This window comes from Podarcis muralis, chromosome 1 (genome assembly GCF_964188315.1).
Source record: "Podarcis muralis chromosome 1, rPodMur119.hap1.1, whole genome shotgun sequence".
NCBI classification, from domain to species: domain Eukaryota; kingdom Metazoa; phylum Chordata; class Lepidosauria; order Squamata; family Lacertidae; genus Podarcis; species Podarcis muralis.
This window is the reverse complement of record NC_135655.1, coordinates 75,196,611-75,340,789: the sequence shown is the minus strand read 5'-3', so window position 1 is coordinate 75,340,789 and position 144,179 is coordinate 75,196,611. Positions and strand designations below refer to the sequence as shown.

The 144,179-nt window shown below is 42.5% G+C and overlaps 2 protein-coding genes across 2 annotated transcripts in view; both read left to right on the top strand.

The window, feature by feature from the left end:
• MUC5AC (mucin 5AC, oligomeric mucus/gel-forming) overlaps window positions 1–52,447 on the top strand; it is a 59,737-nt gene extending 7,290 nt beyond the window's left edge. Inside the window, exons 3-49 of the mRNA XM_028734681.2 lie at window positions 1–63; window positions 696–957; window positions 1,406–1,520; window positions 2,540–2,630; window positions 3,798–3,907; window positions 4,128–4,344; window positions 4,913–5,038; window positions 6,555–6,672; window positions 7,529–7,667; window positions 9,666–9,776; window positions 10,621–10,690; window positions 11,019–11,156; window positions 12,094–12,258; window positions 13,151–13,245; window positions 13,696–13,822; window positions 15,418–15,670; window positions 16,571–16,623; window positions 17,011–17,111; window positions 18,224–18,375; window positions 18,493–18,631; window positions 18,738–18,851; window positions 19,411–19,593; window positions 21,119–21,358; window positions 21,976–22,132; window positions 23,064–23,192; window positions 24,307–24,457; window positions 26,040–26,086; window positions 26,188–26,415; window positions 27,649–34,380; window positions 34,603–34,823; window positions 36,860–37,031; window positions 37,187–37,437; window positions 38,379–38,562; window positions 39,011–39,206; window positions 40,072–40,250; window positions 40,827–40,896; window positions 41,098–41,201; window positions 42,012–42,043; window positions 42,493–42,670; window positions 43,618–43,722; window positions 44,834–44,874; window positions 46,123–46,245; window positions 46,365–46,460; window positions 47,911–48,030; window positions 49,126–49,177; window positions 50,128–50,239; window positions 51,126–52,447. The exon at window positions 1–63 is cut by the window's left edge and continues 9 nt beyond it. Coding sequence (XP_028590514.2) covers window positions 1–63; window positions 696–957; window positions 1,406–1,520; window positions 2,540–2,630; window positions 3,798–3,907; window positions 4,128–4,344; window positions 4,913–5,038; window positions 6,555–6,672; window positions 7,529–7,667; window positions 9,666–9,776; window positions 10,621–10,690; window positions 11,019–11,156; window positions 12,094–12,258; window positions 13,151–13,245; window positions 13,696–13,822; window positions 15,418–15,670; window positions 16,571–16,623; window positions 17,011–17,111; window positions 18,224–18,375; window positions 18,493–18,631; window positions 18,738–18,851; window positions 19,411–19,593; window positions 21,119–21,358; window positions 21,976–22,132; window positions 23,064–23,192; window positions 24,307–24,457; window positions 26,040–26,086; window positions 26,188–26,415; window positions 27,649–34,380; window positions 34,603–34,823; window positions 36,860–37,031; window positions 37,187–37,437; window positions 38,379–38,562; window positions 39,011–39,206; window positions 40,072–40,250; window positions 40,827–40,896; window positions 41,098–41,201; window positions 42,012–42,043; window positions 42,493–42,670; window positions 43,618–43,722; window positions 44,834–44,874; window positions 46,123–46,245; window positions 46,365–46,460; window positions 47,911–48,030; window positions 49,126–49,177; window positions 50,128–50,239; window positions 51,126–51,411 — 13,148 coding nt within the window. The 3' untranslated portion in view covers window positions 51,412–52,447. The remainder of the gene's footprint in view (window positions 64–695; window positions 958–1,405; window positions 1,521–2,539; window positions 2,631–3,797; window positions 3,908–4,127; window positions 4,345–4,912; window positions 5,039–6,554; window positions 6,673–7,528; window positions 7,668–9,665; window positions 9,777–10,620; window positions 10,691–11,018; window positions 11,157–12,093; window positions 12,259–13,150; window positions 13,246–13,695; window positions 13,823–15,417; window positions 15,671–16,570; window positions 16,624–17,010; window positions 17,112–18,223; window positions 18,376–18,492; window positions 18,632–18,737; window positions 18,852–19,410; window positions 19,594–21,118; window positions 21,359–21,975; window positions 22,133–23,063; window positions 23,193–24,306; window positions 24,458–26,039; window positions 26,087–26,187; window positions 26,416–27,648; window positions 34,381–34,602; window positions 34,824–36,859; window positions 37,032–37,186; window positions 37,438–38,378; window positions 38,563–39,010; window positions 39,207–40,071; window positions 40,251–40,826; window positions 40,897–41,097; window positions 41,202–42,011; window positions 42,044–42,492; window positions 42,671–43,617; window positions 43,723–44,833; window positions 44,875–46,122; window positions 46,246–46,364; window positions 46,461–47,910; window positions 48,031–49,125; window positions 49,178–50,127; window positions 50,240–51,125) is intronic.
• Window positions 52,448–61,284: 8,837 nt separating this feature from the next.
• Window positions 61,285–140,398, top strand: LOC114584037 (mucin-5B-like). The gene is made up of 50 exons (XM_077925158.1): window positions 61,285–61,483; window positions 81,678–81,749; window positions 83,598–83,859; window positions 84,370–84,484; window positions 86,039–86,129; window positions 87,552–87,661; window positions 88,083–88,296; window positions 89,741–89,866; window positions 90,119–90,236; window positions 92,029–92,167; window positions 92,922–93,032; window positions 94,676–94,745; window positions 95,819–95,956; window positions 96,055–96,219; window positions 96,780–96,874; window positions 99,294–99,424; window positions 100,217–100,468; window positions 101,230–101,282; window positions 101,622–101,722; window positions 102,671–102,822; window positions 103,948–104,086; window positions 104,186–104,299; window positions 105,225–105,404; window positions 106,361–106,600; window positions 108,095–108,251; window positions 108,667–108,795; window positions 109,206–109,350; window positions 110,001–110,044; window positions 110,133–110,312; window positions 111,099–119,654; window positions 120,347–120,460; window positions 121,312–121,577; window positions 122,434–122,602; window positions 123,167–123,414; window positions 123,969–124,152; window positions 124,762–124,993; window positions 125,761–125,939; window positions 126,662–126,731; window positions 128,356–128,456; window positions 129,410–129,441; window positions 130,676–130,853; window positions 131,975–132,079; window positions 133,050–133,093; window positions 133,664–133,855; window positions 135,475–135,597; window positions 135,803–135,898; window positions 137,096–137,224; window positions 137,548–137,599; window positions 138,166–138,277; window positions 139,723–140,398. The coding sequence occupies exons 1-50, from the start codon at window positions 61,285–61,287 to the stop codon at window positions 139,895–139,897; spliced, it is 15,399 nt and encodes a 5,132-aa protein (XP_077781284.1). The 3' UTR covers window positions 139,898–140,398.
• The last annotated feature ends 3,781 nt before the right edge of the window (window positions 140,399–144,179 follow it).

Sequence of the window (144,179 nt, the reverse complement as noted above, 5' to 3'; positions counted from 1 at the left end):
AACCATCTCGTAGTCCTCCTGTGACCATCATCCCTCCCATGAGAACAACTCTGGCTGTGAAAGGTAAGTGAACCACAAACCACATTCTTGTGTTTTAGACAATAATCTTCCACTCACTGGGAGAAATTCAACAAATGAGTCCCATCAGTGGCAGCCCTATGCAAGGACTTCCACTTGTGCAATGGGGCTCTTCCCCCGCTCCTCTTCCCCATCTCCCCTGTGTCCTCCCCCACCGCCATTGGCTCTGGCGAGTTGGGAGAGTGCCCAAATTGGGGTTGGGGAGGTGGGGTGGAAGAGAGGGGGGTTATTCCATATGGCAAGCTGAAATGCTTTCCTTGACGGAACTATTTCATTAGCAAGAAGTTGGATTCCTTCCCACTGATTCAAGTTCCATTTCATTTACTTCAAAGGTTCTTTAGCAGCTGTATTCCAGAAAGGAAGATTGCAAAACTGACCCTTAGTATCATATCGGTTAGAAATGGACTAGGGAGAAACAAAGGAAAGGGAAACAACCCATGGGCTTCCCTTCAAGGTCAAACAACAGATCAAGAGCAAATAAAAGAATATCATGTGGCCATATTTTATAGAAATGTAGATTTTGAAGATAAACTGAGGATGATTCTTGGATGAATGGATAGGTGGGTGGGTGAGCGAAGGATTTGGGTAGAACCTTACAGATTATTTTGAATCCACAGCCGGAAACCCTGCTCACAATGGGAGAGTGTGTAGCACATGGGGCAACTTCCATTTCAAGACCTTTGATGGGGACATCTACCATTTCCCTGGCACCTGCAACTACGTCTTTTCCTCCCACTGCAAATCTGATTATGAAGACTTCAACATCCAAATAAGGCGCTCTGTGGTTGAGAATGCTGCCATTATCAGCCATATCATCATAAAAATTGATGGAGCAGCCATTGAACTGACGCCACACTCCATTACTGTCAATGCAGAACAGTAAGTTCAGTTACTTTACTAACGACCTTATTAATGCTATTGGGGCCAACAACACAGAGTGGCTGTGTGGTACAGGAGCAAACAGCTATGCATAGTCCAAGGTGGGTTATAAATGCCACAGCTTTTATTGGTTGTAGCTGTAGTTCACAGGCTCCAGTGTTTTCAGAGAGCAATGATCCTATCATCAGGCACCTAAAGTGCTGGAATAAGGCTGATTTACAAGTGAAAGTGTTAAGAGAAAAGTGTCTTTGCATGAGAATAGTCATGGTTAGACCTGGGCCACATCAGTCTTCAAGTCATATAAGAATGGGGTATTTTCATATGTTTGAACCATGTGTCTGTTTATATTGAAGGGATGCCATGAATGTTCTTAAAAAGATGAATTAGGTTTTTGTCAACGAGAGGTTTTCTATTTGCCACCTTCAGTTGCAATTTGCTTTATCTCCAGTGTCCAGCTGCCCTACAGCCACTTGGGAATCTTGATGGAGACAGTCTCAGGTTACCTGAAAATTGTTTCCAAGCTAGGCTTGGTGATCATGTGGAACCAAGAGGATGGCCTTCTGGTAAGAATATGAATGCTCAATATGCTGTTTTGTAACGAACAACCATGACACTATTTATCATGTGTTTGTTCGCAAGTAAGTGGTGATTAAAAGTATTTGCAGTTTAGATGTGATGCCCTCCATTTCATTTTGAAATTAGGAAAAAACAAATTTGCCTGTATCCAGCATCGAAGATTACCTAATGCAAGATTACCTTCTTCTTAGTAAAGAGGGGGTAAACAAGATGAAAGCTGTTGCTAAAAATTAATCGCTTTTCTCATGTAATCGGCATTCCTGAGTGCATATCTTTTAGAGAAAGGTCTTGAGCTGCACAGTTTAGAAGATAAAAGCACAAGCACAATCCAGCACTTAAATTCATACTATTTTAAAAGTGAAATGTAAAGATAGCTATAACTCTTGGGATTTTTTTAAAAAGGGGTTTGTTTGTTTTTGTTTCAGTTTACTCATGAGTGACTTCATAAGTCATGCCTGATATTGTGAACCAGAATGATTATTCAATATATCCTTTTGCTCTCTTGAGCTCTTGGATCATTTCTTTGGTGGTCTGGTCATTATGTTTCATCATGTTAATATCTTAATTCAGTGGGTTGGATCAAAACTTGAAGGGGCAGAATTGCACTAACCAGACACTCCTACAGGCAGAAGTGATGAGTGTGCTTCCTTTTTTTTATTTATTTCCCTCTTCTCTCTTCAGGCCCACATGCCCCCACTCAAATCTGTTCCAGGGGGTTGGGGAGCCTGTCAGACCAACATGGAAGATGATGTGGTGGGGAAGGGTTCAAGGAAGAAGGGGAAACTGTTCTAAGAATAGAGAGTAATCAAAATGAGCCATTCAAAATTAGCTCAGTCAGGTAGTAAATATTTACAAGCTCAATCAGCTTGTAAATATTGGTTTCATCTATAGATCAGTTGTTCACCACTCTCATGCAAAACCAGCCATCAGCTCTCATTTTTATTCATCATATTCAACACTCTGTGCTTTCACTATACTTATCTCTTGCTTCCCCCATTTGTTTTAGCTTGAACTGAATGAGAAATATGCTAATCAGACTTGTGGACTTTGTGGAGACTTCAATGGAATCTCAACTTTCAATGAATTTGTTTCTAACAGTAAGTATACAAAAAAACCACACACACAAAACAACGCACACAGGCAGTTCTGTTGTTATTGCTTCTGAAAGTTCATTTGTAAGACGGCAATGTTTATATTGGCAAACACTTGTGAAAGGCTATGTGGCATTTTAAAAGGACCAAGGCTCGTCTGTTGAAGTGATCTCTTGCAAAAATTGCAGTCTTTCTTTGTTTTCCCTTTCTTTTTTGTAGCTAATTGTATAAATGGTCTATTACATCTTTAAAACATGAGTATTATTTTTTTTTAATGTGGGAACAGGGCTCCCAACTTCGAATATATGAACATAGGAAGCTGCCTTATACCATTGGTCCATCTAGCTTAGCACTGTCTATGCTGGCTGGTGTCAGACATGGGTCTCTTCTAGTCCTACCAGGAGACACCAGGAATTAAACATGGGGCCTTCTCTATGTAAAACACTTGCTCTACCACTGAGCTATGGCCCTTTCCTGAGTTTGTGTCAAGCAAGGAGAGTAACGATGTAGCAGAGAACATCCTCCTCCAAGTTTCTGACCTGGCTATATCTTGTCTCCCTGACCTATGCCACTACATAGTGCTAGTCTGGGATGCAGGATCTTTCAAGGCAGACGTGGGTAGGATTCCTTCATGGAAGTTTGAAAGAGGGCAGACCTACATTCTGTTTTTGGTCATATGCTCCAACCCATCTGTCCTAAAGGATAACAGCCCATCCAGCAGGGAATTCACCATGGGTCTTGAGCAACGTCTGGTTTGATGTGGCCAGGAAGGCATCTTGGTTGGGATTGCCAACAAGATGATGATGCAGACAGATGTGGATGTTTTTACTTTAACCTCAGTGACCTTAGTAGGAACTATAGCTGTTAGATTAATCACAACTTGGAATTTGTTAATGCATAGGTATGGGACAAGAATCTGAGCTTTCTTGAGGTAAATGGGTAGGGGTGGGGACTTTTAAAATATATCTTTCCAGAAGGTGACCTGGCTGTCACCTCATGGGCTCAAGCTCTTGCTTCTGCATGCATCTGCCAAACTTATCTGGCATAAAGAAAATAAAGATGTGGCCTGTGCCACCCTGGATCAGTAGGATTGGCTATACCCTATCTACTCCTGCTCTAACTACAATTTTGGGATGACCATTTTGAAAATAATACTATTCACACTTATTGCAGACATCAAACTGAATCCTGTGCAGTTTGGAAACATGCAGAAGATGGATGGACCCACCGAAGAATGTCAAGATCCTGCCCCTTCAGCTGCAAGCAATTGCAGTCAGGAGTTTGTAAGGATTCTTTTTGTTGTACCTTCTTTTTAAGGGAGATCTGATATTTTCTTTCCCTTTGCTTTGTCTTCAGGGAATGCAAAAGAAACTGAGACAATGAACTTTTGGAAATAAATGCTAACTTACAAATATCATTGGTTAAAATCAGTGGTAGTTCAATAGCTAACTGGCGCTTTATGAAGCCCATTGATTACACACACTGTCTATTTCCTACTTCCAGAGTACTGTCTGCCAAACAGTATTGACTGGTGAAGCATTCATGGGCTGCAATGCACTGGTTGAAGTACAAGATTACATTGATGCTTGCGTACAAGACTTGTGCAGCTGTGATAAGTCTGCCACTGATTACTGCATTTGCAACACCTTTGCTGAATATTCCCGGCAATGTGCCCATGCTGGTGGACTGCCAATGGAATGGAGGACAGAAGATCTGTGTGGTAAGTATCTCTGAAAGGCACTTCTGCCTCTCTGGGTCAGACTCAATATAAATCATAATGTGGGGGGCACTGTTGTAGGCCATCTAGCCTAATCCTTTGCTTAATGCAGAAATCCAGTAAGCCCAACAGATGGTTGCCCAGCCTCTGCTTAAAGACTTCTAGTGAGAGAGGGAACTCTCCAACCCCATGCAATGACTTCCATTCTTGAATAGAACTTTCCATCAAAAAAGATTCTCCTCCTGTTCCACTGAAGTCTACCCCCTGTAGCTTAAGCCCATTTGATTTAGTTCTGTCCTCTGGGGCAGCAGAAGACAAAATTTGTCCCTGTTTGGTGCAACAGTTCTTCATGTATTAGAAGTGTGCTTTCTTGTCCCTGCCTAGTATACATATACCCAGTTTCTTAATTTTCCCCTCACTGGGCTTGTTTACCATATTCCTGCTTAAAAAAAACAACCTCACCAGAACATAAAACACCATTTGTTTAAAGCAATTTCACCTCAAGAAAACAACCAACACAAAAATTACATAGCGGGTCATCTAATGTTTCAAAATTCATGTCTCCTTTCAGCCAAGACATGCCCTTTCAATATGGTGCACCAGGAATGTGGCTCCCCCTGTTCTAATACTTGTACCAATCCCGAAAGGTCCCAGCTCTGTGAAGATCATTGTACAGATGGCTGCTTTTGTCCACCAGGTAAGTCAACAAACAACATTAGGCTGACAGCAGGGGCTCTGGATATTAATAGCTTTTCATAGAAAACAGCTTCCTCAGTTACAGTTTTAAATGAGATAGTCATGATTGCTATCCTCTGCTATGAAAATTAAGGGTGGTTCTTAATCTCCCCCCCCCCCCACTTTTGGATTTATTTTGGATCTTGTTTTTTCTATATATCTTTATAGAGTGCTTTTGTGGATAGGCAAATTAAAAATTTAATATATGCACACTTCTTTGCATATTTTAATTTTATTTTTTAAATGACTTCATTTTTTTTTAATACTTCTTGCTGGAAAGGTCATACACTCTTGCAGAAAGGCAAACTAGAAATACATACAATCAAAAAGATCGTTCTTTTTCATTTTTTAAAAAATGCATGTATTTATTTATTTCATGCTGAAGTGCTGGTGCTATTCTGAGTAACTTTCAGTTTCAGTGGGTGATGCTTAGTTCTAGTATTAGCAGAAAGAGGGGAAAAGAAATTCCTGTGAACTTTGCTGAGAGTGAATGACTGGCAAGTTTTATGAGGGCAGGGTGTTCAGTCGGATGGCTCAATGAACTGATCCAGCATGGTAGCTTGTATGCTCTTAAAACAAAGCAAACCTGGTCAAGAACACACACACACACACACACACACACACACACACACACACTACTACAGGTGTTTAATGTGTGGGAATGTTGAGGGTGGCAGGAAAGGTTATATTGATTATTAATATCCTTCCCAACTTGCACTAGCAAGTTTCTTCACTTAGCAGAGTGCATTCCCCTTCTTACAGAGCAGAAAACTGGTTGCAAACTTATGTGAGTTTCTTAAGACAATAAACAATTCAATCTGGGTTGCCCAGATTGAGATATGTTCTAATATTCCTGATAAGACCCCTTTTGAATCCCTCCTAAAAGAATAAAGATGCCACAGTCTTATTCATAAGTAACAAAAAGTAGTTTTACTCACGATCAGGCAGAGCACAGTGTGATCCCTGAAGGCAGGCTTTAGGCTTAAAGTTACACACATGTACAAACAGGTTTACCTCATATGGGAGATAACATGGGGAACTGCTGTGGCAGCCAGCAGTACAGTCCAAGTGATGCAGGAAGCAGACAGGACAAACGGGAAGGTCGAAAAGGGGAAGGTAGCAGCGTGACTTGCCTTTTACCAGGTCTGGAAAGGTCATGCCCACCTACTAGTCACATGCAAGGAAGGATGCTCCAGGCCAGGAAGACAGGAAGTTTTGACTGGCTGAACCAAACATTCCCTTGCATGTCCACTCTAGCAAAACAAGGAATGTTGTACTTGACTGCTCCCAGTGGATTACATCCCACATAATGCAGCTCCCACAATGCCAATTTCTCAAGCTACTGGAAAATGGTAACATGGTAGGTTGCCATCAGGAGTCTGGCATGACAATACCAAAGTCAGTGGAATGGTGTAATGTGCCTCACAGATCTTAAAAACAATGAAACTGATACCTAACCTACCTCCTTATTCTTTTAGGCACTGTGTTCGATGACATAAGCAGCTCTGGTTGCATCGCTGTGAAGGACTGTCACTGTACTTACAATGGAGACACTTATTCTCCTGGAGCTTCTTTTGCATCCCAGTGCACTGCATGGTAAGACACCCACATCTGCTCATTCCTATTGCCTAAAAAATAAATGTGATGGGAATAATGACTCAAGCGTAGAATGTTGTGGTATTAAAAAGAATCTCAGTATTGATGTTTACTACTTTAGTGTCAATTGCGTCAAATGCTAAAACACTGCAGCATGGAGCCACATGGATGCTCCCTTGGGTTCCGTGACAGAAGAAAGGTAGACTATAAATGAAATGAAACAAAATAAGCTACAAAATACTGAAAAAACACCAGGCATCAGATTAATATGAGTGAATTAATATGAGTGAATTAATATGGCTGAATGTCAAGTACAGGTATCCATATTCAAAGGATATCCTGCTGTTTCTAGGATATCCCTCCAGGTATATTTGACATCAAAATTCACAAAGAAGAGGAGATATTTGAGGATTTTTTTAAGGAGCAGCTTAATAAAAAAACAACAACCCATTGAATGCATTCATATTGTATATGAAGGAGATGAAGTTTAAAGAGGCTTTTGTTCAAATATGCGACATCAATCCATTTCTATTCCAAAATTAACTAAAGGGCCCCATTTCGGCAGTGTGTTTTGAAATATGAAGCCTTCAGGAATACAGGGGTTATGATTTATTGTTTATTGTTTCAACGTCTTTCAAAAACAGTTATTAACATTGCTATAGCTCATCAAGGAACATTGGGTTACCTACAGAAAAGTTGTTCATTAATAAAAGACCACAACCTACAGCAGCACTTAAAGAAAGGGAAATAAGTGCATTAAAATAGCCTAGCTTTAATTATTGTACTTTTCTTTTTTGCTTGTTTTGTTTTCCTTGTGTACACTGTCACCTGATGCACACCGCTCTCTTCTCTTCAGTACATGTACTGGAGGCCAGTGGGCCTGTGTCAGCCTGGACTGCCCCGGAATGTGCTCTGTTGAAGGAGGCTCCCACATCTCCACATTTGATGAGAAACGCTATTCGGTCTTTGGGGACTGTAGCTATGTCTTAACTAAGGTAACCAAAAGGCAATATTTAACTTTTGGGGAGGTTTGCAATGGAGAAATCCCCACATGCAGGGATCAAAATGGCTTGGTTAGAATGTCACAGGAAAAAGGTTTGATTTAATTAAGCTATTGACATCAACAGTAATTTTCTGTACACAGGAAACCCCAGCAAAGAGTCCAACATAAAATAAGTAGGTTGATGTCATCAGGCTTTTGCAAAAGTCCCATAGGAAAGAACTGCAGTTGCCATGCTTTGGGGATTTCATATGCAACTGTTCAATTCAGCCTTCCTCAACCTGGATATTTTGGTCAACAACCCCCTTCAGCACCAGCCAGCATGGCCCTGATCTGGGATGACGAGAGTTGGAATCCAAAAACATCTGGAGGGTACTAGGTTGCGGAAGGCTAGTTTAATTCACTGCTGTTTAAGTATTGCAGTGTATTCCTCAGACTGGGAAACCAAGCACATAGAGTGTTTTTTAGTGGCTGGGGAGATGGAATGGGGCCTGGAAAATCTTGGGTCTGAGTCCCTATAGATTTTATGTGTATGCTACATCTGAAGGACACAGCCTCATTGACAAGGCTCATCTCACAAAAAGCCGATTGAGACTAAGCTAGTTGGACTTAAAGGTAAAGGTAAAGGGACCCCTGACCATTAGGTCCAGTCGTGACCAACTCTGGGGTCGCAACGCTCATCTCGCTTTATTGGCCGAGGGAGCCGGTGTACAGCTTCCAGGTCATGTGGCCAGCATGACTAAGCTGCTTCTGGCGAACCAGAGCAGTGCACGGAAACGGCGTTTACCTTTCCGACGGAGCGGTACCTATTTATCTACTTACACTTTGACGTGCTTTCAAACTGCTAGGTTGGCTAGTTGGACTTAAAAAAGGTAAAGGTAAAGGTACCCCTGCCCGTACGGACCAGTCGTGTCTGACTCTGGGGTTGCGTGCTCGTCTTGCTTAAGAGGCCGGGAGCCAGCGCTGTCCGAAGACACTTCCAGGTCACGTGGCCAGCGTGACGAAGCTGCTCTGGCGAGCCAGCACCAGCGCAGCGCACGGAAACGCTGTTACTTTCCCGCTATAAAGCGGTACCTATTTATCTACTTGCACTTGGGGGTGCTTTCGAACTGCTAGGTGGGTAGGAGCTGGGACCGAACAACGGGAGCGCACCCCGCCGCGGGGATTCGAACCGCTGACCTTTCGATCGGCAAGTCCTAGGCGCTGAGGTTTTACCCACAGCGCCACCTGCGTCCCATCTAGTTGGACTTCGTTCCCATTAAATTAATGGGACTTGAGCTTAGCCAATACTTAATTTCAATGGGGCTAAAGTATGACTAATTTAGTTTACATCCAGTCCAAAAGCTTTCACTTCAAATCAGCACCTCTCCTCAGATTACTTCCTCTATAAAGCCCTAAGCCAGGGATGGGGACCCTGTGGCCTCCGGACAGTCAGAGATGATGGGAGTTGTAGTTCAGCAGCATCTGGAGGTGTTGGTCCAGCAAAACACTGGGAACTCTTTTACCTCATGAGCCCTCTTGCCCATTAAGATAATGGAGAGGATGTCCTATTCATGTGCTAGCCCCTTGCAATGAAATATCAATGGGAGCAAGGGATAGACCTTTTACAGCACTGGCTCCTATTCTGTGAAACACCCTTCTAAGAGAAATGTCAATTCTATGATCTTCCTTGCCTTTCAAATGCAAGGTAAAGTATGCTTGTTTAGGCAAGCTCTTAATCTTCCATAGGAACTTGGCATGATATTTGACTTGCTAAATTATCACATTTTAGTCTTATTTATATAATCCTTTGTTTTTTAAAACATGTTAGCAACGTGTTGTAAAAACGACATTATATTGTTTTAATTGTGGGAAGTTGCCCCATATTGACAACGAAAAGCAGGCTGTCATTATTTTAAATAAACAACCCAGCTAGCTCAAAAGCCATGCGGTAATGGTTATATAAAAAGCCAAGCATTGCATGCTGCCTACACTCTGTGTTCTTCACTTCCAGCTCTGTGACAGTAATGCCTTCACTGTTCTGGGAGACATTCGAAAATGTGGCCTGACAGACACCGAGACCTGCCTGAAAGGCATCGCCATCGACATAGATGGAGGAGAGACAGTAAGTATGGAAAACAAGGCCAACTATATGCTCAAAAGGGAGATTACACACTGATTTATAGAAGCACTCCTTCCGCCCACAGTGAAACAGCAAATATGTTCAGTCTTATGCAAAATGTGGAGAACTGCTCAGTTTTATCTCCTAGTCTCAATTACTACTCCTAACAATAAACCAACTGACCTGTCCCAATCAGAATGTGAACTTCAGTCCCCTTGTGTGGCCCTCATTTCCCCTCTAGGTTACAGTAAGTCCTTTCACAGTCTAGATTTCATAATATTGCAGGCCCACTGCCCCACAACCTCAAGCCCTCCACCTTTCCTTCCTTGCACATTTTCCTTCTCTTCCCACTTCTTTGTTTCCAATGCTCCTTTCTTCAAGTCTCCTTCCCCATATCTATCCTTTCCTCTGGTTACTGTTTCTTGGCCTAGTGCTCTCTTCCTTCAACTAACTTGCTTCCGGTTTCTCCCTCCCTTTGCTTCCCTATCTCCTTGTGATTCTTCCCATTCTCCAGACTGCCCCACAAACCTACTCTGATCCATAGAGAGCTGGGTGAGGATTTAATTCCAGTCAAGTGACAGTTGTCCCTTCCCTCATAAAAGTTATTCCAGACATTCTAGCAGCTTTGTTTCCTGAGCAGTTGGAGCATTCATGAACAGTTCATTTCCAGCACAATCAACTGGTGTCAGAGGCTTCACTGCTACAGATGCAATACAATGTGGATTTTGTTGGAAGTTTATGTGCATGAGCAGTGTCATCCAAAGTCACAAAGAAACAGGAAAACAAGCACATATGATATTTTTAACCATACTTGTTCATCATTATCTTTACCTTTCTCCTCTGCCAGGTAGTTGTGATCAAGTCTACTGGGGTCGTGTATGTGAATATGATCCTTTCCCAGCTGCCTATCTCAGCATGTAAGTTCTCCTTTCAGAGATAACACATGACATTCATCATTCTTCACTCTCCTACTCTATTATTGTTCTCAACATGAGGGATACCTTCAGCAAGGCTCTTCTGATGTTCTTAGGATTTTGGACTTTTCTCTTATGCTAGAAGGCCATTTACTAGGGAAAATGGTTAAAATGCTTAGCATAAGCAGTTGTTACCTCATTGTTAAGTATGCAAAATCCACATACCCTCGTGCCCCCCTTGTAGCAAATGCCATAGCCATATGAATCATCAGTTGACACCTGATGAAATGTTTGATCCCATTAGTAAACTCATTATATTCCACTTCGACAGCCAATGTCACCATCTTCAGGCCCTCATCCTTCTTCATCGTTGTGGATACAAAATTCGGCCTCCAGTTACAGATCCAGCTCGTGCCCATCATGCAATTATTTGTACGCTTGGACCCAACCCACAAAGAGCAGACATGTGGTAAGTGAGTCAATTAGTCATTAGTCTCAAGACATAGAGTAGATGTTCACTGAAATCACTGTGGTGCTGTATGAAGGATTGCAAGGATTTAAAGTTGAATCCTGACAGGAAAGGTGTACTGTAGGGTGTGGGGGACTCCCTGGTCCTGAATGGGGCAACTGTGCCCCTGAAGGAACAGGTGCACAGCCTGGGAGTCATTTTGGACTCACAGCTGTCCATGGAGGCGCAGGTCAATTCTGTGTCCAGGGCAGCAGTCTACCAGCTCCATCTGGAAAGCAGGCTGAGACCCTACTTGCCGCGGACTGTTTCACCAGAGTGGTGCATGCTCTAGTTATCTCCCGCTTGGACTTCTGCAACACACTCTACGTGGGGCTACCTTTGAAGGTGACCCGGAAACTACAACTAATCCAGAATGTGGCAGCTAGACTGGTGACTGGGAAGCGGCCGCCGAGACCACATAACACCGGTCTTGAAAGACCTACATTGGCTCCCAGTACATTTCTGAGCACAAGTCAAAGTGTTGGTGCTGACCTTTAACGCCCTAAACAGCCTCGGCCCAATATACCTGAAGGAGCGTCTCTACCCCCCATCGTTCTACCCGGACACTAAAGTCCAGCTCTGAGGGCCTTCTGGCAGTTCCCTCACTGTGAGAAGTGAGGTTGCCAGGAACCAGGCAATGGGTCTTCTTGGTAGTGGCGCCCGCCCTCTGGAACGCCCTCCCATCAGATGTCAAGGCAATAAACAACTATCTGGCTTTTAGAAGACATCTGAAGGCAACCCTGTATCGGGAAATTTTAAATGTCTAATGTTTTACCATTTTTTATGTGCTGTAAGCCGCCCAGAGTGGTTGGGAAAACCCAGCCAGATGGGCGGGGTATAAATAATAAAATTATTGTTGTTGTTGTTGTTATTTAAAGTCCCCATGGTTTTGTTCCAGGTCTCTGTGGAAACTTCAACAATGTCCAAGCAGATGACTTCAAAGCTGCCAGTGGAGTAGTAGAAGGAACTTCAGCTGCATTTGCCAACACGTGGAAAGCACAGGCCAATTGTCCTGACATCAAAAATATTTTCGAGAACCCATGTACTCTCAGCATAGAAAATGGTATGTGCACTGATATTTTGCAGCTTTTCTCCTAGGACACTCTTTAACCAACAGCCTAATTAGAAAGACCCTTTAGAATTATTTTTTAAGCAGAAATTCACATTAACTCTATTAACTATTGTATGATAGAAATTGCCCTTGTATAGGGCTGGTAAGGACATAAAGGTCATGTTGACTTTTTTAGCTTTTATATTCCACCCTTCCTTCATGCAGCATCCTAATTCTTCTCCCTCCCATTTTATCCTCACAACAACCCTGTGAGGTAAGCTTGTCTGAGAGAATGTAACTGGTTTTTGGACACCTAGGGATCTTAAAAGCTGGGTGGGTGAGTCCAACACACACTCTCTAAGTCATAGTTTGTTGCTCTATGCCACACTGGCTCTCAGATGACAATGGCTCCCCGTAAGAGAAAAAGGCTTTGTACAGCTGGACCAATCATTGCAGACTATTCCACATTATCCAGATCATGGTGTATTAAGACAGCAGAGAAAAATGGCATGACAGACAAAAGCTGTTGGGTTGTTGGGTTAAAGCAGGTTATAGGTGACTTGAGCAAGCAAGCACAACTATATGATGCAGAAGGAAGGCAGAAAGATACAGTTAACAATGAGAGCAAGTTCTAATACAGTATTTTCTCTCATTGACTGGCTGGAATAGGTCCTCGAACTCTGATAGTGATTCTTACATGCTTGGGTGGTGGATATAGAGGGATGCATGAGTCTGAAGGAACTAGACTATTGTACAAAGGTGAAGTTTGTAGCTCTGCCCTGCCCACCACTGGCGTAAGGTCCCTGAGAGGCTGCACAGAAGGGAATGTGTTCCTTGGGCTGAAACACATTGCCCATCTCTGCAATAATATGTATAAAACCACATTGCCCTTTGTCTTGTACAGAAAAATATGCTTCGCATTGGTGCGGCCTGCTGACGGACAGCAATGGACCCTTTCAGAAGTGCCACTCTGCAGTAGATCCTACTGTTTTCCACACGGTACTTTGTACATTCTCTTTCTTTGAAGTGCCAATGAGAATCTGAACATAACTCCTGGGGGTGGGAATTAGACCTGTTAGAGTGGATAAACAATGTCAGGGCTTCAGTATACTCTCTGCCAAACTTTCTGTCATTAATGTATATTATCAGTCCCCATATCATGTTATCCTACATATTCATTTCTCGCTTCACTACTAAATATAAACATCTCCTCATTCCACTCTGTGTGGTTGGCCATGTAGTTTGCCAACTTCTGAGACAGAGGTTAACATTTAAGCAGCTGGTTCTCAGGAAACTCCCAGGTCCTCAGTAGTTTAAAGCAAGCAGTGTGAAATATAAAGACATATTTTTAGATTAAATTCATAGATGAGTTCTTCATGTGAAGGTTTAAGAGCAAATGTCCCTGAAGGGGGGGGAGTTAATATTAATGGCTATTCTCTGTCTCCCTAGACCTGTATGTTTGATACCTGCAATTGTGAAAGGAGTGAGGACTGTATGTGTGCTGCCCTTTCCTCCTATGTCAGAGCCTGTGCTGCAAAGGGAGTGCTGCTGAGCGGATGGAGAACCAGCATCTGTAGTAAGTTATGAGGATTTTGTAAACCAAAAAGCAAGTGACCAGAGGAGATTGTCAAAGTGTTTCAAATAGAACTCCAAACCATGATTCACCCCAACATTTTTGGATTTTTTTCAGTGTCGCTGAATTATTTTGCAAGTTTTCTTAGTAGTAAGTCTCAATGAAATTAATGGAGCTTACTTTTAAGTATCCAACATGGTGCTAAGTGAATCTCTGTCAGCGCAAGATGGAAAGTTCTTCTCTTTTCTCTCCCCGCCTTCCCTGGACACCCCCTAAATGTGTTCTTGGAGTTCCCCCAACCCTCAAGAACAGGTTTGGGGAGGGTGCAGGGTGCATAATACATAATGTAACAATGCATATTATAACTGATTCTTTTTTAAAAAGAAGAAAGAAACCCAAATGTGTTAAAAAGGTAGTCTTGGCATTTTGGGTTTAAAAATATACTGCAGTTGTTTAGAACACCACTTCATTTTTGTGACTTTATTTTTGATGCATCTGCTTCAGCCACTGCATCTCTCAAATAAAATGAGCTGCTAGAGAGAAACATCTGCTCATCTGTAGATGTGTGGTTTTTTCTATAGAAATTCAACTGCTGCCTGCTAGTAAGTGGCAAAGAAGGCAGTTTTTTTTTGTTGGCTGCCATTTTGAATTTCCCCAACTGCACATCAGAACAAGGCCACCTGGTTCAATTTGCTCCCTCTCAAGATAATTTTGATCCCCTCCACAGCCTGAAATACTGATGAATCAAAACAACTCATTTCAAGGAGGTGGTTTTTATGTGGCCCCGATCTTTGCCAGTTAGTAGCAGCTGTAGTTTCAAAATTATCCTGGACAAGATTTTGAAGGAATTTGAAGCATCTATGCTTTGTTTGTGTGACAACCCCAAAGTGGTGCCAGTAGTTTCCTGAAAGTCTTAATCTGGTGAGCAGATACAGATGAGGCTTACGGGAGCTACAGAAAGTTCAGAAGGAAATAAAGTTATTGTTTGCCATGGGGAGGCAAATCACAACCAAAAAACCTTACAGTCTTATGTGAATAATGGAGCATGTGCTAGTTTCTCTCTCTAGTTACACCAAAGAATTCTTGACAGCACTGGATTAGAAATTAGGAGTAAAAGACATATTTTTTTTGGAAAAGATAGAAAAACACACAAACTATCAAATGAGTAGTTTTCAAAGCTGTGATTTAAAGATGAATCTGGAATCACATAGCTTGATTCAAAGGCCAATAAATTACATGGATCAGTCACGTTTTGAACAGGCTCCTTTTCATAAACCCATACAAGATAGTAACTTCCCTTCTGCAAGTTAAATTTAATTCAAGGCACCCAAGCAATCGTTCATACAGTCTTTATGCACAAAGCAGCATACGTCACTGTACCCAGAACATCCCATCACACCTGGATGGTGAGGGAGACATCCTAAGCTTCCGCAGCCTCTGGGACTAGAGCTCAGCATCTAGATATACAGATATGCATCTAAACACACACAGCCAATGTTTTTGAGTATACATTGTACCCTGCGACGTCTAGTAATTTATAGCCACAGTAGCCCTTAGATAACCTCTGGAACAACTTCTTTTCTTTTCCCTCTCTCAAGCCAAATACCAAATGTGTCCCAAAACCCTGGTTTACCGTTACAACATTACTTCCTGCCAACCCACCTGCCGATCTCTGAGTGAGCCTGATGTCACTTGCAACATTAAGTTTACCTCCGTGGATGGATGCACCTGCGAAGAAGGGATGTATATGGATGAGAGCGGCAAATGTGTACCTGCTACCAGCTGCCCCTGCTACTACAAAGGGACTCCTCTACTGTCTGGAGAAGTTATCCATGAAAATGGTGTCATATGGTAAGTGATGGTTTGAAATAAGCATTGTTATGAGGTGATGGGAATAGCCAAAATTTCCTTCCATAGAACCATGCTTCTAAACTGCCCTTAATTATGATTTTTTTTTAAAAAATTGTTTTTTGGAAGATTCAGTCAATTTAATTTTGTAATGTCTGGTGCTTAGATATTAGGTGTCTTTGTGACACATTTCTAAATAACCCAAAGTTTCTTATTTATGTGAGAAAAATATAGGAGCCCAGCTAGATCAGACCAAAGGCCTGCCTAGTCCAACATCTTATTCTCATAATGGCCAACCAGAAGCCTGTGCAAAGCTCACAAGCAACTTATGAATGCAATAGCAACCCAGCTCATGCTCATTAGCAACATTATTCAGAGGCAATACTGGAGGCAATATAAAGACATCATGACTAGTAGCTGTGGATGGCCTTGTCCTCCATGAATTTGTCTAATCCTCTTGTAATGCCTTCCAAGTTGTGAACCATCACTATGTTATCTGGTAATTAATTCCATAGTTTAACTATGCTTTGTGCTTCCCTTTGTCTATCCTATATCTCCCACCATTAAACTATCGCATCTGTTAAAAACGGGCTTTCTAGTAATGGCTGGTGGAGGGTGAGGAGAGAACTTGAGACTGGCAACAGCACCACAGGTGCCCTGTGGATCTCTGAGGTCTGTCCACTCCTGATAAAAATGCCTCAGCCCAGTCCAGATCCACCAAGGAGGAATTCTTAAAGCATTTTAACAGGCTATTTTAAGGGAAACATTTTCCTTTTGGTCACAAGGTGACAATTCAGCATTCCACACCGTGAAGGATTTGTTGTTGCTGTCCTTTAGCCAGGCAAGAACAACTGCTCTTCATAAAATTGGTTTTAAGTAAGAAACATTCTTCATCTCTTGCAGCACTTGCACACAGGGAAAGCTTCAGTGCATTGGAGAAGTGAAACCACAACCAGGTAAGCCAAATCACAGAAAAAGATAATAGTCGTTCCAGAGACCTTGTAAAACTGAAATACTCAATTGGACTTTGAGTCCTCCGCAAATTGGTTGAAAATATCCAATAGGCTCCCTCCAATGTACAGATGTGGAGTTGTTTTACAACCTTGAGTGATGCAAGTTTCTATTATCTGCTAAGCACCATAGCCAAGATAGCCACCATCCTCTGTCTTAAAAATGGCAGTGAAAGTATAATGTTGTCGTTGTACAAAGACTTTTATGTGTGTTTTTAAGTGAGGTGTTGATAATGGTGTGCCCTGAACTAGTTTTCATGACATACACTCACTGTTTTGGTGATTAATGTCTAATTTCAAACTGAGATTTCATCTAGCTCTCCTTTCTATCAGAATGTTTTGCTCCCATGGTCTACTTTGACTGCACTAATGCCACAGTAGGAGCCACTGGAGCCGAGTGTCAGAAGAGCTGTCAGACCCTTGACATGGGATGCGTAAGTGTGACTACATTGTAACCATTTCTTATCTAAATTACCTGTTCAGCGTATGTATTACATTGTTCCCATGATAACTGCAGTTATCACTTATTTCCTGAATTTATGAAACTGTCAGCACCGCTCAGCATTCATCATGGTCTCCTGTTACAAAATAGGAGTCATGCTGATGGGTGATCAGAGGCAATGACGAAAGCTAGCCTACAGAACCCATCAGAAGGTACTTCAGTGGTAGAGACAGGGAGGCGCAGGGCATGGTAAACCAGTTTAACCACCATGTTATGACTTGTGAATCACTCTTACACCCAACATTTTTTTTTTAAATCAAGGGACACCCAACATTTTTTTAAAAATCAAGGGTATCAATATACCAAGTCACAATCTAGTGATTTATAATAACATTCTCTCAAAGAGTTCAAGAAAAGTTCTCCACACCTAAACTCCTCTGAAAAAGTAAACTTGAAGCAGTTTTGCATAGCTTGCTAATTAATTGAGTCTTCATTGGTAATGCACCACTGGAGACAGATACAGGGACGCGGACTTATAAAAAATATTGGGGGGGGGGGCCGGGAAAGCTCATGAATAATAAATAAGCTCATGAATATGCAAATAAAGTGGCTCCGGCCCTAAATAGGGCAAGCCACGCCCCCCAGCCAGCCAATCGGCTGGCTGGGAGGTGTGGCCAGTCGGGATTCCCCTGTTCTCGCGAGGGCCAGGAGGAAGGAAATTTCCCCCGGCAGTGCCTTGGCAGTGGCGGTGGTGCTGCGAAGCAGCGAGGCAGGAGCCCCCGCCCCCGGGGATTCCCTAATCTCGCGGGGGACGGCCGGGGCTCTCCGACTAGGGCGCGCGGCTGGCTGGCTGGCTGGCGAGGGAGCAGGTGGGGAGGAGGCGGGGGACGGCGGGGGCGCTCTGCTGGAAGGGCGCCCGAGATTATTGGGGGGGCTGAGCCCCCCCAAAAATTTTTTTGAGGGGGCTCGAGCCCCCTCAGGCCCCATGGAGTCGGTGCCTATGGACAGATACTGATTTCACTCTGTCTAGTATCTTAGTCACTTTTGTTTCTCACCTATTGATTTGTCAAGTAACATATTTTGCTGCCTTATCTTCTGTTACAGTACAGCACACAGTGTGTCTCTGGCTGCATGTGTCCCAAGGAGTTGGTGTCCGATGGCCAAGGTGGGTGTGTAGCTGCTGAAGAGTGTCCATGCATTCACAATGAAGCCACATACAAGCCCGGGGACAGCATCAAGGTGAAATGTAATACTTGGTACGTATCGCCTGTTATAAGCTGAACTAAAAGTATTGAACTCTTCCATCTAAATGGGAAGGGGGTGTCAAACAAACCCTGCCACTGTGAAATTTAACCATATTTCTGTCTGTGCAGTACATGTAAGAACAGAAAGTGGGAGTGCTCCACTGAACCCTGCCTGGCAACATGCTCTGTTTATGGAGATGGTCATTACATCACTTTTGATGGCAAACGCTATAGCTTCAGTGGAGACTGTGAATACACACTGGTCCAGGTATAATACTTTTCTCCCCAAGCACTTGCTTTTTTGAAATGTAGAGTCTTTAGTCTTGATATGGCAAGCTGTGTTCACGAACACCATATAACCCTCTTCTCCACAGGATCATTGCGGTAAAAACAATTCAAATGCAGGGACTTTCAGAGTGATCACGGAGAACATCCCCTGTGGCACCACCGGGACAACCTGCTCAAAAGCCATTAAAGTCTTCATGGGGGTAAGTAGGTTCAGGCAAGATGAACGCAAAATATGACTTGTGCACCTGGACAGAACTGGGTTATATTAAATCTACAAATGGGGAAATCATGGAGTGCAAACTAACTAAGTTGTAAAGGTAGGTAGCCGTGTTGGTCAGATGTAGTCGAAATAAAAAAAATAAAAAATTGTCCAGTAGCACCTTAGAGTCCAACTAAGTTTGTTCTGGGTATATGCTTTTGTGTGCATGCACACTTCTTCAGATACACTGAAACAGAAGACCCTTATATATAGTGGGAAGGTGGGGTGGGGTTTTTTAGAAGGATAGTAGGAGATGGGTGATTGACTCGATGGGTGTGGTAAACCTGTTGACACTGTTAACGACTGGAATTAGTCCTACAGGAAAAAGCAAAGGATAGTATGCAGATGACCAAAAATAGCTTTAGCATGTGTAATGAGACAAGAATCCAATATCTCTATTCAGACCAGGTCTCTCCATAGTTTTTAGTTTAGTAATAAGTTGTAATAACTTGAAAGAGAAGTTGCTGAATTACAACTTATTGTTGCTTTTCATCTTTCAGAACTATGAGCTGATACTCGCTGATGAAAAATTTACAGTGGTACAGAGGCTTTCTGGTGGAGGTGAAGTGCCATTCAAGGTCCGCTACATGGGAATCTACATGGTGATTGACACCACAGCTGGACTGGTCCTGTTGTGGGACAAGAAAACCAGTATCTTCATCAAACTCAATGACGAATTTAAGGTATGCTGAGGATGCCAGATCAGATTATATAGGAGTGTGTGTGTAATGAAAGAGAAGTGCTACAACATTCTTCCAGGAAATTATGTAAAGGACAAACATTAAGAACTAATGTTAGCATTTAAATATTCCAGTCAGTTGATTTATCAGATGAATCCCCTTACTTGACCTCTTCATAGTAGTTTAACATAGGTTCTTTGTCTGTATGAAGAACTATTGATAGTAATGAGAAACTGGTCACATTAAAAACAAAGTACAAGACAATGTACTAACTTCATATTATGATAAAGTATGACTCCAGAAATTGCTATTGATTATTCTTTATGTGATCTCATGGTGGGCTTCCCATGGGCGTCTGGATGGCCCTTGTGAGAAAAGAATGCTAGACTGTATCAGCCAGATCCAGCATGGCTCTCTTTACATTCTAGCTATCATTTTTATCGCAGAACTATTTTTTCTTGCATGATCAATGCGCACAGGACTGGTTACAGGACAGTGATAGACAACATGGTGCCTGACATCATCCCTGACCATTGCCCATGCTGCCTGGGGTTGATGGGAGTTATAGTTCAACAACATCTTAAGGGCACCGTGTTGGTTACCACTGTGATAGTATATAAAGGTTCATTTGTTTTTTCATAATAATGCAGCAAAACATATTCTGTGATTGTCAGTATCCAAAATATGGTTAGGGTTGACATTCACATTCATATGTAAATGCTGGCCATCCCAAATTGGACAAGCACAACATCCTGATAGTGATGGAAACTGCCCTTCCTCTGGTCATCAAATTGATCATTTGATACACAGGAAAGTGAGTGGTAATAATTCCCTTGTGTGCCTGTGTATGAGAGAGAGAACGTGCAGTGGCTGAATCTACTTTTGGTCCCATCCATCACTGCAATGCAGCCTTAGGAGGGTTGACCAAGGGTGAATGAATTAAACCCAAGGAGATTACCACCTCTGCTCTCAAGGACTCCCTAATGATGCAGAAACAAATCACTCAAGTTTCTGCTTTTTTATTTGTAATTATGGTAAGAAGTATTTTTAAAAGAATCTTTTTGAATGAAATTATTTTCTAAAATAATAATTATAATAATAAATATTGAGGGTTGGTGGGGAATCAGGCTATGCCATTTTTTTCTGCTAAAAAAAAGGAACTGTTGGAGCAATTGTTCTTGTAGAAGCCTAAAATATAACTTTTAATATACTTTATATGTTATGAGGCTATGCTTAAATAGGTGTGCTAATTCAGTGTACTGCATGTGTTTGATGTGTACATAGGGTCTCTGAGCACTTGAAATTATTAGTTCATGTAATGGGGACAGTCAATCTATTCATGCATGTACATGCTGATCAGCTTCCTCTGCAGAAATTAACTAAAAAGTCCTTGTGAGTGGGAGAGCCCACAAAGTATGACAGTCACTATAAATAACCAAAGTATTATTCCATTTTGAAAATGCAGGGTCTCTAATCCCAGGAAAATAAATTTTCCACTCCTCATTAACTTGTGCTTGTCTCTCTGCAGGGTCAAGTTTGTGGCCTCTGTGGAAACTATGATGGCAATGACATAAACGACTTCACCACCAGGAGCCAGTCTGTTGTAGGAGACGTACTGGAGTTTGGTAACAGCTGGAAGGTGTCTCCCACTTGCCCAGATGCCCCGGGCAGCAGAGATCCTTGTTCTACAAACCCATATAGGAGTTCTTGGGCCCAGAAGCAATGTAGCATCATTAACAGCAAAGTGTTTGCTTCCTGCCACTCTCAGGTATGGGCAAATGCATTTTTAAAAGAATGTATAGGACACTTGAACAGCTCCAAGCTTAAGACTTGATGTGCCTGCTCTTGGGACAGGCTGTACCAACCACTGCATAAGAGCAACATAAAAATGTGTTGTCATTCTGTCAGCTAATAATTCAGATAAGAAAAAATTAAATGTGAGCCCCAGATTGGTTAGGCTCCCCAGCACAGTAAATGCCTGATATTAACACATTTAATAGATAATTACTATTTAGGGGGTTGCCAACCAATTTTACTTTTTCCTCAGTGGATGCATAAAAATACCCTTTGCTTCAATGACAAATTACTTCCTTGACAATTACTAATGGTAGATGATACATAACCTTTTCACGTCCGCTTGACGTTTCTGAAGCATTCATGTTTATTATTAACAACAAATTGCCTCTGCGTGCAATTCTGTTGCTATAACAAAATGTGCAACTTGAAAATAAAAGCAATGACTGATGTCATAAATTGTCCATGCTGACTTTGTCGGAGAAACGAGAACTGTAATTGAAAAAAATCAGAAAATGCACCCTCCCTCTCCGACCACGGCCTGCTAAGACTGAACCACAAATCAAACCATGTGTATTCCTTCTCTAACAGGTTGAACCAACTAAATATTATGAAGCCTGCATCTCTGATGCATGTGCTTGTGACACTGGGGGAGACTGTGAATGCTTCTGTACTGCTGTAGCCGCCTATGCTCAGGCGTGCAATGAAGCCGGCAGTTGCATTTCTTGGAGAACTCCAAACATCTGCCGTAAGTACTGCCCATTCCTTTTAAAGTAATAACAAAAAGATAGATTAGTGAGAACAAGGAGTAGGCTAATGTTTCTATATTTGTAGCACCATATATGGTATGTGGTAGGATGGCATGCAGTAGGTTGGAGCATTGCTGAACGTTTGCATATTTTTGTAATCCAATTTCTGCATTCATTTTGAATGCAGTGACGCGATCACAACATGATTCCTGCTTGTCACATTCATATCATGAACATTTGAATTTATCCTAACTTTGCAAGAGCTAAATGTCTTCAGAATGTGCTAAATCTCAGCATATCCCCTCCTTACTGTCCAATCCCCTCCTTACTGTCTCCCATGCTGTCAATCCATAGCTGCCTGTGACCATGAGATCAAGGAAAATAGGAAGACTTTCCCTGGAACAAGTACTGCTGCTGCTACTAGCTGCCTGCCTTGTTATCCATTAAATTTATATGCCGCCCTTCATCCTAAGATCACAGGGTGGTTTACAGTACAAAAACGCAGAATACATAACATAATAACAACAAAAAACCCCAGTAACACGTTTAGAAGACCATGGATCTTTTATATTTTGGCAGAGGAAGTGTAGCCATTCACCAGGCCCAGCATTCACCACCCAATCCTACCTGTGATCCACCCAGTCCAACATCTCTGATCCTACCTCTTACCAGCTGGGGAGAAGAAGTAGCAGGAGGGTAACTGGGTCTGTTCCTGAGATCCCTGCTCACAAAATTCATTTGATGGTGTTCCTGGCTGGTGAAGTGAATAATGACACTGGAAAAACAAGCAACTAATATTGCTTACCAGATCATTGAACATAGAAATGAGAAATGACTGGCATACAGTGCAAGGATAGGTATTGAGTGCTATGAAATTAATGCACTTTGCTTGAAAGTAACATTAAAAAAAACCCTTTCCTCCTTTTGCAGCTCTGTTCTGTGATTACTATAATCCAAAAGAGGAGTGTGAGTGGCACTACCAGCCTTGTGGCTCTCCTTGTATGAAGACTTGCAGAAACCCAAGTGGAAAATGCCTCCATGAGTTACAAGGCTTGGAAGGTACAAGGATTGTAGTCTTACCCTTGATCTACTAATGATGATTACAGGAAACTTAAAAACTTCATTTTATATTAATTGTTATAAAAACTGTGGTTGCCCAAAACGAAATGCTTGATGCTTTGTGAATATGGGAAGTTTGGTTTAGGGAAAGGGAAGTTACTGTTTTGTCCCAGTCCAGGGGGCAGGATCTAGCCCAGTGGAGGCATGTGCTACACAGAAAATTCAAGGTGACATACGTCTGGTCCCTGTCTGGGATCCAGAAGCAAAGCCAGATCAAGCAGAGATTGGGTTTCAGTGGGCAAGGTCAGATTCTGATGATCAGGGTCAGGCAAAGTAAAACACAGATCAGGTTCCACTGAGGTCATTCCAGCAAAGTAGAGAGTAGGTCCAGATAAACAGAGTCAAGTAAAGCAGAGGTTGGGGTCCAAAAAGGCAGATGAGCAAACACAGTAGTAAAACCCTAGTTAGCTCCAAGTGAAATCTAGGCTGGACTGTTGTTCCAGCACCCAACTATCCTGGACTGAGCCTTAAGTAGGATTGCTGCTTTGATTGGGAAGCTAACTTCTTCCCTGATGCATAGAGCCCTTACAGTTAAAAGAGGCCCAGCCACTAGGAGCCATTCACTTTGGAAGGTGGGGGGAGACCAAGGTTCAGTTCTTGCCTCTAAGCTGGAGACCAGAGTTCGAGGAAGACAAGGCAACTTCTTCAAGGTGGAGAGGTGCAGGCATCATGTGCTCCTTTGATGCTAGAACACCCAAGGAGGCAGGAATGTCTAAAGCTGGTCTTGAGGTCAATGTTCCTTTTGGTCAAGAGATTCCCTCTGCATCCATGGCCTCTTCTCCTGAGTCCCAGCCTTGCTAAATGACAGTTGCTTGAGATCAAGATATGGCAGGGATGGGCAGCCTGTGGCCCTCCAGATGTTGTTGAACTACAGTTCCCATCATTCCTGACCCTTGGCCATGCTGGCTATGACTGGTGCGAGCTTGTGTCCAACAATGTATGGAGGCCAAAGGTTCCTCATCCCTGGTTTATGGTGTGACAGCACCATACACAAAATCAGCTTAAAGGCTAACATTTGTACAGGGTATGGTAAAAGCTCTCTTTCTTACCACAGGCTGCTATCCAAAGTGTCCAGCTGATAAGCCCTATTTTGATGAAGATGAGATGCAGTGTGTTGATCTTCCAGCGTGCGGCTGCTTTGATGGCAAAGGAAACCACTATAAACCAGGAGAAAAAATGCCTTCACAAAAGAGCTGTGAATCATGGTAATGCTTGTCTTTCAAATGATGAGAATGTGAATGTAAAAATGTTTAAAATTGTGCAGAGGCATAGCATGCTCTATTTCATACTGCAGAAACAGGTTTGAGAAGGCAAAGTTTGGAAATGTTCTCCTTAGGATTAATCTGCTCCAGCATGTCTTACTACATTATAATATGGGTTCCATTCTTCTCTCCTGCCCACCTCTTTTTGAACTTCTACTGTGGTAGAAAGAAAGTTTGCCTGAAGGCTCTAGTGAAATTACTACTGCTCTTTTCTTCACTTTCACTCAGCTAATTTGTTTCTCCTCTTCTGTAGGTTCTGGTGAGGATTCTCTACTATCCTACATGCTGTGCTTCTTCCTTTTATATAGGGACAGATTCTGATATTTAGGGCTGTGTACACACCATACATTGAAAGCACATTGAAAGCACATTCCCAACCCCAAAGATTTGTGGGATCTGTAGTTTGTTAAGTGTGCTGGGAATTTTAGTTCTGGGGGTAAACCACAGTTCCCAAGATTCTTTCAGGGGGAGATTTGCTTTAAATGTTTGTTATGTACACAGCCATTGTCCATGCTGATTAGTAGAATGAATAACCAACCAAATCAGCTTTAGGAATGACCGCTCCCCACATTAAGTAAGCCCTTTGTGTGGTCACGCGGAGCCCCCTGGACCCTATGTGGCACCATTAGCACAGGCTTGGCTTCGCCTTCTCCAGGTGGGATACCTGGAGGTCTCCGCCTACCTCAGCCAGTTGCCCAATCCCGCCTGGGGAGGCGTTGCCAAGGTGATCAGGCCAAGTAGGGGGAGGGACCACCTGCCCACACAATAGGGGGAGGACCTTACCTGGGAATCATCAGTTAGCCCCACCTTCTAAACAACAGCCAATATACCAATTGTTGGGGGGAAGGGGGTATCTGCTTTTACAAAAAGAAAATTAGAGTTAATCATTGGATGTTCCCTGTGGAACCAAAAAGATAAATGATTCAATTTTAATTCCATTTACTTTGAAGTGCAGTCCATTTATTTCAATGGAACTTCCTTCCAACAGCAAGTAAGATGCAGTCTTTCACACACTCACCTGGAAAATGGAAGCTCTACTGCCGGGGTGGCCAACTCCCGAGAGACTGTGATCTACTCTCAGAGTTAGAAACCGGCAGTGATCTACCACCTTTTGGGGGGTTCTAGTCTAAGTTGTTGAGCTTTTTTAGGGAGGGGGAACGCTTTCTTTAGGGGAGCTTCTTTGGGGGGAGCCCGTGATCTGACAGTGATCTACCACAGACGTTCAATGATCTACCAGTAGATCACAATCTGCTACTGGATGTCATGGAATTTAGTTCTGAGTAAATGAGTAAAACCAATTAGAGTCAAAGCCTAAAATTGCTTTCTCAATCCAAGTGTAGTAGTTTATTCAGAATTTCACCTCCATAGACATTCTTTTATACTGGTTGTATATGCCCCTGAGGGCACACTCCATTGTCTCTTGAGGCAGACAGATGCCAACAACTAATATAAGGAGGGCTGTTAGTGTCTTCTTTGCTCACTAAAGAAAATTAACTACCTTCAAATGTGTTTTCTTTCCTTTTAGCTATTGTTCCATGGCTGGCAAACCAGAGTGTCGATACGATGAACTTGGTATGTTCTCAGTGCTAAGTTTTAATATGAATTGTGAGTGATTTGGAACAGCCTTTTACATTTTAAGAAGTTTAATGCTGACAATTTCTTTTGAATGACAGAATGCCACTGCATCTATGAAGGGAAGATTAGCAAGCCGGGGGATGTCATCTACAACACAACAGATGGCATTGGAGGGTGCATCACTGCGATTTGCAGTAAGAATGGAACAATAGAGAGGAATATCTTCCCATGCACAACAACACCCACCACAACCACCACCACCACTGCACCAACCACTACCGTTTTTAACTTTTCCAGTACCTCTTCACCAGCAACCACTACTGCAGGTAAAAACTCTGATGATAGTGCAGTCATATGGTTCACTCCCTCCCTACCCTGTTCAGTGAAACCCATCTCCAGCACATTGGAATTAGTAGATTGTAGTAGAGTATAAATTTCAAGAGCATTACCCTGCAACGTTGTCTGTGGATTTCTGTAGTTTCTTTACCACCTTTTGCATAGCTATATGGTACATTGCTATGGCGGAGACATAGTACTGCCTCCTGGAATGGTACTGCATGGGCGTTTTTACCCTTAGCATTTTCTGAGCTGGTGGAAATGAATACCAGCCATTCCAATCAATCTAGGAAGGGACGGGTGTTTTCTGGGAAGCCTGGATGAGAGGGCTACCTCTCCAGCTCCAGCAATGCAAAATATGACCTGTGCCTCTGTAGTTTAAATCTTTCATTTTTTACTGGTGTGAATAACTACTTGTAAGTAAATGTATATAGGATACTTTTAAGTAAGCCAATAAGCTGTGGTCCCTCCTGTGATGTGTTTCCAATCTCCCAAAGAGCTGAGGAGAAACATGGAGGTGCTTCACTCCAGGTTCTCCTTGACTAATTTCTGGGCAACTTGCAGTACCCTGTTTATTCATAGTGCTCCCACCCATCTCATATGTGCTTCATTCAGTTTTCCTCCCATCTCAATCAGCTGCTACCCAGTTTCTTGATTCAGGTCTCTGAGGAGCTCCAGTCCCAGCAGCCCATATCACTTTTCCTTCTCATTTCCTCACTTGAACATTTTGATTTTACATTTTGTTCTTACAAAAGGAAATAGAGATATTTAAAAGCCTCTGTTACTCAGCAACTAGTTCCAGAGGGGTCCAATGGATTGGTTCAGTCCAGATGGCTCGGATGAACTGATTTAGTTAAACCCTCAAAGGTTGCTTCCAAACCACCTGTTTCTTGAGCATCCATTCTGATTTGTTTGCCAGGGAGGTTGGATAACACGGTTTCAAGCCAATGTTATCCCACCCTTTTCCAGGGCATTTCCCAGTCTCATTTGCAAGTAACTCAGTTTTAGAAGGGAGTGAGTTTGTTGCTCAAGAGCACCAAATCAATTGCACCAAATGAATTTGCTGGTATGTGCCTGAATCCCGCCTGGAAATGGTGGCAGTCTAGAAGAGCCTCAAGGAAACTTCCTTCTTACACACAGCTTCTACTGTACATGCTTAACATTTAAAAGTTTAAATAAGCATGAAAATACTAATGTGCCATTTTATCTTTTTACCCTCACAGTGCCTGTAACAACATCCGTTTGTGTTCAGGAAGTATGCCAGTGGTCACAGTGGTATGATGTGAGCCAGCCTGGCTCTGGAGATGATGGTGGAGATTTTGATACTTTTGAAAAACTACGAGCAGAAGGATATAAAGTCTGCAGAGCTCCAAGGGCCGTTGCCTGCAGAGCTGAGAAATTTCCCAATACTCCATTAAGTGAACTGGGCCAGAAAGTAGAATGCAGTAAAACAGTGGGGCTAATCTGTTACAACAAGGATCAGCATCCAATGAGCTGCCACAATTATCAAATCAAAATCCAGTGTTGTAGCTTTGAACCATGTGGCATTACGGCATCGACACCTGGGACTATGCACACAACAACACCAACTACTCTTCCTGTAACAACTCCTACTCCTGTAACAACACCAAAGCTACCACCTACCACAACTGTAGTAACCGAAACAACTAGCATCTCAACTACAACCCCAGCAACCACAACAGAAATACCACGGTCAACACCTTGTAAACTCACATGTAAATGGACTGAATGGTACGATGTGCACTTTCCCACTTTGGACAACAAAGGGGATTTTGAAACATACGACATCATTAAGGCTGCAGGAAAAGATATATGCCAAAAACCTGAACGTATAGAATGCAGGGCAGAGAAATATCCAGAGAAATCTATTGATGAAATTGGACAAACTGTTCAGTGCAACGTGACATTTGGCTTTGTCTGCAAAAATGAAGAACAGTCAGGAATCTTGCAGATGTGTTATAACTATCAGATCAAAGTATACTGCTGTTATACTGACTGCTTAACCACCACTCCAGAAACTACAACAGCAAGCACAAGTACTGTTTCAGTAACTACCACAGTTACCAGTACAACTCCAGAAACAACATCTACATCAACAGTGACAACTAAGCCAAAAACAACAACAGTCACAACAACACCTTCTACTACTAAATCTACAACCACAACTACTACAGCCACAACATCCACTACAATTCCAGAAACTACAACTGAAACAACACCTTCTACAACTAAAATTATAACCACACCCACAACAAAAGAAACAACACATCCAACTGTGTCAACAACTACATCAACAACCTCACAAATTACAACAAAAGGTACAACCATAGTGTCAACTACTTCTGAAGCAACAACACTAACCACAACACCTCCAACTACAACACAGTCACCAACAACAGTAACAACTGTTCCAGAGACAACAAAAAGTTTAGAAACGACAACAATTTCAACAACAGCCCCTTTGACACCTGAACAATGCACTAAGGAAGTTTGTGAATGGTCACAGTGGTATGATATAAGTTACCCAGGATCTGCACCAGATGATGGAGATTTTGATACATTTAAGAATATAAGAGCCAAAGGATACAAAGTCTGTAAGGCACCAAAAAATGTTGAATGCAGAGCAGAAAGATATCCTGATACACCACTAAATGAATTAGAGCAAAAAGTTACTTGCAGTAAAACAGAAGGACTCATATGTTACAACAAAGAACAACTTCCACCAATTTGCTATAATTATGAGATAAGAATTGAATGCTGTGAAAAAATAATTGTACCATGTCCAACAACCAGACCGCTAACAACTACAAAGCCTTTAACCTCACAAATGACGACCACCAGCAAAACAACCACAACAGCATCAACACCAATAACTACTACCAAAGAAAAGACTATTATTACACGAACTCAGACAACTACACAGCCATCAAAAGCACCGCTACTAAATGGAACAACATCAATCACAACTAAACCTCTACAAACAACAAAAGTCACAACAAGGACAACACCATTAATTACTACAAAACCTGAAACACCGAAAACTGAGCCGACAACTGAAGTTACAACAACGAAGCCAGCAACAACTACAAAATTGCAAACCACCACAACACAAACAACGGAAACAACCACCAGTGTCATCACAACAACAAAAGCAACCACCACACCTGTGGTAGTAAGCACGACTTTGCCTAGAATGACACCAGAAAGGACTACAATGGTGACAACCACCAGTGCCACCACCACTCCCAAACCAACCACTACAGCTCCAGAAACGACCACCACCACACCAGTAACAACTACAGAACCCAAAACCACTACAAAACAGCCAACAACGACACCAACCACCACTCCTCGGCCAGTAAGCACAACCACCTTGCCCACGACCACTGTACCAGTCACCACAACAACTACCAAGACGACTACCACCTCTCCAGAAACAACAACTTGTGGACCTATATGTCAGTGGACCGACTGGTTTGATGTTGACTATCCCACTTCTGGACCTAATGGGGGTGACATTGAGACGTATAACAACATCCGAGATGCAGGTGGCAAGATCTGTGCCAAGCCATCAAACATCCAGTGCAGGGCTGAAAATCACCCTGACCTCAGCCTTGACCAACTCGATCAGATAGTAGAGTGTAATGTTGACTCTGGACTAGTTTGCAAGAATGATGAACAAATTGGGAGATTCAAGCAGTGCTTGAATTATGAGATGCGGGTGTTGTGCTGTGAAGTAAACCCACGTTGCCCACCTACAACCATCCCAACCACCACCACTCCCAAACCAACCACGACAGCTCCAGAAACAACCACCACCACACCAGTAACAACTACTGCACCCAAAACCACCACAACACAAGCAACAACGACAACCACCACCACTCCCAAACCAACCACTACAGTTCCAGAAACAACAACCACCACACCAGTAACAACTACAGCACCCATAACCACCACAACGCAACCAACAACCACCACCACCACTCCCAAACCAACCACTACTGCTCCAGAAACAACAACCACAACACCAGTCACAACAACAGCACCAAAAACCACCACAACACAACCAGCGACAACAACAACCACCACCACCACACCTAGGCCAGTAAGCACAACCACCTTGCCCACAACCACTGTGCCAGTCACCACCACAACAACTGAGACGACTACCACCTCTCCAGAAACAACAACCTGTGGACCAATATGTCAGTGGACTGACTGGTTTGATGTTGACTATCCCACATCTGGACCTAACGGGGGTGACATTGAGACGTATAACAAGATCCGGGCTGCAGGAGGGAAGATCTGTGCCAAGCCATCAAACATCCAGTGCAGGGCTGAAAATCACCCTGGCCTCAGCCTTGACCAGGTTGGTCAGAAAGTTGAGTGTAATGTTGATTCTGGACTGGTTTGCAAGAATGATGAGCAAATTGGGGAAATCAGGCAGTGCTTGAATTATGAAATACGGGTATTGTGCTGTGAAGTAAACCCACGTTGCCCACCTACAACCATCCCAACCACCACCACTCCCAAACCCACCACTACAGCTCCGGAAACAACCAGCACGACACCAGTAACAACTACAGCACCCAAAACCACCACAACACAGCCAACAACGACAACCACCACCACCACCACTCCCAAACCAACCACTACAGCTCCAGAAACAACAACCACCACACCAGTAACAACTACAGAACCCAAAACCACTTCAAAACAGCCAACAACGACACCAACCACCACACCTCGGCCAGTAAGTACAACCACCTTGCCCACAACCACTGTACCAGTCACCACAACAACTACCGAGACGACTACCACTTCTCCAGAAACAACAACTTGTGGACCTGTATGTCAGTGGACCGACTGGTTTGATGTTGACTATCCCACATCTGGACCGAACGGGGGTGACATTGAGACGTATAACAAGATCCGGGCTGCAGGAGGGAAGATCTGTGCCAAGCCATCAAACATCCAGTGCAGGGCTGAAAATCACCCTGGCCTCAGCCTTGACCAGGTTGGTCAGAAAGTTGAGTGTAATGTTGATTCTGGACTGGTTTGCAAGAATAATGAGCAAATTGGGAAAATAAGGCAGTGCTTGAATTATGAGATACGGGTATTGTGCTGTGAAGTAAACCCACGTTGCCCACCTACAACCATCCCAACCACCACCACTCCCAAACCAACCACTACAGCTCCAGAAACAACCACCACCACACCAGGAACAACTACAGCACCCAAAACCACCACAACACAGCCAACCACCACCACCACTCCCAAACCAACCACTACAGCTCCAGAAACAACCACCACCACACCAGTAACAACTACAGCACCCAAAACCACCACAACACAGCCAACCACCACCACCACCACTCCCAAACCAACCACTACTGCTCCAGAAACAACCACCACCACACCAGTAACAACTACAGCACCCAAAACCACCACAACGCAACCAACAACCACCACCACCACCACTCCCAAACCAACCACTACTGCTCCAGAAACAACCACCACCACACCAGTAACAACTACAGCACCAAAAACCACCACAACACAACCAACAACGACAACCACCACCACCACACCTCGGCCAGTAAGTACAACCACCTTGCCCACAACCACTGTGCCAGTCTCTACCACAACAACTGAGACGACTACCACCTCTCCAGAAACAACAACATGTGGACTTATATGTCACTGGACCGACTGGTTTGATGTTGACTATCCCACTTCCGGACCAAACGGGGGTGACATTGAGACATATAACAAGATCCGTGATGCAGGAGAGAAGATCTGTGCCAAACCATCAAACATCCAGTGCAGGGCTGAAAATCACCCTGACCTCCGCCTTGACCAGGTTGGTCAAGTTGTCGAGTGTAATGTTGACTCTGGACTGGTGTGCAAGAATGATGAGCAAATTGGGAAATTTAAGCAGTGCTTGAATTATGAGATACGGGTGTTGTGCTGTGAAGTAAACCCACTTTGCCCACCTACAACCATCCCAACCACCACCACTCCCAAACCAACCACGACAGCTCCAGAAACAACCACCACCACACCAGTAACAACTACAGCACCAAAAACCACCACAACACAACCAACAACGACAACCACCACCACCACTACGCCTCGGCCCGTAAGTACAACCACCTTGCCCACAACCACTGTGCCAGTCACCACCACAACAACTGAAACGACTACCACCTCTCCAGAAACAACAACTTGTGGACCTATATGTCACTGGACCGACTGGTTTGATGTTGACTATCCCACTTCCGGACCAAACGGGGGTGACATTGAGACATATAACAAGATCCGTGATGCAGGAGAGAAGATCTGTGCCAAACCATCAAACATCCAGTGCAGGGTTGAAAATGACCCTGACCTCCGCCTTGACCAGGTTGGTCAAGTTGTCGAGTGTAATGTTGACTCTGGACTGGTGTGCAAGAATGATGAGCAAATTGGGAAATTTAAGCAGTGCTTGAATTATGAGATACGGGTGTTGTGCTGTGAAGTAAACCCACGTTGCCCACCTACAACCATCCCAACCACCACCACTCCCAAACCAACCACGACAGCTCCAGAAACAACCACCACCACACCAGTAACAACTACAGCACCAAAAACCACCACAACACAACCAACAACAACAACGACCACCACCACCACCACACCTTGGCCAGTAAGTACAACCACCTTGCCCACAACCACTGTGCCAGTCACCACCACAACAACTGAGACGACTACGACCTCTCCAGAAACAACAACTTGTGGACCTATATGTCACTGGACCGACTGGTTTGATGTTGACTATCCCACTTCCGGACCAAACGGGGGTGACATTGAGACATATAACAAGATCCGTGATGCAGGAGAGAAGATCTGTGCCAAACCATCAAACATCCAGTGCAGGGCTGAAAATCACCCTGACCTCCGCCTTGACCAGGTTGGTCAAGTTGTCGAGTGTAATGTTGACTCTGGACTGGTGTGCAAGAATGATGAGCAAATTGGGAAATTTAAGCAGTGCTTGAATTATGAGATACGGGTGTTGTGCTGTGAAGTAAACCCACGTTGCCCACCTACAACCACCCCAACCACCACCACTCCCAAACCAACCACGACAGCTCCAGAAACAACCACCACCACACCAGTAACAACTACAGCACCCCAAACCACCACAACACAGCCAACCACCACTACCACCACCACTCCCAAACCAACCACTACTGCTCCAGAAACAACAACCACAACACCATTAAGAACTACAGTACCCAAAACCACCACAACACAACCAACAACGACAACCACCACACCTCGGCCAGTAAGCACAACCACCTTGCCCACAACCACTGTGCCAGTCAGCACCACCACTACCGAGACGACTACCACCTCTCCAGAAACAACAACTTGTGGACCTATATGTCAGTGGACCGGCTGGTTTGATGTTGACTATCCCACATCTGGACCTAACGGGGGTGACATTGAGACGTATAACAAAATCCGGGCTGTAGGAGGGAAAATCTGTGCCAAGCCATCAAACATCCAGTGCAGGGCTGAAAATCACCCTGACCTCCGCCTTGACCAGCTTGGTCAGAAAGTTGAGTGCAGTGTTGATTCTGGACTGGTTTGCAAGAATAATGAGCAAATTGGGAAATTCAGGCAGTGCTTGAATTATGAGATACGGGTGTTGTGCTGTGAAGTAAACCCACGTTGCCCACCTACAACCATCCCAACCACCACCACTCCCAAACCCACCACTACAGCTCCAGAAACAACAACCACGACACCAGTAACAACTACAGCACCCAAAACCACCACAACACAGCCAACAACGACAACCACCACCACTCCCAAACCAACCACGACAGTACCAGTAACACCAACTGCCTGTTTCTGCAAGATTAATGAAACCATTTACAGACGTGGTAAGTAACCAATGTAGATTTCTATGGACTGTGCACATCATTTTTTACTTTAAATTATAAAAATAATATTGCTTATGGATTCATTTGCATATTTTTTCCACACTTTTGCTAAACCCTCCTTTCTTTAATACAGCCCATTGTTCATTATTCTTTCATTATTTTGTGCTACTACTTTGTATGTTAAAAATATTTACAGTCTAACACTTTGATTCCCTTTTGTAGGTGATACGATTTACAATAAAACAGACAGTGATGGTTGCCTTTTCACTGCTGTTTGTAGTAAGACATGTTCTGTTGAGAGATCCAAAGGTCCATGCAAACTAACAACACCAAAACCCACTCCGACAGTTGTTGTCACAACCCCCACCCCCACCACTACCATTGCCACTACCACTACCACCACTGAGCAACCTGGATGCCCAGATGCTAAACCACCCTTAAAGGTACCAATCTCTTTTCATCTTGATTTGAAATAATGTTTTCCATTTGGAAGTTGATGCACAGAAAGCTACAGGTTGGGTACCTGGAAATACTCAATAGGGCAACAGGGATTAGCCTTACTTCTTCACAGTGCTTATCTCTTGGCTGGTTCGTGATTAGGTTTGCATTCACCTGAATGCTGTGTAGGGGTGTAACTCCAGTTATCCATGAAGTTTTACCAGCTCTGAACCTGAGTGCTCCAGTCCTGGGGGTGGGGACATTTTCAAACTTTGTATCAAGTGAGCCCTCTTATTTGTGCAGTACAGGTGTGGGAATAGTGGTGGATTTTCTCTCTTTATTGTGTAGGAAGAAATTGTCTCTAGATCAGTTCTGCATGTCATGACTTTGGGGGCTTTTAATATAATATTTGCTAAGGTGTTCCGACCCCCCCATGATGAGGGTTTAGCATGTGCATTCAAAAAGTCCAAGCCAGAGGTGCTCTTGGGAAATCCAGTAAATGGGTTGCCTAGGTTGCCCAGTGACTATCCCGGTATTTTAATATCTGTCATGTGACAAGCGGTTGTCGGGCTGAGGAGATACATAGGCTGAGGCTTCATAACCAGGTGCCTGGAAGTGCTTGGACCTCACAAGAATACTTTAGCAGGGGAATGCCCAGACTCTGTGGCCTTGAGTGGCTCTGCTTGATTCAGTGTAAATCAGAAATCAATGCAAATCAGAACAATTTGTTACGATGCATATAATGTGGTGAAAATTATGATAATCTGGACCATTAACTGCCTAATCAACTGCTTCAAACAATCCCTCTCACAATTCTCCTCTGCAAATCTTAATGTCACTTAGACTATAATCCAGTCCACACATAGCTGGAAATGTGTTTCGGTGGGACTAACTTCCAAAGAGGCATTTACAGGACTACGTTGTTGTTATTATTGGAAATTTGCTGAAAGGGTATTATTGGAAATTTGCTGAATATTCACCAAACAATATTTGTTATTTAACTGTGCCGTGGTAGCTGATATGCAATAGTATTTCATATTTAACAGTATTTGCTGGGGGCCAATGGGGCAGAAAAGATATGTGCAGTAGCCTGTGTTAAAATCACTTGATATAGCCTTGGAGGAGATGTTAAACGAAACAAAAACAAACTAAGACAGGTGGAATAAACCAAGGAACCAGAAATTATTTATGACTTTGTACATAGAACGTAAGTAATTCAACAAAAAATATAGCAGGATTAAGGAGTTTTGCATAGTAGACCCAGACTACACATGCCAAAATTCATAGATATGACTAATATAGGTCCATTAATTTCAATGGGACTACTCTAAAGTTTAATTGGATACAACCCAATGTGTTTTATTAATAATATTCAATAACTGTCATTCCAGTGGTGTAAAGGGCAGTATTCAGCACACTCATTCTGCCAGTGCAATGACTTTTGGCTGCACAACAGTACTTTCCCTCCCTCTTTTCTTGCAATACCCCTACCTGCCGACCTGGAGGGATTTGGGGAAGGTGACCATGGGATGAGGAGGGGGGGGGAGTGTGTGCAAGTAGAAATCCTTTCACTCATGGAACACGTGCATTGGATACCACCGCAAATATTTGATAATGATAGTTCAATAATAGGCAATAGTGTTTAGTACCGGACAATATTTGACAGCTGGCAGCATCAAAATGACCAAGTGCTGAAGACCTTTAGCCCTCCATTCTATTGGGCTACAACTGCAACCATCCCTGACCATTGACCATGCTAGCTGATGGGAGATGGAGTTCAGCAACATCTTGAGAGCCACAGGTTCCCCATCCTTGATGTAGGTGCAAAGCTTCTATGGTTAACCTCTGATTGGTTGGTGCTGAAGAAAACTAGATACCAGGAGATTTCTGAAGTAGGATGCATTCACTTGTACATGTATAAATGGTATAAATAAGCAGGAACCAAAGAAGAAGTGCCTATCAGTTATATATAAAACTGTACATAAAGCTTAGCTGGGCCTAACTTTATGTGTCAGTGGCAACAATGTCTTTCTCTTCACAGACTGGTGACAAATGGGTATCGAACTGCACCGTATCAACTTGTGAGGGAAACAATAAGATTTCTGTAAAGCAAGTACAGTGTCCACCAGTGAGGAATATTGTTTGTGAAAATGGGTACCCACCAATCAAAGTCTTCAGTGAAGATGGCTGCTGTTATCACTATGAATGCGAATGTGAGTGAAAATAAATCTCTAAAGAAGCACTCATGACTCCGTTTTCATGGTGCAAACATTACCTCAAACATACTCTTGTTTGAGTCATTGTTTATGCTTTCCTTAAAGTCTAACTTAAGTCCTAATGGTTAACATCTCCCCCTCTAATTTATCAGGTGTTTGTAGCGGCTGGGGTGATCCTCACTATATCACATTTGATGGAACGTACTACACTTTCCTGGACAACTGCACATATGTGTTGGTGCAGCAGATTACACCTAAATACGACAACTTCAGGGTTCTAATTGATAATTACTTCTGTGATGCTGAAGATGGACTTTCATGCCCTCAGTCTATCATTGTTTACTACAAAACTTCAGTGGTAGTGCTAACCCGCAAACTCTTTGATGGTGTGGAAGCTAACAAGGTAAAAAAAAAATATGTACACTACTTGAATTGCTTCTTTTGATGTATTATTTTATAGAAAATGCAACAGGACTGAAGGAGCTAGGCATATTTACTTTAGTGAGTAAAGGGAAACCCAAAACAAAGCCCACACTCAAGAGAAAACGATTAGCTATGTCTTAGAATTTTCAGTGGGTGTACTGTATAGCAGCCTTCACTCATCTGGTCCTGCCTGAGGTTGATGGGGGTTATAGTCCCTGGGTTACATGAGGACTGAGTCTTCAGATGATGAACATGCATGGGTAAGCCTGTCCTATATTACTACCCCCATCTGAGAAATCAGAAATTTACTGCAAGATCAGAAATGTAGATTTCTGAAGTTAAAACATTGCTGTCTCATTCTTATTAGAAAATGTTATTGATCTTCAACAGAGTGAAATCTCTCCTAGGTTAGTTATGGCCAACTGTAAAAAGGCTATGTGCAAGTCAACTCACTTACATTAGATTAGTTTAGGGACACAAGGAGTCAGATAAAATGTGAACAACACGTTTTGTGAACAAAAATCTGAACTGTGTGTCAGCTGTGAAAAGCAACATTGTACATATTAAATAGCACAGCAAGACTGGGATTCAAAGTGATTTTCAGTCTCACAATTCCTAACACAATCACACTCCTCCTTTCCTTCTTAGACATTCAGGGGACCCTGTGCAGTGGTATTCCTTGAGACACAGTAGGCTATCACAAGAAGGGCAAATTGTCAAACATCTTATGTGGATGCAGAAGTGCTGTTTGTGTAGATTCAATTAATGTACATTAAGTTTATTTTTGTAGAGCAAGTGGAATATAATTTCCATAATAAATAATTTAACAACATATCTACAAAAGTAGATAAATTACTTTTTTAAAAAGCATAGCAAAGCAAAGAGAATTCCTCATTGTTGCAACATTAATCTCATTTACAGATCTACTTCGATGATAAGATTGTCAACCCAGGCTTCCAGAAAGACGGCATTTTTGTCTCCATGGTTGGTGTCAACATGGTAGTTGAGATTCCTGAGCTTGGGGCTGTTATCACCTTCAGCGGTTTGATCTTCTCAATAAAACTTCCATATAGCAAATTTGGCAACAACACCGAAGGACAGTGTGGTAAGGGAAAATAATGCTTTACTCCCATGAAAATGCATGTTGTTCCGTCAACCATTGGTTCACTCTTTGGAACCAATTACCAATTTAAAGTTAAGTCAGAACCATGTTTTTCATTTTAGCTTCACTTTTGTTGTTTTCGAAAAGCACCTTGGTTTCTCTGTTTGACTGCCCCTCCTCCTCAAAATCTCATTTATTTCCCCCAAATCCTGGATGCCAGGTATCCTGGATACTGCTGAAAATTTTGAGAAGGAGAAAACTCAGAATGGAATAGCACAACATTTGCTTCAAAAGAAAGGAGAATGTTTCTTCAATCAATAGCATGATTTAAATGTTATATATTTCAGTGATTCTAGCATCGCACTAAATGCAAAACACTGCGTAGTTTGTTGCAAATATATAAAACTCTCTACCTTCAATTCTGTTCTATTTCTGTTTTGTTTTCCCCCAGGTACCTGTACAAATGACAGAAAAGATGAATGTCGCTTACCAACTGGCGAGATAACTAGTTGTCCCTACATGGCTCCCCATTGGAAAGTCGATGATGAGAAGAAGAACTACTGCAAAAACAAAACAGTACTTCCTGTCACACCAACACCAGCAGTACCTTGCAAACCTTCCCCTGTTTGCGATATAATTCTGAGCGAGTAAGTTGGAAAATTGTTCTAATGTATGCTTTCCTGCTTAGATAATATAATAAAAGTATCCTATGGAAGGAGAAGGGGAAATAATGTTAAAGTCTGATGCACAACTTTCTCGGGGTCAGCTCTACTGAATAGAGTGGGATGTAGTTCTGAGCCAACATGCATAGGATTTCTCTGTACAAGAGCACAGCTATATAAAAGGCCCTTTAGCTCAAGTTCTAGACAGCCCTACCTCTTACTATAAAGGTCTGCGGGGCGGAGGGTGTCTTAACACATCTAGCTTCACATTTCTTCAAGCCTGCATATCAAACCCACAAATTCACTGAAAAAAATCAATTTACAGTTATAATAGGGTTGCCATATTTCAAAAAGTGAAAATTTGGATACAAACGTTGTTGACCGAATCCCAGCTATATCCGGGAAATTCCGGGTGTATGGCAACCCTAAGTTATAATATTCTTGTTGCTGTTATTGGAAATTTGGCTTGTGAAACTTTGTTTGAAAGTTAGTTTGCGACAACCCTTTTTTTTAAAGGCTCCTGGGAGACCTTTGATGCAATCAACTCATTTGCTGTGCATTTAAAGCAGACTTGTTTTGCACCATACCACATCTTTCTTCCAGAAAGCTACAATTCTGTTGTGAATATAATTGAAATTAGTGAAAGCTGAATTTCATGTGCGTGAAATTCTATACCATGATGAACATTCAGTCCTGAGAAACCTTTTTAAAAAATCCTGTTTTCCAGCTCTTCAAATCCCAGAAGTGAAAATAGTCATATTCAAAAATGTATGTTCATGTCAAGTGTTTATGATATCTTTTACGGAGTCTTCCCTGATTATCATGTCTTTGTGATTATTATTTTTTACAGAGTCTTCTCTGATTGCCATCAAATCATACCTCCAAAGCCCTTCCACCAAGGTTGCTCCTTTGATTCTTGCCACATAATCAATACCACCATGCAGTGTTCAGGCTTAGAGATATATGCTTCACTCTGTGCCTCTAAAGGTGTTTGCATTGACTGGAGAGCGAAGACTAATGGTTCATGCCGTAAGTACTGGAGTGTTAATCAATGCCACAGTTTCTCCACAAATTATACAGCCATGGGAGCCTTGTTCATTAAATACTTTGCATGTGTCAGTTTTATTTTTGTAAATAGATCCATCTTAGGGAATTGTAGTTTAATGACTAAAATACAGAAAGATGAGAGGACATTCTCAGCCTTTGAGAACCTCTTCAGCTATACATTTACTGAGGCTTTAAGAGGGCAGATGTCCAAATGAGATCTAGAGTCTGGGCCCTTCTGGTTCATTTAAGTATAGTGTTCTGTCTTTAGGATCACAGGAATGTGCCATCATGTTCACAGGAAGCATATCTAATAAAAACAATTATATGAATAGAAGCAGAATATATGGCAACTAAACATGTTGAAATGTGGCTAGAATTTTAGGGTGTTGGTTTCTGTTTGCTTCTTTTTAACAGAGACCCTCCCATGCCATTAACTACCAGTAAAAGGAGAGAAAGAGTGTGGGGAAAGTCATACTGTAGCTGCAGTAGCTGTAAATGTAAAGTCTATCAAAGTATGTCTTTATGTTCACCTTGGTTTATTTTTCTCACCATGTTTAGCATACAGCTGTCCTGAAGGCAAAGTATATGACCCATGTGGCCCTATCAACCCTCCCACATGTGATAATAGGTAAGGAAAGAACGGAATCTCTGTTTAGGTCTGTTTCACTCCAGTTGTTGGAGCCAGTGTTATGTAGTCAATAGCATGCTGGATTTGAACTCAGTTCAGAGTCATCACGCTCTTAACAGTGCTGATGATTCAAGGCACAGACTGAATTTTCACAATGCAAAAGGGTGCTGTATGACCGTAACCCATGCTTTCTTTCTGCAGCAGGGCTAGTCAGCATAATGGCACTGGCATAGTTGAAGGTTGCTTCTGTGCTCCTGGAACCAAGCTCTTCAACTCCTACAATGATATCTGTGTAGAACAATGTGGTAAGTGTTTTTGTTTCAAGGACAGAAGAGAGTACCACACTGCAGCAACACTATATGGAGTGGAGGGTTCCTCAGCTGCAATTCAGGTCAGCCTAATCTAGGTAGCCTCAGCAGGGAGACAGAAGCACCCTTAGAAACCCAAGAGAAAGTGATTTCCAGAAACAACAGGAGTAACTCAATAAGCAGTAATAATCACTCAAGAGAATGCTATGTGATCAGTGGTCACCTTGCACGAGTTTCAGAAGGAAATGGAGTCTTGATACAATGAGGAATTTCCATGTATCCTTCAAACATGACATCCCCGGCTATTGTAGATACAACTTTCATGCCCACAACTTCCAGAGGGATAGTCATGTTAGTCTGTTGCAACAAAAATAGCCGAAGAATCTTGCAGCAGCTTAAATAATTATAAATGACAGGCAGGATTCAACGAATGAGCCGTGCTAGCAGAAGCCTGCACAAGGTCTTCCACCAATGCAGCAAGGCATTCCCTGTTTCTCCTCCCTCCATGCAACCCTGCATCTGGCTCTGAAGGAGTCAAGAAATGCTTATGCTGACTTAACTAGCACTATGTTGAATTCCTCCCACAGAGTTGTTAAGTCTTTAAAGGCACCACAAGTACTTTTGTTGTTCTTTCTGGTACAGTTCAGTCTCGGCAGCACCTCACAGTCCCAGCACCTTTCCACTGCCCTTTGACCCAGATAACAATGCCAGATGGCGCTGTGGCCTGTTTGCTCAGGTAGCTAAATTTGCTCCAGGACTCTTGAGGAACAGCAGTGCAAAAAATCTCTGTTATTACATTTCTTTCAGGTTGTACTGGACCAGACGGGATGCCCAAAGAGGTAACTAAAAATATGTACTTCATGAAATGTGGATGGGTCACCTCAGAAGGTGTTGGGAGCAGAGGCCAATTCAGGGTAGCACAACTGGTTCCCCTGTGCTGGGTGCCAAGCCTAGGGGGCGCTGCAACTATGATGTAGTGAATTGAGTAGAACAGAAGGTGAGGGGTCTCACCCAGTAGAGAGTGCCTCTTTTAAGATGCATCTACAGCCCCCCCCCCAGTGATTGTACTGTAATTATTATGGCTTTAATAAGCCGATTAATAGGAGGCACCCTTTTTGTAAAAAAAAAAAATTGAGTAAGTAACTAAACTGATTATTCAGCTAAGTATTTACAGCCTTGATATATGTTGATGGCACTCTTTCTGACATGATCTCTGACAAGGCAAATTTAGGGAAGATGTGTCTTATTTTCTTTTAAATACCTTTTTTTTTAAATTATTTTTTTGCAGCCTGGAGCAAGCTGGATCAGCAACTGCCAGGAGTGTACTTGTGAAAAATATACTCTTAAAGTGCAGTGTACACCAAAGATATGTGCAACACCTGTCCCAGCACGCTGTGAATTTGAAGGCTTTGTGCCTGTCAGCGTCACAACACCAGAAGATAAATGCTGTCCTCAGATGAAATGTGGTAAGTACAATCTCTTGCCTGTTTGAAACAAAATATATCATGCTTCAATCCGGTGCTGCATGAGTGGAAGACAGCTCACACAACCGATCTTCCCCTTCCCTTCCTTTCTACCTCCTGCATCCTCCTAAAAAGCCTTTTTCTGGGGCTGATGGTGGGGGGACTGCTAAATACTATGGGCAATGTTATCTAGGTCTGAAGTGAGAGGGTGGAAATGCCCAGAATCAGCTGGAGAAATCTTGTACCAATGTTAGTTTTCTCTGCCCATTTTTGGGTGATTCTTTCCTCCTACTGAAACTGCAAATGACATAATCTTCTTTATACATACATACATACATACATACATACATACATACATACCCTATCCTTTCTCCTGGGAGTTTCAAGGTGACTACCCAACATATCCCATGCTGTCTAGTAGAAGAGGCTATCACTTCTCAGCCTGTTGGCTTAAGAGGCTTGTGTGGGTACAGGGGACTGAAGAGGGAGGAGGCAAAAGGGAAAGGTCCGTTATGCTTAATTTCCTTCAGCTTCTGCAATGTTGGATGCAATCCATTGTGAATAGCTCAAAGCAACCACTTCCAAATGGGTACCTTTTTCACTTAGGTAAATTCCCATTAGTTACACCACAGGAGGTCCTACAATTGGACTGAAGCCCTGTACTACAAATCATAGTGGTTAATCTATCCATACTACAGGAGTGCTGGTGGGCAGAGTTGGGCAACCTGTGGCCCTCCAGCTGTTATTAGACTGCATCTCCATTGGCCACAGGGGCTGGGAGTTGGAGCCTGAAAACATCCTGTAGAGATTCACGCCTCTTCTTCAGACACGGAAGCAGATGTTTCTCTGGACATAACTGGAGTGTTGAAAAATGCCCTGTATGTTCTTGTTATAATGAAAATATCCTGACTTTCTTTTATGGCTTTATTATTATTTTTTGCCTTGTATAGTATGCAACACTAGTTACTGTCCTGAATCCATTGAGACCTGTCCAGTAGGATATGAATTAAAACAACAAAAGCTGCCAGGAGATTGCTGCATTAAAGCCACTTGTGGTAAGAACTGAAACATGACATTTCTGAGGAGTATTTGAAACTTCTCTCCCCTCCCCCTTCCCCTCTCTCTACAACTCCCCACCCTCCAGATGAGTCATATTCCATCCCCACCTCCCATGCTATGAACTGGCATTTCAGTGGCCGTTTTGCCTCCTCAATTGTTTTTATTTCCTGTTGCAAGAATCCTGAAATTGTTCTGAATAAGCAGATGCTTAATTTGTTATATATCTCATATCTGCTGAGAAGCTGGTCAATTAAGCTGCTGCTGGCAAGTCCCAGTTTTGTTGGGGCTTCTTTTGCAATGGGGCTATTTTGTAAAATTTTCTTTTGGGAGAGGATATTTTGTAACATATACACACACATTTCTGCAAACCTACATAAGGTAGGGTTTCCAGAACCTCAAGCTGAATCCTTACTGCTTGTGTACTTGATCCTGGCATGGTTACTAGGAGTAGACATTAGGGTGGATCCATCCATTTCCTGCCCACATCACTTTCATATGTGTGTACCCATAAACCCATACCATCACCATGAATGTTCAAATTTAAATACCTGTTTACATTTACTAAACAAATTTTCTCCCAAACCATATATTATTTAGGATATATATTTCTCTCAAAATATGTACGGTATTTAAATGAATATTTTGAAATATTCAAATTACTGAGAACTGCATTGTGGCTTTCAGTGAAGTTTAAAATCTGGTGGATAGTTAAGTTCTGATCTGTGCATTAGTATGAGTGGTGCACATCAGGTTAGTTTGTACTGTACTTCCCAAAAGACTGAATTCCTCAAACAACTCTACTGGAAGAACCCATTGCACACTCATCAAGAAACCATTTGAATCACAGCTACATTGGTACTTCCTTGTTTGCCTTCAAAGGTTCTGGACACACTATATATCCTGGTAACATTAGTTTACCTCTCACAGAGCTACAATTCCCAGAATCCTTGGCAAATTACCATTTCCAGAATTATTTGAGCCTGTGGCTGAGAATGTGTTTTACATGCATTTAAAATGCATACTCTGTAGTGTACACAGCAATATTTCATTCTTATCACTGAAAAGAAAATTTTAAGATTCATTCCATTGCACCTTTCTGTTTTACAGTGAAAATACCCGGCTGTATTGACAAAGGCATATTCTACAAAGTAAGTACATTTTATAATAATGAATGCTAGAAGCAATAATTTGTTTGTTTGTTTGGTAAATGTATAAATCACTTGCTCACAAAAACAGTCCACGGCTGAATAAAGCAAAACTAGATTACACAAACCAATAAAAAAAGAAATATACATAAAGCATTATTTTAAAAATAAAATAAAATTATTTATTAAGAAAATGATCTGCACAGAAATGATTGATGCCATAGGCACTGTGGGCCCCCTCAGTGTCTTTTTGTTGTTGAGGGGGCTGGGCCCCCATATTGGTGGAGTTGGGCATGAAACAATGTCAGCATGTTGTGTGATGCTGTGCTCGCAATGTCAGGACATTGCATCTTTGCCCTCAACGTGCTTCAGAAGATGGTGCCTCTGATTGATGCGGATTAATAGTGAGTGTGTTTAGCCCTCCATGAAAAGCTTTTAGAAGTTGTGATGTTACTGGGGGGAAACCCTGCATATCTTCCTTTGATTCAAACTATGAATTATAAGCTTTCACAGTAGAAATACTTTAGCATCCAAGAGAATTCTCAGTGTATCCTGCATTAAGGTGCAGAATTTTCCTGCCTTTAAATAAGTTGCCTATCAGTTCAGATCAAAGGAAGGGACTAGAACCCTACATTTCTTTTTCATCCCAGATTAACAATTCCAAATCCATTCCACAATCCGTAGATAAATATACCCCTTTCATGGAAACATTTATGCATCCCAGTAGAAAGAAAAAACCACCTTGGTTCATAAGTTGAAAAGGGGCCTGCTGGTTGCTGGGGTTCTTTCAAAGAATCCTGAGCTAGATGAAGCAAGACAATCCACACATTTTCAAGCATTCTTAGGATTAAATGAGCTTGTATACTCAAGATTAAATGAAGAAGTTGCATCCAATTGGTGATTCTTCACTGACAGAAAGCTCTATGATCCAGTGGGTGCTTCTGTCAGCAGAACAGAAAGAAAAGCAAATGACAGTTTTTACCCCTCCTACTGTGTCACTTTGCCCCCCTCCCAAGCCCCAAACACTTCAGAGTGTTGGGGAACCCCACAGAACAACATGGCAGGTGGTGCAGGAAGCAGGGGAGATAATCACTAAATCACCTCCGTGCTCATGACACTTATGGAAGCCTATGCTGGGTCAATGGGCTTTCTGTTGGTGGAGGAAGACCAGTTGCATACATTTGTGATATTTCTGATTTATGAAAACAGTTTAGAATTATTTAGGACCATTTCTCCTCTGCCCTTCTTTAGCCTGGAGCAGTTGTTCCAAGAGGCCTCTGTGAAACGTGCAGATGTTCTGTTGAGCAAGATCCAGAAAGCCAAATAAACACGGTGGAATGTGTGTCACAAGCATGTGACAAAAACTGCCCAGTGGTAAGTTAGTGTTACAAACTGTTTTTGTAAATTGCCAGCTTTTCAGGAATTTATCTGCAAACCTAGCTATTTCACCTCCTTGATCTTATGAATCTCTTTCCATATTTTCTCAAATACAGGCCCAAGAATACAAGGAAATCCCTGGACAATGCTGTGGTAAATGCTCAGCGGTAGCATGTGTTATAAAAGAGGGATCCAGTGTTCAGGTTATCAAGGTAGCTGATGTTTTATGAATACCCATACATACAATCTCATGTTCTGTCATACTTGTGTTTCTCATGCTTGGAGTGGAAGCTTACTAGAGGCCATGAACGATATTAACTGAAGCAAGAATTAATAGATCTGCATTTAAATTCCCATAGTTATCTTTTCCTACCATTGCCTTTTTCTGCTCCATTGGATGTTTTGAGTGCAAATCTTTAGTATAAATCTTTTTGGCTTGTGAAACTTTGTGCTATATAAAAATAGTAAAAAGGGAGAAAAAAGAAGCTGCCCTATCAGATGGTTGGTCCATATAGCCAATGTTGCGTTGACTCCCCACATTCTGTGAAGGAGATACCAATGCCTTTTTAATTTGAAGTGTAGTTTTTATTGTAGCTTTATTAATGAATATAGCCTAGTGTTGCCTAGTCTGATTAGAAAGGACTCTCCTAAGTCTTAGACTTGCAACCTGAAATCCCTGAGAGGTGCCAGCAATTGAACCTGGAGCCTTCTACTGCCTTCTACCGAGTCTGACCATTGGTCTGTCTAGCTCAGAAGTGTCTAAACTCACTGGCTCTCCAGAATTTCTTTTCCTTTTTCGCTACCACTCAGCCTATGTTCTCTCCCAACCTTCTTAGGGGGGAAAACCCCAAAATTTCAAGCAGGGCTCTCCCTCAGCCCTACTTGGAGATGCATGGGATTGAGTCTGTGGCTGAAGCTCTGCCACTGACCTACCACCCTCCCCATAAAGTGTGGGAAGCATGTGGTCATCCACCACTTGAACCCACCCCACTCCAGAGAGAATGCTTGAAAGTAAGATGCCACATGTGACCAAGCTATGCCTTCAGATATTTGATCGCACAATCTGTTTCTCTTGACAGAACACAGTCATGAGTATCTGGGGGCAGAATTCTGACTCTGCGTGCCTGAGCTAAAGGGTTTATATATGGTCAAATCCTTGTGTCAGGGAGGCCAATTAAGTCACATTTAGCCAAGTGATGCCAAACTGTTTCACAGTGCAGTTTGTCATGAAGATAGGCATGGAGAGAGAGAGAATGTGTGTATTTGTGCATTTGAGACAACCAGAGACCATGAAGCAATGAAAGAAGGCACTCAATTGTATCAACAAATCCACATGGGGTTTCTTCCTTCCTTCATCTGTGTAATATGCACAATGATGAAAACAGATGGCAAAAGCAGAGGACATGTTCTGTTAGAGTTTGATAAAGGTAGCTCAGTAGAGCTGAGTGGAGGCAAGCAAACCTAGCTGTGAATATGAAAGCTATATTCTTTCCCATATAGTTTTCATAATGACCTTTCCTTATTATAGTAAATTTATCATAAATTTCCTTTGCTTTTTTACCCCATCTGTATTATCTTAGTGATACAATCAAAGCCCTTTGAAGGACATAAAAATCATGTGTCAGCTTCTAATAACATAATTATAACTCTGACTTTTTTCAGCCTGGGGAGATTTGGAATCATCCAGGAAACAACTGCACTACTTATGAATGTGAATTGATTGAGGACCAGTATATTCCTGTCCCTACCAAAAGACCCTGCGCTCCACTTAACTGCCCACCTGTAAGTTTACCAATATGATCAAAAGCCTTTGTGTCTGTTAGATTATCTACTCAGTGAGATCAGGGTTTATCTAAGAAAGCTGGATGAGGGTATGGTTTTTTAAAAAAATGCATAAATCATATGGGTTTGTTTAGGTAGTTTGGAATTATTATGATAGACAAGGGTCCTAAACCAAGCCTAAATTAACAGAGTCAGACTTGGGCCCTTATCAAGTTCCTGTTCATATATCTCTTCAGTTCCCTACTTTATTTAATGCAATCTGAGAAGTGTGATTCACTAGATACTGTAATGGCTAAGTGAAATGTAGTTATATAATTGTTGTTTAGGGCTGTATAAATAGTCTAATTTTGGTCCATGTCAGTTTCACATGTATTCTTTAATAAGTGTTTCATCCTGATTCTGTATCAAGTGGATTATTATTGCGGGGAGGGAATTTTTTAAAAAGTGGATTATTATTATTATTGTTGTCATCATTATCATCATCATTATTAAACACATGTAAATATGCATTTCCCCCCACAAAATATTGTATACATTTTCCCTTAAAATACATACTTTTGTATGCATTGCATTAAAAATATTAATTTTCAATGACACCATAATACAACAAATATCACATAAAATCAAAACAAAAGGAAGCTAGACAGACTAAGGATAGTAAATAAGATGAAGCAAAATACCAAGCAGGAGAGAGTAGGAGCATTACTACACAGAATTGTATAATAGTTGGCAATGCTGTGTACAGTAAGAAATTTAAGGTATAACTTCTAATAAACAGGTGATGCATTATTCATTGAGAGATTAATTTACCCCAAATGTGCACATAAACATTTTTGTACATATTCTAACCTGAAATATACATTTTACATGGTTCTTAAGTGCGGAAATGCATCACAGTTCAGAAAACTGCAAAAAAAATATGAATGTTATCTGTCTATGGGCCCAAATATTGTTTACCTGCCTTTGTTCACACTTTTCCAGGGAGTCCTGGCAATGGTGAGGGTCTCTCGTGGCCACAAAGAAACTGCATTTGTTCAGAGAATAATAATTGTTTAGGTTATCTGTAAATTCATCTAATCCATTTTGGTTTTTCAGGAGAATGTGAGACTGAGTGAAGATGGCTGCTGCAAGGTGTGCGGACCTCCACGTAAGTTACGACAAAATCATTAAAATAAGCCTGCACACCAAAAAACAAAACAAAACAAAAAACAAAACAAAACAGCCCACAATGTACTAGAGCAGGGGGTGGGCAATCTGTGGTACTATCTGCGCACATCCTTATTACATGTGGTCCATAACTTAATTTCACATGGGTGGCAAGGGGGAGAAAAATAGGGGAAAGGGTTTAGGGGAGAGAGAGAGAGAATGAAAAGTGTGTTAGAAAGAGAGGGAAAGCTGTGCCCCTCCCTTACCTTTGTCTCAAGCCCTACCCACTTTTGACTGTGGCCCAGTACCACCAATATGTGGTTCCAACAGATTATGCTTGAGGGGAAAAGGCCCTCTAAAAAAACTTCCACACCCCTGCAGTAGACTGTGTTTTTGCCTATATTTGCTACAGTCAGACAGGAAGTGAGCCAATAAATTATCTGTGCAGAGAGAAAGTGCTAAGATTTTCCTCTGCACCTTTGCAGCATAGGTGTGAACATCGAGACTAGTACTGTGGAACGAGAAGTCTTTGTGGTCAAATGTACAGCACAGGCTTCTTTGTCAAAACATACTAGTGGCATTAGGCTAGATCAGTACAGGAGTTTATCATGTCCTTTCCTCGCATCCTGACATTCCAGTGTGTCAAGAAGTGGGTTTTTATTATGATGGACCTACCCAGTGCTATTTTTATAGAAAAAGAGGTGCCAGAACTCAGCCTGAATGCCTCTCTTGTTCTCTTATAATGGCAATGGTGCCCACCTGAGAGGTGCCAGAACTGAGTTCCAGTGAGTTCTGGCTGGGGGGAAAAGCCCTGGACCTACAATTCCATTTTCAACAGTTTGCACATATGCACACACACACCACCTTACCCTACTCAGTCTTCTGTTAGGCAGTATTTGTGAGCACACAGTTATGATGGTTTTTGTTTTTGGTTGTCCTCCCCTCTCACAGCGGGAGATTGTATTCCAAAGAACATCACAAGTCTCATCAGACATAATGGATGTGAAGCTACTGAACCTGTCGAATTACGGTACTGCGAAGGCCACTGTGGCAGTTCTTCAATGTAAGTAGAAAAGTGGGCATTGCTGCCTCCTCCGGGGAACAACTAAAACGCTAAAACCCAATAAATAGTCCAGGGGTCATTCAGTTGAAGTCCAGGTTAGCAAGACATGGAAAATTGTGCTGGGAAGCAGAGCACTTCATTTTTGAGCTCAATTATGTACTCATTTGACAGGTGACATCAGGCAATTCACTTTCTTGTCAAAAAACAACAAAAAACAAAACTACTGTAAATACTATCTGGATAGACCTAGAGAACTATATAGAATCTTTGGAATCCCTATATCCTACTGCAGTGTTTATCACTGCAGGGGATTTTAACGCACATATGGGAGTAAACAATGTAAATTTGTACACCCATTACAATCAGATTCTGGAACCAGATATTTTCTTAGCCAGAGGTACCTCCCGTCTGTCTAAAGATCATAGATGTAATTATTCAGAACTTTGTTTAGCCCAAGTTGTAAGGCAGAGGGACTTGTTAATATTAAATGGTTTGATAGAGGGAGATTGGCCCAGGGAAGATACCCACTTTTCAAAGCATGGAGGCAGTGTGATAGATTATATTGTGATCTCACTATTTGCATATAAGTTTGTTATGGAGTTTGAGGTGGGCCATAATATTGAGAGTGATCGCTTACTCAAACAATGGTACTTGTACGCCCAGTATTTAAAAATTCTTCCCCAAAAACTCAATTTATCTCTAATGCAAACTTACGGTAGGTGTGACAGCAGGCAATAGAATTAAGTGGACACCAGTACTCAATCTATTCTAAATGAACCATGTCAGACTGATTGTTTCCAATACAAACAAAAGCAGAATGATGACACTGCAGGTTGGTGTGAGTGGTGGACTAGCAGCAGCTAAAGCCGTTTTTGTTTTGTCTTAGATACTCTTCTGAGGCTAACACATTGGATTACACATGTGCATGCTGTAAGGAAACCAAAACCAGCAAGAGGCAAGTGACACTGATGTGCCCTGATCGCTCCACCATTGAATATTCATACATCCATGTTGACTCATGTGAGTGTGTGAGCAATCAATGTGATGTGAAGCCCAGCCCAACACCAGGAGAGCAAGAACAGCAGCAGCAGCAGGAAGAACAGCAGCAACAGCAGCAGGAAGAGCAGCAGCAGCAGCAGCAGCAAGAAGAACAGCAGCTTGGCCAGAAATAAAAACAGGAGCCAGGACTGACCTAGACATTTTTTTAAATGACCAACACCAATAATTAACAGAAGATAAATTAAAATGAATCTTGCTGTTTTGAAATAAAAAGTATCCAAGGCAGCAACTTGAACATACAGATGAATTTCTCTTCTTCTAAATCTACTCTTGGCAGAAAAGTATTTTCTTTTCTTTGGGGTGCCAAACAATTAGAAATTCTAGGTGACACTTTTCTTGGGGCCAGGCCTTTGTGAGACTACACTGTGCAGTTACAAATAACTTAGAGACGAAAGTATTTGGCATGATAAAAGATTAGGGTGGGAGACAAAAACTTCACTCTTGTGAAGTTATGGTGCCAATATTAACAAAGCATTGGTACAGACACTGGCATTTCTAATACACCCACCAAGTAGCACAAGCCAGCCATAACTTTGGAGCAGAAAGAGCTACTCATAGTGTCCAGTTCCATTACAGTTCCATTGGTCAACATGGTCTGTTCTCAATCACCTTTGCAAAAGTTAGATCTCACTTTCATAACTTGGTCAGCCTTTTTTGTATTTTTTCCCCCAAGTTCCTTTTTCTACAAACTTCAACCTCTCAAAGGCTGTGGGGCTATAATACTCAGATATTATTTGTAGATCTATTTTTGTACAAAAAACTCCCCATGAAGTATGGCTGCTGCTGAAGAAGACTGTTTACATGATATCACCAGCATATTAATTGTATGAAGATCTGGATTTTTTTAAATATAAATGTTTACAAAATGAACATAAGATATATAGATATATTTGCCGAATTGTCATATGAAGAACTTTTTAAACCAAAGTAGTAAATATCAATAATATAAATTCTGTTCTAGAACAATGAATTATTTTTTAACGTTGTACCATTACTATTTATTTGTTTCTGGAAAATAGACTATTTTCTTCTGTATTAGCACCATCTGTCAAATGATGCCTGGTTGAGGGATATCTTTACCTTTTGCTGTTTTTATTTGTTTCTTAAAGAGAACAGTTTCAATGATTAATAAAATTTTAGCATTTTGCACCTGTTGTGTCATTCAATTTATTTTTTTACTACTCTGATCTGCCTTTGTGATGTACACCAATTCAATGTGTCATTCAGGTTGACCAGCAGCCACTGTTTTCCCTCAGAAATATAATGACCACAATACTGGCACAGCAGTACACGTGATCACAATTCTGCCATAGCTGTTATGCCAGACACCCATAGCTCAGATGTCAACTGGACCGGTTCGTATATTGGTCACTGCTCACCCAAATATAGCAATTTAAAAGCCACTGCATTAAAAAAAGACCACACCAAAACAACTAAATATCTTTGTGAACTGATGAAGCTTGCATCTTACGCTGAAAGTTAAGAAGTTTATTTGGAGTACATGCTGTCTGCTGCTGAGTTCTTGCTGATTTCCAAACATTCTGTTTATTGAGCATCCATCCTGATTTGCTTGCACAAAGTTCTCATGGAGTTTATGCAGCATTAGCATTCATTCTCATTTGTTTCTGTGGAAGTTATGAAGCATCCCAGCAAGCCATCATTATCGCACAGTTTCCAAAGTATTTTCCTTTCACTTTCCTTACTGCAAAAAGACCAACATTTTGGGGAAGCAGAATTGATGTGTAATAGTGCCAAATCCAGTAGGTGATTTAATTCTACCTGTGAAACAGTGACAGCCTTGATGTGTCCTTAGTCACAAGCAAGGTGTCCCGGGTTTAGGCAACACAGACAATCCAGATACAGTTGTAGGAAGAAATGCATTAAATGTTTTAAATGTACAATTTGTTTTTAACAAACAGCTCTTGAGCTGTTCTGGTGAAAGGAGTTAGCAATACCGTTAGTGCATTGTACATATCAAGCAAGTATTTTTCAAAAGATGTTTCCATCACATGCTGGTGGAAGGGCACTAGAGGGCAGTGCATACACAATTTACTACAGTGTCACATTTCAAAGAGAATTGTCTGAGAGCGGACGACTTTATGATTCAATTATATATTAAACTTAATAAACCAAAGTCTGATAGAAAAGGTCTATTCCAGTCAGCACATATATCTTCTCAGTGTAATCCTTGGTATTGAACAGCCATTTGAGGGAGATCAGCAAAAAAACAGGGCCAAGATTTCAAAACCAATGGTTTACTAGGCAAAATAATTATATTCTAAATATACATAATCTCATTACACTAGCAGATACCCAGAACAACTCAATTATTGCCAAAGAAATTGATTTAACAGTAGTTCTAAATTGTGTTCCACATTGTAGCTAGTGTTGTGCAATGGTTGCAGTGTTGGATTAGGAGCTGGGAGACTTGGGTTCAAATTCCCTCAGTCATGAAGCTGGGTGACCTTGGACCAGCCACTATCTCCCAACCCAACCCAACTCACAAGGTTATGATGATAAAATGGGGGCAGAGAAAGCTGTAGAGGCTACCTTGACTTTCTTGGCAAAAAGGAAGGATGTGAATGTAGTGGGATAAAAGCTTTGTTTTTAAGCCACATTGGTCTTGTGACTGAGCACAATTGAATCTCATGCTCAAGGCTTTTGCATAAAGATTCTGCAGCTACCCATGATTTCTCATAAGCTGTGTATTCATTTTTACAGATAGGTATCTGAAACAGGCAGCAGCTCTCTGAATATTATCGGATTCCTCTTTGTGGGGGGAGAACCAACTTAATCATGGAAGTTTTAGTTCAAGTAGCACAATGGTATATGCAACAACTATGATTTACCTGTCAGCTTACTACTAACCAATTGTACTTATGCAGAGCAAACACGAGAAGGCAAAATATTACATATTATTATGGGCATGTAGATACCTATTTCCTGACACACTATGTGGATTGGAGCAAACTCATTTTTTTAAAAAAGAAAAGTTTGTGCCCTGGTTACACTTGTACATTGGGGAAATGCAGGTGAACAGGCAGACAGTGAACCAATGGATTCAAGATAGAAGAAAGGAGGTTCCAGCTTAACATCAGGAAGAACTTTCTGTTCAACACAGGAACAGACTCACTCAGGAGGCCGTGAACTCTCCTTCCTTAGGGGTTTTTAAGCAGAGGTTGGATGGCCACCTGTCATGGATACCTTAGTTGAAATTCCTGCACTGCAGGGGGTTGGACTAGATGACCCTTGGTGCCCCTTCCAACTCTACAATTCATTGATTCTATGTGTGAGGCAACTAGTGGTAGTTTACTGCTTGCCTGTGCAGAACCCGCTCCCCTTCCACACAAACACACACACACACACACACCAGCAGCACTCCTCTCCACCAGCATAGGACAACAGAGAGGTAATTGTACATCATCTTACCCCACTCATCCAGCCATCGAGGGATAAGGTTGTCCTGTAACATTCGTTATATGTAGCCTTACTCTTGTTTTGGCCTAGATTTTCTATAAAATGGAGAAGCCATCTAAAAAGGGGGAAAAACATGCTCTCTGCAAAATAAGGAAAGTGTGGGTTGATAGTACTCTATTCTCAGGAAATTAAGACAGTTAAAACCATGTGTCATGTTGTTTTTCTTTGGAAAAGAAACAAACAGTGTGGAGCATAATCCTACGCACATTTACTCAGACGTAAGCCCCACTGGGAGCTCTTACTCTCAAGGAAGTGTTTGCAGCCCCAATTTATTTTATTATTATCATTTCAATAACAAGTAACACAACTCATAAGGTATTATTAAGGCTAGGGAAAGGAAGCAAAAATAATAACAAAAAATAACAATGGAAAAAAACTCATTTTCTTTGGATTCTGGAATGAGAAATATAATAATAAGGTTGATTTATAGTCCTTGCTGCTTCAAAATCCCACTGGGAGAACAGGATGCTGGACTAGAAGGGCCACTGGCTTTCTTATATGAGTGAACTCTTCTTCCAAAAGTGCAGATCAGCACTGACAAAACTAGACAGTTGTTGATCACTGCTGGCAACATTAAGATGAACACTGCCATCAAATGCACAGTCACCTGACAAGTTAACAGCAGGACATGGACACAGAGCATTTCTAAGACTTGGAATGTATGAGTATGCTCTATATATATATATATATATATATGTTGGCCTTTCAAAAGGGAATATCTCCCCGAGGTGGCAATAGTACCATGAGCACTGGCACTGTCATGCTTTACTTACCATTGCAGTATTGCACAATAAAACCACTTGTTTCCTTTTCATGGTGTTGCAATTTGTTTGCTTTAGCAATCAGTTTAAAAGCTACTGCTTACCCAAATGATTATTTCTCAGATTTCTTTTCCATGACATTGGAAGACTGTGTGTGACCAGCTCCTGTATCAGTATTTACATCAGTATGAAGTTTCTTGTGACATTTAATATATCTGTCAAAAAACTCATAAAAGATCTTTGTTCTAGCAGCCCAAGAAACTGAAACCATTAGGACAGAAATACCCAATGTAGTGCCCTCCAGAAGTTTGGACTACAACTCCCATCAGCCCCAGCCAGCATGGACAATGGTCATGGATGATGGGCGTTGTAGTCCACAACACCTGGAGGGTGCAATTCCCAGCACCCTTGACAAACTACATGCCTCAGGATTCTTTGGGGGGGAAAGCCATGGCTGTTAAAGTTGTTTAAATGGATGGTGGAGAAGTGATCCTGGATTAGGAGAAATGAAGGTATCTACTTCAGGTAACGACCACCTAAAAGATCATCTCCCTTTTAGACACCCAAGTGATAGCTGTGCCCTGCAGAAGAGAGCTTTCTGCAGATACCACCTTATTGAGAAGTCTGTTTCGTATGATAGAGAAAATGGTCCTTTTCTATGGTGGCAGCTACCCTTTAGAATTCCCTCCTGTCAGATATTCAGCAACAACTTAGAACCACCTGTAAGTAAGAGATATAACTAATATGAGAGCAAAATATCTGTAAATATAATGAGATTTGACACCACTTGTATTATTGCAGAAAATTATGCTGTGGTTTTTTTAAAAAAAGGTTGATTAATAACATGCCTTTTAATAAACTGATCAATTCATTAATAGATTAAATTTGTACATTACCAAGACTTTAAGAGAGGTGTCTTTTTGAGGTATTGTTGGTAGTTACTACTAATTAAAAGAAAATTGTTGCTAATCTTTGTCAGAAGAAAGGGCCCATTGTGACAATGTTTTATTTTTATTAGGTATCACAGTTAATGGTCAGAACTACTATAGCTGGAACAACAGATGTGTGCTCTGAATGTTCACCCCCACCCATTAAAATTTGACTTTGCCAGTTAATTGCCTCCCGTTTTTTAATTAAACTTTATTATTTAATTAAACTTTATTATTTCGTGCTATTGGTATGTAAAAAAAAAATCAACAACATCAATATTTAAAGAATCGACCAATTAGACCAATTAAAAATTGAAACCCTACTTAAAATAACCCTGAATTACCTTCCCCAACATTGCTTACAATTAGAGGACAGCAGTGCCATGTAGCCATCCAAAACCTATTCCCTGGCATCCAGTCCACAATCTATTGCTGGGTACTATGTATTACTTAACAAAAGAGACCATTCATGTAATACAAAGTGCTCAGTTCCAACTTTGTTGTTTCTACCTGTTGCTCTTTTTACTGGGAGGGCTGACAAAAGCACCTTCATTAGCTGCAAAGTGTTACCGGGATCCTCCGGAGACTGCCACCCCCCCCCCCCATATTTTACAGAGTTTTGCTACTATATAGGCATTGACTCAGTACAGCTCTCCTTTTTCCAGCAGTCTGTCACTAAGAGCTGGTTTACATTGAATATGCTCCCTGTGATACCAGCAGAGGCCGCCAGTGTGGCATTGCCCACCTGGCTTCTTAATACTGCGCATTGTGGCCAATTACAGGGAGCCTGATGCAGTGCAGGTGCAGCAGCAGGAGCAGTGGGTTGTCTCTAAGCCCCCACACCACGCTGAGCTGCCTGCTACTTCACCCCTCTTCCTCTTCGTAACTGGCAGTGACTCACAGTGAAAAAGGATGGCTCACCCACACTGCCCCATCAGTCAGTACTATGCATACCCCACAAGTGTCCTGGAAAAAACCGAGGCACCCTGTCTCCCCTCCCCCCGCTAGAGAACAATGGTAATTTTGGGCAACGTGATCTCCGTACCCTCCAACATTTCTCCGATGAAAATAGGGATGTCTTAAGGAAAAGTCTGACATTCCAGAATCAATTAAAAAACCGGGACGGCTTCTGTAAATCCAGGACTCTCCCTGGAAAATAGGGACACTTGGAGGGTCTGGATCTCTCATGATTTTGTGCCAAGATCTTGCCCAGAAAAAAAACAACACACTTTTTTCAGGGCCGCAATCTCACATGGTGCACCAAAATGCAAGTTTTGGGACATTGTGAGAGCACAGTGCTGAAAAAAGTGCATCTTCTGGGCTCTGTCACTTAACACGGGTCATACAACACACACAGGAGCCTGGACAGGAAGATGTGTATCCCTGTTTGGGGACTCAGCATGTTGAAGGGTATGACTGTGTGATACGATTCTACTCCCCAGAGAACCACTGTTGAAAGTGAATTTGTATGATCATTTTCCCCCATGGTATTCTGGCAAAGTTCCAACCAGATTGAGGTCATATGAATAGCTCAACATGCCACACAGTTCACTTGTGGCCAAACTGAAAAAAACGGCAGCATAAATCTACCCTCAGTCTGACAGACATAGGAAACTGCCTTAGACTGAGTCAGATCATTAGTCCATCTAGGTCAGTACTGTCTACTCTAACCAGCAATAGCTCTCCAGGATTCAGACAGGGGTTTCTCCCAGGCTCCCAGTCCCGGCTGGAGATGCCAGGAATTGAACCTGAGATCTTTTGCATGCAAAACAGATGCTCGGCCACTGAGCTATGGCCCTTGTTTTGAAAAAACAAAACAAATTCTGAGCAAGTGTAGTCTTGAAGGAAAAGGGAAGCATACAAGTTCTATGGGAGTTGAGTATCTTGTAGCTATGAATCCTTTGCAAATCTCAGCAACATGTCAGAATGTGGGTGAAAACCTATTCAGTAATGGAGCAATGGACCACAATTACCAGTAATGGAGACTGGTCAATTAGAGCAAATGGGGCACTGCTCCACCAACCTCAGTCTGCTCTAACTAGTCCCTCTTGCCGGCCTACTTACTTACAACCAGGCTGTCAGCTTCCTCCTCCTTAGTCTCAGTTTTGCCCATGTAGAACTCAGCAGGGAGGATGCAGACAAAACCAGAATTAGCTGGATCTGCCTGTAGTTAGCCCTGCCTCCACCCACTGTTGATCTCCCTGCCTTTCACCCTACCAGTCCCAGTGGGTACCAGGCACCCTGGATGACAACTTTATCCTTCCTTTCATGATCTAGAAGCCAAGAGAAACATCAGCTTCTCTTTACGTTGAAATTCTTTAATCAACTTCAGCTTGACTAGGTAGCAGCAAACTAGGCAAACAGAAATCACACAAAAGAAGCAGACAGACCTTCCGCATCATGCCTACCAGCCTATTTGAGGTGTGTCGCTGGCTGCATCACAGTGTGACGTGCTTGTACACTGTGCCATGTTACCAAGGCTGTGTGCGTCAGCCAGGATCCACATGAAATCCTTCTCAAAATACGACTGTCAGGTGAAAAGATGATGAGATGAGCTATGGAGACGAGCTATATGTGGCAACCATGGGCGGAAGAGGAGGGGGAGCAATAAATCAGGTGCTGAACTTTATTCCTCACACTTCGGTAGCAGTCAGAGTCCCAGGATGCAAGCAATGTCCCACTGAATGGCAAGAGTCATATTAGTTCTTATGGTCCTATATTTTACCCACTTTTTTAAAAAAAATTGAGACCAAAGCCATGAAACGAAACTTGAAATGCTCACTAACAGAGATTGTGTGATAATGAATTCATTCTTCATGTCATCTTATCCCCCTGCCTTTACAATAACAGTGTTCCTGTATGCAGCATTAATAATTAGTAAAGATTCCTTCTCAGTTGCTGCCTCGTAAGGTCAGATAAGAAAATACTTGCACTTTACAGCTTCTCTGAAGTAGGACCCTCTTTGGTTCTAACCTCTCACTGTGACATAGATGCGGTCACAGTGCTTCACTGGAGACTAGGCTCAGTGGCAGAAGCTGCCTCTATTATAAGTAAGGTGTGTGTCATCATGGTCAGGTCTGACATTGCCAGGAACAGGAGTACAGTACTTGGTGCACTGGCAGCAAGCCTCAACTGTTCAAAAGTGCTCCTGGCCACTGCTGAAACCTAGGCATTTGGGTTCAGGGCTGAATCCAAGGGGTACCCTCAAGTTGCAAATCTGAGTCCTCAAATAGAGTGACTCCCTCTGAAACAGGTTGAACCCCTATTTCCCAATCTGATGTTATTTGTAACCACAAGTATTTTGGTTTTACTCCTGACTTTTTTGCTTGCTCCAACATTACTGTTTGGTTTATATCAACTATTTCTATATTTATTGCATGCTGCACACAAAAGTCTTCAAGTGACTCACACTTTATCTACAGCACAGATAAAAATAATACTGTACATTACAATAAAAACGTAAAACGGTTCCTTAAAAAAAAAAGCAGAAAAAGCTTGAGTATGGGTAGTTTTTTTCTGCTTTGATTCCCCCACCCCATTTTGGCTTGAATGTATTTTTAATTTTTGCTTGCTTGTTTGTTTGTTTGTTATGGTTCACTTAGGAGCTGCCTAGAGTGCCTCTTATTGAGGCAGAAAGGCAAGATAGATTTTTAAAAACTAAAACAAAAAACAAATAAGCACTGTGGAAGGTGAAGGCATGAGGACAGCCTGGGAAAATTCCTATGGAGAAGGCCAGCCCTGCTGCACATTCAAGACTTCTCTTCCCCTCCCATCACATTTCCCCCATATTGATTTTTGAACTTTGAGTTTTATTGTTATTCATGCTTTTATACTGTATTTTATGCTGCTTCTATATTGTATTACAATTAAGTGTTTTAAATTTGTTGTTTTTCATCCTGAGCCCGGTTTTCTGAACCAGGAAGGGCGGGGTATAAATAATAATAATTTTTTATTATTATTATTATTATTATTATTATTATTATTATTATTATTAACACATGTACAAAAAAGTTGTGCAGGGGGTGGCCTTGAGTGGGCATTTCCCATCAAACTTCTGTATTTTCAAGTATTGTTCCTGGCTGAAGGGCTCCCCAAGCAACTTGCCTTTGATCCCTTCCCTGTCATGATTTCTAGGAAAGATACCTTTCTTCAGGCTTGGTGGGGATCAAGAGAGAAGAATTCCAATTGTAAATGAAATCATTATTTTAGCCACCAGCAATGATCAAGAAATGTCACTTCAAAAGTGTCTCTGAGATACAAGGATGTCAGCACACCGCCTCCAAGATAAATAAAATCCGCCTGCGTGACATTTTGTTTTTCACAGCCTTCCCAGCACAGTGATACAGAACAAATTCTTCAAAGAAGGGGAGGATATAAGCAGACTTAGTTTCACACGACTCCACATGAAACAAGGTGCTCTGCACAAATGATTACACTGGGCATTGTTTATGGCAATTATCTTATTATCCACATGCTATATTTTACAGCAAAGTGGAGTTTATGGAAATGTTTTGTTATAGCTTGCCAGGAGTAAAATTACACACTGCCCAATACTAGCAGTTTGCCCTTTGAGGATGTTAACATGTAGGCTTCTTCACTGCAGACAACATGTTCACAGAATTATAGAATGGTAGAGCTGAAATGGACCCTTGGGGTCTTCCAGTCCAACTCCCTGAAATGTATGTTCACCTGTGGAGATCTACAGATTAGGATCACTCATTGTGCCCAATGATAGGGGTGGAGCAAGGAGTGAGGCCTCATCCCCTGGCAACCAGATGATGCCCCTTTCTTGCAAGTAACATGTGCAGGACGCTTGGGCATGGTAGCCCAGGCATTGGTAATCTCCAAATTGGATTACTGCAATGAGCTGTATGTGAGCTTTCCCTTTAAGATTGGTCTGGAAGATGCAGCTAATACAGAATGCCACAGCAAGGCTGTTAAAGGGGTTTTCCTATTGACCATGCATAACACCTGCATTGAAAGAAGTTCTTTGGCTACCGATATGTTACTGGGCCAAGGTAAAGATCATACTATTGTCATGTGATGTCCTGAAAAACCTGGGACCAGATTACTACCAAGAACACGTGACCTTGTATTCCTCTGTCAGGTCTCTTCAACCCTTGAGAGAGTAGAACCATTAAATTCAATGGACTTAAGTAACTTCTTGCCAACAAAGGCAGCCTAATATTTCACTACAAAACTTTTTTGTAGCATACCCTTCCAAATTCTAATCAACAGCAGGCATAATTTTATTTATTCTTTAATACAAAGCAAACTATCTATTAATCGATCATTTAATATCAGTGAAGTTAATTCAACTACAGTTACCAAAAATGTTGAATAGTTTTGTAACTATTGCTCTATATCCGGGTAACTAATCCTTTCTTGTGCAAGGAGGAAGTTGGCACATCAATATCTGCTCCCTGTCTTCAGGATGCCAGTCTTCCAAGATCCTCTGACAAAAAGCATTTTTAAAAATATCTGCAATACCAAGCTAACATGCAAAACTGGCACACCTTGGCTGTCATCTGGAATTAGTAAGAGTCCACCTGTATGTAGGGGGCTTGAGACTGATCTCCCCAGGTAACAATTCACAGGTAAACCCTCTGAGTGAATGAGTTGCATCTTCTTATCATGGCATGGATTCCAGGTTATTTCAAATGCTTGTCTAAGAGAAGGTGTACATACTACTCTGGATTATAGCTGGCAAAAAAACATTCTGCACATGCTATGAACTAAAGCCACAAAATGGATCCTACTGCAGTGAAGTTGATGTAATCCTTGATTTGTTGCATTTAGGCTGAGGTGCACTCATGTAGGGCAGAGATGACCAATCTGTGACTCTCCAGGTGCTGCTGGACTATAATTCTCATCTTTCATAACCATGCTGTCTCAGGCTGATGGAAGTTGAAGTCCAACAACTTCTGGAGGGCCACAGGTTCCCCACCCCTGAGCTGGAGAATCTAGGCATTATTAGCAATGTTACCCTGGAACATTTATCTACACTATTGAATAGCTACCTAATCCTACAAGGCAGAGCAAACAAAGCAACATACATACATGCACACCCATTCCATTCTTTCTCCCTTAATGTGCAAATATTAGCTAAAATGATGCTAACTGAATGGTTACACCCCAAATAATGTTTCACCAGGCGACAAGGTTCTTCTAAATGCTATATTCTGCCCCCAACACCCAAAAATTATAAATTGCATGTGCATTCCATTAAGACATAATTTTAAGAGGCCATAATTCCAATCTGGAATGATGTTCAGGATACTGTAATCCCAGCTGCAGTATAATGGACATGGGTGGACAAAAGAATTAGAGTTGGATAAAACATATATTAGTAGTTTCCTCTCCTGCTGTCTCCCCTTCTTTCTGCCTCATGTTGTATTTCAGTAGACATTGGGGATTGGGGAAGACAAAGTTAGGGAGGACTTTGTTAACCCTTGCAGCATCAATATGGAGATACTGGTTTTATATAGAATTCTCTTGCCTGTCATCAGCATATTGAACTGTTGATTGCTTTAATGGAATTTCACTAGCAGATCTGAGAACTGAATTTGTGTCACTGTTTATACTGCAAAGTCTTTCGTAGCATAGCAAATTATAAAAGAGTCAGTTTGCCAGCATCTTGTTAACAACCCAGTGATTAGTAGAAGCCAGCATGGATTTGCCAAGAACAAATTCTGCCAGACTATTCTTATTTCTTTCTTTATTACTAGCTTAGTGGGCTGTTGGAATGCTTTGGACGTAATTTCACTTGATTTCAGCAAACCATTTGAGAACATTCCCTGTGGTATTTTGGTTAAGGAAACTGGTTAATTGTAGGTTAGAGGATAATTCCATCAGGCGGAGCCACAGCTTATTGGAAAACTGCACTCAACATGATCAGCAGTAAGGGAAAAAGACCTATGAGGAAATGTTGATAGAAATGGCTTAATCTGGAGAAAAGACTATTAAAGGAGGATATGATGGCGCTCTCTAAATACCTGAAGAACTGTCATGTAGAAGAAGGCAAAGATTCACTTTCAGCTGCCCCAGGGAGCATGACTAGTTCCAAGTGACAGGAGGATAGATTTTGTTTCAAGAATAGAAGTTCTAAAGAGTTCCAATTGAAGAATGGAACCAATTGCCTGGGGATGCAGTGGACATCTCTTTTCTGGGGGGTCTACTAGCCCTGGATTTCTGGCACTCAGCAGGGTGGGCAGGCAGGATAGATGGTTTACAAACACCCCTCCTGCTCTATGATTCTATGTCATGGGTAGGCAAACTAAGGCCCGGGGGCGGGATCTGGCCCAAATGCCTTCTAAATCTGGTCCGTGGACGGTCTGGGAATCAGTATGTTTTTACATGAGTAGAATGTGTCCTTTTATTTAAAATGCATCTCTGGGTTATTTGTGGGCCATAGGAATTTGTTTCCACCCCCCAAAAAATATATATATAGTCCAGGTCTGAGGGACAGTGGACCGGCCCCCTGCTGAAAAAGTTTGCTGACCCCTGTTCTATGTGAACAAACATGAAAATCAAAGTGAAAAAGCAATCCCCCAACAGCTAGGATTATTTGTTCCTGTGGTTTGTAATACAATCACTTCTGGTTATACTAATACAGCAGCATTTATATGCATACACATAAAGAAAGGTTATGGTGAGCAAATATTAGATAGATTAAAGGGTAGTTTATAGTTCCACCCAAAAGCAAAACTTGGTCGCGTGAGATCCTGTTGACATTCTAACAGACTTTGAAAGAAAACAGAAGCATGTTAATACACTGAAAGCCATGGTTGCTCTGTACCTTCTTTCCACTGGAATAATAATGGCATCTCCATTCAAAAGTCCATTCCATAGTTAGCAATGGTTTTATAAGTGTATGCATGTATAACACAGGTCTTTGGGGGTGTAGTGCTCCAACAATAATATGAGTTCTCTAAAACTCTATCATTGTGCTGCCCATATGTAGTAAGGTAAAGGGGTAAAGAAGGATTGGGGCCACACCATTGGCACCACGCTAACGCTATGTGGCCATCTTAGCTCCAATTCTAATTTTTGGATGTTGAGCATGCACATTTGTAAAGGAACCCCTTCAGACGAGCAGCTGTTCAGAAATCGGGGATTCCCTGAGATTAGGACCCAGAAGTTCCTCTTCAAATATCCAGATACAACATACTGTCTTGGCTCCCACCCAAAACATGACAGCAGGTGCATTACATATAAGTAAGGGATACTTATTACAGCAGATTCAGTGGCATGGAAAGAGCCAAATACAGTACAGGAACTCCTACAAGATATAGGGTTGTAAGTCTTGGGGGTCACATATCCTCTTTTCTCTTCTCCCTGAGAGAACGCCGGGCGTGTCTCCACCTCCAAATCCTCCCACTGTGGCACATCAGACCACATCCTGGAGTCATCCCTGCCCCCTGGTGGGGAAGCATCTGCCACAGTCTCTGGCAGTCGCCTCTCCATAGGCATGGAAGAGGAAGCATCTGGGATTCCTTCTTCAACAGTAGAGCTTGGCACATCCAGAGGTTGGTGGGAGGGAGGTTCCATCAACTGGACTCTACTCTGTTGTCTCATGCCCTCTGCCTCCCATTCTTCAAGTGCATGCTGCTCCTGGTCTGAATCAGAGTACTCCATGGGAATTATGTCATATACAGATGCTGAGGGACAGAACATAAGAAGAGCCCGCTGGATCAGGCCAAAATGGCCCATCTAGTCCAGCATCCTGTTCTCACAGTGGCAAGCAGATTCCTATGAGAAACCAGGAAGCAGGATTCAGGTAGAAGAGCACTCTCCCCTCCTGTGGTTTCTAGCAAGTGGTATTCAGAAACATTACTGCTGCCAACTGAAGTGGCAGATTCAGTCCATCAGGGGTAGGGACAGCAAACTGGCCCTGCTGCTTCTGTGTGTGAATGCCCTACATAGAAGTAACTGAGGAGCAGGGCCATAGAATTAAAGTCAGCTGTCTAAAGCACCAGCCTTAATAGAATAGAACCTCCATGCTCAGAAGCAGTATACTTCTACATACCAGATGCTGGGGACAAAGAATGAATGTGACCCTTCCTTTCAGGTGCTGACTGTGTGTTTTCTATAGACACTTTGTTGCCCACACTGTTATAAATAGGGTACTGGTTTAGAGATGGACAGGGTTCATCCTGTAACCCTTTTTGACGCCCTCGAGTCTGAAAGCAGTGTGTTCATACTATTTATACACATTAATATTTATAATTAACATAGCATTTTAACTTACTGGGTAGCATTTATTTGTCCCCAAAGCAACCCTGTTAGGGCACTACCATTCCATTTATTGATAAAATACTGAAAATGAGAGAAAGTGACAGGTCCAAGATTAGTTATGTTTTGGGACTACAACTCCCATCATCCCTGACCACTGGTCCTGTTAGCTAGGGATCGTGGGAGTTGTAGTCCCAAAACATCTGGAGGGCCGAGGTTGCCTATGCCTGGGCTATAGGATTCCTGAAAGGGGCTATGCAATGGGAGTGCTCCTGAGAGACTGGTGTCTATCCTGTGATTATCTAATATGCAGGCCAGTCTTGAAGGTTTTCCTAATCCATAGATCCCACTGCAGGTGTATGGGTTGGGAGAAGGCAAGATTGGGAATGTATGGGAATGTAAGCAACAGCAGTCAAGAACAACAGTGGGAAGCTAGGCAACAAGGGTGTGCCGGATGCTCCCTTAATACTGAATTAACATTAAGAAAATCTTCAGTTTGTCACATGCATTCCACTGACAGGAGATGATAATAAAACATTTACTTTCTGTCCCTCAACTGGGCATACCAGCCAACAGCTAAACTTGTAAGCAGAGTTGCAGAGAAAGACAAAGGCATCATTGGGAGAAAGGCGCTTCTCTATATTGTTCTTGGTCACTCTTACATAATTACCAACAATTCTCTATGTCAGTCACCCAACATTTTGTCACACTTCAGGGTGACCAAGCAACACAACCCACAATTTGACTATGTGGGTGGGGACAAGTTTGATTTTGAACTGCTGGGATCTCCAGTTCCAATGAATGGTTGCCTTTTCTTCCTGTGGGGGAATGCTGCACTTCAGAATGTTACAGTGGGAGCAAAACATGCCCCACCCACTGACAGTGGGTGGCTTAGTATCTTTGGGGCTATGATGATGGGAGAGCAATATCCTTCCTTTCTATTCTAAAGGCAGGCTCTTAGTTGTGAGGAAGGAAGCGCCATGTTTCAGGCCCTGTCCCCTAAATAACTAAAATTCATACATTAATAGAAACCATTTTGGACACCATGGATAAACTTCCCCCTTCCTAAAATATTGTTTAAGTGCAAATTTTGTAGTTTTGAAAAATGTTCTTCTTTGGTGAATTATTAAGGCCACTCCCACTTTTAAAGAAATGATATTGTGAGGATAATTAACTTCTACTGAAATGAGGATCAAGATTTATTGACCTCAAGGTAAATATATTCCCAGGGAGTGTTAAGGTCAAGCTGTTCCTTGAGGTACCATAAATCTTGGTTGGAATAGGAAGTCAGGTCATCCATAATATAATACACACACAGTAAGAAGTCTGAACAATTCACCAATCAACAGATCTGTACTATTACAGCAGCCTGGGCAGAAGAAAACTGACGAGGTCTACATACTATCCTTTCTTCTGTTCATTCTACCTCTGTTCCTCTCACACCCTCTCTCATTCTGGGGGAAAGTCTGACATTCTGTTTTGTACCTGGCATCTAGCTATGAGATTTGCAAGAGCTGGGTCCAACTTTTAAGTCTGGCTCATCTCTGCCTGAACTGGAAGGGCAAGAACCTGACAATCTCCAGCTCAAAGGCTGTTGCTGGCGCATGTTACAGGAAGAACTGCTGGTGGTATTGATAGAGATTAATGCACGTGTGCTTTGGGCTGCCTTCTTGCAATGCTGCTACTCTGATTCAAATTTAATTGGTACGAAAACGACAACATTTCTATATTCATGTGCTTTCTTAGCAATTTGGATTCAATTGAAAAAGGTTTGTTGGCTAAAAGTGGATATTTTTTATTATGGAAGAAATGTTTTTCATCCATGGATATCTTCCATCTGTTTACAGAAATGTTAATTGTAATGTTTATTAGCTTGTTAACATGGATTTTGATATTATAAAATGAATAAACATATATGTATGTGTGAATTTTGTTGTTGTACCCATATATTGAAATGTGCTCAATTGTTGGAATAGGGCAGGTGAACAGGAGACAATGAGAAGCACAGGCAGGGTCAGAGGTCTTTAGGGTTGACAGTAGGCTCCTTGCTAGAGTGTGGGCCTCAGCAGGTGCCCAACAATATAAGCCTCTGGTGCTGGTTCTGCTTCTGTGTTCATAAGGCACTAATGCTCAATATCTTATATTTTCCAGTTCTCATCTATTTTCCTGTGAGTGATATGCCCTGAAATGTGTCTCATATGATGCTTCTCTATTGTCCTGGGAACTGATCTAGAGATGTACAGTACACAGAGCTGCCAGCTACCAATTGCTTTATTCCTCAAAAAAAAAGCTTGGTGATGCAGCTCCCTAGCCAACCAATGTTTACAAAAATGTATATCTTCGGGGAGAGAGTGTCTGTACAAATGCATATATTAGTGAAAATAGTACATAAAAATGCATTTAATTAGAGGAAACAACTTGCCAATTTTGTACATTAGTCAAAACTGCATAAATGCAAAACTGTCTTTATTGGGAGAAATTCATACTTAAATGCTGGCAAATCTTTGTGAGGATTTTTTTTAATAAAAAGTCATAAACTGCTGCAGAAACGTGGATAACTGAATTTAAGATGGGGAAAATGAGAAGTTGAGAGATGAAAAAGTTGCAGGTCTTTCCTGTAACATGAGAGCCAAGCATAGCAGTAGCTATAGAATATTGTCCACATTCCAAAAGGTAGGAATGTGCCTCCTGGAATTGGCTCTCAGGAGCACTGAGCACTAGGCAGTACAATCCAATGCATGCTTGACTTTGTTTAAAGTTATCTCAGTTGAAAACATTAAATCTAAGATGACAACCAGCTTAAACAGGACAATCTGGTTTCATCCCATCTCTGAGAAGGGATGAGCTTGAACTTTGCTAATATTTACATAGCAATATTTGGGAACTCCTTCCAGTGTGCAAATAGCCCAATATGTTGAGGGACAGTCAGATTGCCCTGGCAAGTGAATATCCTGGGAGCCCCTGCATGCAGAGGAAGATGCTCTATCACTACCCTTCTGTACTTGGCTATAGTATGACTTCAGTTGTTACTGGCTATCTATTTTGTCATCCTGTCATTTACTTAAATACTTAGCTAAACAAGCATATCAAATATATTGTTAAGAGTTTGTGGGTATCAGATTCCCCAAAAATTCGTGGGTTCAAAAATGTTAAAATATAAGCCAGCCCTGTTTCCTTATCAGGAAATCGCCTGGGGTGATGAGCAATTAAGAGAACAAAAGGAAGGTGGTGAGCCCTTAAGAAAGCCATTATAAAGGCAAAAGCTCTGTACCAGATTGCAAGTGGGACGGGCTCCTCACCCAGCACTGATTTAGAAGAAAATGCCAGAGTTTTGAGGCAGAGTTTTAGAATTGGTTGGGATGTGACCTAGAAGAAAAAGGTTGCAGTCTGGTAAAGACGGCAAGCTGGAAAGAGGACCTGAGCCATGGCTGATGTTTGTTTGAATCCACAGTTGCAGCTATGGGAGAAGCAATACTATCTTGGAGTGCTGTGAACCCCTCCATTGTAGGGCCGGGTTGTATATATGTGTAAATAAACCATATATCATAAAGACACAACAGTCTCCACTGTGCCTAATTTCCAAAAGGAAACATGAACCTTGGGTAAAGTGTCTGGAACCCCTGGAATCTTTCACCTCTCAAAGATTGGAGTGGTGTGCAATGATATTTATTTAAAACATTTTTGCTCATTTCAGGAGTTTGGATACTGAGGTGCCACGTGTGCTTTTCATGTACAGAGGTATTTGCATTCCATTTAAGTTGCTGGTACACATGCACACAGTTTCTCGGCAGGAAGCCCTGCTCTTTTTCTGTTCTCTGTTCTATTTTCCAGGTTTTATGAACCGTGAAGATGTAAACTTGGGGTGTGCAAACAGCTAACCACTGATTCAGATAAAGTAGCTTCATCAAACATCCTGGACTGCTTGAAAAGGATCACATAACATTGTGTAATAAGAAGGCAAATGTATTGACCTACTGATTAAGCACCTCAGATTTAGCTATACATTTAGAATGTTGCTTCCAAACTCAGTGTAGCTTAAGAGCAACCAGTCAGAGAATAAGGAACAGATTTATTCAAAGGTCAACAACACTCACTGCATTTCAGGTCAAAGATAAGAAATGTATTAACCTTCAGACATGTAATATAATTTATAAATTTTCTTAACATCATAACTGAAAAACATTTGCATCTCATTAAAGCATCAGCAATAAAATGAAAAGGACCCCACCCCCTTGGCCTATGTATGAATATGGCTGATACAGTGAATCAGGGAATTTGAATACTTAATTACATTCCCTTGGTATAATAAGGTCCATGCTTTGTAGTCCTGTCTTATTTAACCATTATGTCTATGCTGTAAATAGTTCCATGCATTAACATACCTGTGCTTTATTTATTTCGGTTTTATTTTATGCCTGTTTGACAGTGATCTATAATTTTATATGGACCATGGGTGTTGCTGCGGGGGGAGGGGGCAGCTTCTCCCCAATCAAGTAAATCTATAAAAATACTTAACTAACTGAGGTTCTGCCCTCCCCAACAAAAAGTCTGCCCTCCTGACACAAATCCTGGCTATGCCCATGATATGGACTAATGTATATTGTCATCAGATCTTGTCTGATAGCACTATGTTTTGCAGAATTTTGCATAAGCTTTTTTTGAAATTAATAAACATTATTAAAAATAAAACATAAACATAAACAAATATTTACATTTTTAATGAGCCTGCAAAGCAAGATAAAGCATGAAACATTACAGATACTCATGCAGACAAGTGATAATACCCTTGATATCCTTAAGTAATTCCTTAATTGTAACTTATGCTTTTAGAGAAGGAGCGTTACAGAAGCAAGAATGGAGTGATCTGATATAAAACAAATCTTACTATCTGTATTCTGTAAGTAATAGTGAACTAATTCTTTGAATTTGGAAACAATCAAAACAGTCCATCTGTGCATAAGTGGGAGACTAGGAGCAAAGTACCAAGGGTCACAAAAAAATACAAAAACAAAAATTAGGGAGGGAAATATAAGGAATGGGGATAACAGGCCAGTGAGGGCTAAGCATGCTTAGTGGGCACTTAGGGTGATAAAAGATCCAACCAAATCAATAGACTAAGTCTATTAATTTTAGTGGATCTATTCTGACTATGACCTTATATGCTGACTGTTGGTATAAATGGGTGGGAAAGGGAAATGACTAACCTGAAAAAAGGCATGTTTGGTTGTAGGGAACCCTGAAAGGACTAATCTATATGAGAGCTGGGCCAAAATTTGCCTTCCACTTTGCAATACCCTGCATCTCCTTGTAATCGGAAAGTGACTGTCTGCAGTTTTCTATGATACAGTGAGGACTGCAGGGAGGAAGAGAAAAATTGGGGGTAAGGGGCTGCATTTGCCTTATTTTACTGATCAAGGTGGCTCAGGGATTTTTATTATTCTTTAAACACTGTGTAAGTAAAAGTCTTGTGTGTGTGCTCACAGCAGTACAAAGCTGTCTCCATGCTGGCTTCCAGCCCAACAGCACTTCCTGGAATACCTATGTCACTACTACGCAACAGCATTTAGTAACACAGGCACCCCAGGAGGTGCTGCTGGGCTGGTAGTCAGTAAAGATAGAGATGTGGGCTGCTGTGAATGTGTGTGAACAAGATTTTATTTGCTTTTTATGTACACAATGTGGAAATAAAAATATCCCCTCTACCCCAGCTACCACATACAGCAAAATAGGGCAAGCACAGCCCCCTGCTCCTGAGAAACAACAAAGACATTCTCCCAATTTCATTTGCACCCCACCATTTTCAAGGGAATGCTCAGTTTGGGTCCTATTTCTTGTGTTATCATGGGGGCATTGGGAGAGAAGCATTAACCATGGAGGATCTTGGGACCTCAAATTTCAGTGGCGCCCTGTGCAACGCTAAAATTTAGCGCCACTCTGCCTCTTGCGCTTCTTTCTAAATCAAAGATGTGACGTCCCCATTAGCACTCCTGGGGCTCTGCGCCCAGTGCAACCAAACTGGTTGTGCTCCCCTAAATCCGCCTCTGCATTAAACTCCCTCCGCTCATTCACCACAATCCTGATCCTGATTTGGCACCTGAGCAGCTGCTACTAATAGTTTACATATACACATAACATGAAACCATGTATTTAGCATCTGTTGTGATTTGGCCCTAAATGTGCAAAAAGACTGTATTGAAAATAAATCCCTCAAGAAAATAGGCAGTAATCTATTGTTTTTCAGTGTGCATTTGGAGACTGAAAATCAAATAGAACAGATAACATGACTAGCAAGATAGATATCATAAACGGGGAGGAAAGTGAAAAAGCTAGGAGGATGGCACATGGCATGTGTTAAGAAAACCTACACTTGAAACATGCAGAAGAGTAAAAAGCAACAACCCACCAACATGTTATGCCTCACATCGAATCTGAAAGGTTCAGATTCAGCTGAGGATTCAGCTGCCAGTCAGAATTTGACTTTAAAAAAAGGGCATCTGAAGCAAAATGGAAAATGTTATTTGGATCCTATTGAATTGAAAGTAGTAACAAAATTCAGTACCAAATTCGGCACCATCAATTACAAGGTTACAAGTAATGTTGCAAGCGGGGGGAAAGGTAATAATGGTCTTTAATGGAGTGTAAAATGGAGACAAGATGCAGTATTATAGCTTATGTCAGAAGGGGTATTATACAACAGAAAACGTTATGATCTGAGAGAGAGTGTCTCAATTTATCATCGCAGGCTGGGGTTTTCAGAGGAATCTAATTGAAATCTGATGATGTAATCGGATCATTGCTTCAAGGCCCATTCATTTCACTGAGACTCTAAGACAGTTTATACTTTTAGCAGAAAGTAATGGAAAAGTTTTTGCTGGACTGTACCATTCTGTGCTGAGGGGGCATGCTTCGTGTTTGAATGGCTCCCTGCTCCCTTCAAAAGCAGCAGCAACAACCACCTTAGTGCACACAGAAAAAGAGTGTGGGGAGAAAGATACCGGTAGATTGAACTCTTGTCTCTGACATGCTCAAGGACTACTCTAATTGTTGCACACCTGCTCATTCAAGGGAATACAATGAATCTCTATAGAGGCATGGTATGAAATGTTGTGGTCCTAGGTGGTTTCTGAGAAGCTGACAACTGAAGTGAAATTATTTAGGGTGGAAATAAAAAAAGAAAGACCAAATTTTACACTAGTTGTCTGATTTGCTCAATAATACAGCAAAATTGGAAGATCTGAACAGAATACCAGCATGGTATACACTTATACAGAATCAATAATGGCATCTTCTCTTCAGAGTCTAGATACATTTGATGGTCACAATGAGTTATGATTTATTATATGTTTCTGTGAAGGACTAGACATATAATCTCTCTTTTACTAATATTTGTAATTATGATTAATGAATGTAATATAATAAGCGGTCCTGGGAATTTGTTTCTTCTAGTGTTTGGAATTATATATCTTTTGTTTCATTCCATAAAGTTTCTTTTGCAAATTGTTTTTTTTAAAAAAAACGTATCCAGAACACCAACCTGTGAACCAACAAACCAAGTGCCTCCATCTTGTTAGGATTCAGCTTCAGTTCATGTGCCTTTCTTTAACCTTCCAACCAACCAACCAACCAACCAACCACGTCAGAGCTGTGTTGCTTTCCACACAGGCCTATAGCCACATACACAGTCATCACTGGAAACTTCCAGGAAACAGCAGTACATGCTGGTAGTAATTGGAGTGACAAATATGCATACAGTGTCAATATTCTTTTCAGCAAGTGATAAGTATCTATGTTGCCACACCAAGAACTTTACAAGAACAGTTCCCTACTGGCGTACAGGTTCAGAAGATATAAATACTATAGATGATAAAAATTGCATTCATATTGTGCCTCTGGAAAGTAAATAGTACAGCATGGGTATAATCATTGGCTTCATGCATGTTGAGATTACTTGTGGTCTAGAACTCAATGGGATACAGGATTTACTAGGATTTTTGTTGCATCTGTCCAGAAGCATAGAAGGAGTGTTGTGCCTTCTTGAATTTCCTTTCCTTTCCCCCAGTTTTGCTTCATCTCACAAAATAAATATGATCTTTTAAAAATTGTGAATATAGCCCAAATGCTGCTATATTGACTAAATATAGAGAGGCGGGAGAAGCAAAAAGCTGAGATATCTGAGGAGATCAAGGATTCTTAAAAATCAAAGTTTGGGACTTACCAATTTATTAATAAATAAGTTAGTAAGAAAATAACTTTTGATATATTTCTATTTCACCGTAAAATATTTCTTTTTGTTTAATGAAACATATAGCATGGCATAAAGCAGAGCTTTCAAAACTTTTCATGTTGGTGACACATTTTTTAGACCAGTGTTTCCCAACCTTTTTTGGGCAAAGGCACACTTGTTTGATGAAAAAAATCTCGAGGCACACCACCATTACAGCCCTGTGACGTCAGCGCGCAGCGTCGCGCTGGGAGGGACGCACGAAAGTGTAAGTTTCAATTTTTTCCCCTCCCCTCCTGTGTAAAGGGGAATGCACTCTGCTAAGTAAAGGCACTTGCCACAGCAGCGTCAACGTCACAGCACCCACCTGCACCCAAGAGAGAAGGGGTCTCAGCAGCCCTTTTGCCAGGAAGAGGAGCAAGAACGAGAGGAGGAGGAGGAAGAGGAAGAGAGTCCCCCCCAAAAAAACATTCTCCTTTTGATCTTCCTTATTTGCAATTCCTCATTGCAAAACAGCGGTTGATATAGAGCTGATTTTTTTGTTATTACAGTCCCCACCCCCTCACCTAGAAAAACACCCCCTGTCAATTTTATTATTATCATTATCATTATTATTATTATTCCCCGCCACTCTGGGAGGCTGAAGCCCTTTAAGGCTTCCTTCTGTCCACTCTCTGTGAATTACCTGCCCGGAGCGGGTTTCTGGGGGGGGGGGGGCGCTGCTGCCGGTGTCCTCCTCGTCGAGTCTCGCCTTGCCCGGCGCGTGGCGGCCGCCCTTTCCCACACTCTGCCGGCTGCGCTGCCAAGCCCCGCGGCTCGGCCTGTCAGCGTTACCGGGCTCGGTGGGCGGTAATTCCCGAAGAAAGCCGGCGGCGCTTGAAGAGCTGGCAAGCCCCCATTTGCATGTCTGTTTTCCGCAGCCCTTGGAGAGGATTAAGTTCCCTCCTTCCTGCCGGGGAACCTCCAAGCTTTGGGGGTGGGGGGGGGGAGGCAGCAAAGCGAGGCAGGAAGGAGAGCGCGGCTTGGCTGGGTGAGCTTTGGCAGGGGCAGGGAATGAGAGCCGCGAGGCGGGCGCTGCGGGCGGAAGCACTGCCCGCCGAGCTCGCAGGCAGCCAGGCAGGCAGACGGCGAGAGCCCCGCGCTGGGCGGCCTCTCCTCGCCGCCGCCCGACTCGCCCGCCTCCCTCCCACTGGTGTGGGAGGGAGGCGGGCGAGTCGGGCGGCGAGCACACGCGGGGCGGCGAGCGAGCTCCCTCCCACATCCCATCGCCGCTCGCTTCGGCCGGCCTACTGGGCTGTCGCAGGCGGAAGGCCTGCGCATGCGCGAGTTTTTCGCGCCTTCCTCCAGTAGGCTGGCCGAAGCGAGCGGCGATGGGATGTGGGAGGGAGCTCGCTCGCCGCCCCGCGTGTGCTCGCCGCCGCCCCGCCTCTCGCCGCCCGACTCGCCCGCCTCCCTCCCACGGAACACAAGGCAACGTTCCGCGGCACACTAGTATGCCGCGGAACACCGGTTGGTAAACACTGTTTTAGACATGCATCATTTTGCGACACAATTATTTAGTTTTACTAGCAAACCGGAGGTTACGATGACTCCTTTCCAGCCCTGGGAGAAGCGCAGGAGCATTTGTGTGACACAGCTACACACTGCAGCTGACACAGTAACATGTCGCGACACACAGTTTTGAAAGCTCTGACATAAAGTCTGTGACTGGGTCCTAAAGGGCTACACATGCTGTTCTGCATTTGCACTGGGGGCATTTCCACCTCCTCTTCCTCTTTCTATGTCACTTTTTGACAAAATGGTGCCCAAATGGTGCCAAATTGGCTCACAGCACACCAGATGAACAGTAAGTTTTTAAAAAATTACATTTTCCACTCCCTTCCCACATAGCCTCTTTAGGATTTAGTTCCCCTTCCCCGCTGCACAACTGCCCAGTCCAAATCAAGTCCCTGTGACTGATTGGGGGGCAGGGGAGGTGATACGACACAATGCAGTCATAGATCTCCCTGGTGACTCCCATGTAGTTTGAACCTTAGTACCAGATGTCAGGAGCAAACTTTTCTTGGCCTGTTTGTTAGCAAATAAGCACCTCTTTGTCCTCTTTTTTTGGCAATGCATAGAGATGTCACTTTGCCAACAAAGGTCCGTATAGTTAAAGCCATGGTCTTCCCAGTAGTGATGTATGGAAGTGAGAGCTGGACCATCAAGAAGGCTGATCGCCGAAGAATTGATGCTTTTGAATTATGGTGCTGGAGAAGACTCTTGAGAGTCCCATGGACTGCAAGAAGATCAAATGCATCCATTCTTAAGGAAATCAGACCTGAGTGCTCACTGGAAGGACAGATCGTGAAGCTGAGGCTCCAGTACTTTGGCCACCTCATGAGAAGAGAAGACTCCCTGGAGAAGACACTGATGCTGGGAAAGATGGAGGGCACAAGGAGAAGGGGGCGACAGAGGACAAGATGGTTGGATAGTGTTTTCGAGGTTACCAGCATGAGTTTGACCAAACTGCGGGAGGTAGTGGAGGACAGAGGTGCCTGGCGTGCTCTGGTCCATGGGGTCACGAAGAGTCGGACACGACTAAACGACTAAACAACAACAACAACAAGTGGTCTTCCTATTCTGTTCAAAGCCTTTACAGCAGGCATGGGGAACGTATGACCCTTCAGATGGTGAACTTTAATTCCCTGCATCCCTGACTATTGGCCATGCTTGTTGTAGTTAGGGCATATATGGTAAACCCTCGTAGCTGCAATTTAGATAGGTAGTTATGTAGGCAGGTGGATAGTTCATTGCCCATTGTTCAGGACAAGAGGAGTAACGATCTGAAGTAGTCATGGTTAAATAGCTGTTGGAAGGGGTGGGGGGGCCCTGCTGGTGCTTTAAGGAGAACAAGAAACCATTTTTATTTACGTAAGGAGGCTTCTTTGTAAGGCAAAGCAATCATTTTGATCTCATTAATCCATAAAGCAATATTGCTTGTGAGTTCTGAAAAGATATTCAAAGAAAAAAAGGGGAAAGTGTCTAAAAGGTGTGTGGGAGAGAAAGAACTCTCTCAAAAGACAGCAATTGATTCTCAGACAACAATGAATTTCACAGCTGAGCTGAAAATAACCAATTTCTAGAACAGTCAATAGATAATACCAGGCTCCCAAAAGTATTTGAGCAAATAGGTATGTTTGCTCAAATGCCTTTATTCTCAAACACCTCCATTTTCAGATAGCATTATTTGGTTTTTCTACTTGGCTATGAATTGTGGAGAGCATTTGAGAAATAGCTGCTGTGCAGACGTGTAGAAGCCCTCATCCTCATCATCTCTTATGATAGTGCATTCTGATATTTGCTTTCACATTGAGTAAAGAAAATAATTTCTTAGAACTGTCAGTCCTGCTAGGACACAAAGTAGACAAGTATCTGTATATAATAATAATAATAATAATAATAATAATAATAATAATAATAATAATAATAATTTATTTATATCCCACCCGTCTGGCTGAGTTTCCCCAGCCACTCTGGGCGGCTTCCAATTGAGTGTTAAAAACAATACAGCATACATTGCAGGACATAGGAAGCTGCCTTAGACCACTGGCCTATTCTAGCTCAATATTGTCTACACTGACTGGCAGCTGTCATCCAGAGTTTCAGCCAGGATTCTGCCCCCCTCCCCCAACTGGAGATGCCAGGGATGAACTTGGGACCTTCTGCATGCAAAACGTGGGCTCTGTAACCAAAAGTGTGACCCTTCTCCATTTTAGTGCAACAAACAAGTCCTGCTTCTGAAAGGTCTACTTGTAGGTAAACTTTGCTTACCTCAAGTCAGAAAACAACATTAGGCAATGACTACCGTATTCAACTGTGCCTTGATCAGACATTCTCAGGAACATTCTCCTACTTCACATCATCAAACAGAAAAACATTGACACTGAAAAATGATCAAGCTATCCTTGTAGGGTATGGATTGTAAGCTATCCCATTCCACTTGCATTGGTGGCATCCCAGAATAATACATTGGGAGGTGTCAGCAGTGATTGGCAGGGAGCACAGGCAGCACAGTATCACACACCTGATTTCCTGACACCATTTTTTTGAAGAAGAGGATGGGTGAGACATGGGGAGCATGCACAATGACAGCCAATTCAATGCTGCAGCCACAATGGCCACACTGCACTGATCTTGGTCATTCTCCTCTGCACACGTTCCAGCTTGTCAGTATCCTTCTTAAACTGTGGTGCCCAGAACTGGCCACAGGACTGCAGGTGGGGTCTGACCAAGGAAGACTAGAGCAGTACTATTATTTTCATTGATCTGGACACTATACCTCTGTTGATGCAGCGTAAAATAGCATCAACTTTTTTGCTGCTGCATTGCACTGCTGATTCATGCTAAGCTTATGGTCTACTAAGACCATCCTTTTCACATGTATTATTGCCAAGTTGGGCGTCACCGATCCTATATTTGTGCATCTGGTTATTCCTGCCTAAGTGTAGAACCTTACATTTGTCCCTACATTTTGTTAGTTTTGCTCCAGTTCTCCAATCTGTTAAGGTCATATTGAATCCTGATTCTATGTCTTGAGGTATTACCTACCTAAATTTGATAGGAAGGTCCACCTCAGTTCCTTCATCCAAGTCATTTGCAAGGATATTGAACAACACCAGGCCCAGAACAGAACCATGCAGCACCCCACTTGCCACTTTTTTCCAGGATGTCAAGGAACCATTTGTGAGCATGTTTCGGGTTCACTGTTTCAAGAGTCACTTCTGGCTCTCCTCTTGTTATCAGCCCCTTACAGAGGATTTACCCAGAAGCACAATGGCTGCTAGCCATGATAGTTATGTTCAACACCCACTGTTAGATGTGGTATGCCTCTGAATACTTGTTGCTGGAAACTGCAGGAGGGGAGAGTGCTATTGTGCTTGGATCCTACAGGCTTCCCATAGGCATCTGGTCAGCCACTATGAGAACAAGATGATGGACTAAGGTGGGCCATTGGTCTGATTCAGCAGTCTCATTGTATGTTCGGAATAGGTCTCAAATTGTCATAGTCTTTCATACCTCAAAAAGCTTTCACTCCTTCTCAGCACTAACAAGGAAAAGAGGCGTTTGCCACACTAGATGGGCATCACTTACCGGTAACACAGTAACCAGAATATTAAACAGTGACCTGCCTGTCACTCAGAAAACCACAGATTGACTCAAAAGCTCCTTGATTTTTTTTTCCAGGATCTTCAATGGCATTTGCTGGGGAAGAAATATTACCTTTTTGCTATTCATTTCTAATTTCCTTTATTAGATGGAACCTTGACAAAAAAAAATATACCTCCCAAAAGGCAAACATGCTCGGCCAGTCATCAAGGAACTGAAAGCGCATCCTCTATTTACCCCTGTATCTGCTAAGATCCTCACAGCCCCACCTTGTTAGACCATGTCAAACAAGCTGGGAAAATAGACAGAACCTCCTGCTATATAAGCCTCTGAGAGTGCAAGTGAACTAGTCCTTCTGGCCAGAAGCGGGCTGAGTACCTTAACACCGAACTCCATCCAGTATGGGGTTTGGTAGAGGGATGAGAGTGCCATTATGGGCCCTAGCATTCATGATCTGCAGCATCCAACAAAAAGGTAAAAACTCATTTCCTTTGCTTCTTTTACAAGAAAAAAAGGTACCAATGCAATTGAATATCTCAATTCACTTTCAAAATTATTCCTCATTCTATTTTGTGAGTCATGCAAATGTTTGAATTTCAAAGAGTTTTTCACCCTTTTAATACTGTTTCAGTTAAATGTTTAACAATTCCGAATAAACTGGGGTATTTTAATATTGTACTGCCTGAAGTGAAAACATTTAGTGACATCTTAATGGGGATTGAATGGGGATCAAATAGAAAAGTACGATTTGCGCCTCTCCTTGAAAAGTTATAAAGTATGAAACGCATGTTTCCTGGTTAGAAGTCTGTCAGAATACTAACATACTAACATTTTAAAGTTGCATATTACTGTATTCACTTGAATCTAATGCTCACCTTTTTGGGCCAAATTATGGTGTGAAAATGAAGGTGTGCATTAGATTTGATGGCACATTTACATTTGACAGCAAATACTTTTTTTGGTTTCAAGGTTCTGAAAATTGAGTGTGCATTAGATTCGATGGTGCATTAGACTCTAGTAAATACGGTAGTATGTACAGCAGCTAAACTCCAAAGAAGATAGACAAAGAGGGGGACATCACTTTGCATTATCCCTCTACAGCCTTGTTCATATGAATGTATCTGATGTGTAAATTCTAGTGTGTGTATGTGTTATTTTTCAACGAAGTAGCTCCCAAATGCAAAATCCAAATGTTACCACCCCAGAAAAAAGCACTGAGGTGATCCCTAATTTACAAACAAGTCTGGGAGTTGCTTACTGAAGACCCACAAGTCTTCAGGCCTGAGCTTATCTTTTAATCAGGTCCCTCATTCTGTTTCCTGAACTACATTGGCTAAGAGGCAGGACAGAAAAGGCACAAAAATTCCCTCTATACAGGGCAGCAGGGGGGAAGAATTAAAACCCTTGCTTAGTCCCAAATGTTATCGGTCTCATTGTATGATAAAGGGTACTAGAGTCTCATTTGAATCAGGAAGCATTACTGATGCCATGTGAATTGCATCCTGGGATGTGGTTGATTGGTACAGTTCCTTACTAGGATTTAAGCCAAAACCTGTATTCAGTGCAAAGTTCAGCACTGGAAAATGTGAAATAGAAATGAAGAAGAAATGAGAAATGGTGTTGAGTCTCAACCAACCCAGCTGACATAAATGAGGTGTAAGGCTTTTTCAGGGCAGGTGTGAGATTTCTAGGCAGGGATTAACATTTTAGGTCACCATCACTACCATCATCATCATCATCTAAGAGCATTATTTTGGAAGCAGATTCCATTAAAATCAATAGTGCTTGCTATCAATAGGACTTGAGTGCTGGGTATTTAGAGGTCTTGTGCCAGGTTCACTCCTCTTATCGCAGTACAATTTTCCATTTACCTTCAATGAGGGACTCTTTCTTTGGATTTTTATCTATGTTTGTCTAATTTTATACCATCAATTAAGCCCCCACAGATATCTGTGAGATGTATAGCAAACTATCTTTAGTTAGATTGTGCCCCAAACCTTCCATCTGAAGACACTGAAGGCAGGCCCAGCAACAGCAATCGGCCAGATCAGGCATTCCTCATTGGCCAAACCCAAACCATTAATTGTGTCCTCTGCTGGACTCTTGGAAGTTTTAGAGCAGTGGGTGGCAAGATATCTAATGATACCTGTTGCAGTAACATCCTCCAGAGCCAAGATGTGTCAGAGCCCATCAATATTTTGGATGATAAAGATTTGAAAGATTGATTAACTTTGGCTGGATTGTGCCCATTCATGATATCTGTTAGTTTGATATACAAACTAAAAGGAAAATGCATATTTATAATTTCAATGAAATTGAGAACCACTATACAGCAGCTGGTATAGTATAGCTAGTATCCACCAGTCTCAGTCATGCATATTCTACACTTCGTGGTGAGTGTGCTCTTATAAGAGTTTCACACACTGCTTTTCGATTGCCAACTTTTGGATTGCTATCTTCCACCATGGGCTTTCTGCACACTGGTGCAAAAGCACAATCATAGCATTTACCAGGCCCTGAAAGCTGAGATTATGGCTTTAATTGTTTAAAGAATGCACACAAATGAACATACATACAAATTATGGTTTTTCTGTTCCCTTTGTTTGTAGCTTCTAGTGCAGAAGGTGAATCCGGAAAGGTTACCATCATCCCACCATTGACAACAACACCAGTTATAACATGTAAGTCTACCCATAAACTGTCTCAGTTATTTCCTTGTATCTATCAGATATACTCATAAGAAAGGCAAAATGGATAAGGTAAAGAAACAGATGAATAGATGGGTAGATGATTCAACAGGTAAGTAACAGAACAAACATCTTGGCAAATTTGAAAAAAAGCAATGCATTCTCTTTCTATGCAGGGCCCTCCCTGGGACTGTACTCCTGGCACCCCTCTTATGGGTTTTTGGTGCCAAGTAAAAATGGTTTTATTTACTCAGGTATTTTATTGTGGCATATTGCAGGAAGCGAGGGCGTTTGCTGCTGCTTTTAAATTTCAGATTTTATCTGCGCTGTTTTATTTGTTGCAGTGCTGTTTTTACTCTTCTTATTGCTTTTATCTTGGCTTTATTACTTGCTCATTTTGTTTAGTTTTATCTTTATTTTTATCTCTCCTATCAAATTACTAAACAAAGAGAAAGAAGCAGAGAGGTTATAAAAGCGAGTTAAGCTGGTGGACATATAACACATGGACGCTGCAGTTCTTTACTCATGTACTGGGGAGCAGGGACTGTAGAACTCAATGGGACTTACTTCTGATCTGTATAGGACTGCACTGTAAACAACCTTAAATAAAGCCCAGCCAAGGATGTTCCACTTTGTGCAAGTGCAGGCACCCAGGGAGGCTGCACAATGCAGACCACCATAGAGATGATATGAAGAATGAAAGGATGCTCCCAAACACTCCTTGGCCACCTCAGAAGTAAAGAAAGTGCATGCAATTTATTTTCTCATTAATTTGTAGAGAATGGTTAATATATATATATATTTAAGTAGGTCTATTATTTCCCGATCTAGTATATATCTGCAGATATTTGCTCACCCCAAAAGAAAGGTAGAAATAAAAGGATATGCCTCACACTTCCTTGTGACCTTTTAAGGATTTCCATCTAGAGCAAAGAGATAACTGAAATCTAAACTATTTACTTTCCTTCTATGCTGTCACGGTGTCAGCACTTACTTATTTCTCATTGTAATGAGATTACAAAATTCCTGCCCAGGTTTTGGCAGGGGGTTTAAGGGGATGAAGGTGACAGTCTTTGTGCCAGTTATGAAAGGTCAAGGCAATGACTATATGGAGAGAGGTTGAGTATACACTATTTTCTTCCCAGCTCTGGAGATCTTTTACACCTTTGTAGATTTTACACAGTAAAATCCCTTCTCCCCTTCACAGGTTTTAGTTCCCTTTGAGTGCTAAATAACGTATTGCACAGTGTTTGATCTTCTGTTCTCTAATTTAAACTTATTTTGTACTCAGTGTATATCCTGTAGTGAAATCTGATTCCAGTTGTGGGTAACAAAAGGGCACAGGGCTTTTCCTGCTTCTGTTGAGCATGCTCTGTTGCACTTTAGTAATAAATCCTGCCATAACTCTAGTTTATGTTGAACAACAGAATAACTTAAAGGATTATGTGTCTTCCTCTGATCTCCTACTCAGCCTGGTTGGGGAACCTGCGACGCACCAGATGTTGCTGAACTCCCGAGTCCCATCATCTCCGACCACTGGATGTGCAGGTTAGGAGTGATGAGAGTTTGAGTCCAACAACATCTGGAGGGCCACAGCTTCTCCACTCCAGCCTAAGGGAAAGCTGGCATCAGCATCAACTTACTTCTGAGCTGAGCACATAAAGTGGCAAAAGAAGTAACAGTGTCTACCCAGGGCAAATGCAGGCAAGGAACAAAAGCCTGTTTGTAATGGGTGATAAGCTAGTAATGTCACTATGTAAGCTGGCATAGAAAATGAAGAAATGAAGATGTTGACAGCAAAAAGTGTGCAGTATACCTTTACAACCTTTTGTGAATTTGCAGCCTTCAACTCAGCTCACAATGGGCAAGTCTGCAGCACGTGGGGCCAATTCCACTACAAGACGTTTGATGGGGACATCTATTATTTCCCTGGGACCTGCAACTATGTCTTTGCCTCCCATTGCAACGCTGCCTATGAGGACTTCAACATCCAGATCAGGCGCACAATGGTGAAAGACATTCCCACTATCAGTTCTGTCACCATGCGGTTGGATGGGACGGATTTTGAAATGCAAAAAGATGCCATTGTTGTGAATGGTGAAAGGTAATAACACAGACTTGTGTCCTGAGCAGGCCTACTTCCTCAAATAGACTCCTTAATAGGCAGATAGAGCTCAGTCCTACGATGATCTAAGAACCAATAACCATGAAAGGTCCATGGTAGCCACTTCTAATCTGGGTGTCAGTGTCCAGCCAGTGGTGTGCAGTGACTACCATGTTCAGTATCAATCTGTGGTCCAACACCCAGAAATACCCATGCTGAAGCACACTGAGAAATACATTAATGAAGCCATTAAAGACTATTGAAAGCCCAAAATTCCCAACCACAGAGGAGGCTGCTTGTGGCCTCCAGTAGGCTTTGTTGCTGTGGTCATCATAGCCACATGCCCTTCTAATTTGTCTTAGCTGGGCATGAGTAATTCTGCAGTCAGTTCTGTAACGGGATAGTTCAATCACTCATGATGGCAATTTGGCAGTTATACACCCTCAAAGAAAGCCACATGTCACTTTGCTTTGAATTGCATATCCAGTATCTCTGATGCTTTCTCATCAGGGTTCAGCTGCCTTACACTGGATCAGGATTCGTTATTGAGAAATTTACCATCTATGTGAGAGTGATTGTCAAGCTGGGCCTAACCTTACTGTGGAATGAAAAGGACAGTCTAATGGTAAGTGCTACATAATATAGAGAATTGACAAGTGTGACCCCAGCAGAATGTGGCAGTGTAGAATGTTCCTCTTCAGTATCCCAGCCTGCCAGCCAGCCATGCCTTCCTTCACAATACCCAATTCCACTCTCCCTTCCTGCTGCTTTTCTATTTCCCCACCTGCACCAGAAACTAAAATTCTGTCCCCACTGAGCATGCTCAGTCCTCACAGGGTTGTTTGGGGGCAGGGATCACCCCTTTAGATCCCCCGTAATATTTTTCTACTTCTGCAAGACTTGGATTTCCCATGAAGCATGCTGATACCTCCCTCGTATTTTTCACTAGCCTTGTTCTGGCTTCATCATAATCATCATAACCCAGCAGCTGAGTTTACTTTTTGTATGTATGATGTCACCTGAACATTACAGATAAAATCATGATACCACAAGGCAGTTTGTTGTATAGGGTCTTTGCAATATGCTCTTATGTCGACTCATGCAAGTTAACATCACAGATTTTCAGTAACTGGTGAAAAGAAACCACCCAAATAATTGCTTTTAAGTACAGATTGGGCTTTGATATGCACAAGGCTCTTTGGGGTATTCAGCCTGCCTGCCTGCCTCCCTCCCTCCCCACCCTCTCTCACACACATACATACCTAACATCCTGTTCTGTTCATAATAAGCGCTTAGTAAAAGGTAAAGGACCCCTGACAGTTAAGTCCAGTCGCGAATGACTCTGGGGTTGCAGCACTCATCTTGCTTTACTGGCTGAGAGACCCGACATTTGTCCACAGACAGTTTTTCTGGGTCATGTGACCAGCATGACTAAGCCGCTTCTGGTGAAACCAGAGCAGCGCACGGAAACGCCATTTACCTTTCCGCTGGAGCGATACCTATTTATCTACTTGCACTTTGATGTGCTTTTGAACTGCTAGGTTGGCAGGAGCTGGGACCGAACAATGGGAGCTCACCCCATCACGGGGATTCGAACCACTAACCTTCCGATCAGCAAGCCCTAGGCTCAGAGGTTTAGACCACAGTGACACCCGCATCCCCTTACTTACTCACTTCTCTTACAAATCTTATTTGCAGTCAGTATCTAACTGCAGAAATCAACCAAGATATGTTTCCACTTGACATTTTATCTCTATTTTCAAAGAGATGAAAACACGTTTGGATTACACATTTAGCATATTCACATTTTTGCAGGAGGTGCCACCTGTTGCTTCAATTTTTCATTTTCTAGTAAAATTTCTCTTTTATAGGCCCTAACCTTATCTATAGATTGCAGAGCAGGGAATCCCATTCAAAGAACAGAAAGCATAAGTGGAGAAGAGTCAGCTGCTTTTATATATATATACTGCAAATATTACAATGAAAACTAGGTTGTTATGAATAGCACAGACTGGCTGAGACTCAAAAATGATACCCCAATTTTCTATTCACTAAATTTGAATTGCAACATTGATGGAAGTTATCTTGGTGTCTCCAGTGCAGCTGCTGTCTTGAATTTTCAATCTATATCATGGAGAGTAATATTAACTTTCATCAACTTTCTCCTATATAATTTCAGCTGGAACTTGATAAAAAATATGCCAATCAGACCTGTGGACTTTGTGGGGATTTTAATGGCATTCCACAATACAATGAGTTCTTTTCAAACGGTAAGTATCAAAAACACTGCTTATTGAAACTGGGTATCAACTATTTATATGTCATGATTCATTGAGTGCTGTGGAACTACAATCTCTTCAGAGGTTTGGCTTTTCATCCATTTCAAAACATTTTAAGTGGTATAAGCAGTGCTTTGGGGGGCGGGGAGGAAAGACGTGCTGGTATTCATATACATATTGATAAAAATGACAGCACAAAATGGCTGTCATTGGCAGGGGGAGGGGGAATGAGGTGCCAGTAGTCTGTTCTAGTGAGCACCCATCATAAGAAAAAGCCCCGAGGATAAAAACCTGGTGGATTTGTCTGATATCTGTCATTCTTCACTTTTAAAATCAACAACACACATTGAATATTTAGATATTAGGTGAATTTCACTTTTCATGCTCATCAAAATAGATTTTCAGCATATGAATGATATTGATAGCATTAAGTAAATGAATTAGTGATTGGAAAAACATTTCTATTTCTGAGGTTCTAAACCAAGGCCACCATAGTGCCCTCAGACACAAGCTGCAGTGCATAAGACCCTTTGCTCTTCCCGATGTTTTATCCTTTTAATTAAAAAAACATGATGACATTTTGTTGTTGAGCGGAACAGTTGCTTGGTTTTTCTGTCTGTGATAATTTGTTTGAGTGGGGTGTAGATAGTTTGCTTGTTTTGATAGATGGTTCAGCATTGCTGCTTTAACTTCTGAAAAATGAGTACTCTTGTTTCTCCTTGGCTTGTTTTTGCTGCAATCATACTTGCCTACTGAGATTGCTGTTAGGGGGAATGTTGGCCAATGGTGTTTTTACGTCAATAGAGAAGATGTACTGGAGCGTGTACATAGTCAAAAGGCCCTTTGAAAGTTACTGTTGCTACAGGGGAGCTGCTTTTCTCCCAGCCTCAGTAAACAGCAATTGGGGTTTGGAGGGGGGGCACACACACAACCTCTCTGTGGAATTGACAGTCCTCCTGGAAAGGTAGCAAATCTGAAGTTGGGACCCTCACTCACATAGTTGGTTGTTTAAACATTGCCTTGGTCACACAGGAGCTACCCATGGAGAAGCGACTTCCACGCAACTAGGGTTCAGAATCATGTGCTGTTCCCATACAGTCAATAGCTCTTTCCCCATTGAAACAGGAGTGTGCTTCAGCCCATGCTGGCCCTTTTCTATCCCACTGGCTGACAGAGAGCCATGTGATCTGTACAGTTCTCCCAGCTGGTGCTCTGAAGGGTTGTCCCAGCGGGGGGAAGCATCTGGTTTTCCACAAGGTATTTACTGCACATCCCATTGTGCTATAATGCTTTACTAAGAGTAGGGGAATCCCTCTCAGCATCTCATTTGCCAAACTGGAACGACAACCTCAATGTAAGATACTTTCTCATATGAATCTTTTTGAAGTAATGGGTTGCTGTTTTTCATTACAGGGGCCGAAATAACTACTTTGCAGTTTGGGAATATGCAGAAAATGAATGGGCCGACAGAAGAATGTGAGGATCCTACACCGGTCTCTCTGAGCAACTGCACTGATGAATTTGTAAGAATTTTTTTGCTTATTCTTACACTTTACATTTGTTTTATTTCCAAAAGGATGCTTAAATCTTAAGGAAGAATTGTAATGGCAGAGAAAATATATTGTTGTTTCCTCAGCTCCTGAAATTAACATTATAAGCTCCTTGTTGCAAGAACCTGATTTCTTTTCCTTGTATTTATGGCATTTTACAAAGTGCCCTGTGTACTAAATATGTCATTGTCATCTAAGACAGGAATGGGTAAACTTGTCATTCTTCACATGTAGCTGGACTCTCCAGAATGGCCACTGATGAGAAACATTGAGAGCTGGAGCCTGATGACATCCGGAAGGCCACAGATTCCTCATCCCTAATCTAGGATCAGTTAATCACCATTAAAAACAGTCCTTCTTGATAAAAACTTTTTGCTTTTGCTTTTCCATCTAGGAGCTTTGCCAGCATGTACTGACTGGCTCTTCATTCTTTCAATGCAATGCTGTGGTGGGAGTTAATGACTACATTGAGTCTTGTGTACAAGACCTGTGCCTCTGTAAACAAGAAGATATCACCTCCTGTCTCTGCGACACTTTTGCTGAATATTCCCGGCAATGTGCTCATGCTGGTGGGGAACCTCAGAACTGGAGAAGCCCAGACCTGTGCCGTAAGTGTAAATCACAGCTAGTCAATTATTTCAGCTGGACATTTGATACAGCTTGACATGATATTCAGCAATTACTCTGGTGAACTGGAAATTAGAAGGTACAACCCAAAGTAGAGTACACACAAAGTTGCATGCTTATAAAGGTATTAATTAATTAATTAATTAATTAATTAATTAATTGAATTTGTATACTGCCCTATACCCGCAGGTCTCAGGATGAGCACCTGACTAGTGGATGAGCACCAGGCTGTAAGAAGCTGAAGTGTTTCATAGATCCCTATATTGAGTTTGTCCTGCTTATGAATGACTTGCATAAGTGGTGGGAGATAGAGAGATACCTCTAACTTGCAGGTGATACATAGCTGAGAGAAACTGGAAAAGAAGCAATCTAGAGGACATTGTGACAGCTAGGAGTTATTTGAACGTATCAGAACACTGTGTTTTCAGCAATCAAATGATAAATGCAACTAATTTAGAAGTTTAGATGTTCATCTGCTCATCAACTCTGCTGTTTTGGGCAATGGCGAGTCTGGGAGGTATGATCTGCAGCGCATAGAGGAATGAAGTCATCAGAGATGCCTCAGCTTATATTGCTCCTGCTTTTGAGAGGACCTTTTCCCCACAGTCTTACCACTTGAGTAATAAACTATGAAAGGAGAAAAAGTCCATCAGGCAGATTTGTTCAGAAGGAGATATTAATAAAATGTAACTAATGTCTATTAACCAAATGGTAAATACCATCTAGGCCACCAGGGCCCACAAAAAAGTGGAGGCACATATACCACTGAGCAAATGGCAAGCCACAATACATGCCTGGTTGGTCACATGATGTGCAGGGCCACTCCATTTTGGCTGGAGGGTCAGATCCAACAGTGGCTAACCCTCTGAGAGGGCCGCTTGGACAGGTCGATGGGGCCTGAATTTCCAGCTGTGGCCTGAATTCCAAAAGTGCAGAATGGCTTCAATTAAAGAATCAGGACCACACTCTTAAGTCTACTTCTGATTCTTCCTTCTGGCACCTTTTGCATTTGATACTTTTTTCTGTCACCTTGTGGGGCAGCAGAAAAGGGCACCAAATTCAAAAAGTGTCAGATTCAAGCCACAGCTTGAAGCTTCCCACACCTAAGACCATATGAAACCAGGCACAGGGGAGCTGGCCAGATTCAGAAGTCAGGTGGGCTGGTGGTTCTCCACCACTGCTCTAGCATAATGAAAAAAATCATAGGAATTATAATAGACCCCAGTCAAAACATTCATCAGTTGTGGTATGTGGCTACAAAAGAAAGCAGGTGCCATTTGGAGTTGCAGCAGAAAAGCATTAAATGCAACACACAGAAGGCAGGTCTCTGTTCAAGGCAGAATCACTATAAGGAATTGTTTATTAGCTGAGTGTGCTGCGTGTATCAAAGGGTAACTGAGTTATAATTAATATCCTTCTTTTCAGCAATGGAATGCTCTTCCAACATGCAGTATCAAGAATGTGAATCACCCTGTACAGACACTTGCTCCAACTCTGAAAGATCTCAGCTGTGTGAGGACCACTGTGTGGATGGTTGCTTCTGTCCACCAGGTAAGCTTCCACCTTTGTATCCAACTGTTGTAGCCCTTTACACACTTGCTCAGTAGTAAGCGCCACAGATCTTAATGGGGCACTCACCTCATGGTATTCAAGGTGCAAGCAAGGAAATCTACAAAAAAGGCATGTTGTTTTTAGGAAAAGAGATTGTACAATTATAATTTGTGTCAGGGAAGCTGTGCATGTAACCAACTATCATTTAACATCTTTTAACCATTATAATGTTTAAGTTATTTCTTCCTTTAGGAACTGTATATGATGACATTGACAATGCTGGCTGCATCCCCCACGAGCAGTGTTCCTGTGTTTACAATGGAAAATCCTATGCTCCAGGGACAACTTATTCAGACAACTGCCGTTCTTGGTAATTGACAACCTTTAATATGATGAACAAGTACTTTGTGTAGGAATCTAGGCTTGATCCATGATTTCAACATTTTAAAAGCTCTGCCTAAGTATTTGAATGAGTTATTTCTGAACATGATTCCCAATGAAAGTTCAACAGTATTTGTGATAGATTCCTTACCTTGGCTTCTGCCTAGTGCAGGGGTCGGCAACGTGTGGCCCACGAAGACCATTCTACAGGCCCCTGAGCCGCCCCACCCGCTTAGCGAGACCTTCACCCACTGCACTAAACCAGCACAGCGTGGTGTGGGGACTCACTGAGCGGCGCCGGAAATCGAATCTGTGCACGTGCAGATACCGGAAATCGCGTCTGCGCATGTCCAGATGCCAAAAAACGCTTCTGTGCAGGCACGATTTCTGGCATCTGGGCATGCGCAGAAGCGATTTCCAGCGCCGCGGACATGCGCAGATGCAATTTCCGGCCCATGGCCGGTAAACCTTGCCAACCCCTGGCCTAGTGGCCACACTCCAGCTTGTTTCCATGCATGTCACATTAGCCCTGCCCATTAGGCCTCTGCTAGCCATTCTGCTACATAAAAAAGGTAAAGGACCCCTGACAGTTAAGTCCAGTTGTGAACGACTCTGGGGTTATGGTGCTCATCTCGCTTTACTGGCCGAGGGAGCCGACGTTTGTCCACAGACAGTTTTTCTGGGTCATATGGCCAGCATGACTAAGCCACTTCTGGTGAAATCAGAGCAGTGCACGGAAACGCCGTTTACCTTCCCACCAGAGCAGTACCTATTTATCTACTTGCACTTTGACGTGCTTTTGAACTGCTAGGTTGGCAGAAGCAGGGACTGAGCATCAGGAGCTCACCCTGTCATGGGGAGTCGAACCGCCGACCTTCCAATCGGCAAGCAAAAGGCTCAGTGGTTTACACCACAGCACCACCCACATCCCATTCTGCTACATACCGAGCTGCTATTTGGGCATGACCAAATGAAGCCAGTCTTTTGTACAACTCAGTGGGTCAGGATTACCACTGAGATGGTTTAGTAGTGACTTTTCACATCATTAAGCTAAAATTCTGCAGTAACAATAGGATCCTAGGAAACTGCCTTCTGCCAGATTACACTATTTGTTCATCTTGACTATTGTTATCTACTCTGACTGGCAGGCAGGGATCTTTCCCATTGCATGCTACATCACCCTCTTTACTAGAAATTCCAGGAATTGAATCTGAAACCTTTTGCATGTAAAGTTTGTGCTTCCCACTGAGCTGTGGAGCTCTTCATAGGGAAGAATTCGCCATTGTGCTAAGGCACCTTTGGTGGATTACAACTCCCATCATTCCTAGCTACCAGGACCAGAGGTGATGGGAGTTGTGGTCCAACATCTGGGGACTCAAGTTTGAGAAAGGCAATCATTCCATCAGGGCAAGCATTTTGGTCCTTTCCCTATTTCCCCCGCATGCTGTTTCAGGGGTTCTCATGACCCCCCCCAACCAAGTTCAGAGGGCACCAGGGGGCGTGGCAGGAGGAGAGGAAGGAAAGTCCTATTGGACAAGCAGTCCTTGTGTGGAGCTTCCTCTGCATTAGATGAGTCCGCATTAGATGAGTCCCACCCATAGCTTTTAAGCTCCCACATGATGACTCTTTAAACACAAAGCTGTGCTGGTTCCTACACTTTACAAATGTTTCCACATACACTTCAAAGAATGGAACTAATAATGGAAAAGAATATAAGCTAATGTCAGTGCAATATCTTTCCTTAAAATGTATGTTTCTTCTCTTTCTTCCTTTACTTCAAGTTCCTGTATTGGGGGCCAATGGAACTGCATAGAACTCCCATGTCCTGGCATTTGCTCAGTAGAAGGTGGATCACACATCTCCACTTTTGATAAAAAACGTTATAATGTCCATGGAGATTGCGTTTACGTTCTCTCAAAGGCAAGTCACTTAAGATATACTGTCACTATAATTAGCAAAAATGTCCCCATTACCACAGTGCTATACAGGCACACAAACACACACTAATCCTCTTTCTGGGATTATAAAACCAGTGTAATTGTTCCAGTAGTAAATCCCTTGCTTTGGATATCATGGCACACAGCTTATTCAGTTTTCCTTTACAAGTTTTAAATCCCTCTCACTTCCTTATTGCTTCTACATTATCACACCATTATTTTCCATAAAGCAGTAATGTTTTTTTAGATGTGTAGAAGACACAGACTCAGAAGAAACACCTTTGGGGGAAATTAATAAAGCGGGGGGTGGGGAGTAGAATCTCATTTCAGGAAAATTACATATGATACGACAATGAAACTGAAATAAAGTTGCTCAGGGAGATGCTACACATTCAAATAAAAGGCCCATGAGACAACTAGGAAAGTTTGCTTACATATTTTTAAGAAGCCCAACACATTCAATATCTATAAAGGGAGGAAGTAGCAGATTTTCCTGTTCAACAGTTTTGATTCAAAATGTCTACTCTCTCATTTAAAAGATCCTGAATCAGTTTCCCTAGCTAAAGCAACCTTTATAAGAAGTTAAGTCAAATCCTAAAACCAAAATACTTTTGAGTTCAAGGAAGCTAGAACTGTGCATCTGCGATACTTTTTCAGTGCAATCTTAATTTCTAGGCGCTATTGCAGTAAGTTTGCGATGCAGATGGTAATTCTTGGGTGTTGGCTTGCTTTTTTAGTTTTGTGGAGATGATACATTTAGTGTTCTCGGAGAACTCCGCAAATGTGGCCTGACAGAGACTGAGACATGCTTGAAGATGGTTGCCCTCAACATCAATGGAGACCAGACTGTAAGTTTCTAAACCAAAGGATAGAGAACACCTTATAAGCCACAATGCCTTAAGAGACAGGAGTAACTAGGGCGGGCGGGTATTCAATTCCATTCACATTTAAAGGCACACCTGGCTAATTCACACTTTCCAAAACTATATGGGGATTTAAACACAGGCACTCTTCAAAATTTGTACTTCTATGAAATTTTCAGTACAGTTCTGTAGCCAAATAATTTGTGCAAAAATGCATAAACTGAAGCTTAAAATACACTTTAAGTACAATTTAAGTGTGCTTAAAAATTGAATTAGTGAAAATAACATGCAAAAATGCATTATAGTAAGAGAAACAGCTTTGCAAAAATGTGTATGTGAGCCAATTTGCATACAAACAAAATTGCATAAAACGTTTGCATTAAAATGCTGATAAATTTTCATGAGGAGTTTTTGTAAAAATGCAAACTGATCTGGAAATGTGGAGAACTAAGCTTGAGACTGGAAAATCTGAGAGAGACCAAAAATGACAGATCCACCCATTCCTAGAATAGAATCTGTATGTAAAGGCAACTTGCTTTTTCTAGCTGATGCCCAAAGTATTAGAGTCAGAATAATAAAGTATCAAATAAATTGCCCTTATGTATTCCTGAAGACAATGGGTCAAATCCAGGCAACCAGTGAGTGGAACTGTACTCATGGAAGTGGGAGGTTTTTGTTGATACCAAGGAGCTACTCCAGAGAGTTGGAGGACCTCTCAGAAGAACATGGGAAGCAGTACAGTAAGCTGCTAGGGAAAGTAGTAGAAATCATCTCTCCTGACTCTTTTTTGTGAGTAGGACTCTCTGCTGGGATGCCAGCTCCACCATGAAAAGGAGCTCTTCCATGACAATAATCAGCTCTGAAAAGGCATTTAGTCCATGAAAAGCAAAATGACTTAGTACTCACAAAAGTTCAATTAGAGAATGACTGCAAAATGTGTTTTAAATTGGTTTCGAAGAATGTCGTTGAAAGAACTATTTGAAAAGGAGGAAGAATGGGGCATGGGGGTGGGATAATCAGTTGAGGTTTCAAATCATAAAAGCCAACACTGTCAACCATATTGTTCAGAACCTTTCATCTTTGTATTTTACCAGTTTATGAAATTATGGTGTAATTTGTGCCCCTTACTGTTCACAGTAATGAATGCACAGAGAGATGGAAAGAATCGGGATTGGATTGATGGAGCATCCTTTGAACTTATTTAGGAACAATATGCTTCTTATGGTTGGCAACCTGCCAAAAGTTTGCCTTTTTTAACATGCATATTAGATAGATGATAGATGATAGATAGATAGATGATAGATAGATAGATAGAGATTAGATAGATAGATAGATGATAGATAGATAGATAGATAGATAGATAGATAGATAGATAGATAGATGATAGATGATAGATGATAGATAGATGATAGAAGATAGATAGATGATAGATAGATGTAAAAAGTGTCCGGCCTCAAAATCAACCATTCAAGATTGGTTATAATAATGCTGAACACTCCCTAATTTCACTTATCTGATAGCAGGACCTGTATATAATAGTTTTTATCCCCCCATAAAGCTTATTAGAAGAAACAGAAGATGTAATTTATCACCAAACTCATTATTACTCCTTTTCTCTTTGTCACCAGACCATTGTGATCAGTCCTAATGGTGGTGTATTAGTCAACTCGCTCTACACTCAGTTGCCTCTCTCAGCAGGTATGTTGCATGTCAGAAACTTCTGTTTGCCATGGCAGCCTTAAAAGTTTTGAAATCTTAGGGGCAAGCTCAGCAGAAGGGCTTGTTACTCCACAAGCTAGCAAGGTTTGATTGGGTTACTATTTTCCCTTTTCCAGTTCTGCTGAGAAAAGAAAGTTGGGTTTGTGTAGAGCAGATGTGAGGAACCTGTGGCCCTCTGAATGTTGCTAGACCACTACTCCCATCAGCCCCAAGAAGCATGGCCAATAGCAGAGTTGTAGTTGTAGTTCAGCAACATTTGGAAGACCAAATGTTCTCCACAACTAATGTAGAGGTTTCCCCTGGAAATGAAGGATTCTCTTACCATCAGCCATGTTTTAATAACATCCAGCCACAACTACTATAATATAATGCATTGTATGTAAGGCAACCTTTGAAAGGAACTTCCAGATTAGATAGCAAGTTTGTTAACCAGGACTCTCCATAATGAGAATATAAACTGCTGCTGTTTACTACAAGGTCCTAAGCTACCTCTGTAGCTGAGACCAGAGTATGTGAAGGACAGCCACCTCCTATAGGAAACTACTTATTAGCTGAGATATATTTTGTGAAAGGTCTTTCACCTGGTGTCCAGAGATTAAGGAGTTGGCTGCCAGAAATAAGCCCCTTTTTGCACCCCATTTATGGGATGCCTTCTAAAAGATGTCTGGTGCCATCGTTGTTATCATTCTGGTGCCAGACTATTCTATCATATTCCCCCAATCCTTTGATGGTTACGATTTGTTAGATCCATGCCATATATGCCACATTATTGTTTCAGTTCATACCACTTAATCATCAACAAAACTGGGGCAAACGATGATATGGTGGCCAATGTAGATTGGGCTGATGGTTGGGCACAATCTGAAAGTAAACATATAACTGTTTCAACTTGTATCAAACCCTTCACACATCCATCCAGCCCACAGTCACAACATGCCAATGTGCTTGGCTTGCATGAATTGGCCTTCACAAATCTGGTTCTTCTTTTCCTGAGTAATGGATGGCAGTTGCAGCTCTGAATCTTATAAGAATGGTGTCTTCTTTGTCCATAGCTAATGTAACCATATTCAGACCTTCGTCCTTCTTCATCATTGTGCATACAAACCTTGGCCTTCAGCTAGTAATCCAGCTCGTACCCACAATGCAATTGTATATTCATGTGGATCCATCTTTCAAAGGAAGGACTTGTGGTAAGAAGTATTTTAAAGCAAAAAGAAATTTGTGGCATGCCTGGGGGGCAAAGTATTATAAAACTGGACTATAAAACTCTTTGGGGTTTCTTTCAAAGGTCTCTGTGGAAACTTTGACAAGCGCCAGATGGATGACTTCACAGCCATAAGTGGAGTGGTGGAAGGAACAGCATCTGCATTTGCTAACACCTGGAAAACTCAGGCTGCATGTCCCAACATCAAACAAAGTTTTGAGGACCCTTGCACGCTTAGCATTGAAAATGGTAGGCATATTTGAGAATTACAGTATAAGCAAGACTCACAAACACTTCAAAATTATAATTCTACCTAGCTCGTGGGGAAAATTAATAGAAATAAACAAATTAGAAGAACTGACTGAAAACAAATATTAATAAATGGGGAAATCAGGGGAAATAAATAACAATAAAACCTTGCAAATCAAGATCCTGTAGCCACAATCTAAACAGAAGAAGTTAGGTATGCCACCCCCCATTGAAATACGGTAATTGGATGTACACATGGCTACCTCTTTTTTAGACTGTGGCTTGTAAGTTTTGCAAGTAGTCTATAAATTAACAGCCCTATGCATAATTGGGTATATTGGGTATCTGTAGCATGCACATATTCAAGATTTAGATCATTTCCTTCCTCAGTCCATGGCTTCAGGAGGTTCAGCAATGAGTGAACAGCAGTGAGTAGAACAAGCATTGTAGCAGCACCAGGATATCCTGTCTAGAGTCAGTGATGTGAGTTGAGGTAAAAGCTGCCATTTGCACCTATAGAAATTCCCAAAACGATATGGATTAATTTCTTCTCTTTGTAGAAAAATACGCCCGACATTGGTGTGGATTGCTGACTGACTCGGAAGGACCTTTTGCTAAATGTCATGCCTCAGTTAATCCAGCTTCTTATCATACGGTATGAAGCTATCTGTTACCTCTCATTGAAAACAGTTTATCGGAGGAAGTTGAAAAGTATCTTTAGTTGGGGTAGGCAACCTGGTGTCCTACAGATATTTTGGACTGCAACTCCCACTGTCCATGACAATTGGCCATGCTAGCTGGGACTGGTGGGAATTGTAGTCATAAACATCTGGAGGGCACCATGTTGGTTACCACTAAATCTATAAGGAAACATAATGGTGGGACAAGACCAAATGGGTGGAACTAAATGGAAGGTGTCATCAGTATAGGATCACTGGGGTCCAAGCCATACCATCACATGTTTCAGGGATGAGGCAAGGTATGTCATTTCACAGAGAAAAGCAGAAATCAACAACTGGAGAGGGTGAAACTGACAAGGGAGTAGGGGAGCTGAGTGCTGGACAGTTAACATAGGCCATGCTGAGACAGTGAAATGCTGAGCATAAACAGAATGTCCAGGAGTGAAGATGATGTGAAAGAATTTCAATAGAGCTTCTGGATGTTCTGAAGGCTGGGAGAAAAGCCAGTCAGGATTTGACTAGAAGGCATAGGAGAGTTTAAAGGACTAGTTCACAAATGCATGCCCATCACTTGATGACTACAGTATCAAATGCTGATTCCATGAGTAAATTGGCCCAGTGGCGGAGGAAGGGGGTGCAGGTCTCCCCAGGTGTCATCACTGAGGGGGATGGCATAATGACAAAAATATGAGTTTTTAAAAATAAATTTGGCTCATGAAACTTTTTAGTTCAGTCAACAAACATAACGAAACGCGGCTGGCACTGGGCGCTACACCACGGGGGCCGGCACTTACCACGGGGCCTGCAGCGTGCCCGAGCCACATGTCTCTCCTGGGAGTGACGTGGTGGCTTGGGCGCCTGCAGGCTCTGTGCTGCCTGAAACGGCAGCATAGGACTTGCATCTGCCCTCTGCCTCTCCCTCAGCCATCCTACAGCTGAGGGGGAGATGGCAGAGAGGCTCCATAAAGCCCACTCCGCCCCCATGGGTGGCTTGTCCCACCCCCCAGCTGCAGGACGTGCGTGCTGCACCCAGCACCCAAGCGGCTAGCTATGCCGCTGAATGGGCCATCACAAATCAAATACAGTGGTACCTCGGGTTACATACGCTTCAGGTTACAGACTCTGCTAATCCAGAAATATTACCTTGGGTTAAGAACTTTGCTTCAGGATGAGAACAGAAATTGTGCTCCGGCGGCGCGGCGGCAGCAGGAGGCTCCATTAGCCAAAGTGGTGCTTCAGGTTAAGAACAGTTTCAGGTTAAGAATAGACCTCCAGAACGAATTAAGTTCTTAACCCGAGGTATCACTGTACCACAGACAATGTTTTCATGCCATTCCATATCACCACACATAAACTTTTCAAAAGAGTCAGTTCACATAGTCTCCTCTGTATCATCAACTGATGAGAAATCTAGTGTTGCACATGTATGAGCTCACTGGCTTTAAGACTTCTGTTTCAGATGAATGTCTGAACTCAATGAGTAGTATTCTGTGATAGGTAAAGGTAAAGGGACCCCTGACCATTAGGTCCAGTCGTGACCGACTCTTGGGTTGCGGCGCTCATCTCGCTTTATTGGCCGAGGGAGCCGGCGTACAGTTTCCGGGTCATGTGGGCCAGCATGACTAAGCTGCTTCTGGCGAACCAGAGCAGCGCACGGAAACGCCGTTTACCTTCCCCCTGGAGCGGTACCTATTTATCTACTTGCACTTTGACATGCTTTCGAACTGCTAGGTGGGCAGGAGCAGGGACCGAGTAATGGGAGCTCACCCCATCATGGGGATTTGAACCACCGACCTTCTGATCAGAAAGTCCTAGGCTCTGTGGTTTAACCGACAGTGCCACCCGCGTCCCAAGTATTCTGTGATAGTCCTACTCAAAGTAGACCCACAGAAGTTAATGGCCATAAGTAACTTGGGTTCATTAATTTCAATGGGTCTAGTCTGAGTAGGAATACTTCCGTCATCTCCTGGATCTAAATATAGATAAATATCTCCCCCTTTTATTCACATACACACCACATGAAACTTCATTTTGCTTTGAAGCATAATGCTTATAATCCTGAGTTGCTTGCAAGTAATGTTGATTTCCCTTTCCAGTTATGAACCAAAATGTAAGACTGACAATAGGGAAACTCAGAACTGAAAATCCAATTTGGGTCAGCAATTGTTGTATCGCTAAAATGGCCTGAAGGCACATGATACAATTCTACTGCTGAAGCCAAGTACATCGAGCCCCTGCCTGCTAAAGGATGAGAGATGACACTGAATGGGATATAAGTTAGTCTGAAAAAAAGTTACAAGTGAAATCTAATCTAGTCAAATTGAGAAACGGTAGGAAAAGGATTATTGACTTGGAATGGATTGTTTTTAATAAGAGCATTTTCCTGTTCTCTAGAATTGCATGTTTGACACCTGCAACTGTGAAAGAAGTGAGGATTGCATGTGTGCTGCCCTCTCTTCCTATGTTAGAGCCTGTGCAGCTGAAAAAGTAGAGCTTCCAGGATGGAGGACCAATGTCTGTTGTAAGTCTTCTAAACAGCCATCTCGGGTCTTAAAATGAAATAACTTTTTGTGCCAATGAATCTTAGCATTTTCCTTGTCTTGCTGGGTTCTCTTAGTGATGGTCTGGAGTAATAGACTTCAGGACACATTCCCCCCCAAAAAATAATAATCCCATTTTTTAAAATAAAAATAAAAAAGATGGATCTAGTCATGGACATTCATGCCTTGATTTTATCCAGGCTAGGTTTCAGCAATGCACTCTATGTGGAGATGCCTTCCAAAAGCATCTGGGAGTTGCAGATTTCACAATGCAGCAGCCATACTACTATCTGAGATGAATGTATAGAACACATCACTAATACTACTCTAATTTCACTGGCTATCTGCTTCTGGTCTCAATTCCAAGTACTGGTCTTAACCATTAAATTCATAGTCTGGGACCTGGATACCTAAAGGATTGCCCTCACCCATAAGAACCTGCCCTTGCAGGTTCTGCTCTGTGTCTCCTTGATGCTCTGTGGCAGATAGGTACTAGGGACAGAGCATTTTTAGTTGTGGCACCCTCACTATGAAATGCCCTCCTGAAGGTCTGCCTGGCTTCTGTTTCAGCAGGCATTTAGCTATCTATATAACCACATGTATTCTTCCTTTAGTAATTTAACTTACTATTTTTTAATTCTTTTTTTGTAAACTACTGTGTGTATGTCTGTGTCTTAGGACGAAAAGGCAGTTCACAGAAAAGCTTTCAATCAATCAATCAATCAATCAATCAATCAATCAATTAATCAAGCTGTTTGTTTTTCTCTTTCCAGCCAGATACACCACTTCATGCCCCAAATCCCTGAATTACAGCTATTCCATCAGTTCTTGTCAACCTACCTGCCGATCTCTGAGTGAACCTGATGTTACCTGCAATGTCAAATTTGTCCCAGTTGATGGATGCACCTGTGAAAGTGGAACCTACATGGATGATTATGGAAAATGTGTACCTGCTAACAAATGCCCATGCTATTACAAAGGAACGTCAATACTCTCCGGTGAAGTGCTCCATGACGTTGGTGTTTTGTGGTAAGAGGATTCAAGCTGCTGCCTTTAACTTTTTTAGTACAGCCTTCACCAACCTGGTGCCCTCCAAATGTTAGGGACTACAACTCATGGCAAAGCTCTTCCAGCATTATCAGAATACATGACTAAGTAGTGCCGGTATCTGGAATGCTTGCATTTTGTCCCAGATTATTTTATCGCTACCTAACTAATTTCCCCTCCATATCTTATAAGTAAATAGACCAAAATGCCTAAATACATAAAGAGCAACAGAATTTGGAAAAACATCCAAATTAGTGACCTGTATGGTCCCATTTTCAGATTCTAAAAAAGGTAAAGGTACCCCTGCCCGTACGGGCCAGTCTTGCCAGACTCTAGGGTTGTGCGCTCATCTCACTCAAGAGGCCGGGAGCCAGCGCTGTCCGCAGACACTTCCGGGTCACGTGGCCAGCGTGACAAGCTGCATCTGGCGAGCCAGCGCAGCACACGGAATGCCGTTTACCTTCCCGCTGGTAAGCGGTCCCTATTTATCTACTTGCACCCGGGGGTGCTTTCGAACTGCTAGGTTGGCAGGCGCTGGGACTGAACGACGGGAGCGCACCCCGCTGCGGGGATTCAATTTCAGATTCTAAATATCCCTAAATCACCAGTATTTCTGGAGTAAACCCAACTGCTCTACTCTGTATAGGGCACAACTACAGACTCACAACTTGAAGGCTCCAAGTTTTAAGGACAACCAGAAAGTGAATGCAAAAGCAAACCTAATTCCTCTTTCTTTTACATAGCACATGCAGCCAAGGAAAGTTGAACTGCATTGGTGATGGGGACACAAAACAGGGTAAGGAGAATATACCTATATATGTAAAATATGTTATATATACTTACTTTCCATCTTGGAAAGTTGCAGACAATTGGGCTGCGTTCCTTATTTTGTTAAAAGCCTTTTATATTGTAGATGGCTACAAATTGACAACTGGGCACAATTATTAAATATTCACTGGAAAACCATATTCATTAAAAGTTTCAAGTTAATACGGGCTTCATAGTTAATTATATAATAGTTCCACAAACCATAGTAGACTTCTGTTCAAAAGGTTTGTTTGAGGTCTTCCTGTTCTGTGGTACCCATGCCTGTCCTTTCATCTCTTACACATTTTCTCTCTTTTTGCCCTGCTAGTCTGCGTTGCCCCCATGGTCTACTTTAACTGCAGAAATGCCACTGCAGGCCAAACTGGAGCTGAATGCCAGAAAAGCTGTCAGACTCTTGATATGCACTGTGTAAGTATGCAGGACCGGATGATATTTTAAGAGACTGTGCTATCAATCAGAATGTCCTTTGCTTTTGTCACAAACTTATTATCTGACCTTAGACAAGGCACTCTCCTGTCCTCACCCTCTTCCCCATCTAGAGTAGGGGGTGAGGGATCTCAGGATGTTAGCTGAACAGAGCCCTCCCAGCCTCCGTATCCTCAGGCCTCTTTTCAGCCCCTTCCCCTCCCTGGTCCTGCTTCGTGTCCTCAAGTGCTTTTGCCTGTTTGGAATGTGTTTTGAACTGTGACAAATGCCTGTTGCTTGTCTGGATGAAGGATGGAAGATGGAGAAGTGTGTGAACCTCTGCCTTTTGCATGATCAGAATGTAGACTACTGTACATAAGGTTAGGGTTACATCTGTTACTCCACTCACATTTACCTCTGACCCAACCTACCACTGGCATGAAAATCCTGGAAGGTTGTCAACAAGAAAGGTGGACCTCAGACTGAAAACATTCCCCATCCCTAAACTGCAGGATTATAATGCATATATTGGAACTTTGCATAATTTCTTACTTATTTCATTAAATATACATACCACTAAATTAAACACACCCACACCCACCTACAAGTGGTTTACAAAAAAAGCAGGGGATAAGCATGGGATCTTCCATTCTCTTTAGTGCCAGGGAAGGAACAGTCTTCACATGCACCAGCATCAAAATTAAGTGGACCAGCCACTGCTCATTCAAACCTTAATGTTTACGCTGGAGACCACCTTGCAAATTGGGGCTCCTGGGTATGCACAAGAGCTGCTGAATTAGGTGTCAGTTCACAATTTAACAAGCATAGGCTTTCACCCACTTGAATTCCCACAGCCTACAGTCTTTTGATCCAGTCCTGTTTTAGTGGACTAATTCAATTGTTATCAGCATTATTCTCTCTTCTGAAGTAATGCTTTCTTGGCTTTTACAGTATAGCACACAGTGTGTCTCTGGCTGCATGTGCCCTGCTGGGCTGGTGTCAGATGGTAAAGGGGGCTGCATCGCTATGGAAGAGTGTCCATGCATTCACAATGATGCCACATATCAGCCAGGAGAGAAGATTAAAGTCAACTGTAACACCTGGTAAGGACTTCTTAAAGAAAATGCCTCTTGTTACCATCATCTTATATGTTCCTAAAATAACTAACACAAAAAATATAAATAATTATCAGGTTGAATAACAGGTTGGCAGATATACATAGGGTCATTTCACGTATTACACTATTATGCATGTACACCAGAGTTTACTCTCTAATGTACACCTATGTATACTATAAATAACTAAAGAAATAAATACCTAAAAATATTATGTGGCTATGACATTTTTTTTATTAATAAATGTGTATTCTATTTGTCAAATTAAATTTTCCAGGGTGACTTATGTAAAATCCACATACAACAAACAACATCATGAAAGGCAGCAGATAAAAGCATAATTAAAAACAGTCAATTCAGACTTTAAAGTTCGTTAAAAGGCCATAGACAACAAAGTGGCCCTCATCTGTTGCCAAAGAAACATAGTAGCATGGGCACCAGCTAAACCACTCTGGCTGTTCCTTAGATGGGCTGTGACCACTGAACAAGCTTCCTTCCTGGTCACCCCCTGCCACAACCCAAGTCTGTGGGCACACCTAGAAGAAAGCTTCTGATGGTAACTTTTGTGCATTGACAGGCTGATGTGGAGGTGAATGAGCCAAGTAACCAAATACAGCTGGATAGGAGGAACTTCATATCCTCATTAGCACAATGATACATTATACACACAGTCACAGACATACATCTTGCTTATTTCTGAACAAATCAGGAAAGTGTTATAAGGGAGGTCTGGGCTTTTATAAGGCACCTGCTTGGCCATTGTGAGAACAGATGCTGGACAGGATGGGCCATTGGCCTGATCCAGCAGACTCTTCTTATGTTCCCCTTAGGCTAGTCCACAATATGGTACAGTGAACTTGTAACGTTCTTGAGTGGCCTATGAAAGAACTTACATAGCTCATTTCTTTTAATTCCCATCTTTCTGATGTTTTACAGGTTGTAAGAAATAACGCAACTTCCCTTGCTCTCCCCTCCCCTCTCCACACATTGCCTATGATTAATTTAAGAGATAAGTAATTTAAGCCTGTGTTAAAGGAATACATGCCAGCTTATATCTGCGCAAACCAAGGAATCACTTTAAAAGGCTCTATTTTCTCCCTTCTTCTCCCTCAGCGTATGTAAGAACAGGATGTGGGAATGCACCAAGGACAGATGCCTAGGTACCTGTGCTGTTTATGGAGATGGGCATTATATCACCTTTGACGACAAGCGTTACATTTTCAATGGGAAATGTGAATATACACTAGTTCAGGTACTGAGCAATTTGTCTTGGCCTTATGACTGGAGAATTAAGCTGAATACACCACAGAATGAAGTCATCTCTTCCCTTATTTCACCCTCCCCTTCTTAGGATCACTGTGGACAGAACAACTCTGCCCCCGGAACATTCCGAGTCATCACCGAAAATGTTCCCTGTGGTACTACTGGAACCACTTGCTCCAAATCTATTAAAGTCTTCTTTGGGGTGAGTAGCGTTACCAGCACTATTAGGGAACTGTATCAGGGTTTAGCATGAGATGATTTAATCTGCATACTAGGTTCCAAACAAGCAACTAAGTGAGGCAAGGAGGTGAACTGGAAAGAGAAAGTGAGGGCAGGAGAAGAGACTTCTATCCTCTCACCACCTACAGCCCCCCCTCCCTCCTGCTAGTCTTGCACCTACTGAGCCTCTCACCTTCAGGCAAGCCAGCACCAGCAGTTGAGAGCAGCAGAGATAAGGCCACTGCTACAATTGTTTTAACTGTTTTTAATTTGTGTGGTTTGTTGTTGTTGTTTGTTTGTTTTTACTGAGTGAGGGGAGATAGGGGCGAGGTATAATGTGGGAGGCGGGGCAGACCGGGTAAGGGGCACATGTCACAGGCAGTTAGTGACTGTGCCATGTGCCAGCCCCTTCTCCAACCTGGGTAATTGTGGTTGTCATATCAGCCAGCCCTCGATTCTGCAGGCACTATTGCTGAATGCCAGGTCAGCTCTGAACAAGACCTTCCTCATCCCTGGTCTGATTATGAATGAGGAGGCCAATCCGTTCTGCATCACTGAGACCTAGGTGGATGAGCAGGGTGGAGTTGGGCTCACACACACCAGTACTTGGTGCAGCATCAGGGCAGACTTGAGGGTCAGGGAGGGGAAGTTGCTCTGGTCTGCAGAAATTCTCTCTCTCTCGGCTTTCTGAGCAGTTGGAGGTGGGTGGCATCTAGAGTGTGTGATCCTGGCACTGGGCAACCAGGACAGCTTAGGAGTTCTGGCTTACCACCCACCTCGCTGCCCAACAGTCTCCCTGCCTGAATTTTCTGCAACACATTATACGTAGGGTTGATGGATGATGAACACCAGTTTTTGTTTTTGAACATTGTAATGACTTTCCCCCATTATTTATTTTGCTCCCCCAGAACTATGATCTGATCCTCAGTGAGGAGCGCCATGAATTAATACAAAGGGGTGATGGAGGCCAAGTACCTTACAAGATTCGCTACATGGGCATGTATTTGGTTATTGAAGCAAACAATGGGCTGATCCTTTTATGGGATAAGAAAACCAGCGTATTTATCAAATTACGTGATGATTTCAAGGTGATGCACTTTTTACAAGACTAGTGCCTCTTACATTTTAAGTTTAAATGTGCATAATTTAGATGCAAATCCCACTCATTTCCATGACAATTATTTCAATTGTAAGTGTGCTTAGAGTCACACCTTAAGAGCTGATTTTCAAGACAGAAACCATGGGGAGGTCATCTGAAATAGCCTCTGCAAAAAGGATGGTTCATAAGGGAAACTACTTCATATGCCTTGTCTCTTTGGTATATATTGGTTCCCGGCATGACTGGCTTTCATGCAACTGCCTCCACCGGGATTATTTGAAGATGACATGGGGCATGTCAAACAAACAGGGCTATTCCACAGGGAGCTGCTGCCGCATGGAAGAAGTTGCAAACAGCCTCTGCTTGACATCCATATTGTATAAAGTATCATTAGTAAACAGGTATATGATTCTGATTTAGATGAGTATCTGTTTGCAATCTCACCTTGCAAGCATCTACTTTTTAATTGACCCAGAAAACACCATGTTTTGATAAGGAGACCAAATATAATAGTTCTGTTATCATTTCAAAATATGAGCAATGTTTGAACATTTCAATGAATTTTATACCAATGCAGTATATTTTCAATATATATCTGCTGTCCTTTTGATCAGCATATGGCAATAAGACAGAGAAGTTATGAATAGACAATAACTTGTAGATTAACAATAACTGAGAAATCAAGCACAATATAAAATTCTTTTTTTTTTGTATTTTTGAACAAATGCAAAATAATCTTCATAGGAAGGAAAGAAAAAAAAAATCTCTTACCTCTGGGCACACATGGCTTGTGTTTTCTAAATGCAACAAATAATGATAGTTTCCTGTAATAAGAGATGGCAGCGTGTTAATTAACCAAATGGGAGAAAATCAAAAATTAAGTTGGGCTAAGAGGTTCATGCAATTTATCTGTAACTCAAGTGTTTTCATTGCTTCTTTGTGCAGGGTCAGGTCTGTGGTTTATGTGGGAACTATGATGGCAATGGAATGAATGACTTCACTACCCGGAGTCAGTCTGTAGTAAGTGATGTGCTGGAGTTTGGTAATAGTTGGAAGGTGTCTCCCACATGTCCTGAAGCCAAATGCACAAAGGATCCTTGCTTCAAGAACCCTTACAGAAAGTCCTGGGCACAGAAGCAATGCAGCATCATCAACAGCAAGGCCTTTGCTGCCTGCCACTCTCAGGTATACCTTGCGGCAGAACTATCTTGAAGTCTAGAATTTTTCAGGTGTTCACCACAATTCCTGAGCAATTACAAGTCTATAATTATACATGTGGTGGTTTCATGGACTTCAACAGTCCATTACAGAAGGCACGTAATACCCTACAGGATGTCACCAACTCTGAAGACTGTCTAGCAGCACCTTTAAGTAGTGCCTTTAACAACCCTCTACTATGTGACCCACTGCTGTTATATTCTAGATTTTGGAGTGTGTTCAGTGTAAATGTTTATCACTAGATCCTGTTTCTAATGCTTTGGATTGTGAAGAAGCCATTTAGAAAAATACTAATAAGAAGAATTCAGGCTAAGTCAAGACAGACCATTCAGAAAATTAGCTTATGCTGATATCTTTTCTTCCTGTTTTAAAGGGAAGTCGCTAACTGACTGTTACGACCCATTTTATTGCCTTCTTTTGCTAATCAATTCTTGATGTGAATATTCAACTATGGAACTTTTACCACCCCAATACAGCAGGCAAGATACGTGTGCATAAATGGAATTTTGCTTACCGGCCTGTATTTGTGCCAATGCAAAAAGATAATGGGAGGGCAGTTCCAGGTCTGTGCAGTGTTTTGGAGGGAAAGAGTGGGTATGGGAGTCAGTCTGGATACCCCTTCCCCTCCCCTCCTCTCTCCAAGAGGTGATCCACGCTGCCTGAATGAGCAGTGCTCATATTCTTCAGCAAGTTGCATGAGCACACCAGTTGGTGTACAGTCTTCTGTGTGAACACTCTGGATCAGGGCCTCTATCTTCACCACTTAGGGCAAAGTGTAAAAGGATGTTAAATGTGCCTTCCCATTGCACCTGAAGGTTTTGGGGGTATTTTTCAAAATGCAACTAGCACTCCCTGAAAGGACACTTTTCATGGATAGACATTTTAGATGTGAACTTCTCGCTGACTTTGAATTTCTTACGTTCCTTATGTTTTGGTTTTTGTTGCACTGTATGCAAATATTTAATGTACAGTGGTACCTCGGGTTACATACGCTTCAGGTTACATATGCTTCAGGTTACACACTCCGCTAACCCAGAAATTGTGCTTCAAGTTAAGAACTTTGCTTCAGGATAAGACCAGAAATCAGGCTCCGGCGGCGTGGCGGCAGCAGGAGGCCCCATTAGCTAAAGTGGTGCTTCAGGTTAAGAACAGTTTCAGGTTAAGAACGGACCTCCGGAACGAATTAAGTACTTAACCTGAGGTACCACTGTAAATAGAATCAGCTGGTGTGGTGGAGGGGCTGATAATGACTGTTTACACATTAAATGCAAAGATGCATTCAGACCTCATATTTAGTTTGGCCCTTTGGATCTTTTGCACACTAGCCAACAGTCTATGAAAGCAATTGCAAACCCAGGGGGTGGGGATATTACCAACAACTTCTCAAACACACTATCGCCCGTGGAACAAACTTAGGAAATGTCAGCAGGATCCATAGCTGATGCTTCAATGTTTTAACAGGTTGAGCCAACGAGATATTACGAAGCTTGTGTAACTGATTCCTGCGCTTGTGACACGGGGGGAGATTGTGAATGCTTCTGTACAGCTGTAGCTGCGTATGCTCAAGCATGTAGTGAATTTGGAGTGTGCATATCATGGAGAACACCATCATTCTGTCGTGAGTATTGGACCACACTTGAATGTATACTGGAAGTGGGAGGAGGGTGAAGGGGAAATGAGATATTAGCTTCAAGATAATTTTTCCATTAGATATATATGACAATAAACAGCACACTGAAGAAAATGTCTGGATTTGTGTGTGTGTGTGGTACAGTACTGTGAATACTTTCAATGAATCAGCAACTGCCTAATGTAGGATTATTGATATAACTATGTTGCAGTATATAGAAATAACTACATTCATTTTCAGTGCTTTCTTCATGCCTTTGCTTCCCACCTTCTTATCAGTTTAGGTATTGGCCTCATGAGCATACTTTGTCATGGTGCCCACCATTATTTTAATGGCATTGACAGCAATACAGATCCATGCTGGAATGTCTGGTCCTCAACCTTTTTCTTTTGGTTCCCCTTAGCAATGTTCTGTGATTATTACAATGATGAACGTGAATGTGAATGGCACTACAAGCCTTGTGGAGCCCCATGCATGAAGACATGCAGAAACCCGAGCGGGAGATGCCATTATCAGTTGCCTGGCTTGGAAGGTAAGAAGTCTTCTAGTGCCTTATAGTGCTCATTAAGCCAGCTATGCACAACATTTAATAGGTTTCAAGTTTGGGGGAATGTTGTTGGTTGTCTAAACCAATAGAAAATAGGTCACCTTGTGTTCTCATCTTTTTGGGTTTCAAATGGCTTGCAGTCAGGCTTAAATTCTATGAGCCAGCCTAGATGTGATCAAGGGCTCATTTGACACACCTGCAAATGACCACAACCTTTTTCTTTTCATGGAAACTTGGAAGCATATGGAAAAGCTATTGGTGGAAAGATCCCAGCACTGGACCAGATGACAAATATTAATTAAAATACCCCCAACAAAAAAGTAAATTAAATGGAATTGCTTTTTGACAGATTTTATATATTGCTCTTATCTCCCTCACACCTTCCTTTGTCTCAGGCTGCTACCCACACTGTCCAGCAGACAGGCCTTATTTCAATGAGGATGAGATGACGTGTGTTGATGTGTGTGGCTGTTATGATGATCAGGGTAACTATCATCCACTAGGAAAAACATTTGACTCAAGAAAGACATGTCAGTCATGGTAAGTATGTATAGCTTGACAACACTAAGAGAAATGATCAATTACAGTAGCACCTCCAGTTACGTTACTCTCGGTAACGTAAACTTAAGGTTGTGAAAGCGACAAACCTGGAAGTGCTTCACTGCGCACACATACGCAGAAGCAGTCTACCACCGCGCGCACATGCGCAGAAGTGGTCTACCACTTTTCATTGGGTAGCGAAAACCTTGGGATCCGGCTGGACCTCCAGAATGGATCCCGTTCGCAACCGGAGGTACTACTGTACTCTCTGTATACCCCTTGAGATGTTATTCTTGTTGATTCTAGAATGAATCTTGTTGCTCCGATTGCATCCTTTATCATATACTCATAATATACCATTAGAATGAAGTATGCTGAGAATCTAATTGATTGAAGTAATATTTTAAATTGGATTTTACATACACAATAAATCCGAAAAACCAGAACAAGAAAATTATTAGAATGTTCCTATTTGCAATTCAGTGTGAAAGTGGTAGATGAAATCACAGACAAGAAGTAGTAAATGAATGCTTAAGGGGGCAGGGGGAAAACTATGAAATTAACTTCCAGACCAAACTAAGTAGAAAATAAACAGCAGAATGCAGTTTTATGATTCCTGGGTCTCACATTTTCCTATCATTTTTTAACAGTACATGCACCAGTAAAGGCATAGAGTGTAACTACGATGCCAAAGGTAAGCTGTATGTAGTGAGTTATGAATGGCACCTTATATCATATTTCATATGATGTTACCTAACCATTCTTACTCTGTCAATTTTCAGCATGCTACTGCTATTATGAAGGAAAGACATATATCTACAAGGATGTCATCTACAACACCACAGATGGCTTGGGCTGGTGCATGATTGCAACGTGTGATGTCAATGGAACAATCCACAGAGAACTATTCAGATGTGGTGGGACTACCACAATATCACCTACAGTTTCAACTACAACACCAAGTGAAGCAGGTATTTCAGTCCAAATCTTTTGCTTCAACTCTTTCCAAACTTCTCTGAGAGAAGTTCCATTGAACACAGTGAACAATACTTCTGAGTAGAAATGCACTGCACCACACCAAAGAGCAGAGAAGCAGCTCCTACCACTGCAGTAGTAGCACAAATAGCACCACATCTTGGGTCAGCTGTTAAAATCAGAGGTGCCATACAACACCACACAAAGGGACAAATTCAACTAAATACTTTTGTTAATAGAGCCAGCACAAATGAGTCCCACTAGTGCAACAGGGCTTGTACTAATGGAGCAATCTCCTTAGTGCTACTTAGGTATTTGAGCCAGCTCCATAACATAATTTTTTACCAATTATCTCAACCAAACTAGATGTAAATGCGACATGATCAAAAGCAAGCATTTATAAACAAAGTATGTAAGAAAATGAAGAGATAATGAAACATAACATAGGAAAACATCCCCAAATACACCATATTCGTATTTTTTGTTATATGTTGCATATATTATTTTAAAATAAAAATATACAAGATGGAAATCAAAATAAAGTTAAGTTGAAGGTTCAATCGGCTCAAACATGGCAGCTCCCCAGATGGAATGATCCACTTCCACCAATGTGCTCTTCTGGTTCCCCCTGCCCCCCAATCCCTGCCTCATCTACAGAAAAAACTTGGGGGAGAGGTTACATGGGAGAAGGAGAGAGGAGGCAGATAACAGATAGGGAGATTTATGATCTAAATAAACCGGATTAAAATAACCAGTGATGTTGTTTCTTACAGAATCCACTACAGCGCAAACAACAGTATGTGTCCATAGAACATGTGAATGGACTGAATGGTATGATGTCAGCTACCCTAAATTTGGACAAGACAATGGGGATTATGAAACACCAGAGAAAATAAGAGATAGAGGAAACAAAGTATGTAAAATGCCAGATGAAGTGGAATGCAGAGCTCAGCGCTTTCCTAATGAAAGCATAGAAACCCTCGGACAAAACGTACAATGTTCCAAGTCTAACGGTTTGATATGCAACAATAAGGATCAGACACCACCAATCTGCCTGAATTTTGAAATCAGGTTCCTATGCTGCCTATACACACCATGTGGTGCATCAACATATACACCCATTACTTCAAGAAAGCCAGAAACAACTACAGCAACACCAGAAATAACAACAGCAGGATCCAGAACTACATCTAAAGTGACAGGTGGCATAACAACGACCCTGGCTCCCCTTGTCACCACTACGCCAGGAAGCACCACTACCGGTTGCCAACCCAAATGCCAGTGGACCTCTTGGTTCAGTTTTCACACTCCAAGCTCCGACCCTGCGGATGGCGATCGCGAGGACATTAAGAGCATCCAGGCATCGGGTGGTACCATCTGCGAGCACCCTCAAAAGGTGGAGTGCAGAGGAGTGGACTACCCAGAGCTCAGCGCATCTGAACTTGGACAGGACATGATCTGCGATATCAACACTGGACTCCTTTGTGAGAATGCCAAACAGAGAGGGAAGTACAAGATATGTTACGACTATGAGATGAGAGCACTGTGTTGCGACTACAAGCACTGTGAAACCACGCCAGCGCCACTGGTCACAACAAGTGCCACCACCACAGAAGCCCCGGGTAGCACGGTGGGCAAGAGCACGGCTCCAGCATCCTCCACGGGCTCTACGCCACCTCCTGTTGTTCACACCACCACCGAAAGCACCACCCTTGTTTCCACAACACCAGGAGTAACCACAGGAAAGCCAACAACCACAGAAACACCAGGCAGCACGGCAGGCAAGAGCACGGCTCCAGCATCCTCCACGGGCTCTACACCACCTCCCGTTGTATTCACCACCACCGAAAGCACCACCCTTGTTCCGACAACTCCAGGAGTTACAACAAGAAAGCCAACCACCACCACCCACTCAACGCCGCTTTCCACCTTCCCTCTCACAACACCAGGCTCAGTCAGCACTGCTGCCGTCTCCACTGGAGTGGTCCCCACTGTGACAGCCACAACACTCCAGTCCACTCCTGTTTCCAAGCCTTCCTCAACAATACCCACCACCGGGACCACTGCACAAACCCCTCCAGGCCTGCTGACCACAACAACCACCCTGGCTCCCCTTGTCACCACTACGCCAGGAAGCACCACTACCGGTTGCCAACCCAAATGCCAGTGGACCGCTTGGTTCAGTTTTCACACTCCAAGCTCCGACCCTGGGGATGGCGATCGCGAGGACATTAAGAGCATCCAGGCATCGGGCGGTACCATCTGCGAGCACCCTCAAAAGGTGGAGTGCAGAGGAGTGGACTACCCAGAGCTCAGCGCATCTGAACTTGGACAGGACATGATCTGCGATATCGACACTGGACTCCTTTGTGAGAATGCCAAACAGAGAGGGAAGTACAAGATATGTTACGACTATGAGATGAGAGCACTGTGTTGCGACTACAAGCACTGTGAAACCACGCCAGCGCCACTGGTCACAACAAGTGCCACCACCACAGAAGCCCCGGGTAGCACGGTGGGCAAGAGCACGGCTCCAGCATCCTCCACGGGCTCTACGCCACCTCCTGTTGTTCACACCACCACCGAAAGCACCACCCTTGTTTCCACAACACCAGGAGTAACCACAGGAAAGCCAACAACCACAGAAACACCAGGCAGCACGGCAGGCAAGAGCACGGCTCCAGCATCCTCCACGGGCTCTACACCACCTCCCGTTGTATTCACCACCACCGAAAGCACCACCCTTGTTCCGACAACTCCAGGAGTTACAACAAGAAAGCCAACCACCACCACCCACTCAACGCCGCTTTCCACCCTCCCTCTCACAACACCAGGCTCAGTCAGCACTGCTGCCGTCTCCACTGGAGTGGTCCCCACTGTGACAGCCACAACACTCCAGTCCACTCCTGTTTCCAAGCCTTCCTCAACAATACCCACCACCGGGACCACTGCACAAACCCCTCCAGGCCTGCTGACCACAACAACCACCCTGGCTCCCCTTGTCACCACTACGCCAGGAAGCACCACTACCGGTTGCCAACCCAAATGCCAGTGGACCGCTTGGTTCAGTTTTCACACTCCAAGCTCTGACCCTGGGGATGGCGATCGCGAGGACATTAAGAGCATCCAGGCATCGGGCGGTACCATCTGCGAGCACCCTCAAAAGGTGGAGTGCAGAGGAGTGGACTACCCAGAGCTCAGCGCATCTGAACTTGGACAGGACATGATCTGCGATATCGACACTGGACTCCTTTGTGAGAATGCCAAACAGAGAGGGAAGTACAAGATATGTTACGACTATGAGATGAGAGCACTGTGTTGCGACTACAAGCACTGTGAAACCACGCCAGCGCCACTGGTCACAACAAGTGCCACCACCACAGAAGCCCCGGGTAGCACGGTGGGCAAGAGCACGGCTCCAGCATCCTCCACGGGCTCTACGCCACCTCCTGTTGTTCACACCACCACCAAAAGCACCACCCTTGTTTCCACAACACCAGGAGTAACCACAGGAAAGCCAACAACCACAGAAACACCAGGCAGCACGGCAGGCAAGAGCACGGCTCCAGCATCCTCCACGGGCTCTACGCCACCTCCCGTTGTATTCACCACCACCGAAAGCACCACCCTTGTTCCGACAACTCCAGGAGTTACAACAAGAAAGCCAACCACCACCACCCACTCAACGCCGCTTTCCACCCTCCCTCTCACAACACCAGGCTCAGTCAGCACTGCTGCCGTCTCCACTGGAGTGGTCCCCACTGTGACAGCCACAACACTCCAGTCCACTCCTGTTTCCAAGCCTTCCTCAACAATACCCACCACCGGGACCACTGCACAAACCCCTCCAGGCCTGCTGACCACAACAACCACCCTGGCTCCCCTTGTCACCACTACGCCAGGAAGCACCACTACCGGTTGCCAACCCAAATGCCAGTGGACCGCTTGGTTCAGTTTTCACACTCCAAGCTCCGACCCTGGGGATGGCGATCGCGAGGACATTAAGAGCATCCAGGCATCGGGCGGTACCATCTGCGAGCACCCTCAAAAGGTGGAGTGCAGAGGAGTGGACTACCCAGAGCTCAGCGCATCTGAACTTGGACAGGACATGATCTGCGATATCGACACTGGACTCCTTTGTGAGAATGCCAAACAGAGAGGGAAGTACAAGATATGTTACGACTATGAGATGAGAGCACTGTGTTGCGACTACAAGCACTGTGAAACCACGCCAGCGCCACTGGTCACAACAAGTGCCACCACCACAGAAGCCCCGGGTAGCACGGTGGGCAAGAGCACGGCTCCAGCATCCTCCACGGGCTCTACGCCACCTCCTGTTGTTCACACCACCACCAAAAGCACCACCCTTGTTTCCACAACACCAGGAGTAACCACAGGAAAGCCAACAACCACAGAAACACCAGGCAGCACGGCAGGCAAGAGCACGGCTCCAGCATCCTCCACGGGCTCTACGCCACCTCCCGTTGTATTCACCACCACCGAAAGCACCACCCTTGTTCCGACAACTCCAGGAGTTACAACAAGAAAGCCAACCACCACCACCCACTCAACGCCGCTTTCCACCCTCCCTCTCACAACACCAGGCTCAGTCAGCACTGCTGCCGTCTCCACTGGAGTGGTCCCCACTGTGACAGCCACAACACTCCAGTCCACTCCTGTTTCCAAGCCTTCCTCAACAATACCCACCACCGGGACCACTGCACAAACCCCTCCAGGCCTGCTGACCACAACAACCACCCTGGCTCCCCTTGTCACCACTACGCCAGGAAGCACCACTACCGGTTGCCAACCCAAATGCCAGTGGACCGCTTGGTTCAGTTTTCACACTCCAAGCTCCGACCCTGGGGATGGCGATCGCGAGGACATTAAGAGCATCCAGGCATCGGGCGGTACCATCTGCGAGCACCCTCAAAAGGTGGAGTGCAGAGGAGTGGACTACCCAGAGCTCAGCGCATCTGAACTTGGACAGGACATGATCTGCGATATCGACACTGGACTCCTTTGTGAGAATGCCAAACAGAGAGGGAAGTACAAGATATGTTACGACTATGAGATGAGAGCACTGTGTTGCGACTACAAGCACTGTGAAACCACGCCAGCGCCACTGGTCACAACAAGTGCCACCACCACAGAAGCCCCGGGTAGCACGGTGGGCAAGAGCACGGCTCCAGCATCCTCCACGGGCTCTACGCCACCTCCTGTTGTTCACACCACCACCAAAAGCACCACCCTTGTTTCCACAACACCAGGAGTAACCACAGGAAAGCCAACAACCACAGAAACACCAGGCAGCACGGCAGGCAAGAGCACGGCTCCAGCATCCTCCACGGGCTCTACGCCACCTCCCGTTGTATTCACCACCACCGAAAGCACCACCCTTGTTCCGACAACTCCAGGAGTTACAACAAGAAAGCCAACCACCACCACCCACTCAACGCCGCTTTCCACCCTCCCTCTCACAACACCAGGCTCAGTCAGCACTGCTGCCGTCTCCACTGGAGTGGTCCCCACTGTGACAGCCACAACACTCCAGTCCACTCCTGTTTCCAAGCCTTCCTCAACAATACCCACCACCGGGACCACTGCACAAACCCCTCCAGGCCTGCTGACCACAACAACCACCCTGGCTCCCCTTGTCACCACTACGCCAGGAAGCACCACTACCGGTTGCCAACCCAAATGCCAGTGGACCGCTTGGTTCAGTTTTCACACTCCAAGCTCCGACCCTGGGGATGGCGATCGCGAGGACATTAAGAGCATCCAGGCATCGGGCGGTACCATCTGCGAGCACCCTCAAAAGGTGGAGTGCAGAGGAGTGGACTACCCAGAGCTCAGCGCATCTGAACTTGGACAGGACATGATCTGCGATATCGACACTGGACTCCTTTGTGAGAATGCCAAACAGAGAGGGAAGTACAAGATATGTTACGACTATGAGATGAGAGCACTGTGTTGCGACTACAAGCACTGTGAAACCACGCCAGCGCCACTGGTCACAACAAGTGCCACCACCACAGAAGCCCCGGGTAGCACGGTGGGCAAGAGCACGGCTCCAGCATCCTCCACGGGCTCTACGCCACCTCCTGTTGTTCACACCACCACCAAAAGCACCACCCTTGTTTCCACAACACCAGGAGTAACCACAGGAAAGCCAACAACCACAGAAACACCAGGCAGCACGGCAGGCAAGAGCACGGCTCCAGCATCCTCCACGGGCTCTACGCCACCTCCCGTTGTATTCACCACCACCGAAAGCACCACCCTTGTTCCGACAACTCCAGGAGTTACAACAAGAAAGCCAACCACCACCACCCACTCAACGCCGCTTTCCACCCTCCCTCTCACAACACCAGGCTCAGTCAGCACTGCTGCCGTCTCCACTGGAGTGGTCCCCACTGTGACAGCCACAACACTCCAGTCCACTCCTGTTTCCAAGCCTTCCTCAACAATACCCACCACCGGGACCACTGCACAAACCCCTCCAGGCCTGCTGACCACAACAACCACCCTGGCTCCCCTTGTCACCACTACGCCAGGAAGCACCACTACCGGTTGCCAACCCAAATGCCAGTGGACCGCTTGGTTCAGTTTTCACACTCCAAGCTCCGACCCTGGGGATGGCGATCGCGAGGACATTAAGAGCATCCAGGCATCGGGCGGTACCATCTGCGAGCACCCTCAAAAGGTGGAGTGCAGAGGAGTGGACTACCCAGAGCTCAGCGCATCTGAACTTGGACAGGACATGATCTGCGATATCGACACTGGACTCCTTTGTGAGAATGCCAAACAGAGAGGGAAGTACAAGATATGTTACGACTATGAGATGAGAGCACTGTGTTGCGACTACAAGCACTGTGAAACCACGCCAGCGCCACTGGTCACAACAAGTGCCACCACCACAGAAGCCCCGGGTAGCACGGTGGGCAAGAGCACGGCTCCAGCATCCTCCACGGGCTCTACGCCACCTCCTGTTGTTCACACCACCACCAAAAGCACCACCCTTGTTTCCACAACACCAGGAGTAACCACAGGAAAGCCAACAACCACAGAAACACCAGGCAGCACGGCAGGCAAGAGCACGGCTCCAGCATCCTCCACGGGCTCTACGCCACCTCCCGTTGTATTCACCACCACCGAAAGCACCACCCTTGTTCCGACAACTCCAGGAGTTACAACAAGAAAGCCAACCACCACCACCCACTCAACGCCGCTTTCCACCCTCCCTCTCACAACACCAGGCTCAGTCAGCACTGCTGCCGTCTCCACTGGAGTGGTCCCCACTGTGACAGCCACAACACTCCAGTCCACTCCTGTTTCCAAGCCTTCCTCAACAATACCCACCACCGGGACCACTGCACAAACCCCTCCAGGCCTGCTGACCACAACAACCACCCTGGCTCCCCTTGTCACCACTACGCCAGGAAGCACCACTACCGGTTGCCAACCCAAATGCCAGTGGACCGCTTGGTTCAGTTTTCACACTCCAAGCTCCGACCCTGGGGATGGCGATCGCGAGGACATTAAGAGCATCCAGGCATCGGGCGGTACCATCTGCGAGCACCCTCAAAAGGTGGAGTGCAGAGGAGTGGACTACCCAGAGCTCAGCGCATCTGAACTTGGACAGGACATGATCTGCGATATCGACACTGGACTCCTTTGTGAGAATGCCAAACAGAGAGGGAAGTACAAGATATGTTACGACTATGAGATGAGAGCACTGTGTTGCGACTACAAGCACTGTGAAACCACGCCAGCGCCACTGGTCACAACAAGTGCCACCACCACAGAAGCCCCGGGTAGCACGGTGGGCAAGAGCACGGCTCCAGCATCCTCCACGGGCTCTACGCCACCTCCTGTTGTTCACACCTCCACCGAAAGCACCACCCTTGTTTCCACAACACCAGGAGTAACCACAGGAAAGCCAACAACCACAGAAACACCAGGCAGCACGGCAGGCAAGAGCACGGCTCCAGCATCCTCCACGGGCTCTACGCCACCTCCCGTTGTATTCACCACCACCGAAAGCACCACCCTTGTTCCGACAACTCCAGGAGTTACAACAAGAAAGCCAACCACCACCACCCACTCAACGCCGCTTTCCACCCTCCCTCTCACAACACCAGGCTCAGTCAGCACTGCTGCCGTCTCCACTGGAGTGGTCCCCACTGTGACAGCCACAACACTCCAGTCCACTCCTGTTTCCAAGCCTTCCTCAACAATACCCACCACCGGGACCACTGCACAAACCCCTCCAGGCCTGCTGACCACAACAACCACCCTGGCTCCCCTTGTTACCACTACGCTAGAAAGTACCTCTACTGTGTGCCTCCCAAAGTGTAACTGGACCTCCTGGTATGATTTGCACCGTCCTACCAGCAGTCCAGATGATGGCGATATTGAGAATTTTGAGACCATCCGAAAAGCTGGAGGAAATGTTTGCAAACATCCACAAGACATAGAATGCAGAGCTGAGAATCACCCTGATGTCAGCCTGTATCTGCTTGGTCAGGAAGTGCAATGTAACCTCCATGTTGGACTTTTGTGCGAAAATTCAAAGCAAACAGATAAGATGTGTTATAACTTCCAGGTTAGATACCAGTGCTGTGAATACAAGCCCTGCCATCCTAGCACAACACCACTGAGCACACCTGCTGCTTCCACCACAGAAAAACCTGGCAGCACGGCAGGCAAAAGCACAACTCCAGCATCCTCCACGGGTTCTACGCCACCTCCCATTGTATTTACCACCACCCAAAGCTCCACCCTTGTTTCCACAACTCCAGGAGTAACCATAGTAAAGCCAACGACCACAGAAACACCAGGCAGCACTGCTGGCAAGAGTACAGCTCCAGCATCCTCCACAGGTTCTACGCCACCTCCCATTGTATTCACCACCACCGAAAGCACCACCCTTGTTTCTACAACACCAGGAGTAACCACAGGAAAGCCAACAACCACAGAAACACCAGGCAGCACTGCTGGCAAGAGCACAACTCCAGCATCCTCCACAGCTTCTACACCACCTCCCATTGTAGTCACTACCACCCAAAGCACCACCCTTGTTTCCACCACTCCTGGAATTACAACAGGAAAGCCCATGACCACCATCCCTCTCTCAACCCCTGGCTCCATCAGCACACCTTCCATCACTTCTGGAGTGGCTTCCACCGTTTCAACCACATCTCTTCCATCTACCCATGTTTCCAAACCTGTGTCGACGATATCCACTACTGGCATTACTGTAGAAACAGCAACTGTCCCTACCAGAGTGCCATTTTCCACTAAGCCTTTGGTCGTTGTTACAACAGGTAATTACAGAATGAATCTGCATGGTATGAAAATCTTGTTACCTTTGGTAAATATTGCAACAGTTAAATTTATTACATGTTACTCAATTACAGGTGTCATGCCAAATGTTAGCAAATTGTTTCATATTAATGGGGGCTTGGTGATCTTATTTCATATACCACCCTTTTCAAAAATTGGTATCCCAATTATGAAACCTAGTGTCTATCAGCTAGCAACTTATCAAAAATGTTTGCCTAGATCTCAGTGTTCATTTTTCAAAGAAGTTTTCAATGCTATTACAAGTAGTAGATAGCTCTCTGGCTAGATATTTGGAATTTTATTCACAGCACCTTTGGACTGGAGGGGTGTGTTTCTTGATATTGGGAGGAATATAGCTAGATTCACCTGTTTCTTGATAGTATGGTAGGTGTATAATAAGAACAGCAAGTAAGCAAAGTATTGATCTGATCCATTAAACAATTAACTGGTTTTTGTAGTACAATTATCAAGTTAAATTCTCCAGCCCTAAAGATACATGTAAGTCTGGTTGAGTTCAGTTGGAATTCTGAATTGTTATGCTTCAGTTGGTGCTTTGGAAGTGTACACTGAAGTCTTAAGTATCTACAGTGTTCAGCATCCATTTCCAGCAGTATGTCTTCAAGCAGTACGTAACAACTGCTATACATTTATTTCTTTTCTATTGTGTCTTCAGCAGCAACAAGTACTTCCATACCTTCTACAACAGGAACTACAACAGTCACTTTGAGCAGAACAACTCCATGTTTCTGCCGTGTGCCCGGATTTAGTAAGGGCTTGTTTTCTCCTGGTGAGTTTCTCTTAATGAATTTGAAAAGCAGCTGAAGCAATGTTTTCATTCACATATTGGTTTGATTGTACATATGCTCAACATACGTCCTTCCTTATACCTACATCATGATTGTGCACCACTCTCCACAGAGGAGTCTACTTTGGTGCTCTGCTGTATAGTTTGAGGAGGAGTAGAAACCTTTTTACTTACTTTTTATATTTACATTTAAATCATTTTATTAATCCTGCTTTATCTGACTTTTTTTGTTTGTTTTTTGCAAGTTTGGGGCTGATATTTTCAATGTTTATTGAATTTATGTATCTGTGTTTTACTCTACACTGCTTTATATGTTTTAACAACAAAAGTATTAGCTGAGATCAATTCTGTAATTCTCTCATGCCATACATTCTTTGAACAGTACTGAACCACAGAGATGTCAGTAGATCCATCTCTCACCTATCCCTTATCCCCTTTTACAACTGACTCATATTCATGTACATCTACTACTATCTGCCAGCCATTACTTTTAACAGGTGGCCAACATGTCCTTTTACTCCCTAGGATTTTGAGTCACAAGTTATACTTGTATATGATTTACTGGCTACGGACCAACTGGGGAAAAGGCCTTGGCTGAACCTCTTGCTGATCTCCCATGGTGGTGCGGGGTTGGAGCTTGCCCACTACAAATTACACAATCCAATGCATGCTTTCTCAGACTTGCTGCTGAGAAAGCAGGCTGAGAGTTGCACTGCATGTCAGTAGACAAATTCATCTCAACTTTATTTGCATTTTAGAATGTTATGACATGTTTTGTTTTACAATTTTCGTACATGGTGCTTTATGATAAATTCCCTCCTTTTTTAAAATAGGGGAAGTAATATACAATAGAACTGATAGTTCCGGATGCAGTTTTTATGCAGTTTGCAACAGAAGCTGTGAAATTGAGGTGTTCCAGGGACCATGTCCTTCAACAACTCCTTCCCACCCATCAACACCATCAGTTACAACTGCAGGAACCCCGCCTTCTCCGTCACCCACTACTGTTGTTCCATCAACTGGAGTATACACTACTACAGCTGTATCAACCCCCACAACTCCAGTAACAGGTTGCCCTGATATTGATCCACCAAGAAAGGTAATTAGCATTGTTTTCATACGTACATTGGTGATAGCTTTTGATAGCTGATGAGAGGCTGTAGCCCAAAACATCAAAAGGGCTCCATGTTGGGGAAAGCTGTTGGTTACCAAATGCCTCTCTCACTCCATTTTCACCCCTCTTAAAAAGCATTAAATGAATCCTCTCTTGGTGAACGAGGTGTCTATGTTGAAAAGAAAATCCTGACTACCCCAGGGACTTTTGCCCACAATTCATGCTGTATGAACACCACTGTTTTGGGAGGTATGAGGAGCTGTCATGTGAACATGCACTTGGTCACAATCAACTCTCTTGTTTAGATCTTATTTGTGCTATTGATCTCACTGAAAATGGATGGGGATCTTGATGTTACTGGATTCAAGGTCTCATTATCCCTGACCACTGGTGGTTGGAACTACTGGGAACTGGAATCCAACAACTTTGGGTAGGCTACAGGTTGCCTACCCCTGCCACAGAGTCATATATGGAGAAATCTCAGTCAATTCCAAATGTTCTTGTTTGCCTCACTTTTCTAAAACATAGCAAGCCGGCTTATACCAAGGCAGACTATGGGTCTATCTATCTCACTGTTGTCCTTGTTGACTGCTAATGACTCCTCAGGGTTTCATATAGGAGTCTTCCCTGGGGCTACCTGGAGTTACTAAGGATTAAACAGGGGACCTGTTGCATGCATGCCATGTGCTCTACCATTGAGAAACAGCCTCTCCCCTAACACCCCATTTTCCCTCCAGATGGGTTTTCCTCTTCCAGTAGGACAAGAACCCTTGGTAGTGGAGATGGTGTCTTTCTAAGAGCATGACACTTGTAGAAATTTTTTTCTCTGGTTTCCCTCTAGACCAATGAAACTTGGATGTTTAACAACTGCACTGTGGCAACTTGTGAAGGAAACAACAAAATAGTTCTGAAGCCGCAACCACCTGTAGAGAAGACAGTATGTGTGAGTGGACTCCCACCGATAAAAATAGTAGATAAGGATGGCTGTGTCGAACGCTATGAATGTGAATGTAAGTATAACTGAGCATTCAGAAAAAGTACATATATCTTTATGATATGGAATGAGAGATTAAGATATTTAACTTACAGGACTGTATCATACAAAGCTCAGGAGGTGTAATGTCATGCAGTTGCAATTCCATTTATTGAGGGAGGTGAGACTTTTGAGGGTCTTTCAGGGAAGGCTATGGATTTGCAGAAGCCTAAACCTCTTGTTTCTCTAGCATACTCCTAAAAAAGTCAATGGGTGGCTTTTCATATTTCAATGGAAAGGAGTAAGGGAGAAAATGCTGTGATTCAACCAATTCCTGTCCTGGCTGTCACTAGTCATCAGGACTCTGGCTATGGCAGTTGCTTCACCACAAAATCTGCACCATCAACATTGCTCTCCTAGAATTCTCTTATTATTCCCACTTTCTAATTGGTGTACCAAACTAGGACCTAGCCCATCAAAGTTAATACAAGCAACAGCATAATAACCAATGATTTCACAGTGTATATTTACTTTGGTTACTCTGGTTTGCTCAAGACTACACTCCAGGTGAACCTTATTTGATCTTTGATTTCTGTTACAGGTATTTGCACTGGTTGGGATGCTAACTATGTGACATTTGATGGCACTTATTACACTTTCTATGACAACTGCACTTACATCTTGGTGAAAGAGATTGTGAATATACATGGAAACCTCAGTGTTTTGCTTGACAATTATTTCTGTGATGTCACTAACAATCAGCCCTGTTCCAGAGCCATCATTGTAAATTACAACTCAATGGAAGTTGTGCTAAGCAGCGAAGTGCATGAAGGAGTGAGAATTAACAAGGTACTGTGTGCCACAGATTTCTCAAACTGTGTCAGCTTCCTACAATAATTATTTTTTACCAAAACAAAAATGTCAAAATGACATTTATAAACCAGCTAATGGGTTGTAAAATTTACATAACAATCATGGCAAAGTGCCTGTTTGAGGAATGCTACTTAATCCCATGATGTAGATTATGTTTAGGATTGAGATGCTATTCCTCAAACTGTGCATCTCTATAATGACTACTCAGAAGAAAGCCCCCACTGAGTTTAATGCACTTTACTTCCAGTTAATGGTTATAGAATCAATGACATACGCGCACACACACATACGTGTGTGTGTGTGTGTGTGTGTGTGTGTGTGTGTGTATGTTTTCAGTTAAAAACTATGGCTTACTGTTTTTAATTAAATACAATAACACAGTAAAATTATCATTGCAGTATTAAAAGTAGTATAAAAACAGGCAGCTAGGAAATATCAGCATGGCCAGGACTGATTGCCCTCAAGTGCTCTGGAAGACTCTGAATCCTCCAGATTTATATTCTTTTGCCTCTTTTGTGCTGCTGTTTCAGATTTTTTTCAACCATGAGCCGGTCAATGGAGATTTCACCAAATATGGTATTTCTGTCACCAGTACTGGAACTGTCATGAGTGTCGAAATCCCTGCACTCCAAGCTTTTATATCTTTCAACGGGCTCACTTTCTCAGTAAAACTCCCCTTTGACCTATTTCAGCATAACACAGAGGGGCAATGTGGTAAGTAAAGGGATCAAAACATCCCCAACCATTCAAATCCTTTTTCACAATGTTATTCCTTCAAAACAAATTTCTTTGCATAGGAAGATGTGGAGCATTAGAAAAGCAATAAAGAAAAATTAACCATTGGGGGGAGGGGCCACAGCTCCATGGCCGAACACATGTGTGTGGTGTTAGACCATCCCAGGTCCAGTTTCTGGTATCTACATCTGAAAGTTCTTGGGATGAAGAAAGAACTGCTGCCCATCAGAGTAGACCTAATTGGGCTTGGTGGACCTATGGTTTGACCAGGCTTCCTCAACCTCGGCCCTCCAGATGTTTTTGGCCTACAACTCCCATGATCCCTAGCTAGCAGGACCAGTGGTCAGGGGTGATGGGAATTGTAGTCTCAAAACATCTGGAGAGCTGAGGTTGAGGAAGCCTAGGTTTGACTAATATATCCATACTGAAGAGTAGGAAACAGAATATGCATATAAGGTACACTTTATGATAGCAACAATGGCTTTTTCAATTAGGAAGTCCGCTTCGTTATTTCAATGTCATTCAGAGTGACACTAATGTATACTGCATATTCAGCACACTTACGATGCGACCCTTTCTCCCTCCTAGGGGTATGTTCAAATGATAAGACAGATGACTGCCGCCTCCCCAACGGCCATGAAGCTTCCTCTTGCTCAGAAATGGCCAGCTACTGGAAGACCTACGATAAAAACAAGCCCCATTGCTATGGAGTACCAACAACATCACCTCCGACAACAACACCGCATGAGCCAAGAACGACAACACCAGCACCAACACCCTGCACCACTCCATCTCCTCTGTGTGAGCTGATTGTGAGCGAGTAAGTTCAACAAAGCCTTTACAAATGCTTCAGCTGTTAGATCCTGCAGAGCAAGCTATCGCTTTGACGTTATTTTTTTAAAAAACCCCACTTCTGATGAACACATAGGAACATAAAATCATCACCAAGACATTGTGCACATGACCTCATCTGTCCAGCTTGTGGGCAGGACATAAGCCACTGGTTGACCACAGGACTAGAAAGATAAAGCTTTGGTCTGCTCCAGCAGAGCTTTTCACCTTATATTCTTATGTTTTTATCTACTGCTAGGACATCAGGAATGTTTTCTAGGGATAGATAACACCCTTTTCCTTTATTGTTCTTATATTTCACAGATAATAATAATAGTGATGATAATAATAATAATAATAATAATAATAATAATAATAATAATAATAATTTATTTGTACCCCGCCCTCCCCAGCCAGAGCCAGGCTCAGGGTGGCTAACATCATAAAACTAACACAGTATACAAAGAACATAAGATCCATCCAACAATAAGCATGGCATTGTTTTAGTATCTTCAAGGCATCTCGGCTACCTTATATACCATAAAGAGCTGTAACATTGCAACACTGTAGGATTTTTACTTCCATGGTAATACAAAACTGATCTTTCTAGAATTGATATCATTGTGAAATGTACTGTACATATTTGCTAAGAATATTATCCTTTCAGCTGCAGTTTCATACTGAAAATGGGGTGGCAAGGGGACATTGCAATATTTATGAGCCATAGTTCAACCATGTATTCTTTTGTATTTGAAGTGTCTTTGAAGAATGCCATAAGGTTCTGCCTCCCAGAATATACTATGAAGACTGCCTCCTTGAAGCCTGTCAGTCTTCCAATGATTCTGTGCCTTGCTACAATTTGGAGATATATGCTTCCCTCTGCATAGCTAAAGGGGTTTGTACTGACTGGAGGAACATGACTCTAGGAAAATGCCGTAAGTGGAAGACAACGTATTTTCGCTTATCCTAAAGTGAGCAGCAATTTATCGTAGAGCAATAATAGCTGAGTGAACCAATCAATCAACCATTCAAAACGGTGTCAGCAGATGAATAGTAATCAATGCAAACTGAACAAACTAGCATGTTCTAACTTCAGTTGCATGTTTGTTTCTCTCAGTCTTTGTCTTTTTTTCCACAAGAATTAAGATTTCAGCTTCTGCACTTCATAGTGGATTGAATCCAGAAGGGAAGTTGACTTTTGCTAATTGCTCCATCTCCCTGAAGCCCATTGTAACCTCTGAAACTACTCCAGAGGGTTGGAGGATCCTCCAGATCAACATGGGAGGTGGCACTGCAAGAGGATGGGGGAATTGGCAAATATTGCCTCCCTCTCTTTCCACCAACAGGTTCTCTCCACTGGATTAGAATCCATCTGTGGATGTCTGTATTGAATCCATGTTCTCAGCTATGGATATTTCCATTTGTAGGTCAGGGTTGAGCATGCACTGGGGCTTACAACAGTCCTCTGGGTATGGGTGTGCCTTGCCTTGGCAAAAGCCACTCCTTCATTCAATCTGATGCCAACCATAGATGCTTTATGTGATTTTTTTAAAAAGCTAATGGGAAAAACATAATATCCCAACATGTAATACATAGTTCTGCCTCATGTTGGAGTCATTCTGCTTTTTAATGACACATTTTATTCTCTTATATACAGCATACCACTGCCCCAAAGACAAGGTGTACAATGCATGTGGCCCCATTCACCCTGCCACCTGTGATGATGGGTATGTATTAACTAAATAATTAGCTCTCTGAATGCTAATGGCTGCACTTTTGTATCTTTGAATAAGAGACAATATGAAATATGTATATGACTTGCTAGAAAATGGTGAATGTATAAAGGTCATATCAAGATCTTTAGATGAAGATCTTTAATTAGTTAGTATTGTCCCAAGTATGGCAGCAGTGGATAGTTGATGTGTTAATTATTAGGGGAATGTTGCATTAATTAATAGGATTTGTTTTAAAAAATGCATTCTTATCTATTTATGTGGTCATTAATTCCATGTCAATTCCTCCCCAAATAATTATGATTACCAGCTTCAGGTTTTTAACCCTGGTTAAACTGCATTCTTTGCTGGTAGATACTTTAAACCTGCCAGAGCCTGAGCAGTTCCCACCACAGAAGTCCCTGCCTTGGTCTTTCAACTCTACTCATTTTACAAGGATGTTTTCAAGATCCAGTCAGTCCTCCAGGGCACCATAAACCTTTTCAGGTTCTCCAGGCCCTATCCCTATGGCTAATCCAGGGCATGGTAATTCTAATGTTTGGTGCTAAACACGTCTACCCTGGAATCACATACTTGCTTGTACTCTGCACAAATTAATGAGGCAAGAGTACAAATACTGTATAGGCCACATAAATGGATTAGCATGCTTACCTGATACCATAAATCATGGTAATGTTGAATAGTTATTCTAGCTTTAATTCTTTCTATTCAGCTTGGTTACCTTAAGTCAAGGGTGTTAAAAGGTGGGGTCCGTCCCAAATTAAGTAAAGCAGAGCAGGTGAAAAGAGTTTAAAGCCAGGATAACTATTCCGCATTACCTTGTTCTTAGCTCAAAAAAGGGAATCTGTTTCAACCCTGATCCCATGCATAGTAAAATTGGATAGCATTGTACACTGGTACCTCGGGTTAATTTGTTCCGGAGGTCCGTTCTTAACCTGAAACCGTTCTTAACCTGAAGCACCACTTTAGCTAATGGGGCCTCCTGCTGCTGCTGCGCCGCCGGAGCATGATTTCTGTTCTTATCCTTAACCCGAGTTACTATTTCTGGGTTAGCGGAGTCTGTAACCTAAAGTGTATGTAACCCGAAGTACCACTGTAAATAGATTAAGAAAGATCCTTTCAAAGATTTCTTCCTTCTAGTGTAGTGTTTGCAGCTTGAGCACAGTGGCCTGGCAGACTAGCTTTCACTGGTTTAAATTGGGGGTGGAGAAGTGACAGCCCATTGGCCAGATTCAGCCTACAGCACTTTTGACCTGAGTGGTTCAGTGTGCGCTGTTAATCTACAACCATGTGCACACTTACTTGAGAGTAAGTGCCATTGACCTGAAAAACTTATTTCTGAGCAGACATGCAAATAATTGTGCTGACCGGATTCCCAACACACAATTCTTACTCTTAACATAAACTGTTGCAATTAACCTGTTGTCTCTTATTATGCCATCTATAGTGAATGGCTCCAGTATTTATTTACTTCTTAGGAAAGCGCCAATTTTCTTTGGCATTTAAATACTGTAATCCCTTAGAAAAATAGTGTTTTTACGAAGGTGAGCATTGAAGCTATTAAACTGTTTGATTACAGAACTGGAAATAATATTATCTGCTCTTCTTTTCCTTGCAGACCAACCAAAGATACAAGTGAGCATGTTGCTGAAGGATGCTTCTGTCCAGAGGACAAAATCCTCTTCAATACATACACGGATATCTGTGTCAAAACATGCGGTAAGTTTCTCTAATCCTGATCGGCTAATTATGTCAATTTAAACCAAAAGCAGATGCATAATTAAAGGTGTTGGAGTTCATCAGCAAATGATTGGCCCTTTGCTGGCCAAATTACCAGGAAGGTCAACTCAATTCTATGTTAAACATTTGCTGGGAGATAAAATCCCACACGTTTTAAAGACAGCAGTCAAATTTCTGTTGGTGGCTGTGACAATAAGAAGTCAGTTAACCACCTAAAGCTGGAAGGATTATTTCCAGGGGCTTACCTGAAGCTATTTGCTATTTTGTATATTTGCTAGTTTCTAGTTTCTAAGCTGCTGTTACTATGCTACGCTTGTCCTGTATGGTTTATTTCTGGTCTGTTGCCCCTAATAAACAGCTTATGAAGATCATTAGAGGTGGTATGTGGAAGGGCAATCCTCTACTTATCTGCTCAGAGGTTTGTGCATGTGTATAATTAGGGCCTAAATAACACAAGGGTAACTTTAGCTTTTTCTAACATTTGCATGTCTTTCTGTAATTTCAAATTATGTCTGTAAACACAAAATGAGCACCTGACCTGCAGGGGGCATGCCACAAGTGGTGAAGAATAGTAAGATGCTATGGCACCCTCAGCATCCATTTCCTTCTGTGGTTACACATAAATGCTCCGCTCCATGTGATGAAATTACGTTTTAGTACTATGTGGTTAATACAGTATTGTTATGCCTGTATTTTCATTATACTGCATGGAGGTATGTTTTTAAAGAACAACCCAGGAAGAATCCTGTAAAAATTCATCATGTGGTGAAATTCTCTGTATAAACTGGTTACTTAGCTGGAAAAAGCTGCATAATAATGTTTAAAAGCAAATGGTTATGGCTACAGGAAACTTGTGTTAAAGTTAAGGTAGTTTACATGTTTATGGAATATAAGGGATCTGTATGAATTCTTATGCCTTTATTTATTTTCAGGCTGCGTGGGACCAGATGGATTGCCCAAACCAGTGAGTATTTCACTTGGAAAGATGATGCCTAGACCGTTGCCCATACAAAGGCAACATAGAGAATCATCCAGAACTGACAAGGGACTAATAATTGGCCTCACTATGACTGCAACACCCTGCACCCCTGCACATACATTCACAACTGTTATTATTAGTGCTAAACTTCTGCTTTACCAGACAAGGGCATCATTTTATATTGTAGTAGGAGTTGGAGATCATTTCAGATTTTAGGAGGGAGGGTAAAGCCATGGGGGGGGGGGGGAGAATTCACAATATTTTATTTAATTTAGTTTCTTGTTATTGTTATACACTCGTGTGTGTGTGTGTGTGTGTGTGTGTGTGTGTGTTTTGGAGAATAATCAAAAGAAAGCAATAGAAGTCATTGAAACTTTTCTTTGTAGCAAAAAGATTTGTAGTTTTGGTATGCATAACTGGCATGTAGATCCAGATAATTATTATCAACATGCAGAAACAGTGAGCTGGTCAGAAATATAGAAGTGCTTCTGAAGGAGAAGCAGACATAGTCTGAAATACCAGCCTCTCCTGGGCTCTATAGCTGTCAGGTGGATTGTACAGCACACTTTCCAGTCCCCTTTGGACTGAGAGGTACACCAGTTGTCCCCTGAAGCCTTTGAAACATCAGATTAGACACACTAATATTAATGGGCCAAACTCAGTCATGTCCTTCACTTTCAATGGGTCTATTCTGAGTAGGACTAACATCTAATGCAACACTTTGTGATCTCAAAGAAAGGCTTTGCATGGAAGTGATGGAAATTAAAATAGCAGCTGGTAGAGGTTATGGTCTCCATCGTAAGTACTTTGCTTGGGTTTCAGAAGAAGACCAACAAGACTTTCAGAGGACTCAGAAGGCCATGCCTAAGGCACATATAGAACCAATGCTATATATGTGCATCTCCCTGAAACAGCCTAGAAGGAAATTTAACCTGGTTCAGCATAACTTTCTGTATCTTATAATTTAAGGAAGTCTTTTTATAGCCATTTGTGGGGTGGTGGAAACAATCCTTAAGAAGCACCTTCAAGTTATATTGTATGGCTCTGGTCCAAAGCTTATTGCACAGTTACCGTAAGTTTGATATTACAGGAAACTTAAGATCAACTAGGTGCCCCTTCTAAAGAAAGCTTAAGGTCTAATAATTGACAAGTAAGCAGATGATGAGAGGTTTCATTGCTGCCATACAGTGTTAACTGATTTGCTTTCTTTTTCATATAGCCTGGCTCCTCATGGAAGAGCAACTGTCAAGAGTGTATTTGTGACCCATTGACTGAGAGCGTCCAGTGCAAGCCACAGACCTGTGTGTCATCGGAACCACCCAAATGTGAGAAAGAAGGGTTTGTGCCTGTCCCTGTGCTGACACCAAAAGACCCGTGCTGTCCAGAACTTCAATGCAGTACGTATTTGCATGTATTATTTATTGATAGCCAATGCCAATCAATCCAATTCTGCCCTCTGTTGATGAAACAATTTGTGCTATTATGGTTACTGTTGCTTTGGTTGAGGGGGAAACACAGACATCCAGACAGCATTACATGTTGGCAGGTAACATCAGTTGCACAATTCTATCCCAGCTTAATTATCTCTATAGTAAATAACCACACAGAGCAATCTGTAAAAAATACAAAAAACAAACAAACCATTTTCTCTTGTCATATGGGGACTGACAGGCAGATAAAGAGTTAAATCTCTGGGTTTGGATGCTTTGCTTTGCTCACCATATAGTCAAAAGAGCTTTACTACAATTAACCTGCAATCCTACATACATTAACTTGGCAGTATGTCCTTCAACCTTAGTAGGAATTTTTGACAGAAATCTGCTTAGGACTGGAGGACTTGTCAGAAACATGAGATTTGCTAGTCTCCTTTCCCTCCTTTACAATATGATCTGAAGGCAAGCTAAGTCAATTCTGAAATGTATTTATTAATTTAATGCATTTTTAGTCCACCTGTTAGCCAGAAAAAGGCTCGCAGCAAAAGTTACAATGATCAGTAATAAGACAGTCCCTGCCCTAGGTCTTGACATATAACAGACCTGGCATGAGAGGGAAAGGAAGCGGTGGGCGGGGGGGGGGGGGGAGGCATACTCAGACCTTGGATCTTCTGTTCTTTTTAGCCTGGAGGGGTGAAACAAGCTTATTGTGGATGGTGGGTGGGTGGGGATTGGATAGGTCTCCCACTTGCCACGATGGCCGGCAAGGGGAGTAAACTCATAGCAGCTTTTAATGCCCTGGAGTATGCTGTCCTTCAGCTCTACAATACTAGTGTGTGACGTGTTGGGCAGTGAGTGTATGTGTCAAACCTCCTTCAGCTGTTTTTTCTCTGGCTGATGGAGGGGGCCATGCTGGTCTTCCTCGTGCATACCTACCCCAGCCCAGTACACTCTCACCCACCAGTCATGATACTGAATAGGATTATTGTCCTAGCACCACAGGAATATTTGCTGGTCTAAACATTTAAGGCTGGGGTGCTAGACTTGCTTCTTCAGCTTTGTTGTGTTTTCTGATTATTCCACAGAATGCAATACTACTACCTGCTCCAACGAAAAGAAACCTTGTGAACTTGGATACGAGGCAACCCCAGTCCTGCTTGAAGGAGACTGCTGTGTCAGCTTTCCCTGTAGTAAGTGCTAGCATTCTGACATGTAGAGAGAGAAAGTTGATGAGAGAGATTAAAACATCAAGTTAGGCCGAACCCAGACATAATTTACGTACAGTGGAATCATTCCACACTCCCCTCCTTAAAACAAACAAACAAAAATGTTGCCATGAAAACATTTTAGAAACTGAAGACACATTCTGGAGTGCGGCCTCAAACAGTATGAACTACACTTCAAAGCCACCTTGGACTAGTGTCAGACTAAAAGCTGGAGAAACTCATCTTCAAAACTCCACTAGGCCGCAAAGCTCATTGAGTAACTTCGGGCCAGTCACTGTGTACACAAAATACCTTTAAAGCACATTATTTCCTCCAAAAGAATTCTGGCCAGGGTAGTTTACCCCTCGCAGTTAAAATTCCTGGCAACCTTTAACAAACCACAGTGCCTAACATTCCCTGAGGGAAAGAACATGTTTCAAATGTGCTTTACAGTTTTATCTCTCACCTGAATCCATTTCACAGGATTGTTGTGATGGTAAAAGTGTGTGTGTGTGTGTGTGTGTGTGTGTGGTGGGAGGGACTATATACATTGCCTTAAGCAATAAATAAATACACACGCAAAGTGTTCATGTATCTCCTTTCACTTTTGCACAGAAAGGATTATATCCAACAGTCAAGTGAGCAATGAGGTATCACCTTACTCTTCTCTCCCCGCCCCCCAATCTTTTTCAAAGAGTTTCCCTGTCAGATAAGTTACCATATTTAAAGCTGGAGTCAGCAAAAGGTGGATGTAGATCTGAGTTGATCTGCACTAAATCAGCAAGGATATCTGCCTCCCAGCTGTGAAACAATAGCAACATCAAATTGATCCCCCACCCACTTAATTTAGGCAGGTGAAATGAAGAAAGCTTGGGGGGATGAGGATCCAGGAATGGACCTTATAAACATAATTTCCCCACCATATTTTAAAGTAATTGTCTGTTTCTGTTTTCAGTACCAATCCCAGATGTCTGTCTTGTCAATGGAACAGTTTACAGGGTAAGAATGCGAGTTTTATGTCTATATATACAATGTACACAGATTAAAATCCTTCTTTTCTATTGTTCCCTTTTCAGTCGTAGGCAGAGACTGTAGCAGCAGCAGCAGCCGGACTTTGAAATTAATTTCAAGGGGTACCTGTCAAGTCAAAGCAATGCTGTTTGAGCATGCTTTTTTTAATATACTGATTTTCAGACATATTTATTATACCTTTCAATTGTGAAGGTTCTCAAGAGTAGCTAAAAACAACCAAAAAGAAACGTGAAATGGCAGAACCACCAGACAACAATAAGAGCGGATGTTAAAACCACATAATATAAAACACCATAAGGTTCTGGGGAGATAAAAGAAGGTTATTTTGGCTTCGTACCAAAAAGACATTGAAGTCAGTGCTAGGTGAGCTTTCCTGAGGAGGGTGTTCCAGAGGAGGAAAATGGCAATGGCACCCACCTGAGAGGAGCTAGAACGGAGTTCCGGCAAGTTCCAGCTGAAAAAAATCCTTGCCTGTCACCCTCGCTGGCCATTGGGCATGCTGACTGGGGCTGGGGGAAGTTGGAGCCCAACACCTAGAGGGCCACAGCTTGCACCTCCCTGCCTAAACCATGCAATGATTTGCATGTGCAAATCTTCACTGACTGCTGTGCTGTTGAGTTGGCTGCATCATCCCAAAAGCAGCCATTTTTCCAGTCAAACTTCTGCTTACAAAGTATGCAGCGCTCAGGGAGACTGATGTATCCAGTAGGACTTCATCACCAGCATAATGTATATATGCCAGTGAGATGAACAATAACCGGTTTTATTTGGGGGTTTTGCCGTTTTTGGCCTGTGACATCTTGGAACCGCTCTCCAGAGCACAGGCCTCAAAACGGGCTCAGTTCCAATTTCCCCCTCAAGAAACCCTTTCAACTTTTGGCCACTAGGGGGCCAAACAAATCAACTTACTGTACTGTTTTATTGGCTTTTTTATGATTATGACCGTTTAAAATGTTCCTTCGTAAGCCGCTTTGAGCACTCTAGTAGGTTGGGGAAGGTGCAAAATAAAATGTAAACTTTAAAGTTATGAATTTGAACTTGAGGCCATATTAGAATACTACTGCGGGTGGGGGAGGGGGGGAGGACTTCCCAAGCAAGCATTTTTTGAGTAAAAGTGCAAATCATTCTAAATTATTTAAACCACCTATACTTAAGTGTCCAGACAGGGAAGTTTTTAAATGGCCATTTCAAAAGGACACCTGCTTCATTAACTATGGGAAATGTTTGACAATGGGCAGATACTTCTGCCAGATGAAAAGCAATTCATTGAGGCAACTCAAGCCACTGTTTTCTGCCTTCTAATAATGGGTAGTTTGGGGGATGCATTTAGACAGGAGCTTAATATTAGAAATGGGTTGTTGAGATATTGCAAATGGGTCATTGGCAACATTTTTTTAACCTAGCAGAGTTTCTCTGGAAAAAGTAAATCTGAATTAAAGATGGGGGGAATATGGGTTGATATGTTGATGACAATGTCATGTGGATCCTGGGTACGGCTGGGCAATATATATCATTCAAAACTGGCTTGAAATCCATATTGTGATATTGTTTCATAATTTTTGACCTCGCAATATATCATGAATCATGATATGAGTGTGCTGCTTCACAATCATATTTTTCTTGGGTTGCATTGTGACTATATCAACATTTCCCACAGTAAACATCTCACATCTCATATGTGAAAGTCAGAACCACATTACAAAATACTCAAGGATGCATGCCAAGGAATGGCCACTGCAAGTTTAGGTTAGGTTTGCCAAATAGCTAGAAAAACACCTGACCTGCTCTGGTGCAGCAGCTTGACTTTCAAAAATTTACAGCAGCTTGACTTTAGAAAATTAACAGCTGAAACTTTTCACAGCATGGAAATGAACATTATACCTTCTTATCTCTCTAGATCACATGGCTGAGGTTGGTTAAGAAGCTGGCAACCCTATTAGACATATATTTCTTCTTACACTTTACATGTTTACTTAGGAAAATGCAAATATAATATTGGTGTAACCATGGCAAACACAGTTGCAGTATAAAACAGGAATTAATACTCAGTTTAAAAATCAAGGATGTTTCCACAGAAGTATCTTGGATTCTTAGAAACGTGGCTTCAAATATTTGCTCATTTCTGAATCCACTTGGTGGCCTTGGATAAGTTACTATCATTCATCGTTTTTCTGTTCCCTGATTGCTTATTTAGAATATAAATGGAGTTCTTATAAAGTGAAATAAAAGCAAGAGTTGAAAACATTTTGTATGTTAGATATCTTTAAAAAGAATTTGATATTTGGTTCACAAAGTTGCTTTATACACTCTGTTTATAAATACAACTGCTATTTTTTCACTTTTCCCAGGCTGAAATGCCTGTTCCTAGCAAGCCTTGTGAAACATGTGTCTGCAGCTCTGAAAAGGACCCAGACTCCAATACAAATCTTGTAAAATGTCAACCAGTTACATGTGATAAGGATTGCCAAGAGGTAAGCACAAATCTTTATTTCCCCTATTACTGCTTCTTTCCCAACAGAACAATCCTAACTTATGTCTGTACACAAGTAAGTGCTATTGAATTCAGTGGGTCTTTTCCCAAGGTAAGTGGGGTTAGGATTGCAGCCTTAATCTTTGCAGGTGGCTGCCTCTTCCACACGTATCATGCATGGTTAACTTTTCCTGTCTGCCAAACAGGGTTACGAGTACCAGGTAGAAGCTGGGGAGTGTTGTGGAAAGTGTGTCCAGAACGCATGCATAATCAACATGAATGAAACCACTGAGATACTACAGGTAATTATGTATTCTCACTCTTCTACTTTCTTTACCCAACTGACAATGATGATTGTAGGTGTTCTCAAGCATATTTTTTGCTCATTCTTGGCCGCCTTTTCAAATTGGGACACATGAATTTAGAGAACCAAAGTCTACACTGCATACACAAATAAACACTGAGGGGTCCAAGTAAATGACTGAAATGTGAACAGGCTAAGCTGAACAGGCAGTTCTGTGGGGATTTGAATGGTCATTCAGTATCTGTAAGCATGGCTCTCATGGCAGCAACTGTCTACCTGATATTTGAGAACTCATCTACGACTTAGCTAGAAGGTCAAAAGGAAAGCATGTGAAAGTTCTGTGGATTAAGGATCTAGTGAGCTGTGAGACATCAAACAAGGAAACACAGAAACTAGCACCCAAAATAATGGGAGTCACTTGCAGGAGGTGAAGAATCTGATCCTGCAAATAATCTGTTGCTCCCTAAATAGGTGGTGCCCAATCACAAAATAAAAAGCTAGCTAGTTAAACCTGATTATGCAATTGCCTTGTGTTTATCAAGCACTGAGGTCAAGCTGGGTCCAGTGAGATCCAAGTTGCCAGACTACCTGAGTGAGTGCTTAAATCAGGCGTGGGGAACTTGTGGCCCTTCAAATGTTGTTCGATTCTAACTCTCTTCAACCTCAGTGGTCAGCGATGATCAGAATTGTAGTTCAGCAACATCTGAATGACTGCGGGTTCCCTACCCCAGTTAATATTAGAATCAGTAGGACAAGGTAGAATTGTTCATTACCATTAATGTCACGTTTTGAATTGATTTAGTAGCATTTAAAAGCAGCCTTGACTGCTCTAAGTTCTGATTATTTCTCATCATTCAAATATATTTAGGATGTATTGGATTTGGATGCCAGGTGATGCAAGTTCAAATGTCGTCTTGGTAATGTGGCAATATATATCACATGCAATATATCTCGCATGCAAAGCCAAAGCCCACTTACCTGCGTCTAAGAAAAAAATACCAATTTCCAACAAGTGTGTTTAGGATTATAACTACAGAGTTGCTATGGAAAATGAGGGTTAGAATAAATTGTGACATGTCCTGAACCAATGAGGTGTGATTGTGCGCAGTGGCAATCTAGCTAATTTTAGAGTATATTTGGTATGCTAAAACTTGAAAACAAAACGAATAATGCTGTGTTTTATTCATGACAACAGCCTGGTGATATTTGGCCACCAGGAGGAAATAACTGTAGCTACTACGAATGTGAGCAAATGAATGATACATTCATTCTGGTCCAATCTAAAAGGAAATGTCCCATCATTCATCCAGAGGAGTGTGAATCTGTAAGTTTTCTTTTTCCCATTCTTAATTTATAATAATTTCTGCTCTAATTATGTTAAAGCTCAGACAATAAGTTCTCAAAACGTTTTTGAGTAAGATATCATGTGCAATCACTGTCACCAGTTTTAAAATAATAAACAATACTTTACTTCAAAATAATAAACAATACTCAGACTTATCCTGGACAATGGATATAGGGACACTTGGGGGGTCTGTAAGGGCACAGTGCAAATCCAGTACTAGAAAGTTCCCACTTTTGCATGCAGCAGTAGTGTTTTGTTTTTTAAAACAACAACAACAACAACCTTCTTTTCCTGTTCTATAGCATGAACTTGAACTGACTCCTGATGGCTGTTGTGAAACATGTAAACCTAAAAGTAAGTGAAGTTTTGGCTTACCTTGTTGATTACTAGGGCATTTTACAACAAATGACTGAACAATACTGTGCCTAGGTCCAACTTAACTCTATTTAGATTAAGAACTATCTCCTGTTATCTAACCTTCATATATTGTTTGAGATGGAGAGAAGCCTCTTCTGAAACCTGCAGCTGTAGTTTGTCTTACTTATTTTTGCTGAAAGTCTTGTTTTGCACTGAGTCTTCATAAGAACATAAGATGAGTCTGTTGGATCAAGCTTATGGCCTATCTAGTCCCACAGCCTTTTCTCACAGTAGCCAATCAGATGCCTGAGGGAAGCAGTACAGCAGGCAAGTAGCAAACTATGGTTGCTTTGAAAAACACACCTACCTACAAGAAACTTTCTATAAATAGCATTTAGCAGAATGCTATCTATTACTAAAGACCTAAATTAAGCCTACTCTTTGATGCCATATGTCTATATGCCTCTTTTGTTCTGTAGCTCATCTGTAGCCAGAGGTAGAAATCCACATCAGTGAACATTATGACATGATATTTATTGATTCCCCACCTCTTTTTCTTTCAGCAAACGACTGCAAGGTTCACAAGAACCAAACTCTTATACGTCAGAGTGAATGCATATCTTCTGAAGTTGTGGAACTGACCTACTGTGAAGGGGCTTGTCCAAGCTATTCAAAGTAAGTGACAAAAAGTCCTATCCATTTATCCACTTCATTTTGGGATATTTAAGCAGAAAATTACAAAGGTCCTCACAGTGAACTTCATATGCATTTTGAAGCAGGAGCACTCTCAGCTCTTGTATGTGAATACACCAGTACGCTGATTACATTCCGTCATTATGACAATGTACACAGAACCCTAGTTTGTTAAGGGTGCTGGACATAGTAGCTCTGGGAGGGGAATATAAACCAACCCCAGGAATGTTTTTTGGGGTGAAATTTTACTTTAAATTATGGTGTATATGTAGCATCTATCAGTGCCATTATTTCCCTTCAGCTTGCTGCTTGGGCTCTCAAATTTGCATTGTGTCCCTAATATAAAAAACCAGGGGAGAAATCCAGTGTCACTGCAGTGGATGCAACAGGACTTCCCCTTCCTCTCCTCCTCCCTGTGCCCCCTCAAATTTGTTCTTTAGGGCCCCCCAAGCCCTCTGGAACAGACTTTAGGAGTGCACGGGAGACTAGAGTGGGCATCAGAGGAATGGGAAGCCCCATTTGCACAAGTGAAAATCCATTGCACAACAGGATGCTGAATTTGGTTTAGTCCCAGATTCAGAAGTAATCTTCACCAGAGCTGGAACATGAAGTGTTGTACATGTGATCATTTTCTGCCATTTTCTGCTAATCATTGAATAAAAGACTGTCATCCTGATTCTACACTTTACACAACTATATACAAGAGAAATGTTGTATTCTTTATTATTATTATTTTTACATTTGGGACAAACTGTACTAATTTTAGTGTGCTTTATTCAAAATATTAGAAGCAAAATGAATATACAACAGTATTTTAATCATTCTTATTAAACAACAGACAAATTATAAGTGGGTTGGTTCACTATTCCAGTTTAGACACTGCAGCATTCAGGTGCATTAATTTCAAACACCCAGACTCACAAAGTATCGTGTTTCCATGTACGTGGTACCCTGATTTTCCATCTATCCATGTGGCAGAACTAGAGAAACGTTGGTGTGTTCCTACAGGAATATTGGAGGGGCAATCCCAATCCATAACACACTTTTATTTCCCCAGATCTGTTTCCCTTCCCATATTCTGGTTTGGAAGTAGAACTTGAATCATGCGAAAGGAAAGTGTTTTATGTAGACGTAGCCTTTTGCATCCCCACTCCTCCACTCCTCATGTTGCTTTGGTTGCTCCCTTGATTTGGTAGCATGTTGAGGACCAAATTGCTCATGAAACAAAAACTATAAATAGAAGCTTTGAAAGCAAATACACCTAAGCCTGTTTTGATAGGCAAAAACCTCCTGCTCTTAAAGCCAATCATTGGGATTTGGTAAATCTAAGCTGGAATAGTGAGATCTAGCAGTCAGCCTAGACTGCTAAATGTGGTAGAGTCACATTTTCAGGAAAACTTCTAATCTAATCTATTTCACTTGGACAGGTATTCCAGTGAGGCAAATGCAATGCAACGTGAGTGTACCTGCTGCCAGGAGCTCAAGAGCCATAGGAGAAAGGTGACCTTGACATGCCAGGATGGCAAAATCATTGACTATGACTACATCTACGTGGACGAATGTCAGTGCATGACTGCGTGCATTCCACAATCCAAAATTTAGTTAAGGGAAGAGGAAAAGTAGTGACTTTGCATTCGTCACAGGAAAAAGAACCCAACATGTTCCAAAGCAGCTAAAACCAGTCGCCATCTAAATGCTACTTCATGTCTCTCAATATGTCCCTGAAAAGGTCAATAGTAGCCTTTTTCTTGGTCAGCTGCCTAACCAAATTAATGTTCTATTTCCTGCATGATCATTTTTGGTCATTTTGGCTAGCTATTTACAAAAACAAGTGCATTTAGAAAAGCTTCCAAGGACCCCTATAAATATAATAAAATGATGATAGAAATGTATAACATTGTACTGTAAACTAAACTTCTGCTTCAAATTTTCTCTGCAATGCTGTTTATTTTTGGCAACTATCTTTTAAATTACTGAGCAACCTTTGCTACAGAAGGAGTGTTTTGTATAGTGTCAGCAGGCATGAGATTTTGACAAAGATAAAGCTGCTTTCCTTTTTACTCTTGTTTCTTAAGATTAATAAAAAATTTAAGCATGTTTCAACTTTGACATCTGCCGATTTCATTCACTGGGCATTGACATCCCTTAAGTCACATCACACAGGGCTATGATTCTGTTGTTTGGGACACCAAAAAGGATGAGGCCCAGCTGTAGTCTCTCAGGATGCTTTTGGGCTTTGTATGGATGTTTCTTCTACCCAATTGCAAAGTGCAAAGCAATAGCTAAATCTTATTTATTATTACATTACAATGTTGTTTTACAATTGTTTTTATGCCATTTTTTTCTCGAGCCATCCTGGGCCCCCTTTGCAGAAGAAGGGCAGGTTATAAAACTGAAATAATAAATTATTAATGATTGGGATTTTTATACCATCAGTTCAATCCTATTTCATTCAAAGTAAGAAATTTATCATTTCAGTAAATTCAGTATATACACCAAATTCGGTACAGACCATCCTCAAACCTTCCTCTCCTATGCTACCGAGCTTCAAACCAATATCTTGAGCTGTTTTCTAAACATAAGCCATAGAACCTCCAATCTCCCTACCCTGCATTTGTCATTTTAATGGTGGAATGTGATTCGGCTGATTCATTCTACTTAATGCTCTTCAGGTCAAATGTAAAAGCCTTTGGTGAAACCTATTTTTAACAACTCTAAAGCATTGCTGAGCCCTGCAACATAGGGAAAGACACTCTGTAGAGCAGGGGTCGGCAAGGTTTACCTCGCTTGGGCCGGTTTACTCCAGCAGAGATCCCTCCGTGGGCCGGATCGTGAGTGCATGCACCTGCATTTTGCAGCGTCTGCACAGACACGATTTTCGGAGCCGCAAAAGCGAGTCCCCGCACTGTGCTGTGCTACTTTAGCACAGCGTACGGGGACTTGCCAAGCAGGCGGCTTGGTTCAGGGGCGGCTCGTGGGCCGGTTAAACGACCCCCATAGGCCACTTGTAGCCCATGGGCCTTAGGTTGCCGACCCCTGCTGTAGAGCAAGGAAAAACTGTCCTCTCTCTACCAGCATGTTATTCTTCACACTGGATTGCAGCCTTTAACAGATTCAGCTTGCTGTTCCCCTGCTGTTAAAAGCAGTAGAATGCAGAGCAGGGGCAGTCCATCATGTTTTGCTGCCTAAGGCACCCCCCCTTTCGCTGAAGCTCAGTGAGAGTGGAGATATTACGCAAGGCCTTGCCATTCATCTTCCCTGCACTTCTTGCACCGCCTGTGAAGAGTGCAGCCACTGTCGCCTGCTGCTCTCCTATCTCCTATGTTTAACCTCAACTTCTGCACATCAGGGTTTCCCTGGTCCGCCTCCAGTTGCCTCAGGCGGCAGTGGTGTGAAGGAGGGAGTGCAACTCGCCTCCCTTGTGGCTGCTGAAAAACTAAAAAGGGAAATGCCTTTTCACAGCCACTGCAGCCATCAAGTGACAAGGAGGAGGAAACTAGCACTGGCAGAAGGAAGGCCTGGAAGAGGCAGAACCATGCACAGCAACAGCAAAAAAAGTGCTGGGGAAGCAGCAGCAGCATTTTCTGTTTTGCCTCAGGTGGCAAAATGTCTTTGTCCAGTCCTGCCTTCTGGATTCAATGATGTTTCAGGTTTTTTTCTGATCCATGGGAGAGTGTCAAATACATTCAAAACTGAAGGTATGGGACTCACAAGAAAATGTTTTTTATACTCTGTTCCATACTGCAGCAACCATCCACCTAGCACTGACTACATGTTCGCAGAGAATTTAAAAGCAATATCCACTTCATTAGTCAACAGAAAAAATCTCAGTGGTGTGCAAACTTCTAGAGTGAGTGAAATGCTTTAGGTTAGAAGAAGACAAGATGGAAACTCCATTCTATAGTTTTTAACAGTCTTAAGAGGACGGAGAATTGTGGACAAAAATACAATTCTAAAATACAATTCTAAGAATTTTTACTCGGGAATAATTCCAACTAAACTGAATTTAATTTGCTTCCTAATGACAGGTGTACATAGGGCTACAGCCTCAATGGGGTTAGATTGTGCTTGATGCATTGGCCATATGCTTTGTTCAGTTTCCTGGATAGGGAATGGCCAGAATTATACGATAGGAGTAAAGACCGATGGAGACTCGAGAGTTGCATATTAATGTGCAGCATCTCATGCACTTTTTAAAGAACAATGGAAAGCCTTCCAAAAGCAGAGAAAGCCCAAATCTGGTATTATTCCATATTCACAGTAAAGATATTCTGATCCACTTTCTCTTTTAACCAATGGTACAAAATCAGCATTCTTCCTGAAAGCTCAAAGCAACAAAAGTTGCTATGTTCTACATCCTGTATCTCTGAATCGAAGGGTGTTTTTATGGAGATCCAGACACACTGGAGCCCTTGTGGCCATGTTGTTCGCTTACAGCCAACTGTGCTGCAATGCTATATTAATTAAGTTCTCCCGATTTTCTCAGCTGGTGTAACGATTATATTCAGTGAGTGGTGGTGACAGTAGCAAGCCTTCAATCTGAAAGCACAATTCTGGTGCCTTTGACTGAGCTAATTGGTTATGATGTTCATTTAATATAAGGAAAACATGAGGATTCATGTTTCCTTGCCTAGCTTATAATGAAACATGCAGGCCTCGAAAATGACATCTAGATTACATTACAGGAGGCGATGCCCTGAGGTCAACAACAAGGAACACGGCTCTTTTGCCTCCATGCTGAGCAACACTGCTGAAACTCTTAAGTGCCACATAAAACAATCTCCTACTTCTTTTGAAGTAAAACACACCCATGAGAGATAATGGGAACCTTTTTGAGTTCATTTTCTGCATTTTGAAATTATTTTCATCAAAGAGTTAGAAAAACATTAACACAGAACTTAATACTTAATCCAACTGGCTTATTTTTTATTTTTTAAAAAGAAGCTGCAAGAGTCATTAAGATGTCAAAGACCAGGGCCATAGCTAGGGCGTGGCGAGGTGGGCCCCTGCCAGGGGTGAAGGTGTTTGGGGGGGCGCAAAAATATGTCCATAAATATAAATATTGATTATTGCCTCTTAAGAAATGGTTTTAAATAGAGGGTGACTTGAATGCGTGGAGGGGTGTGTGGAGGAGAGGCGGAAGAGCTAACTTGTCCATGGCTAAGGGGCGCAATCTGAAGGGTTCTGCCAGGGCACAAGATCACCTAGCTATGGCTCTGCAAAAGACTTCCAAGTTAGTAATTATGCTTCAAGGCATAATCAGATTTATCACTTCAGTTACCAAAAACATTCACTCACCTCATCAAGAATATTCACTGAGAACTTTTTCCTTTTAGTTTCAACCTATGGCACCCTTAGGCTATTATTATTTTTCCTGTGTAGAAATTGTTTCAATTCAATTTACAGCAGAGGAATATCGGGTAACATGAAGGAAAACATTACCATTTTGGAATGTAGTAGATGACTGAGGGGGGGGGGCTTAGGAAGAGTCCTGCTGGATTACACCAAAGGCCTTTCCAGTCCAGAATCCTGTTTTCCACAGAGCCCATACAAATGCCCTTGAGAAGTTAGTCACCACACTGCTCACCCCTACTAACTCTATATTGTTTATAAGCCTATTACCAAAGCAAAGATCCCAATACTAATCCTTGGGGAGCTCTACTTTCCACATCCCTATAGTTAGAGATCAATTTATTTCCAAAACTTTGAATACTGCTACTTAAAACAATTCCTGATCCATAACAGAACCTCTTCTGTTATTTCCAGATTCTGTGCTGAATTCTGTCCATTCAATTTTCCCCCTTCTCATTTTTGGAACTTGTTATTGAAGTAAAAACAAGTCACTATTGATTACCTAAAAGTAAAAAAAATGGAAGTATAATGG

Excerpts from the sequence above, each read along its gene's own strand:
- LOC114584037 (XM_077925158.1), top strand. The coding sequence starts at position 61,285 with ATGGTAGCCCAGGCATTGGTAATCTCCAAATTGGATTACTGCAATGAG. Across the intron at positions 108,796-109,205 it reads TCAGTTGCCTGGCTTGGAAG|GCTGCTACCCACACTGTCCA; the intron begins GTAAGAAGTCTT and ends CCTTTGTCTCAG. Across the intron at positions 124,153-124,761 it reads TAACACAGAGGGGCAATGTG|GGGTATGTTCAAATGATAAG; the intron begins GTAAGTAAAGGG and ends TCTCCCTCCTAG.